The sequence below is a fragment of the Cervus elaphus genome, chromosome 13 (assembly GCF_910594005.1).
Source record: "Cervus elaphus chromosome 13, mCerEla1.1, whole genome shotgun sequence".
Taxonomy (NCBI): Eukaryota; Metazoa; Chordata; class Mammalia; order Artiodactyla; family Cervidae; genus Cervus; species Cervus elaphus.
Genome location: NC_057827.1, coordinates 47507044 through 47651222, shown reverse-complemented (window position 1 = coordinate 47651222; position 144179 = coordinate 47507044). Strand labels below are relative to the sequence as shown.

The 144179-nt window shown below is 41.2% G+C and overlaps 1 protein-coding gene and 1 non-coding gene across 3 annotated transcripts; both read right to left on the bottom strand.

The window, feature by feature from the left end:
- Positions 1–46507: 46507 nt before the first annotated feature.
- Positions 46508–112470, bottom strand: LOC122706652 (60S ribosomal protein L7a-like). 2 transcript variants are annotated; one of them, XM_043922012.1, is made up of 2 exons: positions 112323–112470; positions 46508–47293 (listed from the first exon to the last, which is right to left on the bottom strand). In XM_043922012.1, the coding sequence occupies exon 2, from the start codon at positions 47282–47284 to the stop codon at positions 46508–46510; it is 777 nt and encodes a 258-aa protein (XP_043777947.1). In that variant the 5' UTR covers positions 47285–47293; positions 112323–112470. The 2 variants fall into 2 exon arrangements, with proteins under 2 accessions (XP_043777947.1, XP_043777948.1); XM_043922013.1 differs by lacking the exon at positions 112323–112470 and adding an exon at positions 52246–52316.
- Positions 79326–79432, bottom strand: LOC122707294. The gene has a single exon (XR_006344806.1). It is a non-coding gene; the product is annotated as a U6 spliceosomal RNA (small nuclear RNA).
- Positions 112471–144179: the final 31709 nt, after the last annotated feature.

The following is a 144179-nucleotide window of genomic DNA, read 5'->3' as shown; positions in this document are numbered from 1 at the left end:
AGGGAAAGGTGAAAGAAACAGAGATGATAAACAGCTGGTGCATGCCTTTGAGGAGGAGGGGAAGGGGGGAACCAGAACTCAAAGGAAATTATTATCCTTTGTGGGAAGAGGTTTATGTTTTTTTTTCTGCAGAGACTGTAGGGAAGTTGTGAAATCCAGGGCAGATGCAGACACCTTTGTAGGTAGCATGGCAGGGAACTGTGCGCATTGCGTTTATCTCTTTTCTTGGTGCATCTTGGTTTGGTATCAGGATAAAAACTCTTTCTATGGGTAGCTGCTTGAGAGATGGTCATAATCTGTTCTCTTTCTTGGGCTTGCCATTGGGCTTTCTGCCTCCAAGATTGCTCCTGACCGATGTGTTCTGCTGCTTGTACCTGACATGTTAGAACCTGACCTGTGCTGGAGCTGTTCCCCTGCCCTGCCCCAAGACCTTCTATAGGTCACTCAGTACTCTTTGTGGGTGAAACTGACAAGTGTGAGCAATAAATCATGCCTTTTCCCTTTCCTAAAGGTAAGCTTCATTCCCAGCTTTTCCTGTTTGGGGCTTCTTGCGTTGGAGTCTCCTGGCAAAGAGTGAGTTAATAGGCACACTTCAAGAGAGTAGGTGTTTATGTGGTGAACAGTTACTGAAATTTCTTATTATAATTAACAACGAGCGACCTCTGTTTCTTAAATGATCTCAAGCCAGAAGGCAGGGAAAGCATGGCCTCTGAGCCTGGAGTTCAGGATCTAGAATCTGAAGTTCTCTTCTCATGGGATGATTTCAGTGCAGTCTTTTAGATTTTCCAAGCCTTAACTTTACCATCTGCCAATGCAAATAATATTTTCCACTTATGTAATGGGAGACTGTGTCTTCATTTTCAGAGAGGTACCATGAAAGTAGCCTGTTGAACATGTTACTGTTAGAACTGGAAACCCTTATAGGCCACTCCTGTGATCTGAATGTTCTTCAAGTTGCAATTGTGGAAGAACCGGTTTCTGAAAGAAAAGCTTTGTAACATTCTTTGGAAAATCGTACTGGTAGAAAATACTCATACACCAGACAGAGTGTGTTGATTTTTAATTTAAGGGCATTTTTGATTATATGAGCATGTATTTTCTTACTTTTGATTTTTACAAACCCTCACTACTGGTTAGCTTTCTGTGCTACTGAGATTCTCTTTAAACATAATAATACTTTGAGTCAGACAGAGAAAGACAGATACTATATGCATGTATGTGTGTGTGTGCTCAATCGTGTCCAACTTTTTGTGCCCCATGGACTGTAGCCTACCAGGCTCCTCTGTTCATGGAATTTTCTAGGCAAGAATACTGGAGTGGGTTGCCATTTCCTCCTTCAGGAGATCTTCCTGACCCAGGGACCAAACGCCAGTCTCTTGCATCTCTTGCATTGACAGACGGAACCTTTACCACTGCGCCACCTGGGAAGCCTCAAAACTGTGTGGTATCACTTATATGTGGAATCTAAACAATTTGACAAACTAGTGAATATAGCAAAAAAGAAACAGAAACTAGTGAATATAACAAAAAAGAAACAGACTCCCGGATATAGGGAACAATCTAGTGGGGAGAAGGAAGGAGGAAGGGACAATATAGGGATGGGGATTCAGAAATACAAACTATAATGTATAAAACAAGCCACAAGGATATATTGTACAACATGGGGAATATAGCCAATATTTTATAGCTATAACCTTTAAAAATTGTGACTCACTATTGTATACCTGTAACTTTTTTTTTTTCTTTTTTTTTTTTTTAATTAATTTATTTATTTTTTCAGTGGGTTTTGTCATACATTGACATGAATCAGCAATAGATTTACACGTATTCCCCATCGCGATCCCCCCTCCCACCTCCCTCTCCACCCGATTCCTCTGGGTCTTCCCAGTGCACCAGGTTCGAACACTTGTCTCATGCATTCCACCTGGGCTGGTGACCTGTTTCACCATAGATAATATACATGCTGTTCTTTCGCAACATCCCACCCTCACCTTCTCCCACAGAGTTCAAAAGTCTGTTCTGTACTTCTGTGTCTCTTTTTCTGTTTTGCATATAGGGTTGTCGTTACCATCTTTCTAAATTCCATATATATGTGTTAGTATGCTGTAATGTTCTTTATCTTTCTGGCTTACTTCACTCTGTATAATGGGCTCCAGTTTCATCCATCTCATTAGAACTGGTTCAAATGAATTCTTTTTAACAGCTGAGTAATATTCCATGGTGTATATGTACCACAGCTTCTTTATCCATTCATCTGCTGATGGGCATCTAGGTTGCTTCCATGTCCTGGCTATTATAAACAGTGCTGCGATGAACATTGGGGTGCACGTGTCTCTTTCAGATCTGGTTTCCTCAGTGTTATACCTGTAACTTTTATGATATTGTATAACAACTATATTTCAATTGAAAATTGAATAATACTAAATCAGTGATCATTAGACCACCTGGGACTTAGGTATACCTCCTTTTTTAAAAAAAAATGTGTTGCATTCAGTTTATTTTTAATTTTTTTTCACTTTGAAAAATGGTGGCTGGGGCTGGGGGCAAGGGAGGGAGAATCTGGGAGTTTGGGACTGACCTGCACACACTGCTATGTTTAAGATAGATCATGAATGAGGACCTAATATATAGCAAAATAACAACAAATCCAAAAACAAAACAAAGCAAACCTTGGAACCAAAAAAAAAAATTGTGGTAAAATATATATAATCATGTTAGCCCTTTTAAAGTGTATAGGTCAGTGGCATTAGTACATTCACATTCTTGTGCAACCGTCAGCACCATCCATCTCTAAAAGTAGCTGTACTTCTAAACTACCAGTTTACTGGCTTTGGTGATTTCCTCTGCCAGAGATCTGTAGTCAGGAGGCGGACTGAGTGACTCCTTTTTCCTAGGAAGCCTCTTTTTTTTTTTTTCCCCCTAAGGAATGATTCTGAAATGAAATGAGAAGGCCCTAGAAGAGGCCCCCATTGGAGACGAACCTTGTCAGGGTCCACAGTAGTGCACTACAGCCCAGCCTCCAGGTCCTCACAGGTGTGGTTTGGCTGATAAAGTGGGTTTTATTTGGAGGGCAGAGGAGAGTTCCCAGATTCCTGTAACAGCTGGAACTGCAGAGCTGGGGGATGTTTGGTGCTGAGTGACGCGGTGGCAGCCGTGTTGACGGCCCGAGTCGGCTGCTGCGGCTGCCTGCATGATGCCGCTCAGAAGTGGTAAGAGGGGTGAGGGGTAACGGGGGGTGAGAGGGGCCCTGGCCCGGCGTGCTGACTGGAGGCAAGAGAGCACGTCCAGATGGTTGAAGTCAGCTTCACATTCAGTTGTAAACTTCCCCTTTCTTCCCATGCACGCTCAGAGATGTCCTTAGCAGGACAGGAGAGCAGGGTGGAGAGTAGTTTAGAAATTTCAAGCATAGAACTCCGATGGGCTTCAGCTCTTTCCCGATGATTCAGTCTTCCTCTGGGATCACGTGAATGGAAAATATCATCTCCACAATGGTTTGCTCAATACTCGTTCCCTAAAGATGGCCTTGTTGCAAAAGCCATCTCATTCGTACTCACCTTTGTTTTATCGAAGTGTACTGTGACATGTTATAAAGCTCACAATTTACAGCCAGTACTGAAGGTCAACACAACAAAGAGAGGACGCTGGTGTCCTCCTGACTGAGTTAAATATCTTCTTTGGAGGACTGGGCTGTTTCGCCCTTTAAAAAAAAAAATTACTTTTTGTTGCACTGGGTCTCCTTTGCTGCACTCGGGCTTTCTCTAGATGTGGCGAGCAGGCGCTGCTCTTTGCTGCGGTGCGCAGGCCTCTCGTTGCCGTGGTTTCTCTTGTGGAGCACAGGCTCCAAGGTGTGCAGGCTTCGGGAGTTGCAGCCTGCTGGCTCTAGATCACCGGCTCAGGAGTTGTGGCGCATGGGCTTAGGTGCTTCGCGGCCTGTGAAATCTTCCGACACCAGGGATCCAACCCATGTCCCCTCATTGGCAGGTGGATTTTTATCTGCGGCACTACCGTGGAAGTTTTGTTTTTCCCTTGACATGAGGATAAAAGTTTGCCCTTTGTCTTTGTGGAGGAAAGTTCCTATGGTGTTGCCTAGGAGCCCTGCCAGGGAGGGAAATGGATGTCCTTCTCATTCAGTTAAAAGGTCCATGGCAAGTGAGTCCAAGGTGATGGACTCAATACCCCCTGGACTATTCTCCTTAAGGAATGCCTCAGAGAGGGCCCGGACAGCCTGCTTCTGCTCCAGTGAATAGCCGGTCACTCACTGCTTCTGTGGTGTCATGATGGATGTGCATACCGAGTCCCTCTATTGCTCAGCTCCCCTTCTTTGTCATGGGAAGCCTGGTTTTGGGATGGAGAATATGACTTCCTTGTTTGTCTATGTTGAATTATGAGAAACCAGTAAGGAAACATTATGTTAGATCCATACTGCTAAAGGGAAATTTAGACGGAAAGAAAGAGACTTGGTCAGGGGTTGACTGGCTTGTCAGACTGTGCATCTGCCCACCTCTGTCTTCCTTCCTCTCTTGTGTCTCTCTTTGTCTCTCCGTCTTTCTTTTCATCTCTTTACCTGGCTGTTATTCTCTCCGTCCTGTGTTCTTCTGTCTCAGTATGCTTGTCTCTATCTTGTTTCTCTGAGCAGATGTTGAACTCCAGTTGGGTCCCAAGTGCTATGCTAGATTCTGAGAGTCTAAAGGCAAATAAGACCCTGTGGATAATAATAGTAACAATAGCACATGGCATTGTTGTTAGTTACTTAACATGGATCAGACTCTGTATTAAGAACTTTATATCCATTATTGCATTTCATCCTCACAATAGCAGTATGTGATGGTTACAACATTACCCGTTTCACAGGTAAAGAATCTGAGGTTTAAATAGGTTTGTAACTTGCCTTAGGTTGTGTAGCTTGTAAGGGCTTAAGTCTGTCTGCCTCATGAGTTCTCATTATTTACTGCTACTCTCACTGGCCCTTTCGTGGTTAACCTGAGTTCCTGGGGACTCCAAGCTTCCTGTGGGACTATCGAATCAATTCCAGGTTACTGGTCTGTTCAAGATCTAGGAGGAGTTGTGCCACTCTGGAAAACACACACACACACACAGACAGAGAGATTAAGATAGTGATAGAGTGAAAGATGAAAAGAGGAGCTAGGTAGAAAGAGAGACATATTAAGATACACAAAGAATGAGAGGGGAGAGAGAGGAGAGAAGAGAAGAAGAAAGAAAGGGACACAGATGTACAGACTGACAGGGACCAAGCCATTGATCAAATCTCTTCCCTTCTCTCTCTCTCATTTTTCTTTTATTAGCAGGACTTCAGTGTAATGTTACCTTACATGTTTCTTACAAATCAAGATGAATGATAAGCAGTAGTGTCCAGCAATATGTTGTGTGCTGTGGGGAATATAAAAGCTTGGTGAGAATGTGGTAACTCTGAAACCCAAATAAAAGCCTTTTTTTGTTTGTTTGTTTCTAGTGATCAGAACACAACAGAACTGTTATTTGTTGTGTCTTACGGTATTTAACATAAATGATTAGGCATAGACTTTGGAGCTGGACTGAAGAAATTTACATCCAAGCTCCTCCACTTCCTAGTTGTGTGATTTTTGAGTTAAGTTACTGAACTTCTCTGAGCCTCAGTTTTTTGATCTGTAAAATTGCCATAACAGTGGTACCTCTTTTACGGAGTTCTTGGGAGTTTTTCAAGAGATGGTGTCCAACAGTGTTGGGCATAAATGATTTCAGCCATTTTTATTTTGTGGACAACGTTGGTAAAGTTAGTTTAATTTAAAACATCGAATAAACTCATCTGCTGTTCAGTTCAGTTCAGTTCAGTCGCTCAGTCGTGTCTGACTCTTTGTGACCCCATGAATCACAGCACGCCAGGCCTCCCTGTCCATCACCAACTCCCGGAGTTTACTCAAACTCATGCCCATTGCGTCGGTGATGCCATCCAACCAGCTCATCCTCTGTCATCCCCTTCTCCTCCTGCCCCCAATCCCTCCCAGCATCAGGGTCTTCTCCAGTGAGTCAACTCTTCGCATGAGGTGGCCAAAGTATTGGAGTTTCAGCTTCAGCATCAGTCCTTCCAATGAACACCCAGGACTGATCTCCTTTAGGATGGACTGGTTGGATCTGCATCTGCTGTTAGGATGTAGCAATTGCATTGTGCTACTTTTAGGACTCAGTGACCTAGTTTCCAGGAGTGCTCCCCTCAGTCCAGGCGCTGTGATGGCTTGGAATCTCCTACATAATTTCCTTATCAAGCAGCTGGTACTCATGTACCCCCACCCACACACACTGGTCATTTTCACCTGCTGGTACATTTGATGACGTGATTTTCTCTGCCTAGTACACACTTCCCTTCACTTGCCCAACATTTCCAGTGGTAAAAAGCCCAGGAACTGCTTTGCGTAGCTTTGCCCACTGTAGAGATGGAATGTGTGCGAACGCACACCACTGTGAAGTGTCCCTGCTGTGGCCATGATCACGGTCTGCTTAATTAAAGCCAGGGTGTCACTCATCTGTAGATTATGAGTTCTTTGCAGACTGGTATTATCTTATCTGCCTTTATGTTCTCAGCAGGTGGGCAGAGTCCCTGAAGAGTCTAGGAGAACAGGCTGAGAGAGCCTTTGGCCATTTGTCATGTTCCAGAATTTTCTTTCCTTTGATAAATAGTTACCAGGAGAGCCCAACCAACATGTTAGGCATTTCCATCCCATGAAAGACTAGACAGGATGTGGTTGAGAGTAGTTTTATATTCTGAGACTTTGCTGTAAAGCCCTTCTGTTTGATGTCTCAGGGTTCAGAACCTCTTTCAACTTAATTTATAATAAGAATCTGTCTATCATTTGGGGGGCTTCTGGAGGAGGGAAGACTGCCATATTTGGACACAACTGTCTCTAAAGTACTGGGATAGTGGATGTCACATAGCACAGAGCAGGTACGGAGCAGGTGGTTGGGAAATGCTTCCTGAACAGCAGGAATTTACATTGCTTAAAAGTATTTCTTAAAACAGATGTCAATGTCCATCGGCAAAGCAATCATGTAAGCTGAGGAACTAGTTTTGCATGGCCTGGAGTTGAACTTCAGATTTCATTGTTCCATCACTCCACGACTTTATGTATCTGAATCACAAGCTGATTCAGATCCTGGGTAGGAATTTAAATTCTAGACTGACTGTCAGCTCTACGCAGGTGGCAGATGTGGGCTCCAGTAACTGACTTGTGACTTCAGCCCAAGAGCCTGGGGCTCTGGTGCAGGCTCTAGAGTTGCAGAGTGGTATGAGGTCTCCTTTTCCCCAGAACAAATGGGGAAATATGAGCTGTTCCTACCCTTGACCATGGAAGAGTCCATACCAGTCTGAGATCTATTAAGAGTGAATTCTCATCTCTTTAATCTAAGGTCAGTTTTTCATCTTAACTTGGCCATAGTAGAATGGAGTCCATATGCCTTTCTTGGGAGTGCGTCTGTGTTTTGCAGGGAGGGAGTGAATGGGGAATTGCCAGGCTATTCTGAGTTCAAAGAGGGTTTCAGGTGCCCTCAAGGTTTGGAAGACTTCAGGGTGAGCCCTGGCCAGGCAGTTTTGAGTAGTTCTGGGTGGTGGCTCCCTAAGCTCCTTCGTCTTCACACTTGTCATTAGCCCTTCATTCTTAAGCTAATTTTTAAGGTTGGATGCACCACAGAGCTGACCAACTTAGCTTAGTCAAAGCATTACTCCCCTGATGAATCTGTACTTGCCACTTGCCAGCTTCCTTGGGCCACGTAAAAGCACAGGTCGCCACTCGAGTCTGCTGCTCCTGGAAGAACTGAAATTCCCTTTGACACTGTGTGTAGCACTGTGAGTGACAAAGCAGGAGCTGGAGAAGCGGATTAAGGCTGGAGTTTCAGGAGGCGCAGTGGTGACTGTTGTGAGGGCGGCTCTGGGGCTCAGAGCCCAGCCAAGCTGCTTCTCCACTGTTTGGCTATGGGCAAGCCTCATAGGACTTCCCTGGTGCTGCAGTGGTTAATGCAAGAAACACAAGAGACACAGGTTCAGTCCCTGGGTTGGGAAGATCCCCTGGAGGAGGGCATGGCAACCCACTCCAGTACTCTCACCTAGAAAATCCCATGAACAGAGGAGCCTGGCAGGCTACAGTCTATGGGGTCACAAAGAGCTAGAGACAACTGAGTGCGTGCACACGCGTGCACACACACACACACACACACACACACACAAGCCTCGTAGGCTCTCTGACTCTTAGGAACCTCAACTGTGATCATAACACACACCTTGAGAGGGTCACACCTTGAGGGGGGAATACTGGGATACCACCATACCATGGAGACTGGGATGGTGGGGGCACCATGGACAAGAGTCCTTATCCATTTCTTTCTTGCTGTTTGGGTATCAACAGATATTCTTTTTGTGGTGGGTGGTGACATCCTGGATGCAGAATGGAAGAGGCCACATGGGGTGGTCTTTTAGGAACTCATTTATTTAAATATTAAATTTTTTTTTATTATAGTATAGTTGATTTATAATGTACTGATTTTCTGCTGTATAGCAAAGTGACTCAGTTATACACATATATACACTGTTTTTTAAAATATTCTTTTCCATTATGGTATGTACGCAGAGATGGATATAGTTTCCTGTGTTACACAGTAGGACCTTGTTTTTAATCCATTCTAAATGTAATAGTTTGGATCTGCTTACCCCAGACTCCCAATCCATCCCTTCTCTGCCTCTGTCTCCCTTGCCAACCACAAGTCTGTTCTCTGTATCTGTGAGTCTGTTTTGTAGAGAGGTTCCTTTGTGCCACATTTTAGGTTCCACTTGTAAGTGATGCTATATGATATTTGTCTTTGTCTTTCTGACTTACTTCACTTTGTATGGTAATATCTAGTTGTATCCATGTTGCTGCAAATGCATTATTTTGTTCTTTTTTAATGGCTGTGTAGTATTCCATTGTGTGTGTGTGTATATATATATATATATATATATATATATACACACACCACATCTTCTTTTTAAAATGTTTATTTATTTATTAGGTTGTACTGGGACTTAGTTGTGGCACACAGGGTCTTTGTTTTTGGCAGTATGTGGCATCTTTAGCGGTATGGAAAACTCTTCGTTGCAGCATGTGGAATCTAGTTCCTTGACCAGGGACAAAACCTGGGCCCTCTGCATTGGGAGCTTGGAGTCTCAGTCCCTGGACCACCAGGGAAGTCCCATGTACCACATCTTCTTAATCTGTTCATCTGTTGATGGACATTTAGGTTGTTTTCATGTCTTGACTATTGTGAATAGTGCTGTTATGAACATAGGGGTGCATGTATATATATATATTTGGCCATACCACATGGCTTGTAGGAGCTTAGTTCCCTGACACGGATTAAACCCAGGCCTTTGGCAGAGAGAGCACATAGTCCTAACCACTGGACCACCAGGGAAGTCCCACATGTATCTTTTTGAATTGTAATTTTGTCCAAGTGTGTGCCCAGGAGTGGGACTGCTGGATCATATGGTAACTCTATCTTCAGTTTTCTGAGGAACCTCCATACTGTTTTCCGTAGTGGATGTGCGAACTTAAATTCCCACCAGCAGTGTAGGAGAGAGAGGAATTCATACTTTAAAGCAGACACCTTGAGTGCATTTGAAGCAAAGCTTGCATAGAAATTACATAGAACAGTCATAAACATTTGAGAAAATAGGTTCCTGAAAAAAATTTAGTATTTTGGTGAATAGGAAATTGTAGTTGTTGGGAGATAAATCTTCATCTGTTTGCCAATGTGCCATTAAGATCCATTTGGAAGTCCAGGGGCTCTTTGGTTAATCAAAGATAGAGGAGTTGGAAAATGAGGGAGAAGTTGTCTCATGCTAGTGTTTCCCTAAATGCTTGTAGGACATTTCACCTACAAGATCTTTTGGAACAAAAGGTGTCTGTTGTCCATAAAGGGCTGGAAACATTAAGAATTGATGTTTTACCAGGCAAGAGTTCTTCCCTGACCCCAATGGCCAATGCAGGTTAATCTATTAAGATTTATGAGACATCAGGTAGCAAGGAAACCTGGTATAACCCAGCATTTTTCAAGCTCATTTGAGTAAGAGATCTTTCCCAGATAACTCCTACTGAATAGGAGAAATGGAGTGGGCAAAGGTTGAGAAATACAGCTTTGATTGTTGGGTGGGGTGTGAGGTTGGTTGTGTAAGGTTGAGTTGTGAGTTTTGTTTTTACTGGAGAATTCTCAAGAGAGAGCTAATACAGATGGAAGTTGCAAGGACTGCTGAGTAGGTTGTTTTTTTTTTTTTTTAAATCTCTAGTTAAAAAAATTGGGACTTCCCTGGCAGTTCAGTGGTAAGACTCATGCTTCCCCTGCAGGGGGTATAGGTTCTATCTCTGGTTGGGGAATTGAGATCCTGCACACCACACAGTGTGGGCAACAGTAACAGATTTCCCATTTCCTCAACATTTTCTTATATAAACTATTTCAAACATTCAGGAAAACTGAGAGATTAGCTATATGATCAGGCCACTCAGGATGGCTGTTCTCTTGCTCTTTGTTTATCCCCTGTTCGACTAGTCTCTGCTTCACCTACACCCTACTCAAGTGTGTGTGTGATAAGTCGTTTCAGTTGTGTCTGAATCTTTGCGACCCTATGGACTGTAGCCTGCCAGGCTTCTCTGTTCATGGGATTCTCCAGGCAAGAATACTGAAGTGGGTTGCCATTTCCTCCTCCCGGGGATCTTCCCAACCCAGGGATCAAACCCCTGTCTCTTATGTCTCCTGCATTGGCAGGCGGGTTCCTTTCCAATCCTCTTGATCTTAGGGCTTATTGAGTAACTACCTATGTGATTGCCCCCTGCCCCAGCCACTGGTTTCCTTGGTGACTGATGAGCTAGCCTGATGTTAGTTATGTCAATTCCCCCCTGGAAATGGTAGCCTTCTTCTTCCTCGAGTAGAGAAGATTTCTGCTGTGTCCTGCCTTCTGCCCATGGTGGAGTGTTTCTCTAGGACTTTTTGCTTCCAATTTGTAAGATTAGCTATCCAACAAGCCATTAGTGTCTCTGTCACTGTCTCTAGGCATTTTCTTCGGTCTCCTGGCTGGACAGTTACAAGGCTTACGGGCCTGCAGGGTGCAGCCCAACATTAGTACCAGAAGTCTAAAGTTATATACACATTATGATAGACTTCTCAGGTGGCTCAGTGGGTAAAGGATCCACATGCAATGCAGGCGATGTAAGAGACCTGGGTTTGATCCCTGAGCTGGGAAGATCCCCTGGAGAAGAAAATGGCAACCCACTCCAGTATTCTTGCTTGGGAAATTCCATGGACAGAGGCGCCTGGTGGGCTACAGTCCACGGGGTCACAAAAAGTCAGACAGGACTGAAGCGACTGAGCATGGATACATGCATACACATTATGACACATCACTTCTCAATATTTAACATACATCACTTAAGAAAAAAGATATTTGTTTTCAGACCCACAATGTCATTATACCTACTAAGAAAGCCTTCTAAAATCAACTTAATGAAGAAGAAAAATAAAATCAACTTAATGTTTAAATCCCTCCCCATCTACAACTTAAAAAATTACTTTTTTAAATGATTGGTATTTATTTTAACGTAGACTAGTTCCTCTCCCTCTTTTTTTCTCCTATGACATTGACCTTTTGAAGAATCTATGCTAGTGATTGTACAAATGTCCCACATTCTAGATTTCTGTTTCCTCATGATGTTCATTTTTTCCTCTGTCCTGGTCATTCTTTGCCCTGGCTGCACATCGGAACCACCTGTCTCGATTAATTGACAGTACAAGGAAGGGGGATTAATTGGCCCACTCTGTTCTCACTGGAATTATTTAAATCAAATTTAAAGCCAAGAAAAGAGAATACCGATGCCTGTGTTCCACTCTAAACCAATTAAATTAGAATCTCTGGAGTTGAAGCTCAGGTGACCCTGGTTTCAAAATTCTCTAGGTGATTCTGGTTAAGTAGTCAGCACTAAGAACCACTGCTCTATCCTGTGGATCCTATAAATTAGAAGTTAGACTCAGTCTATACATTTTTTTGTCTGGAATACTTTGCACATTGCAATTACCTTGGAAGCTTTAAAAAATACTGATACATGGGGCCCACCCCAGAGATTCTGATATACTTGGTCTGGCAGTGTGGCCTAGGCTTTGGGAGTTTTGAAATCTGCTCAGGTGACTTTAATACAGCCAGAAAGACCCACTGCCTCATATTATTTTTTTGTTTAATTTGCATCCTATCAGGAGGCACACAATGTCACAGTATTCCATTGTTTGTGATGCCGTTTTCAATCACTGGATTAAGGTGGTCACACCAGACCTCTGCATCACCTCTTCATCGCAAATGTACTATTGCCCCTGTTTCCAGAGGTAAGTGGTCCCTGAGATGATACCTTGGTGCTGCTAACAAAGTTTTAATCCAATGGTTTTAGCCACTGGTGATTGTTAACCTCTGTCAAGTATTACGTGGAGGGTGAGTATAAATGGTGATCTAATCTTGTCTTTCTTTCTGTAACAGAGTATGGCAGAGTGCAGCCCTAAGTCTGCAGCCCTTGCTGTGGTGCCACTATGTCGCATCCAACTCTGGTTGCCATTGGACCTGTGGGGGCCCTGCTCAGTGATTGGTCGACACTGCAGTGGGCCCCGCCCACAAGCAACCAGCTGTCAGGGAGAGACTGTTAGTTGAGAGGATTCAGCCAACAGTCGCCCAGCAGTGGAGTGGTGGTCCTCAGGTGGACAGTGAGGTAAGAGGTGGATCCTTCTCTCCAGCTTACCTGGCCTCAGGGCAGCAGGTGTGCTGTGGGGGCCCAGGGGACAGGCTGGAGGCTGTGTCCTGCAGGGCTCCAGAGCACTTGCTAGGGCCACCCACTGGCCTTGGCCCAGGCCTTGAGGCGGTGGTGAACCTCTTCCCCCTCCTCACCTCTGACCTAATGGCAATGGCAGTCCGCATAGGACACAGTCTATGGGCCCTGGCCCCCACCATTTGGGCAGCCTGAGGAACCTAAGGGTTGGTTGCGTCCTGGGCGCCTGGCTCCCTCAGTGATAACAGTTGTGCAGGGTCTGGGGACCTGGCCCTGAGGGAGCTGCCAGCTGAGATCTGCCTCCTCAGCCAGGACCGGGACCTCAGAAGGACAAAGCTGTGCTTTGGGACCCTGGCCTTTCTTGTCAGAACAGGGAATAACATTCGTTTGGTAAAGATTTACGAGAACATCATTCCTTGACCATGATCTGACCTCCAGAACAAAGTCTCTTATACCAAGTTTGCAGCAGCTAACCACACCCCTCTGTCACCTTTCCTAGAAAAGGGCTTTGCTGAAAGTTTTTGGGGAGTTTGGAATTTTAAGTCATGAGCTACCACCCATCTCCTTGCAGGGCCCTACAACATACGTTTCTCTGTTCCAAACTCCAAAGTTTTGGTATGTTTGGCCTCACTGTGTGACGAGCACATGGACTTGAGTTTTGGTATCACTTCCACATTTATTTGACTTTCTTTTGTAAAGAAGATCTGTCCTGTTCATACTCTCACCTTCCCTGGACACAAGTATTTTTATTTACTAACCAGCTACAATCATTATCCTTTTTGATATTCAAGTATACTAAATTTGGCCTGTGGGAGCCCCTTCAAGCTGGCTTTTTTTAAAAGTAAAAAACTTTAATTGAATTACATAGAGAAATATACAAAAGATTGAGTCTATAGTTCAAAAATTTCCCAGAGCAAACACCTGTGTAACCAGTTCTCAGATCAAGAAACAGAACAATGCAATTACCCCAGGAGCCTCCATCACACCCTCTTCCTATCTTTCCCCACAAGAGTAACCACTAAGAGTCTTACTTTTAAACTTGATCAGTTTGCCTGTTTGGGAACTTTGTATAAATAGGATCATAGAGCATATAGTGTGTTTATGTGTCTGGCTTCTGTGTTCATCATCATGTTCATGAGATTCATCTATGGTGTGTGTAGTTGTAGTTCTTTTTCATCCCTCCTGTAATTTATCCATTCTAATGTTGGTGGGCATTTAGGCTGATTCCGGGTTCTATTAAAACAGTGCTGCTATGGACATTCTGATACTTGTCTTTGGGTGAACATATTGTTGAGTTTTGTTTGCTTTTTTTGTTTTTGGAGGTGGGGAACATATACCTAACAGTGGAATTGCTTGTTCATAGCATGTACTCAACTTTATTCAATACTGCCGAACAGTGTTTTCTTGGTGATAACCCCATTGATGTTGGTGTACTTTTTACTTTCTGGCAGAAGATGTCCTGGGCTCATTTTGTATGTTCTCTGACCTAGCCCTGGAATCTGCCATCTCTCTGAGGAGCCCTCATGCTTTTGAATAAGGAATAGTTTTTAAAAACCAAGGTCTGCATGCTAGTGGTGCTCATTGATACTGGGAAGTCATTGCTTTTAGTTCCCTTTGGTGGGCAAAGGTAGAAAACTCACTAAAGAAAATAATCATGCATTTGAATTGACAATTCCAATTTAACATTGCAGGATTTTTTTCCCCATTAACTCTGTTTTTATTTTATATGTGCATCTCTTTTATGCTAAAAATCTTGGTTTCTAATAGCATCAATATGTTTTGTTTATTTGCTTTGTTCTGCAATTAAAACAGTTGCAAAATTGCAATACTAATATTACTATAATATTATGAATTGAAGTGATGTATGTGTGAAGCTTTAGATTTCTTTGAAGTAATTTTTTGTCTCTCGTGAGCAATTTATATGATACTAAATTGAATTGCCTAAACCTAAAGAGGATGAAGAATTTATCCAGTGGCTTAAGAAAGTGGGTGTTGTGCTCAGAATAATATTGACTGTGAGGCTTGGCCCTTCTAGACAATTACTGCTGTGGAGCTCCCACTCTTTGCCCTTCCCCCTCCTTTTTCCAAATTGCTTTTTGAAGGATTTCAGGGTTTCCACTGGGGAGGGGTGCACCCGTGCGGATGCACTCCTTTCTCTCACTTAGAGGTTCTGTGGCCACCAGCCTCCCCGACCCAGGTTGTGATGGTTCATTTTGTGTCAGCTGGACTGGGCTCTGGTGCTCAGTTGCTTGGTCATGTATCAGTTTAGATGCTACTATGAAGGCATTTAAAACATATTTATTTGGCTGTGCCAGGTGGGTCTTCTGCCATGTGGAATCTTTTATTTGCAGCATGAGAAGTCTTAGCTGCAGCATGTGGGATCTAGTTCCCTAACCAGGGATCGAACCTGGGCTCTGTACATTGGAAGCATGGAGTCTTAGCCACTAGACCATTAGGGAAGTCCCTATGAAGGCATTTTTGAAAGCTCTGATTAATATTTAAATTGGTAGATTTTGAGTAAAGTAGATGACTCCTCATAATGTGGTGGGTGTCATCCAATCAACTGAAAGCCTTAAGAGAAAAGACTCAGGTCCCTTGAAGAGGACTTCCATCTTACTTACAGTTCCATCAACTTCTTGCTGGAATTGCCAGCTCGCCCCCTATTTGAATTTGCCAGTCCCTATAATCATGTGAGGACCCCCCGGTGGCTCAGCGGTAAAGAATCTGCCTGTCAATTCAGGAGATGAGGGTTCAATCCCTGGGTCAGGAAGATTCCTTGGAGAAGGAAATGGCAACCCACTTTGGTATTCTTACCTGGGAAATCCCATGGACAGAGGAGTTTGGAAGGCTACAGTCCCTGTGGTTGCAAAGTTGACTATGATTTAGTGAAAAACAACCATATAATCATGTGAACTAATTTCTAAGATCCCCTCCCCACCTCTGCTCCGAGCCATCCTCTTTCTCTTCCCCACCCCCATCCTTACACACACAGAGACAGACACACCTTCACCCACCCACCCATCCCTGCTATGGATTTTGTTTCTATGGAGAACACTTATAGAATGTTGGTTATCTCAAGCCTCAGACAAAATGGTCCGGAGTCTGCTGTGTGGCCCAGGAATAGCAGAGCAAGGTGAAAAGCAGATTGTTACATCCGGCAGAAGAGGTGTGTAGCAGGTTGATAAGGGGCCCCTGCGGAGGGAGTGGGTGCAGAAATAGTAGGTAAGAACTTCCCTCCTCTCCCACTTAGAACCTGGCTACTGTGGCTGCCTGCACCTGGAAGATGTGACCTTTGTTTGACTCGGAGGCAGAGCATCCTCCTGGTCCAGAAGCAGCCTAACACTCTCTGTTTCGGTGAGAGAGGAAGAGGCCCTCCGTGACCTTCGAGTGCCCCTGGAGTCAATTGACCTAGGTAGGGTTCCTGTCAGTCGCTCGCGGGTGGGTCGGGCTGTGTGCACAGCAGTGTTTGAGAAGGGCTTCCCGTCAGCAGCACGAGGAGCTGATCTCGTTTCTTAGAGTAAAGGCCCAGCTGCTTGTTGTTAAGAGGCACTGCAGGATTTCCTCTTTTAGCTTATTCCTCCCCAGGAGGAGGAGACTTTTGGTGAAATAGAGGAAACCACAGAATATTCCGGAACATAATAATGCGTTGAAGTTATGCCATGAGACAGTCCGTGTAAACAACAGAAGAGCTGATTTTCCAAGGTCGCTCCATTCTAGGTGGAAAAGGCTACTCCAGTGAAGCCTAGTAAGATCCCACCACACTCCCCCCCCCAGGAGTGTGGGACAGACCAAGTGGGAGAAGACCAAGGGTCTAGAGGAGGAAGAGAAGAGAAGAGAGGTAGAGAGGGAAGACCCCCCAGGATAACAGGATGTGTCCTTTTAGATCACGGTTTTCAACCATGTTACTCTACATTTGTGACACCTTTGATATAGTTCACCTCAGACCTCCTGAGAATGGTTGCTTTTCACATATCAGATAACTAAGGGGACCTTTAGATAATGTCACAACTGAACTCTCCCAGGAGGGTCAGGATGCTGATCATTCAGTCTCTGGAGTAAAGCATCTCTGTCTGCCTTAGATGCACCTATCAATATTTTGATGAAGGTGGAGAAGTCAGACCAATGTCCTCACTCATATTTGCTTGGTGGAAGATACACAGGTTAGGAATCTTCTTATTGTGAATAACTGCAGGTCCCAAACAAGCTAGCTTGAAATAAAGAAACAAAGCAAAAGAGTTCATTGGCTTTTGTCACTGAGAAGGCCACAGGTAAAGCTGCTTCAGGTGAGACCTGAGTCAGGACTCAGGTGATGCGTGCAGGATGCCCCTCTGGTTCTGCTCTGTGCTGGCCCCTCCTAAGGCTCTGTGTAACTGTCCCTGGAATCTTCAACTTCCCATCTTTCTGACTCAGGCTTGGGGAGGATAAGAGAAAGCTTCTCTTTCCCATGAGCCTAGCAAATAATTTCCTCCACTGAGGAAATCACTGTGGCCTGGAGAATGTGCCAGACTAATTGCCTTGAGGTGGGACACACATTCACTGTAATGCTGGGCAGTGGAGTGAACTTCCTCCGGGCGGCTGGGGACCCAGAGTGGGTGGGCTCTCGGGGGGAAAACTGGGAATTGAGACCAAAGCTGAGGAAATGGACACTGGGAGGCCCAAACAGACAAACAAGTGTGCACTGACTGATTTAGATGGCTATGGGGAAGGTAAGTTTTTCTCAGAAATGAAACATTGAACATGCTCAAGGCTTTTGGACTACTTCGAGATCCTTAAGACTTTGTACCTTGTTGTCCAGCAAAGAGAATTTGGGTCTGTAAAAGTGCAAAAGCAAGTGTTATTGGTTACTTTAACCATAAAAAGAATTCCTCTTGTGGAGCATCTATTTGTTTATTCAACTCCTATGTATTGGTTGCTTGCTAGTACCAGGCACTGGACAGGACAGTGGAGACAGAGGAGTGAACTGCATCACCACAAGACCCTCAGTAAGTATTGACTCCAACACAGGCTGATCATCCGCAGCTGATAGGATTATTTTTAATTAAGTTTTAAAAAGTGAGTTATATATGTACAAACCTTAAGTCTACAGCTCCAATCTGTTGAATCACAACTTCTGTGATGTTTTTCCATGTTTTAGCTATAAAACAGCAGGATAAGATTCTCCCCAGCTGGGATTCAGTAACCCCATCTACTTAAAGACATAAAATCAGCTACCCAGACTTAGCAAATAGCTTCAGGAACAGATTCCTTGCCACCAGAATTATTCCCATTCTGCCCTGACTGTTGGTCATCCATCCTTGCCAAATGATTCTAGTTAATTCTGCTGGATGTACTTGCCTCAGGGTAGGTTGTAATAGGACTTACCTCCTGGAGGGCAAATTCTTATCTTGTGTCAGAGGTGGCCTCCATGATCACAGTGGTCATTACCAGAGCACCTAAGTTGTCTCACCAAATCCTCAGCCTTCCCAGGAGAATGCTTCAGGTAGCTGCCATGCAGCAATCCGAGTTGGCATGCCAGATGAAAGGATTTTTGCTATTTTGGGTCTTCCTAAGTTGGAGAAAGAAATGGCAACTCACTCCAGTATTCTTGCCTGGAGAATCCCAGGGACGGCAGAGCCTGGTGGGCTACCGTCTATGGGGTTGCACAGAGTCGGACACGACTGAAGTGACTTAGCAGCAGCAGCAGCAAGCTGTCAACAGAGAAAAAATTTAATAGCCTTCAAATCTCAGAAATCAATAAGATGGTTAATGTTTCTTTCCTTGTGTCTGTGATCCCACTACGTTGACAGGATTTTCTTTTTCTTGGAAGCAGTTATCAAAGCAGGTGAGATGGGCCTTGAGGTGAAGTTTCCCTCAAGAAAAGTCAGTGCTGGTTTTCAGTGGCATATTATTATCTGCTGATAGGAGGGAAAATGCTCCAGAGAAGAAGTTTACATTGTTTTAACTCTCAAAAAGTTGCTTGTAGGAATAATAAAACCTTTGTCTAACCCTAATCTTAGCCTGCCTTAGAAGGAAGTTTAGAGGATAAAGAATCATTGTCAACTCGGTCTAAAGTATCAACTAAGATCCCACAAGCCCCATGACCTGGCCAGAAAAATCCAAAAAGAAACAAGCAAACACCCCATGGCCCCCCTTCCCCCCCTCCAAAAAAAAGTCCTTCAATGATGTGGATAAGGAAAGGAAAGTTGATTTTTAAATAATAAAAAATACCAACCCTCTTATTAAAGTTATACACAAAATTCACTCCACAATTTCTATTATTTAAGATTATTAGATTTTGTTGAAAAATGAGTTGGTATCATGATTTCCCTACTTTTTCCCCCCCAAATATTTATTGGGTTGTGTCAGGTTTCAGTTGCGGCAAGTAGGATCTTAGTTCCAGACTGAGCAGAGATCAAACCCGTGCCCCCTGCATTGGAAGCACAGAGTCTTAACCACTGGACCACCAGGTCTTTCCCCAGTTGATTCCTCTTCTCCCTTGACCCACTGGCTTGAATAAGAATTTACTGTGCCCCTTTTGAACTTCCTTTATCACCAGGTTATCTTGTTATATTATCATGGCCAATTTATTTGTCCAGATTCCTCCACTAGTGGCAGAGGTCTGTCCACTCTCTGATGTCTCTTTAGAGCCTGGCATACATATTTGTTGAACCACTGAATGAATGAATGAAAGAAATACCCACAAATAGCTTAAAAGTGGTTTCACTTTTGTTAACTGGATGTAACATGATAAATTATGTTTTCTTTATCACAATTATCACAATTTTGTGTCAGAAATCAGGATAAGAAAAAGGCCAGAAATCTTGGACCAACTAGATCTTCAGTAACTTATGGATGATATGGGAGCCTGGCTTGGTGATCAGGACACTTGCATTTCTTTTAAAAAAATAATTAACTTTATTTTATTGGCTGCGTTGGGTCTTAGTTGCTTTGTGCAGGCTTTCTCTATTAGGGACTATTCTTTATTGTAGTGTGAGGGCTTCTCACTGAGATGGCTTCTCCTGTTGCAGAGCACAGGCTCTAGACATGTAGTCTTCAGCAGTTGCAGCATGCAGACTCAGTAGCTGTGGCACATGGGCTTGGTTGTTCTGTGGCATGTCTATTCTTCCCAGATCAGGGATCAAACTGTCACGTGAGTGTATGCTCCTCGGTTCTTTGTCTCGTCACAACAAAGATTTGGAGTGACGGACATTAAAGCCCCTCGGCGGGTCACAGCTCTCGAAGGACAGACCATGTTATAGCTCTTAAATAAATCACTGTTACAGCTCAGTGTTACAGCTCTATTTATTTAGATGATAGCAGGAAAATCCATCTTCGAGGTGTGAGGGCACTTCCATCCAAAGACGGGAAGAGAAGAGCGCCCCATCGTGTGGGAGAGAGAGGGAGAGAGGGGGGGAGAGAAGGAGAGGGGGGGAGGGGGGGAGAGAGAGAGAGTCACGGGAGAGAGAGAGAGAAGAGGCTTTGGCTCCTCTTTTTATATGTTTTTTTGTTCCCCCTGGGCCTGTCCTATACAAATTGGGCTTAGGCAGGAGCGTTGTTTGTTTTACCTGAGGTTCTCACTCCAGTCCTCGGACCTTCCTTTGTTCTATTTTCGCGGGCTTTCCCTTCCAGGTCTTTTAGCCACCGACATTTTGGACTCCTTTTCCCTATTCTAACTACCTAACATTCCCCCCTCAAGAGATGGGAGGCCCAATTCTTTGGGAATAGGGGCGTTGAGGTCTCTCTGGGTACTTCCTGCTGAACTGGGATGGCGAGGGGCATTGGGCCTCCCCCTCTTGCTAGTCTCAGGCCTCAGAGTCCTTATAGCGGTGTCCATCTAAGGGTGACTGATGTTTTCTGTGGTTGGCTGTAGTTTTATATCTTTGTTGAACTGGCGCTGCATGTCATAGCTTGACCTGGGCAGAGACAAGACAGGTTAGGCAATTGACAGTACATGGAACAGTCATTAGCAGCATCAGTATGGCATAACAAGGACTAGTAGGGGCATTAGCCAATTTTAAATTTACATCACCAGGATGGCTCAAGTCCCTCCTTGTTCAGGGACCAGAAGATCTATCTCCTGTCTGTTTTGGAGTACAATCTCTGCCAAGCTGTGTTGGCTCTTTAGAGCTGTCTTGAGAAATCTTATCCCCAGAGACCAGATTTTGGGGTTGTTTATTAGAAGGGCACTCATTTGTAGTTCTGAATAGGTATCTGAGATCTCCCAGGGGCTCACAAGTGTATTGAGTGTCCTCTTCTGTTTTCTTCCATGGCTTGACTTGTGAGTAGTGAATCCAGGAGTCATGTCCTGGCACCTTGACCGCTGTGGGAGTAGAAAGTATTACAGGGTAGGGGCCCTTCCACGTGGGCTGGAGTTGAGCCTTTGGGGACACATCTTTCCAGACTTTAATTAGGACTTGAGTCCCTGGAGCATATAGTGGTGAGTCCTTAGAGTCTTTTGGGTCCTGGTTCATACCCCACAAGTGTATATCCTGTTGGAATTGCCCAATGGCCATGGTATAAGACTGGAGGGTCTGAACCTCTGGATCTAGGAAGAGGTCATTGACATAAACAAAAGGTCTCCCATATAGCATCTCATAAGGACTAAAACCAACCTGTTCCTTAGGGGCTATATGGGTATGGAGGAGAGCTATTGGTAAAGCCTCCTTCCATCCCAGGGAGGTCTCTTGGGTTATCTTTTTTATTGCTGATTTTAAGAATTGGTTGGCTCTTTCTACTTTCCCTGAAGACTGAGGCCACCAGGCACAATGGAGATAATAAGTAATGCCCAATGCTTTAGAGACTCCTTGGGTGATCTTAGAAGAAAATGACGTCCCATTGTCACTTTGTAATGACCTGGGCAGACCAAACCTTGGAATGATTTCATGGAGCAGTTTTTTTTTTTTTCACCACCTCCTCAGCCTTCTCAGTTCGGGTGGGAAAGCCTTCAATCTATCCTGTGAATGTATCTATCATGACTAATAGGTATTTATACCCTTGAGAAACTGGCATCTGGGTGAAGTCCATCTGCCAGTCCTCTCCTGGATAGGCCCCACGTTGTTGGACGGGCTGGGCCAGCTGGGGTCTTTGAGCTCCTTGGGGGTTGTTTAATTGGCAAGTGGGACAAGAGGAGACCACTTGTCTTATAGTTGTCTGGAAGCCTGTTCCTCTGCAAGACCTATCTAGTAATCTTTGGAGGGCCTTTTCTCCTAAATGAGTGGTGGCATGTAAGGAGTTAACCAACTTCCACTGGAGGTTCCCAGGCAGAAAAAGGATCCCCTCCTTTTGGAGCCACCCCATAAGATCTTCTTGAAAGCCCTCACTCTTAGCTTTAAGAGTCTCACCTTCAGTATGTGAAGGAGTTTCTGGCAAGTTAGTCTGTGGACCTAAGGTGGCAACCCCTATTAGGTCATGGTTTTGTAATGCTGCTCTCTTAGCTGCCTGGTCAGCTGCTTGGTTCCCTTGTGGTTCCCTTGGTTCTGTGCTCCCTTTTTGGTGTCCTTTACAGTGGGAGACTGAAACCTCAGTGGGCAGATGGACTGCCTCTAAGAGTCTAAGGATTTGATCACCATATTTGATTGGGGACCCTCGGGTGGTCAAATGGCCCCTTTCTTTCCAAATAGCTGCATGTGCATGTAGCACCAGAAAGGCATACTTGGAGTCAGTGTAAATGGCTATTCTTTTTCCTTTTCCCAGCTCTAAAGCTCGAGTCAGGGCTATGAGCTCAGCTAATTGGGCCAAAGTACCTGGTGGCAGAGGCTTAGCCTCTATGATCTCAAAATTGGAGACTACTGCATATCCAGCTCTTCTTTTTCCATCCAAGACAAAGCTGCTTCTGTCAGTGTACCAGATTTCTTCAGGATTGATCAGAGGATCTTCTGACAATCCCTCTCGGGGTTTTGTCCAGTGGTCCAAGGTTTCTAGACAGGAGTGAAAGGGGAGAGAGCCCTCGAGGGTAGGTAGGAGGGTGGCTGGGTTAAGAACCTCACAAGGGGATATAGTGAGGCCTGGATTTTCCATCAGTATTACTTGATATCTGAGGATTCTTTGATCAGACATCTATAAATGGCCTCTCCCATTTAGGAGTTGTTTTACTTGGTGGATGGTAAAAATAGTTAGTTTGCCCCCAAAGGAGAGTTTTAAAGCATCTTCTATCATGATTGCAATAGCTGCAAGTTTTCGAAGGCAGGGGGGCCAGCCTTGGGCGGTTGGATCAAGTCTCCTGGATAAGTAAGCTACAGGCTGGGGCTCAGATCCCAACCTTTGAGTTAACACTCCCAAGGCTATTCCCTCTCTTTCATGGACATAGCACCCAAAATGGTACAGGTTTGGGAGGAGAAGGCTCCGGAGTAGGAGATCAAGACAGAGTAGGTAGCCCCTGTGTCAACCAATAAATTCTTGGACCTACCTGCCACATCCAGTTGCACCCTTGGCTCCAGCCCCGTGACGGTTATCTGTGACAGGCGGGCTGACTGGAGCGGGCTCTTTAGTCCTCGTGAACCATCATGAGGGAAGGCTTGGCGCTTGACCCTGAGGCTCTTGGGTCCCGAGGGCAGAGTGCCACCCAATGTCCCAGTTGATGGCATTTGTGGCAAGCTGTTCTAGGAGACTTGTCACTAGGACACTCTTTGGCCCAATGCCCCGCCTGTCTACAGATTAGACATTTGCCTCGTGCCTTGTCATTCAAGGGCTCGGGGTGTGCCATAGGGCTCCCCTGGAGGGCGGCCAGCATCTGGGCATGCCTTGTCTCTTTCCTTCTCTCCCTCTCCTGGGCCTTGGCCTCCTTCTCCTTTCTCTGTTATAAAAGGTATTGGTGGCTGTCTGGATCATCTCATCTAGAGAGGCAGCAGAGTCCTGCTGCTGTAGCTGTTGTAACTTAATTCTGATATCTGATGCACACTGGGACAGGAATTTGTCTTTTAAAACCACCTGTCCTCCGTAAGAGTCTAAGTCCAAATTGGTAAACTTTTGGGGGGCCTCTTTTAGCCTTTCTAGAAAGGCAATGTGGTTCTCATTGGACTCCTGAGTTATTGCTGAGACCCGGGTATAGCTGATTACTTTTTGCTGGGCTGCTTTCAGTCCTGCCTTATACAGATTAGAAAATGATCCCTTTTCCAGATGTGCTCAGGGTCATTATAATTCCAGTTAGGATTGGGGGAGGGGACTGCAGTTTCCCCTACTGGGTATCTATCGCTTGACATGTGAAGCCCTGTTGCATACCTCCAGGCTTCCTTTAAGACCCTAGTATGTTCAGGGTCTAGTTATCAAGGATGCATCTCAAGGGCATCTGCTGGGAAGTGGATTGGTTATTTCCCATCTGAAAAACAGTCATGTTAGGGAGGAAAAGGAAAAGAAAAAACGAATAGGCTTTTTGAAGCTTATCCTACCCAGTACTGTGGCAACCTAAGAGCCAGGCGTCCCCGGGTCAGGATGCAGATCTCCAGGCAGGCTGAGGCATGACAGCCTCCTAGAGATCAAATCCCCGGGCAGGTCGAGGCATGATGGCCTCCTGGGACCCTTGGGACTAGCGGATCCCCGAAAGGCTGAGGCGTGACAACCTTTTGAGGACCAGATCCCTAGGCAGGTCAAGGCGTGATGACCTCCTGGGACCCCCGGACTGGAGTTTAGGCGTCCCCAAGATCTCCAGTGTGACCAATGCTAGGTAGGACTAAGGGGTTGGATATTATACAGTAATTTCCTCCCGAGGCCAGCTATTTTTTTGGTTATCCCTCTAGAAGATTGTAGAGGCAACATTGTGGGCCCGGATGGGGCTGAGGAAAGGAGCATGAAACAGGAAGGAAAAGGCGGGGTGGGGGACAGAGCACAACCTTTGGAAGAATGACATAGCACAAGGGCATAACATAAACTGATTAAAGTCAATTGGGTCCAAGATGACAAGTCAAATTGAGCAACCCTTAATCCCCAATCTGTAAGCCAAAAGACACACCCAGAGGTGGCAGAACAGCTCTAAGGCACGGTCAACAGAGGGAGGAGTGAGTGGTTCCCCAATGGCTGGGATGATCCTCCCACTCATTAGCATATGAATTAACCCCTGCTCTCGCAAAACTTAGGCTGCATTCCAAGACCCGAACCCTTGCCCTCAGCAATGGTCCACACCCTGAAGCTTGTGCTTCTCTCTGAATCCTAACAAATCCACCTCCCACTTATCACTCTGTCTCACTGAATTTTTGCAACAAGACCTCAGAGCCTGAGCCGGGCATCCTGGGTTTTGGTCGGGTTCGCGTCCCAGGAGAAAGAGCTGAAGGAAAAGAGGAAAAAGCAGTGGGGAAAACGTGCCAAGGAATCCCCTTCATAGCCTACTGGAAAATTTGCTAGATATCTGACCGGTGCTCAGTTTCCATTGGCCTGATTTTTGGCACAAAGAGTAAGGACAGAAGAACCCCCACCAGCTTGGGTAACCACTATAGGGGCTCAGCAGATACTGCCTTTGGGACATACTGAAGAGTAGCCTCTCCAGAGTCCCTCAGTTGCACCCACTGCCGCCTGCCTGTTCGCGGGGGGTTCAAGGAAACGAGAAACGAGAGATTGTAATTGTTAGGCATGTCCTTCCAGCCACAGGAGCGAGGACCTCCTACCTTAACCGAAGGTCTTCTGGAATCTGAGCCTGAGCTGTGTAGGCTTTCTGCTGAGTTCGTTTTCCGCTGCCCCGGTTTCCAGCACGACGGGCCTTCCACTGTGCTGGGTTTTCTTCGGTTCCGCTTCTACCTGGGGATCTTTGCTGAGTCGGGCTCCTGCTGCGCTTGGCCTCTTCCGCGTGGAGGTTGTTTCAGCCAGGTTTTATCCGAGTCACGGCACCATAAATGTCACGAGTGTATGCTCCTCGGTTCTTTGTCTCATCACAACAAAGATTTGGAGTGACGGACATTAAAGCCCCTCGGCGGGTCATAGCTCTCAGAGGACAGACCGTGTTATAGCTCTTAAATAAATCACTGTTACAGTTCAGTGTTACAGCTCTATTTATTTAGACGATGAAAGGTCGGGGCATGCCCCCGGGAAAGTGCTGCAAGGCAAATTCCGGAGGCTGGCTAAACTTCCAGGGGCTGGCCCCCTGCAGCCTGGTCCAATCAGGTACCAACATAGAGCCCTCGGACACTGACCACCGCTGTTGCCCGCGCTTTCTTCCTTATATGAAAAGACCTGGCCTGGACACCGGCCCGGACTGTAAAACCCCTCCCCACCCCTCATACCTTGCAGACTCCCTTTGTCTCCTCACTCACCAGCCCCTGGGAGTTCTGCCTGAGAGCGACGCTTAATAAAGGCCTTTACCACCGGTCCTTAGAGGCGGCTTTTTTTCCTCCCGCGGCGTTTTTTCTAACAGACGATAGCAGGAAAATCCATCTTCGAGGTGTGAGGGCACTTCGATCCAAAGACGGGATGAGAAGAGCGCCCCATCGTGTGGGAGAGGAGAGAGAGGGAGTGAGGGGCGGGGGGTGGGGGCGAGAGAGTGAGTCACGGGAGAGAGAGAGAGAAGAGGCTTTGGCTCCTCTTTTTATATGTTTTTTTGTTCCCACCACCATTTTGGACTCCTTTTCCCTATTCTAACTACCTAACAAAACCCATGTCCCCTGGATATGGGGATAAGAATTGGCAGGCAGATTCTTACCCACTGCTCCACCAGGGAAGTCCAAGACACTTGCATTTTTGTCCTCATTCTGCCACATTGCAGGATTTCTAAAGCATTGAAGAGCAGATTCCAAAATACTCTGAGGGTTAGGAAAAACAATGCAACCAATTCTTTTTGCGTTTAAAGGTTTTGTGATTCTACAGGTCTTGATTTATTAATACCATCTATTTGACCTAATTAATCTGAACTGAGATAAGGTGTAGCAGGCTGATCCTTAATGGGAAGATTTATGGGCTTCTTATTCTAGTGCATCTGAGGAAGGGGAGGGAATGTTTATCCAGGAACCAGCTGCATGGTGAGGATGTCTTGGTTCCTGTTACCAAAAGACTGTACAGCCAAGGCTCAGCAGGCTGGATTGGAACAATAGCCAAGCAAATATTTGAGGGGATCCAGGGGCCTTTCAATGAGAGTGTCATCAGGACATGCTTCCCAGATGGGCTGTTACAAATGATTCATTTGGAAACTAATTGACAGGATGAGTGGGAAGTTTAGTTGGCTAGAAGATTCTTATTCTTAGTGAGAACTTTAAGGGTCTTAAATCGTTTGTTATTAAGAGTCTTGGGGAGCAGTTAGAACAATGCAGATTCATCCATAATCCCTTTCTGCTGTTCACCACCACCCATGATCCATCTGTGTAGTTTCTGAACAGTCAGCAATTCCAGGTTTTAAATAGTTTGTAAATTTTCAGTTTCTACACACTTTATCATCCACTTGTGATTTTTTAATTAAAGCGTTTTAATTCCTTTCTCTGTTCAGCTGTTAATGCTGAGATCCATATTTAGTTTTATAAGCTTCTCTTTTTTTGTTTGTCATGGAAATGTAAGAGTGGAATATTAATACATTTCACTTTAGTTCTGTAATGTCAGGAATGTTTCAGAAAAATTAAAAGACGGACTGGAGCTTTTTCTTTGTGAATAGAAACTGGATGCCACAGTGATTTCATGTGGGTTTAAAAAAAAAAAAGTCTCAACCCCCCTCCCCCACAGCTCTTACATGCCTGAAGGCCACAAAGGGCATTAGAGATTCCCCCACCCCCACTGCCAATGCTTACAGTGCTTCAGAAACTCTATGGAGTTTTGAACTGGGAGGAATCCTGAGTTCTCACATGGGATGGCCCTGGAGGCCCTCACACCTTTAGCATTGGGTCTACTTTGGGCTGTGTCTGTTGTTGGGAGCCGCCAGTAGAGTACAGCCACCTTTGTTTTTTTCTTTTTCAGCCACCTTTGTTTTAAAGACTAGATAGGAATAATGTGCAGCTTCCCCTTGGTGTCTATAATGAGAGAAGATTGTTGAGAAAAACTGCCAGAAGAATCTTTCTGGACTGTTGGTCAGATTAACATAGGAGGTCTTCTTGGTAGTCCAGTCGCTCTAAGAAATTGAATAGACAGATCCAAGAGCTTCTGGGTATCATCTAAAATTAAATCCGTGGAAAGATTAAGGTGGGAAGACTTATTTAGTTTGGCCTTCTTACTTTCTGGTTGAGATATGGATGAATAGAGTCTTGATTAATATAAAAAATTAGGAATGTTGGAGATTATGGATTTTAGTTCAAAGATTTTTTTCCCCCTATACTGGAACTGAATTACCTCAGATTAAAAATAAAAAAAAAATAGCCAAATTCCCAGAGGTCACTTGAACTGGGTTAATTGCTTGTGGGGTTAATTTTAACTTCTAGAGCCTTTGAATTGCTAGAGGCAGTAGTTTTAAAAGTGGGGGCCATCAGCTTTCCTTAGAGAACTACCTTTTAGTCGAAGGTGACTTTTTTGGGCTAGACTAAGGGGATTTTGGTTGAGGGGGGAGGGAAAGAGAAATGTGAGGGGGTGGTTAGTACCTTTTCACTGGGAGAGCCTTTGGAATTGGGTTTGTTAGATTCCACACGAGATTTGTGTGAGGTTGATCTACAAAAAAGAGGAAAACTGCAGTTATCTAGGTTATATGCAGGTCACTCCCCAGCCATTTTAAAACCCCAATATAAGTAAAGTTTTCCAGGCATCTGTTATAAGGACAAACTGTGGTCCTGGCAAACTGAAGTCTGTTCCTATATGGTTGAAGGGAGACCTTGTTCTGTAGTCATAAGAAGCTTTCTTGTACAAGTGGGATCATCCATTGGATTCAAATCTGAGCTCCTAGCAGGTCAGAGCCCTCATTCTGGGCCTAATATTGTTGACCAATGTAACAATTGAGAAATGGAATACTTCTTGCCACATCAGTAAACAAAGGATGTTACAGTCTTAGTAATTACAGCCACCACAGATGGTGAGCTGGTGAGCCCTGAGGGAACTCAGGAAGGAAAGAATACCTGCCATCTAGCAGCCGTCAGACTCCACCCACTTCCTGAGGTGAGCCCCGAGGAAGCTCAGGATGTGAAATGAAAGTCGCTCAGTTGTGTCCGACTCTTTGTGGCCCCATGGACTATACAGTCCATGGAATTCTCCAGGCCAAAATCCTGGAGTGGGTAACCTTTCTCTTCTCTAGGGGATCTTCCCAACCCAGGGATGGAACCCAGGTCTCCCGCATTGTAGGTGGATTCTTTACCAACTGAGCTATCAGGGAAAGCTCTGACGAAGCTCAGGATGTGAAGACACAGGATACTGGGCCCAGATAGCTGAGGTGCATATCAAAGGAGTGATTCCAGTGAGCCCAGATTCTTGCATCTTCCCATTCATAGAAAAGCAGTAAATTCCTTAAATTTGGGATACCTGGTTTTCTTTAATTAATAATTGTTTGATGTTCAGACTACCTGTCCTTTGTTGCAAAACTTCTATGTAACCTGGCTCCTCCCCTCACCTCATTGGAGCAGTTTTCTCAGGGTTACTTGAGATGCTATCTCCTGGGTTTGAAGTCCTAAAAAATTCCTATCAAATAAAATATAACTCACAGTTTTTAGGTTGTGAATATTTTTTAAGTACACACAATGACCTAGAATTCTTGGGTCCTTCAACTCACACATCATCGTCCACTGCTCAGGTGTCAACAGTTATTAAATTTCAGGATTCTCAAAGTTAGGATGCTCTGAAGAGTGATTGGGGCCCAGGAATCTGTAACTTAAAGCAAATCTTTCCGTGGCCTTTAAGAGTTTGGGTGGACAGGAAGGAAACTTCACTTTCAGGCTCCATAGCCTCATAGCTTCTTTCTGAGCTTTCAGGTTTGAGAGACAAGAGGAGCCTTTTGAAGTAAATCTCTTAGGATACATTTATCTGTGTTAAATCTCCATTTAAAATTCCTTTAGTCATGGATGTGAAGCAAAGCTGAAAAGGGTGAAACTTTTCAGAACCTGAAAAACAAGTTGTGTTAAAGCAAGTGAAGCCCTGCCCTCTCCCTAACTTGACCCTCAATCTGTGAATAATAAATTGCTTTTTCCTGCCACCTCCCTTTTCCAGCCATTTGCCTTGGCAGTATCATTTGTTGTGGTGGTGCAGTTGGGTCAAGTGAGACTAAGAAGGGGCAGTTTCTGAAGCTCTGTGTTTGCATACTCTGAGATTTTGGACCTTACCTGGGTGCCATTGGCTGAGGACTGAGTTGGCCCTGGGGGACAGACTCTGCTTGGAGCCACCTGCTGCTCTCTGCTGCCTCCTTGGTGGAATATTCTCACAAGTCTCTCCAGGCCATCTGTTTGAGGTCAGGATTAGTTGTGCTATAGTTTGTTACACCCCAATTGCACTCATTTCACATGTAGCAAAGTAATTCTCAGAATTCTCCAAGCCAGGCTTCAAGAGTACGTGAACTGTGAACTTCCAAATGTTCAAGCTGGATTTAGAAAAGGCAGAGGAACCAGAAATCAAATTGCCAACATCAGTTGGATCATAGAACAAGCAAGATAACTCCAGAAAACATCTGCTTCATTGGCTATGCTAAAACCTTTGACTGTGTGGATCACAACTGTGGAAAATTCTTCAAGAGATGGGAATACCAGACTACCTTACCTGCCTCCTGAGAAACCTGTATGCAGGCCAAGAATTAACAGTTAGAACCAGACATGGAACAACAGACTGGTTCCAAATTGGGAAAGGAGTACATCAAGGCTGTATATTGTCACCCTGCTTATATAACTTACATGCAGAGTACATCAGGAAATGCCAGGCTGGATGAAGAACAAGCTGGAATCAAGATTGCAGGGAGAAATAAGCAGATGACACCACCCTTATGGCAGAAAGTGAAGAGGAACTAAAGAGCCTCTTGATGAAGGTGGAAGAGGAGAGTGAAAAAGCTGGCTTAAAATCCAACATTCAAAAAATGAAGATCCTGGCATCTGGTCCCATCACTTCATGGCAAATAGATGGGGAAAAAATGGAAACAGTGACAGACTTTATTTTTTTGGGCTCTAAAATCACTGCAGATGGTGACTGCAGCCATGAATTTAAAAGACACTTGCTCTTTGGAAGAAAATCTGACAAACTTAGACAACGTATTAAGCAGCAGAGACATTATTTTGCCAACAAAGGTCCATCTAGCCAAAGCTATGGTTTTTCCAGTAGTCATGTCTAGATGTGAGAGTTGGACCATAAAGAAGGCTGAAGAATTGATGCTTTGAGGCTGGGGTGATGGAGAAGACTCTTGAGAGTCCCTTGGACTGCAAGGGGATCCAACCAGTTCATCCTAAAATAAATTAATCCTGAATATTCATTGGAAGGACTGATGCTAAAGCTGGAGCTCCAGTAGTTTGGCCACCTGATGTGAAGAGCTGACTCATTGGAAAAGACCTGGATGCTGGGAAAGATTGAAGGCAGGAGGAGAAGGGGACAACAGAGAATGAGATGGTTGGATGACATCACTGACTTGATGGACAGAAGTTGGAGCAAGCTCCTGGAGAAGGTGAAGGACAGGGAAGCCTGGTGTGCTGCAGTCCTTGGGGTCGCAAAGAGGTGGACACAACTGAACGACTGAACAACAAACTGGGGACTGGTGTGAAAGAGTTTCATTGCTGGGGTCCAAGTATAGGGAAAAATTCACAAGATACTTGGACACCCTATGGAGAAATCCATTGCTGCCCTCCATCTGAAGCTTCAGTTTACACTATCGCATTCCAACACCTGATTATCTCCATCCTCCGTGGCCTCTCTTCAGGATTGCATCTCAAGCGAGTTATTCTTTTCAATAATAAAAGTCTTGTCAATTCTTTGCTGAAATGGGATCTATCCTACTTCTCAGGTTTGTTAGTTTAGAAGTTCCATTTAAAGGAGTAATAAAATTTAGGCATGGCTTGTTCTTGGTAAATCCAAGCTGGATCCCAGGAATTACTGTATCCCTTTGTGTAAAGAGGGCATAGTGTTTGTTTAAGAATGCAAACTCTGGAGTTAGTGGTCCCTGGGTTCTAGTCCCAGCTCTGTTACTGAGTGAGAGCAATGCCTACTGCATGTGGTAAGGATTAGATGAGATGGCATAATGACATATGGAAAGCACTTGGTACAGTGCCTTTCATATGAAAATTAGCTGCTTTGTTATTTTATGTTCTCACAATTCATTCATTAAATAATTTGTTCTAGGCTTTACCTGGAAGAGTACCAAGTCCTGTAGTTTACTGGTTGCATTCTTCATGATTGCATATTTTCTTTTGACTTTTTAAAATTAAAAAAAAATCTTATTTTTTAATTGAAGTATAGTTGTCTTACAATATTTCAGGTATACAGCAAAGGGATTCAATTATACACATTTAAAACACCAATACTTTGTCCACCTGATGCAAAGAACTGACTCATTGGAAAATACCCTGATGCTAGGAAAGATTGCAGTCCATGGGGTTGCAACGAGTTGGACAAGACTGAAAGATTGAACTGAATTGATTGTCTATCTATCCTTTTTCAGATTCTTTTCCATTTAAGATATTCAATGTAGTTCTTTATGCTATACAATAGGTCCTTGTTGTTAATATCTATATTATATATAATAGTGTTTGCCAGTTTATCCCTCCCTACCCTACTTTTTTCCTTTGGTAACCGTAAGTTTGTTTTCTATGTCTGTGAGTCAGTTTCTGCTTTGTAAATAAGTTCATTTGTATCATTTTTTTAAGATTCCACTTAAGTGACATCATATGGTATTTTTCTTTCTGTGACTTAACTTAGTATGATTATCTCTGGGTCCCGCCATGTTGCTGCAAATGGCATTATTTAATATATTTTTGGAAATGATGCATTTATTGGATTGTTTTTGAGTTTGGATTTGGCCCTCTCACACCTGAAGTAGTCAGTCAGTCCGTCAGTTCAGTTGCTCAGTTGTGTCTGACTCTTTGCAATCCCATGGACTGCAGCATGCCAGGCTTCCCTGTCCATCACCAACTCCTGGAGCTTACTCAAACTCACATCCATTGAGTTGGTGATGCCATCCAACCATCTCATCCTCTGTCATCCCCTTCTCCTCCTGCCTTCAATCTTTCCCAGCATCAGGGTCTTTTCAAATGAGTCAGTTCTTCGCATCAGGTGGCCAAAGTATTGGAGTCTCAGCTTCAGCATCAGTCCTTCCAGTGAATATTCAGGACTGATTTCCTGTAGGAGGGACTGGTTGGATCTCCTAAGGAAAACTGTGACAAACCTAGACAGTGTATTAGAAAGCAGAGACATCACCTTGCTGACAAAGGTCCATATAGTCAAAGCTATGGTAGCTACTCCATGTTCAAGGTCAGGAGGGGCGGCTGTGAGGAGACACCCCTCGTCCAAGGTAAGGAGCTGTGGCTGCGCTTTGCTGGAGCAGCTGTAAAGAGATACCCCTTGTCCAAGGTAAGAGAAACCCAAGTAAGATTGTAGGTATTGCGAGAGGACATCAAAGGGCAGACACACTGAAACGATAATCACAGAAAACTAGCCAATCTGATCACATGGACCACAACCTTGTCTAACTCAATGAAACTAAGCCATTTTGTGTGGGGCCACCCAAGACGGACGGGTCATGAGAAGGAGGTCTGATAGAATGTGGTCCACTGGAGAAGGGAGTGACAAACCACTTCAGTATTCTTGCGTTGAGAACCCCATGAACAGTGTGGAAAGGAAAAATGATAGGACACTGACAGAGGAACTCCCCAGGTTGGTAGGTGCCCAATATGCTACTGGAGATCAGTGGAGAAATAACTCCAGAAAGAATGAAGGGATGGAGTCAAAGCAAAAACAACACCCAGTTGTGGATGTGACTGGTGATAGAAGCAAGGTCTGATGCTGTAAAGAGCAATATTGCATAGGAACCTGGAGTGTTAGGTCCATGAATCAAGGCAAATTGGAAGTGGTCAAACAGGAGATGGCAAGAGTGAATGTTGACATTCTAGGAATCAGCGAACTAAAATGGACTGGAATGGGTGAATTTAACTCAGATGGCCATTACATCTACTACCATGGGCAAGAATCCCTTAGAAGAAATGGAGTAGCTATCATGATCAACAAAAGAGTCCGAAATGCAGTACTTGGATGCAATCTCAAAAATGACAGAATGATCTCTGTTTGTTTCCAAGGTAAACCATTCAGTATCACAGTAATCCAAGCCTATGCCCCAACCAGCTGAAGAAGCTAAAGTTGAATGGTTCTATGAAGACCTACAAGACCTTCTAGAACTAACACCCAAAAAAGATGTCCTTTTCATTATAGGGGACTGGAATGCAAAAGTAGGAAGTCAAGAGATATCTGGAGTAACAGGCAAATTTGACCTTGGAGTACAAAATGAAGCAGGGCAAAGGCTAAGAGTTTTGCCAAGAGAACACACTGGTCATAGCAAACACCCTCTTCCAACAACACAAGAGAAGACTCTACACATGGACATCACCAGATGGTCAATACCAAAATCAGGTTGATTATATTCTTTGCAGCCAAAGATGAAGAAGCTCTATACGGTCAGCAAAAACAAGACTGGGAGATGACTGTGGCTCAGATCATGAACTCCTTATTGCCAAATTCAAACTTAAATTGAAGAAAGTAGGGAAAACAACTAGACCATTCAGGTATGACCTAAATCAAATCCCTTATGACTATACAGTGGAAGTGAGAAATAAATTTAAGGAAATAGATCTGATAGACAGAGTGCCTGATGAACTATGGATGGAGGTTCATGACATTGTACAGGAGACAGGGATCAAGAACATCCCCATGGAAAAGAAATGCAAAAGGGCAAAGTGGTTGTCTGAGGAGGCCTTACAAATAGCTGTGAAAAGAAGAGAAATGAAAAGCAAAGGAGAAAAGGTAAGATATTCCCATTTGAATGCAGAGTTCCAAAGAATAGAAAGGAGAGATAAGAAAGCCTTCCTCAGCCATCAATGCAAAGAAATAGAGGAAAACAATAGAATGGGAAAGACTAGAGATCTCTTCAAGAAAATTAGAGATACCAAGGGAACATTTCATGCAAAGATGGGCTCAATAAAGGACAGAAATGGTATGGACCTAACAGAAGCAGAAGATATTAAGAGGTGGCAATAATACACAGAAGAACTGTACAAAAAAGATCTTCACGACCCAGATAATTACGATGGTGTGATCACTCACCTAGAGCCAGACATCCTGGAATGTGAAGTCAAGTGGGCCTTAGAAAGCATCACTACGAACAAAGCTAGTGGATGTGATGGAATTCCAGTTGAGCTCTTTCAAATCCTGAAAGATGATGCTGTGAAGGTGCTGCATTCAATATGCCAGCAAATTTGGAAAACTCAGCAGTGGCCACAGGACTGGAAAAGGTCAGTTTTCATTCCAATCTCAAAGAAGGCAATCCCAAAGAATGCTCAAACTACCACACAATTGCACTCATCTCACATGCTAGTAAAGTAATGCTCAAAACTCTCCAAGCCAGGCTTCAGCAATACATGAACTTGAACTTCCAGATGTTCAAGCTGGTTTTAGAAAAGGCAGAGGAACCAGAGATCAAATTGCCAACATCTGCTGGATCATCAAAAAAGCAAGAGAGTTCCAGAAAAACATCTATTTCTGCTTTATTGGCTATGCCAAATCCTTTGACTGTGTGGATCACAATGAACTGTGGATAACTCTGAAGGAGATGGGAATACCAGACCACGTGACCTGCCTCTTGAGAAACCTGTATGCAGGTCAGGAAGCAACAGTTAGAACTGGACATGGAACAACAGACTGGTTCCAAATAAGAAAAGGAGTACATCAAGGCTGTATATTATCACCCTGCTTATTTAACTTATATGCAGAGTACATCATGAGAAATGCTGGGCTGGAAGAAGCACAAGCTGGAATCAAGATTGCTGGGAGAAATGTCAATAACCTCAGATATGCAGATGACACCACCCTTGTGGCAGAAAGTGAAGAGGAACTAAAAAGCCTCTTGATGAAAGTGAAAGAGGAGAGTGAAAAAGTTGGCTTAAAGCTCAACATTCAGAAAACTAAGATCATGGCATCTGGTCCCATCACTTCATGGGAAATAGATGGGGAGACAGTGGAAACAGTGTTAGACTTTATTTTTCTGGGCTCCAACACCACTGCAGATGATGACTGCAGCCATGAAATTAAAAGACGCTTACTCCTTGGAAGGAAAGTTATGACCAACCTAGATAGCATATTAAAAAGCAGAGACATTACTTTGCCAACAAAGGTCCATCTAGTCAAGGCTATGGGTTTTCCAGTGGTCATATATGGATGTGAGAGTTGGATGGTGAAGAAAGCTGAGCGCCGAATGCTTGATGCTTTTGAACTGTGGTGTTGGGGAAAACTCTTGAGAGTCCCTTGGACTGCAAGGAGATCCAACCAGTCCATCCTAAAGTCAGTCCTGGGTGTTCACTGGAAGGACTGATGCTGAAGCTGAAACTGCAGTACTTTGGCCACCTCATGCCAAGAGTTGACTTATTGGAAAAGACCCCAATGCTGGGAGGAATTGGGGGCAGGAGGAGAAGGGGACAGCAGAGGATGAGATGGTTGGATGGCATCACCCACTCAATGGACATGAGTTTGAGTAAACTCCGGGAGTTGGTGATGGACAGGGAGGCCTGGCGTGCTGATATTCATGGGGTCGCAAAGAGTCATACACGACTGAGTGACTGAACTGAACTGAACTGATGGTTTTTCCAGTAGTCATGTACAAATGTGCGAGTTGGATCATAAAGATGGCTAAAGGCTGAAGAATTGATAATTTCAAATTATAGGACTGGAGAAGACCCTTGAGAGTCCTTGGACTGCAAGGATATCAAACCAGTCAATTCTAAAGGAAATCAACCTTGAATGTTCATTGGAAGTACTATTGCTAAAGCTCCAATTCTTTGGCCACCAGATGAGAAGAGCTTACTCATTGGAAAAGACCATGATGCTGGGAAAGATTGAAAGCAGAAGGAAAAGGTGGTGACAGAGGTTGAGATGATTAGATAGGTGCTGCTGCTGCTAAGTCGCTTCATGCGTGTCCAACTCTGTGTGACCCCAAAGACGGCAGCCCACCAGGCTCCCCCTTCCCTGGGATTCTCCAGGCAAAAACACTGGAGTGGGTTGCCATTTCCTTCTCCAATGCATGAAAGTGAAAAGTGAAAGTGAAGTAGCTCAGAAATGTCTGACTCTTAGCAACCCCATGGACTGCAGCCTACCAAGGTCCTCCGTCCATGGGATTTTCCGGGCAAGAATCCTGGAGGGGGTGCCATTGCCTTCTCTGGTTAGATAGTGTCATCTACTTAATAGACACGAATTTGAGCAAACTCTGGGAGATAGTGGAAGACAGATGAGCTTGGCAAGCTACAGTCCATGTGGTCACAAAGTCAGACATGAGTTAGCAACTGAACAACAGCAACAAAATAGGAAATTAGTCAAATAATTAGTCAAAGTTCTTTTTTTCTTCCTTTTTATAAAATTTATTTATTTTAATTTCAGGATAATTACAATATTGTGATGGTTTTTGCCATACAAGTCAAAGTTCTTGATATAAAAAGTTATACCAGTTAATACAATTATTAAAATTTTCACTTACTTCCACTGTATGATTGTAAAGGATTTGACTTAGGTCATACCTGAATGGTCTAGTGTTTTTCCCTACTTTCTTCAATTTAAGTCTGAATTTGGCAGTAAGGAGTTCATGATCTGAGCCACAGTCATCTCCCAGTCTTGTTTTTGCTGACCGTATAGAGCTTCTTCATCTTTGGCTGCAAAGAATATAATCAACCTGATTTTGGTATTGACCATCTGGTGATGTCCATGTGTAGAGTCTTCTCTTGTGTTGTTGGAAGAGGGTGTTTGCTATGACCAGTGTGTTCTCTTGGCAAAACTCTTAGCCTTTGCCCTGCTTCATTTTGTACTCCAAGGTCAAATTTGCCTGTTACTCCAGATATCTCTTGACTTCCTACTTTTGCATTCCAGTCTCCTATAATGGAAAGGACATCTATCTGTTTGGTTGTTAGTTCTAGAAGGTCTTGTAGGTCCTCATAGAATCATTCAACTTCAGCTTCTTCAGCATTACTGGTCGGGGCATAGACTTGGATTACTGTGATACTGAATGGTTTACCTTGAAAACAAACAGAGATCATTCTGCCGTTTTTGAGATTGCATCCAAGTACTGCATTTCGGACTCTTTTGTTGACTATGATGGCTACTCCATTTCTTCTAAGGGATTCTTGCCCATGGTAGTAGATATAATGGCCATCTGAGTTAAATTCACCCATTCTAGTCCATTTTAATTCTCTGATTCCTAAAATGTCAATGTTCACTCTTGCCATCTCCTGTTTGACCACTTCCAATTTGCCTTGATTCATGGACCTAACACTCCAGGTTCCTATGCAATATTGCTGTTTATAGCATCAGACCTTGTTTCCATCACCAGTCACATCCACAACTGGGTGTTGTTTTTGCTTTGGCTCTGTCTTTTCATTCTTTCTGGAATTATTTCTCCAGTAGCATATTGGACACCTACCGACCTGGGGAGTTCATCTTTCAGTGTCCTGTCTTTTGCCTTTTCATACTGTTCATGGGGTCCTCAAGGCAAGAATACTGAAGTGGTTTGCCATTCCTTCTCTAGTGGATCACATTTTGGCAGAACTCTCCACCATGACCTGTCTGTCTTGGGTGGCCCTACATGGCATGGCTCATAGTTTTCATTGAGTTAGACAAGGCTGTGGTCCATGTGATCAGTTTGGTTTGTTTTCTGTGATTGTGGTTTTTATTCTGTCTGCCCTCTGATGGATAAGGATTAGAGGCTGATGGAAGCTTCCTGATAGCAGAGACTGACTGAGGGGGAAACTGGGTCTTGTTCTGATGGGCCAGGCCATGCTCAGTAAATCAAATCCCTTACAATCATACAGTAGGAGTGACAAATGGATTCAAGGGATTAGATCTGATAGACAGAGTGCCTGAAGAACTATGGACAGAGGCAGTGATCAACACCATCCCCAAGAAAAAGAAATACAAAAAGGCAAAATGGTTGTCTCAGGAGGCTTTACAAATAGCTGAGAAAAGAAGAGAAGTGAGAGGCAAAGGAGAAAAAAAAAAGGAAAGATATACCGATTTGAATGCAGAGTTCCAAAGAATAGCAAGGAGAGATAAGAAAGCCTTCCTCAGGGATCAATGCAAAGAAATAGAGGAAAACAACAGAATGGGAAAGACTAGAGAGCTCTTCAAGAAAATTAGAGATACCAAGGGAACATTTCATGCAAAGATGGGCTCAATAAAGGACAGAAATGGTATGGACCTAACAGAAGCAGAAGATATTAAGAAGAGGTGGGAAGAATACACAGAAGAACTATACAGAAAAGATCTTCATGACCCAGATAACCACGATGGTGTGATTACTCACTTAGAGCCAGACATCTTGGAATGTGAAGTCAAGTGGGCCTTAGGAAACATCACTATGAACAAAGCTAGTGGAGGTGATGGAATTCCAGTTGAGCTATTTCAAAACCTAAAAGATGATGTTGTGAAAGTGCTGTACTCAATATGCCAACAAATTAGGAAAACTCACCAGTGGTCACAGGACTGAAAAAGTTTTCATTCTAATCCAAATAAAGGCAATGCCAAAGAATGCTCAAACTACCACACTATTGCATTCATCTCACACACTAGCAAAGTAATGCTCAAAACTCTCCAAGCCAGGCTTCAACAGTATGTGAACCGTGAACTTCCAAATCTTCAGCTGGACTTAGAATAGGCAGAGGAACCAGAGATCGAATTGCCAACATACATTGGATCATCAAAAAAGCAAGAGAATTCCAGAAAAACATCTATTTCTGTTTTATTGACTATGCCAAAGCCTTTGGCTATGTGGATCACAACAAGCTGTGGAAAATTCTTAAAGAGATGGGATTACCAGACCACCGACCTCCTCCTGAGAGATCTGTGTGCAGGTCGAGAAGCAACATTTAGAGCTGGACGTGGAACAACAGACTGGTTCCAAATTGGAAAAGGAGTATGTCAAGGCTGTATATTATCACCATGCTTATTTAACTTATATGCAGAGTACATCATGCAAAATGCTGGGCTGCATGAAAAACAAGCTGGAATCAAGATTGCCTGCAGAAACATCAGTAACCTAAGATACATAGATGATACACCCTTATGGCGGAAAGCAAAGAGAAACTAAAGAGCCTTTTGATGAAAGTGAAAGAGGAGAGTAAAAAACCTGGGTTAAATCTCAGCATTCTAAAAATGAGGATCATGGCATCCAGTCCCATCACTTCATGGCAAATAGATGGGGAAACAATGGAAACAATGAGAAACTTTATTTTTTGGGCTCCAAAATCACTGCAGATGGTGACTGCAGCCATGAAATTAAATGACGCTTGTTCCTTGGAAGGAAAGCTGTGACTAACCTAGACAGCTTATTAAAAAGCAGAGACATTACTTTGCAAACAAAGATCTGTCTAGTCAAAGCTATGTTTTTTCCAGTAGTCATGTATGGATGTGAGAGTTGGATCATAAGGAAAACTGAGCGGTGAAGAACTGATGCTTTTGGACTGTGTTGTTGGAGAAGACTCTTGAGAGTCCCTTGGACTGCAAGGAGATCCAACGAGTCCATCCTAAGGGAAATCAGTCCTGAATATTCATTGGGAGGACTGATGCTGAAGTTGAAACTCCAATACTTTGGCCACCTGATGGGAAAAACTGACTCATTAGAAAAGACCCTGATGCTGGGAAAGATTGAAGGCAGGAGGAGAAGGGAATGACAGAGGATGAGATGGTTGGATGGCATCACTGACTTGATGGACATGAGTTTGAGTAAGCTCCAGGAGTTGGTGATGGACAGGGAAGCCTGGTGTGCTGCAGTCCATGGGATTGCAAAGAGTCAGACATGACTGAGCAACTGAACTGACTGATTTTCATTCATATAATCATAATCTAGCCTTTAGAGATACATGACTTTATAACATGGTAGTTTTTATGTTAGTCAAATGTGAAATTTTCATTCATTTTTAAGGCTCAGTAATGTTTCGTTGTTTACCCCATCTTTCAAGTGCAGATGTTCTATGGGAAACAGTAGACACAGCCTCAGGCCCAGTGGGGTCACAGAAGGTGGTGTAGGAAAATAGTCTGTCCTGGTCACTGAGATGCCAGGAGTTGAAGTGCAGCTGCTTTTGGCAAATCACAGGTGTCTGCCCAAAAGCAAAACCTGCTCTGCTTCCAGTGTGTCTATACTTTTCACCTACCACAGTAAAAACAAAAAATAAACAACAAACTTTACACCCTGAGATAAATCAGAGTCACCCTGACTGGTCTGATCTCCCGACTAATAAAATATTGAATGTTTCCTACAATCCTAGACTCCTCCCCAAATAGTTTTTTCTCCAATTTTTGCTGTGTTGTTGGCTGGAGATTGTCAGGAGTATTGTGAATATAGTTGTCTTGTGAGTAAGTTTCTGCTTTCTTATCATGAAGGGATAATGTAAACTTCGTAGCCTTGGTAATCCTGTGAATTTTTAAGTCCTTCTTGTGTTTTTTACTTGATGAACCAGTCCTTCTAAAGTCTGATTCCCTTGCTCTCTTTGAAGGTGCATTTTTCTTTCCTTTTCTAAATTCTTCTTTCTCTGGGTATTCCTTTGATACCTGTCATGTCTGGATCGGCTAAAATCCAAAAGCTCAAAGATGTTCTGTATTGGTTTATGTTATTAGGTTACAATAAAAAATATTGATTTTGAAGTACTTTTAGATTTAGGAGAAGTGGAAAAAATAGTGTTATGAGTTCCCGTATACTCTATATTCAGCTTCCCCTAATGATAACATTTTACATAAACTACAATTCATTATCAAACCAGGAAACTGATATTGGTATTAACTCAATTGCAGACTTTATTTAGATTTCACCAGTTTTTATATGCACTCTCTTTTTTTTCAGGTATATCAGTTCAGTTCAGTTGCTCGGTCGTGTCCGACTCTTTGCGACCCCACGAACTGCAGCACACAGGCCTCCCTGTCCATCACCAACTCCCGGAGTCCATCCAAACCCATGTCCATTGTGTTGGTGATGCCATCCAACCATCTCATCCTCTGTCGTCCCCTTCTTCTCCTGCCCTCTATCTTTCCCATCATCAGGGTCTCTTCCAATCAGTCAGCTCTCCGCATCAGGTGGCCAAAGTATTGGAGTTTCAGCTTCAGCATCAGCCCTTCCAGTGAACACCCAGGACTGATCTCCTTTAGGATGGACTGGTTGGATCTCCTTGCAGCCCAAGGGACTCTCAAGAGCCTTCTCCAACACCACAGTTCAAAGGCATCAATTCTTTGGTGCTCAGCTTTCTTTATAGTTCAACTCTCACATCCATACATGACTACTGGAAAAACTATAGCCTTGACTAGATGGACCTAATTCTACAAAATATTATCACATGTGTAGATTTGTGTTAACACTGACATATTTACGAGACAAAATTATTTCATTGCATAAAAGAAAGTCTGTGACTTCATCCCTTTATGATTAGTCATATTCTCCTTAAAACTTAACGCCTGACAGTGATTTGTTCATTATAACTTTGTCATTTTGCGAATGTTATATAAATGAAATCCTACATATAAACTTTTTTAATAAGAATTTTTTCTTTTTAAATTTTTTGATTGCACTGGGTCCTCATTGCTGCTTACGCACTTTCTCTAGTTGAGACAAATGGGGGCTACTCTTCATTTCCGTGCATGGGCTTCTCTTGCTGTGGAGCACAGATGTGAGATGTACGGGCTTCAGTCGTTGCAGCATTTGGGCTTTGTAGGTGCAGCTCATGGGCTCTAGGGCACACGTGCACAGTAGTTGTGGCACATGGGCTTAATCTGCAGCATGTGGAGTCTTCCCGGGCCAGAGATTGAACCTGTGTCCCCTGCATTGGCAGGTGGGTTACTATCCATTGTACCACCAGGGAAGTCCCATATAAGCTTTTGAAATTTTTTTCCACTTAGAATAATGCATTTGTGATCCACTCAAGTTGTTATACATATCAATACATCTTTTTTGTTACTGAAAGGTATTTCATTGTGTTATATACTGTACTGCAGTATATATCCATTTATCCATTTGCCTGTTGAAACATGTTTGGGTTGTTTCCAGTTTTTGGCTATTACACTGAGCTGCTATAGACATTTTTTGTAGTTTTTTTTGTATAAAAATAAGTTTTATTTCTCTTGGTTTGGGTGAGAGTCTTATAAACTGTATTTGCAATTGTATTTATAAAATTACTGGTGTTAAGTAGTGCTTCTTGAATTGTCCTGGGTGAATGTGAAAAGAGGTAACTTAATATATTAAGTGATACACTTAAGCGAAGCAAAGTCAAATGATGTGGCATTTGGTGCTATTAATTGTTCATGGCCTTTGGTGCTATTAATTGCTGACAGTATTTCAAACAGAGTCAAGTTCTAACAGAACTGAGTTCTTACAAAATACGTGGTAGTACAAACCTGCCAAACTCAAGAGCATTTGTCTGAAAGCCTCAGTACATTGCTATGTTGTGAAGAGTGACTTTGTTCTAGCAGAAAAACATCATCCATTTCATTATATTAAAACAATTGTTCATTTGGATTTTTATTGGTTTTATAGTTTGTTTTTATTTCATTTATAATTAAAAAAATTTTTTTATGGCTCTGGACCAGCATGTAATCAGGTCAGCTAAAACCAATATTGCATATATGATTTAGTAGTGGTGTTGGTACCAAATAAAGTCAAAGTGAGGAGGGAAGGGGACAGGGCACAACCTTTAAAAGAATAACATAGCCATTGAGGATACGACAAAAACTGGTTAGAACCAATTAAGTCCAAGGTAGTGGATGATTTGACTTCCTGTATACCTTGAGCCTCATTATACACTCATTATAATACAAGTTCAGTTCAGTTGCTTAGTCATGTCTGACTCTTTGCGACCCCATGGACTGCAGCATGCCAGGCTTCCCTGTCCATCACCAACTCCCAGAGCTTACTCAAACTCATGTCCATTGAGTCAGTTTTGCCATCCAACCATCTCTGCCTCTGCCATCCCCTTCTTCTGCCTTCAATCTTTCCCAGCATCAGGGTCTTTTTTAGTGAGTCAGTTCCTTGCATCAGGTGGCCAAAGTACTGGAGCTTCAGCTTCAGCATCAGTCCTTCCAATGAATATTCAGGACTGATTTCCTTTAGGATTGACTGGTTGGATCTCCTTGCAATCCAAGGGACTCTCAAGAGCCTTCTCCAACACCACAGTTCAAAAGTATCAATTCTTTGGTGCTCAGCATTCTTTATAGTCCAACTCTCACATCCATACATGACTACTGGGAAAACCATAGCTCAGTAATACAAGAGCATATACTAAATACATACCCACAGGTACCTGACAGTCCTGGGGCAGACGGTAAAAGTCCACAATGTGGATGGTGTCCCAGGTCCTAGAAATACCCACACCTTTCCCCAAGCAGTTGACGTAATCCTTCTACTCATTTGTTGTTTAGTCACTAAGTTTGTATCTGACTCTTTGTGACCCCATGGACCTTAGCTTGCCAGTCTCCTATCTCCATGGGATTTCCCAGGCAAGACAACTGGAGTGGGTTGCCATTTCCTCCTTTGGGGGATCTTCCCAACCCAGGGATTGAAACCCTGTCTCCTGCATCGACAATTTGTATGGTTGTGAGAGTTAGACAATGAAGAAAGCAGAGTGCTGAAAAATTGATGCTTTTGAATTGTGGTGTTGGAGAAGACTCTTGAGAATCTCTTGGACTGCAAAGAGATCAAACCAGTCAATTGTAAGGGAAGTCAACCCTGAATATTCATTGGAGGGATTGATGCTGAAGCTGAAGTTCCAACACTTTGGCCATCTAATGCGAAGAACTGACTCATTTGAAAAGACCCTGATGCTGGGAAAGACCCTGGAAAGACTCATTGGTAAAGATCCTGATGCTGGGAAAGGCAAAAGGAGAAGGGGGCAGAGGATGAGATGGTTAGATAGCATTACTGAATTTGAGCAAACTCTGGAAGTTAGTGGAGGATAGGGGAGCCTGGCGTGCTACAGTCCATGGAGTCACAAAGAGTCAGACTTGACTTAGCGACTGAACAACAACAGCAGCTGCATTGGCAGGTGGGTTCTTTACCACTGAGCCACCAGGGAAGCCCTCCCAGTCATTAGTTTATGAGTTTATAGTTTATGAGCCCATAAAATCTAACCATCCCATATTTCCAGGCAGCTCTCACCTGAGATGGGCCACATTCTGCCTGTGGAACATATGGCTTGCTCTTGAATCCTTTCCTGCCTGAAGCCAAGACCCTCAGGAACTCACCCAAGACCTAGTACGTGACCATCCTCTCCCATTTTCATGCAACCTCTTTACAAAGGATATTGATAAGTGTACTTTTTGCCTATCACTTTGCCTCTTGCTGAATTCCTTCTGTGCTGAGGCATAAAGAACCTGAGCTTCAATATGTTTGGAGGCAGGTTGTATGGTTTCTGTTGGAAGAGTGTAGTTTCACATTTCATCCAAGGTGTGTGGTTTTAAAAGGAATACATAAATATATTTATATTAAAAAATATGGATGGGTATTTATGCCATGTTTTATATTTGTATATATTAATATAATTTGCATGTAGGATCAGAGATTAAAAAAAAAGGTGGCTTAAGCAAATGTAGAAAGTCCACTCTCTCATAAACATCTGAGGTAGTCACTTGTCCAGTACTGTAGCATTGTCATCTGGAGACCCATTTTCCTGCTAGTTTGTTCCTCTTGCCTTCTCCTAGATTGGTGCTTCTCAAAATTAATGTGAATATGAATCACCTGGGAATATATATGTGTATGTGTGTATGTGTGTGTGTGTATGTATATATATGTTTACTGTGCTGCTTGGCTTGAAGTTACTTAGTTCCCCAATCAGAGATTGAACCTGGGCCCTTGGCAGTGAGAGCACAGAGTCCTAATCATTGAGCCACCAGGGAATTCCCTGGAGATCTTATTTAACTGTAGAATCAACCTCAATAGGCCTGGTTTGGGCTGATTCTGCACTTCCACAAACACCCAGGTGATGCTGACGTTGCTGGTCACATAGAGCACAGGTAAGCAGTTAGGTCCAGGAATATTGCCTTCATTCACAAAGCTGAAGCTGGTTTGTCAGCATTTCTTTGGATTTCCAGCCTGTGGGAAGGAGTAGACAGGAAGTAAAGGGGCAAGTAGCTTCCTTATGAGAACATGACCCAGATGGTGTAGACATTCTTTCCATGTACTTCTCATTGGCCAGAAATGTGGTCATTTGATCCCTCAGTTGCAAGGGAGGCTGGGAAATGTAGGCTAGAGGTAAAATTTGAAGAATTCTATTAACTAAGAGGAAGATGGTGAGAACAAATACAAGGGAATTATAAACAGTGTCTGCCATGATATTTAAAGAGAATTTAAGTCAAGACAGGATCTGTGAGAATATTTTTCCTTTTATGCTACTTATATGTGAGAAACACTAGTCTGAAGTAGAATCTAAAGTGTATACTTCCTTAGCACTCATGCCAATCTGTCCCTTGTCTACCTTTTCAGTGATCACACCCTTTGTGCCAGTTCTTTTGAATGATTTGCTTTTGCCTGAAGAAACACATTCTCATACCCCTGTGTCATGGTTTCCTTTGTCCTTCCACATCAGCCATCCTAATTTAGGCTCATTGGCAAAGCTGTATTGCTAAACAAGAGAAGCTTAGGCAGGGGTTTTGAGAATTTTTTTTTAAAAGAATCTTTTATTACTTTTATGTACAGAAAGCTCAGTGGTGCACACTCAGCCCAGTTTGGTGGCCAGCTTTTTGGCCTTCGCCTTTTCCAGCTTGGCGATGAGAGCCACTGACTTCAGCCTCAGAACATTGCCTCCCCAGTGGTGGCAGATCTTGTCATACCTATCATTGTAATTGGTCCTGATGGCTTCCACCAGCTTAGCCAGGGCACTCTTGTCCTCCGAGTTGACTTGTGTGAAGGCCGCGATGGTGCAGGTCTTCCTGTGGATCAGGCGCCCCAGCCTGGCCTTCCCCTTGATGATGCAGTAGGGAACCCCCATCTTTCGGCACAGTGTGGGCAGGAAGACCATGAGCTTGATGGGATCCATGTCATGAGCAATTACCACCAGATGAGCATTCTTGTTCTCCACCAAGGTGGTGACAGTGTTGACCCCTGCTCGAAGGACAGGTGACCTCTTGGTGGGCAGCTTGCTGGAAGTTTTCTCCTCTCGGGCCAGCAACCTCTGCTCCTTCTCTTGCTTCGTCTCTGGACTGTACTTGTGGGCCAGCTTAAGTAGTTGAGTAGATGTTTGTTGGTCCAAGGCCTGGGTGAATTGGTTAATTGCAGGAGGCACTTTCAGCCGCTTATAGAGAATAGCCATTTGCTGCTGCAGCTGGATGTAGCGGGGCCATTTGACGAAGCAGTTGAGGTCCCTTTTGGGTTGGATGTCCTGTCCAGTGCCAAAATTCTTGGACCTTTTCTCGAAAAGGGGGTTGACCACCTTCTTGGCCTCCTGCTTCTTCACCATAGCGGGAGCCAGGGCTGCCTTCTTCCCCTTCAGCATCTTGAAGGGCTGACAGAAAGAGAGAGAATTTTTTTTTTTTTTAACAGAGACACCCACTTCGAGAATGGATAGATAAGCACAGGTGATTATTTGTTTGAAACCTCTCACACCTTCTATTCTACTGATGAGAGCTATGAGCTCACCTTCACACTTGAAATGCACAGCTCCACGTTCTAGACCCTGTCTATTCTCCAACGCCCCTGCAACATGAGGGGAAGGCCCACAGAGTTAAAGTGAGTTTTTGCTATATAGAGATTCTATGACAAACCTAGGAGTGAAACAGCTTGGATTCTATTGGAAGATGTTATTGACTCATTGGGAAGACTTCAGATACTCAATGTAATTAACTTCCTTACAGAATACTAGTTTATTTTTTTAAACAGGCTGGAATATGTATCAGGCTAAGATTTTCTTTCACTTGAGAATATTTTACAGTTGCCTACTGGTCATCAAAATTGAGAGTGTGTATGCATGTATTCTAGAAGAAATATAAAACTCCTTTAATTTTTTTTTGTTTATATTAGAGTAGAATAGAATTAGAATAGAATAGAATCGTTAGAATAGAATTCTCAAGAAAATTTTCCTGGATGCAACTATACTTCATGATATTTCTTTGAGGAAACAACAAATCAACAAAAACTTTCCATAAAATTTAAAGAACTCACTGCATTAAGAAATATTTATTTTTATTTGGCTGTACTGGGTCTTAGTTGCAGCCTGTGGGATATTTAGTTGCTAGTTGAAGTATGTGGGGTCTTAGTTCCCTCATCAGGCTAGAACCTGTGCCCCCTGCAGTGGAAGTCCTAACCACTGGATTGCCAGGGAAGTCTCTTATTTCTATTTTTACGTATTTTATCCTTGTTATATCAGGAGCTCATCATTGTTCTTTTTATAATGATAATATACTTACTGTTTTCTATACTTGTTTCCAATGGCCTCATTGATTCATTTACCAAGTAGATCTAATGGTTGAATTTAAAATATAGTATCATACATGAATGAAAATGTAATACCTTTAAATACTCTGGGTTTCCCTGTGGTTCAGATGGTAAAAAATCTGCCTGCAGTGTGGAAGACCCAGGTTCTATCCCTGGGTTGGGAAGATCCCCTGGAGAAGGGAATAGCAGCCCATTCCAGTAGTCTTGCCTGGAAAAATCCCATGGACAGAAGAGCCTGGTGGGCTACAGCCCATGGGGTTGCAAAGAGTCAGACATGACTGAAGCAACTTAGCGTGACATATCAAGAGTATAGCCCCTGGCAGCCAGGAGCTACTGATTTAAAGGCAGACAAAAATAACGGCAACAAAAAAATGATGTTCAAACTGGGCTACAGGAAATGCTTTTGCTGCCCAGTCCTTATGCTAGTCCAGTGTTTGTCCTCTTCATTCCATGTCTTCAGATTGCCCCTTTGGCATCTTTCAGCAGAGTTGTACATCGCAGTGTGGACTCCCTGGTGCTAGTACTGGAGCGGCAGTGTCTCCCCGGTCTTCCACGTGGAGAATGATGCATAGGAAAGGGAGCTGAGATGTTTTCCTGTGCATTAGGGGTAGTGCAAAAGAGAGAAAGTGGGTTTGAAACCTAAGGTAAGATTTTGGCTTCTCTTGGCCTCAGTTTTTCATCTGTAAAATGGGGGTGATAATACTTGCATTATAAGATGATGTCATGATTATATGGGGGCGGAGAGGAAGGGTGCAAACGCTTACAGCAGTGCCGGGCATGAAGTAGTTGCAGTTTGTTTCTTGTCCTCTTTGTAAGCCTCTCTAGCACACTCAGAACAGTGTGTTTCTCCCTGGAAAAAGGCTGTATTAGTTGTTAAGCTGCTCCAGGGACCCAGTCAATAGACTAAGAATTATGGTCCCTGGAGTAAATCGACCTATTGTTATTAAATTGCCTTGGCCCTGCTAGTTTCTGGAGTTGTCATTTTGCACTGTAATTGATTTCCAGTTTTCTTCCTACCCTTCTCTTGCAGATGTAGGCACTAGATGGCGCCATTTTACCAAGTATCAATGGCTTTCACAAACGGCATACCTTGTTTTACTTGTCCAGTGCTAAAAAAAAAAAACAGTTCTTACAGTCTGCTTCAGCATAGCCATATGTTCCAGGACATCAAAGAAATCCCTTTACAATTCTGTATTTCCTTCATTTATAATAGGGAATGTGTGATGCTTAGAAATCACCCAGAACTTCACATATTTGATTTGGTTTAGAGGACAGATTTTCTTTTGGAGTAGATTAAAAGGGAAACGATAAATTTGATTGGAATAGGAAAATGAAATGTTTGAGGAGGGGGTCACATAAACATGGATTACTTTGTTTAAAGAATGGATAAGTAATCTCATGGTAGACTCTAACAATGAAGTGCTTCTGGGGAAAAGGCTAAGCAACTGTTACTCTCCACCACAGGAAGAATAGAACAAGGAGAAATGGGCTTCATGATCACAGGAGAGAGAGAAGTTAATCACAAGAAAGGATTTTTGGAACCAAGAATATGTCACATCAGAATGAAGAAAATTATCAAAGCTTTTTTTTATTAATGTGAAAAATAAATTAATGAAGGTCTCAACATGATTATTTTGAGGATTATTTGTAGCCCTACTAGAAGACAGAGGAATGTTTTATCCTTTATTGTGATTATTTGAAACCTGACATGTGTAGGCTAGGGTGATGCTCATTGTAGTCTATTGACACAGGCTAGGATTGGATATGACTTAACAGGAGAGCAGTGATTTCAAAAGTGTCCCATTTTTATATGTATGTTACACATACACACACACATATGCTAGCAAAATGCTTGGTTTCTAAAATACATAAAAGCCAGATGAGAGGGAAGATGATGATCATAGGAAAAGAGAATCAGATGTCTTCCTTACACTCATTTTTTTTAAAATTATGTTTTACTTTTTAAAATCTTTTAATCTTATATTGGGGTATAGCCGATGAAAAATGTTGTGATAGCTTCAGGTGGACAGCAGAGGGACTCAGCCATACACATGCATGTATCCATTCTCCCCCAAACTCCCCTCCCATCCTGGCTGCCACCTAACATTGAGCAGAGTTCCCTGTGCTATACAGTACTGACACTTATTGTTTTGACACTCATTTGTTACTTATCATATGATTGTTCAGACTGTGGATACTTTGTTTTATTCCTTATTTACGCTTGCAATAGCTGATTGATCAATATAAGTACATATTTATGATTGTGTACCAAGTCCACATGAGGGCACCAATTTTTATTTTATTAACTTTCTGCAGAGATTTGTGCAACAGTCCATCTAGAGAGTCACCCTGGGTGGATCTCCTTTTTTCCTCTCCTGCCCCACAAAATTGGTAGTCTTCCCTCCAGGGTTCCAGTTTCACCCTGGAGAAATAGCACTTGACTTTTTAAGGGCCTTCAGATTCCTCAGGGCAAATAAAATATAAGATAATAAAGCTCTCCATTGCTGATAGTGACTGGCCCTCATTGCTTAGCTATATTATGCTAGCAATACTTTATCTTTTCAAAGATTATTTAGCAGGAAGGGCTGAGGTAGAGATATTGAGAAGGTGTTAGTGATCGAAGATTGGGATGAGGTTAAAAAAAAAATCCAGTCCAGCAGTTTTTGCCCTTTTTGATTATAGATGTAATACATATACATTGTAGAAAATTTGGAAAAAACACAGACTAATGTAAAAAAGAGCAAAATCATTCTGTATTCTACTATTTATAGATGACAAAAATGAGTATTTTGAAATATTTCCTTCCATGTAGCTACAGGAATTTGGAAAAACTGAGCCAACTATTTGTAGAAAGCTGGTCTAGAAGATAATTGAAGGGTTGAAAGGTGAATTTTTAAAAAAAATTTATAGGCGTATAGTTGATTTACAATGTTGTATTAGTTTCAGGTATACAACAAAGTGATTTTTTTATGCATATACATATATCCATTTTTTTTAGGTTCTTTTCTCATATAGGTTATCACAGAATATTGAGTAGAGTTCCCTGTGCTATACAGTCCTAGTTAGTTAGCTATCTTATATATCATAGTGTGCGTATATTAATGTAAGCTCCTGATTTATGCCTCTCCCACAGTTTCTCCTTTGGTAACCATAAGTTTATTTTCAATATCTGTAAGTATCTCTGTTTTATGAATAAGCTCATTGGTATCATTTTTTAAAAAATTAGATCCCACATATGGGTGATAGCATATGATATTTGCCTTTCTCTAACTTGATAATCTCTAGGTCCATTTATGTTGCTGCAAATGGCATTGGTTCATTCCTTTTCATGCCTGAGTAATACTCCATTGTATATGTATTTTTGTGTGTGTTCCACATCTTTCTTTTAAATTTTATTTAATTAAAATTTTTTTGACCATGCCATGTGGCTTATGGAATCTTTGTTCCCTGAACCAGAGGCTGAGCACATAATAATGCTAATACTGGTATATTAACCTGGGATTGGGTTTTGAGAGTGATGGCCTGGGAGTGTACAGATTATAGAGTTAAATAAGGCAAGAGTTTGCTACAATGAATATACTTGCCTGTGGTTCAAGATTTAATGTTCTGGCAAGGGCCCTTGAAGCCAGTCTCAGTATGGTGCTGGATGGCCCCTGGAAGCTTGGAAAGAGTGATAACATACACTGCAGGAGATAGAAAGGCCAGAACTACCTCGGCATAGAATCAAACAAGGGATCAAAGTCTCAGAGCACTGAGCATATGTGCTAGTTATCAGCTTATTATCTCTTAGCTCCAAATCCACTTTTTTTCTGGCCTTGTGATTTTGGAGCTGGACTAGGCAATCATTTTTCCTTTTCATCTGGTACAATATTAGGCTTTCACAATGGAGGGTGCTGGAGGGATACTGCACAGCTTAGGGGAGGGAAGAGCTTCTCTTTCTGGTTTTGGCACACTTTTTTTCTTTTTCTTTTTTCCCTGTTGGTGTGGCTACTTAGCAGTGGGCAGAGGCCCGTTGGTACTCACTCCTCTACACGTTGCCGCAGGAATCCAGCAGGCTGTTTGCTGTGAACCAGCTCCAGGTCACTCAGTAAACTTTACAGGTAAGGGTAAGAGGGTGACTGGTAATTAGAAGGTTCTTGTCCACAGGGTTCTCCCACAGAAGCCAAGTGATTGTGGTGTAACTATGAATGAAAGGGGTGGGCATTCTTCTAGAATATTGCTACATTCATACAGCAGAAAGCAACAGCAATACAAACTCCACATCTGCTGGTCAGCAACCTGATCTGAATTGCCACAATGGAGAGTCGTGGCCATTCACCCATTTTCCAGACCTAAGCCAGTTCACAGACTCAGAGTTCCTTGATTGAAGGGCAGCTGCGTCACCTTGGGAAGGACTTTGTATTGTTACCACAAGTATATACTGTAAATCTTCTCTCAAGAACTTCCCTAACGGGACTGGTGTCTATTTGCTAGAGTAAACGTGCATTGAGAAAAGACCTCTGGGTTTTACTAGATACTGGCTCTGCACTAATCCTAATTTCTGGGGAAGTAAAATGCTAGCAAGGCCTGGTAGTCAACGTGGGGGCTTATGGTGGTCAGATGACAAATCGAAACTAACTCACAATGGCTCCAGGTGATTCATGGACCCTCCCTGTGGTTGTTTTCCCATTTCCTGAATGTATTGAAATATACACTATTGGTAACTGCCAGAATACCTTTACTGGCTATGTTACCCAGCACGCAAGCAACCTAAACCAGCAGTAGCTAGCCACAGGGAGAGGAATCTAGAATTAACTACAGAGAATCATATATGAGTGGTATCAGTTATAGCTTCAGGACCAACTGTAGTGGTAGAGACTATGATTTGTCATACTAACTTCCTTCTGTAAAAAGAATCATACAACTAATAAGAATAATCATAAATTATAGAGCTTATATATTCTTACACTGTTCTAGGTGCTTCACATATATAAATTCAATCTTCAAAAAAGCCTATGAAGTTGATAGTTATAGTTTTACAGATAAACTGAGACCTAAGTTGTAACTTAATGATTGAGAGTTGAGAGGGATGTTGATGATAGAATACTTTTAGCATGGAATAATCCAAAAAAGAACTCATAATAGACTTTTGATCCTTTGCTTCAAGGTGGGTTGGATGAATAGAAGATTTGGTGATGGCTGGTTGGATGCAAACAGAACAAGTGTTCCAGGTGGAGGGAATGGAATAAACAGATGTACAGAGGGAGCAAATAGAGATGTATTCTGGGTGAGTAATAGATATAGGAGTTTGGTTAGAGAGCAAGACTAGTGATGGGAAGGAATGGGAGATAAAATTTTAAAAGTAGAACTGGGTCATCCTGGGTAGAGTTTGGAAGTCAAGTTAAGATTTTTGAATTTTATTTTTGGCAGTTACAGGGAACGACAGGATTTTTAAGGACATATGTAACATGATCACAGTGCTCTCTAGAAGAGTGGTTTCCAAATATCAGGTGGTAAAACTAATCCTGTTCTGGCTGACTAAGAATTATTTGGGTCCTTGAAGGACATTTGCTCTTGTTAAAAACATTCATAAGATGTTGATTTACCCCCGAATGTCTTTGATATTTGTAGGACCATTTGGTTCTGTCCAAAACATTTATAAGACATTTGGTCTATGCCAGAAGGTCCTTGATATTTGGTTCTGTCCAAAACTGTTTGTAATGGACCAACTATATTCATGGATGTTTTGGATAGAACCAAGCCTCTGTGTGGATCACAACAAACTGTGGAAAATTCTGAAAGAGATGGGAATACCAGACCACCTGACCTGCCTCTTGAGAAATCTGTATACAGGTCAGGAAGCAACAGTTAGAACTGGACATGGAACAACAGACTGGTTCCAAATCAGAAAAGGAGTACATCAAGGCTGTTTATTGTCACCCTGCTTATTTAACTTATATGCAGAGTACATCATGAGAAATGCTGGGCTGGATGAAGCACAAGCTGGAATCAAGATTTCTGGGAGAAATATCAATAACCTCAGGTAGGCAGATGACACCACCCTTATGGTAGAAAGCGAAGAAGAACTAAAGAGCTTCTTGATGAAAGTGAAAGAGGAACGTGAAAAAGTTGGCTTAAAGCTCAACATTCAGTAAACTAAGATCATGGTATCCATCCGGTCCCATCACTTCATGGCAAATAGATGGGGAAACAGTGGAAACAGTGGCAGACTTTATTTTTTGGGCTCCAGAATCACTGCAGATGGTCACTGCAGCCATGAAATTAAAAGACGCTTACTCCTTGGAAGAAAAGTTATGACCAACCTAGACAGCTTGTTAAAAAGCAGAGACATTACTTTGCCAATAAAGGTCCGTCTAGTCAAGGCTATGGTTTATCTAGCAGTCGTGTATGGATATGAGAGTTGGACTATAAAGAAAGCTGAGCACTGAAGAATTGATGCTTTTGAATTGTGGTGTTGGAGAAGACTCTTGAGAGTCCCTTGGACTCTCAAGGAGATCCAACTAGTCCATCCTAAAGGAAATCAGTCCTGAATATTCCTTGAAAGGATTGACGCTAAAGTTGAAACTCCAATACTTTGGCTATCTGATGTGAAGAACTGACTCATCTGAAAAGACCCTGATGCTGGGGAAGATTGAAGGCAGGAGAAGGGGGTGACAGAGGATGAGATGGTTGGATGGCATCCACTGACTCAGTGGACTTGAGTTTGAGTAAACTCTGGGAGCTAGTGATGGACCGGGTGGCGCTGGTGTGCTGCAGTCCATGGGGTCCCAAAGAGTTGGACATGACTGAGTGACTGAACTGAACTGAACTGAAGCTTCAAGGTTCTTTTGGCACAGACAACTTGTCTTATGAACCAAATGTCTCATGGGCTTTTTGGATTGGACAAATTGTCTTCTAACCATTTGGAGACATTTAAATAATACAGACCTTTGGGACATACCTGAGGAATGACCAAGTGTATGTTTTTATTGACTGTCCTTTTCCTTCTCCCTGTGGCCAGGTTCTACTTCCACTTTTAAGTGAAGGCCCCCATTTTTCTTGTTCCTTCACATTTATTTGTGACATCAGTTAACTGTGACTTCTGGTTATGTACCTATTTTGTCTGAGGTTATTCAACTCAGACCTCAAATGTTTGGCAAACTTAGCTTTTTTCTTTTTCTGAGATGTTGCTAATCAGAGTCATGAAGATTCAAAAAACTGAGTCTTTCTGATACTTTTTAAAAAAGAGAACTTTTTGGTTTCTCTTTTTCCCTTTCTTTCCTAAGCTAAATAGTATCTGTCCTTTTAAAGGTTTAACTTCTGTCATGGTGTCAGACCTTTAGTATTCTATCAGGTCCTAATTTGCATGTGATCCTTTGTGATAGTGGCACTCAGAATGGCATACAGTGCTTTAGATATTCTTTTTTTGAAATTAAAAAATTTTTTCAAAACTTCTTATTTTGTAATGGGGTATAACCAATCAACAGTACTGTGGTGGTTTCAGGTGAACAGCCAAGAGGACTCAGGCATACATGTACATGTATCCCTTCTCTCCCAACTCTCCTCCCTTCCAGGCTGCTGCTCTAGATATTCTGATCCACATAGACTAGAGTGGGACCATTATCCTTCCTCCCCCAGACTAGACTGGACTCTAGGTTTCATAACTCAGATGCATTCATATCACAGCAGCTCCATCATTCTGCTGCTTCTTTTAAAGCTATCGCTGCTAAAGTCACTAAGACTTTCCCATTCTAGCTCTTTCATATCTCTCTTTCAACAGTTGTATGTGCAGTTGGTTCCTAGAGAGTTAGCAGGGAACTGGGCTCACTATTTTAGCCAATTTATTATCCCATCTAATTTTTTGGTGATGGGCAATTTAGTGTAATATTGCCACAGTTGTGATTCCATCTTTCTCTCTCTCTCTTTTTTTTTGCTTAAAAAAAATTAGCACAAAATGCTTTCTTAAAAAATGTGCTAGATTTGGTTATATTCCTTTACTTTCCCCCATAAAACTAAAAAGCAAACTGTTTTGTTTGTATGTTTTGTCATCAGTCACAAAGAATAAGAACTTTCAAAATAGACTTTGGTTTTCTTCTTTAACTGACAGGGCTGTGTGCTAGTCACTAGCTTTTTAAAATTTTGGATAGGTGGACACAGAAAAGAAACTTGGTACTGAGGTTGGTAAAAATGTGATAATGTATTCTTCAAAATAAATTAAGATATAATGTATATACCATAAAATTCATCCTTCAAAGTATATAATTCAGGGGGGTTTTTAGTATAGGGTTGGCCAAAAAGTTTGTTTGGGCTTTTCCATAACTTCTTCCAGAAAAACCCAAACAAACTTTTTGGCCAACTCAATATATTCACAAGGTTGTGAAAACTATCTCCACTAATTCCAGAACATTTCCATTACCTCCAAAGAAATTTTGTACCAGCTAACAATCACTATACAAGCCTCTTTGATCCAAGCCCCACTGGATTCTGCCTTCCTGCTATTATCTATACAGATTCCTGGGACACACCTGTGTGGAGCTTTGAGCCTTGCACTCTGAGAGCTGGCTGGCACAGGTTTTCATTGGCAGCCTAAATTGTGCAGAGGAGAATCTTGCATTTACAGTGTCCCAACTCTTCATCTATTCAACTATACTGGATTCTTAGGAAGAGATGAACTCATTTTTGACAGAAAATGAGAATTTTGTTCCAACATCATTTCTTCCACCTGGGTTTCAGCTTTTTCAATATTTATACTTCTCTTTACAGCCAGATGCCCATTCTCTTTAAAGAAAAGAATCAAAATAGAAGTTGAGCAGTTCTACTTTCTCTATGATCTGCTAACATCACACCATAGTCTCTACTTGACACATTTACATCTTCCATGTTCCTGCCCCAAACAAAATCACAAAAAAATCTTACTTTTCTTTACTGTCTTTTGCATCACTTGTGCATTCTGGGGCTTCCCTGGTGGCTCAGCTTATAAAGAATCCACCTGCAATGTGGGAGACCTGGGTTTGATCCCTGGGTTGGGAAGATTCCCCCGGAGAAGGGAACAGCTACCACTCCAGTATTCTGGCCTGGAGAATTCCACTGACTGAATAGTCCTTGGGGTCACAAAGAATCAGACAGGACTGAGGGACTTTAACTTTCACTTTCTCTTCATGCTGGGCTTCAGCCTTCCTGACATAATTCCCATTTGATCTGTGCCAAATTTTGCATGTAATTTTGACCGTCAGTCCCTTGACCCTGTCCATGGTATGTACATTCTAAATCTGAACTTGCTAGGACACTTTGTATGTAGCCACATTGATCCTTGCTCTCTTTTTTCCTTTCCAGGAATCATTTCTGGAAGTTAGGTCTGAATTTTATTGTTGAAAGTCCCATCCTTCCTGCAAAATCTCCTCTTGTTAGGACCACAGACTATGGACCCACAGCTATGCTTTCTTCCTGCCATAGGGCAAGAGGACTTGCCTCTGACTATACCAGCTCTCCCTTCCATAATGTTCATCATTCCCAGGATGACAAAGTCCCTTGCTCCCCAAGGTTCCTGTTACTTCATCCTCAGCAAACAATTCTCCCATGTTGGTCCAGAAGAGTAGTATTAGTCTCATTATATCCTCCACCTCTGAGAGATCATACTATCAGGTTGGATTTGTCAGATGTACCTTCATGAATGGACTTGGACATTACCTTTCTAAGACATTTGTAGTATGTGATCATTTCTTTTATAAACATTCATGAAGTGTAACTTGTATAAATCAACCTGAGAGTAGGGATGAAAGGAAGAGAGGAAGTTGTATCCTGAGCTGATGGACAGCTGGGCCACATAGGCATATAACTTTTTTCTCCAGAACATGATGCTATTTTAATCACTACTTTTTGGGAGTTGTTAGGTAATTTATTTACTTTTCCATAGAGATAGATGATTAGGTTAGAATTCTAGTGTTACCATAGCTATATGACTTTGGGCAAATAATCTATCCTTTCTAAGTTTAGTTTTCTTTGTAGAATGAGAATGAGAACACCTAGCTCATAGTATTTGTCATAGATTAAAGATGTCTGCAATTTTTTTGACCACTCCTCCCACTGAGAGGTAAAATCTATGTCTCTGCTCCTTAAATCTGGGCTCTATGGTTGCTTGACCAATAGGATATAGTAGAAGTAACAATGTGCCAGTTTCTAGTATAAGAGACTGGCAACTTCTACTTCCCCTTTTTTTTTTTTTTTTTCTACTTCCCCTTTATAGGAAAAATTTCTCTAAGTATCCTGAGCCACCATGTAAGACATCCATATTCCCTGAGAACACCATGCTAGGGCCTCAGTGTAAGACAGTCCTAGCTGAACTCAATCTTCCAGCCATCTCCACCAAGGCTATAAACATGCAAATGAAGCCATCTAGGACCTTCCAACCAGCCCATCAGCTGAATACCACCCAGTGACTCATTGATGGCAGTTGATTTCATGTGGAACAAAGGAATTGTCCAACTGAGTCTTGATTGAATTCTTGACTCACAGATTCATAAAATATAAAGCTTATTGTCTTAAGTTATTCAGTGTATGGTATGATAGAAAATTAGAATTGGGTACCTGGAAGTGGGGTGCTTCTCTACTAAAACCCTGAAATGTATGGCTTTGGGACTAGGCAGTAAGCAGAAGCTAGAAGGCCTTGAGGAGCCTATTGATAAAATCTGGAAGACCATTGAAGATAAAAGCTGGTGAATCCTGGAAAGAGGGAGAAATTTGGTTTTGGAGGTTGGGGAAAATGTGATCCTTGTTGTGTAATGGAGGAAAGTTAGACAATATTGTTGTCTGCAGTAATGTGGAAAAATAGAACAACCTGACAAACTGGTGGGTTTGGCTCAAGAGATTTACTGGCATACTGGTATACTGGCAACTGGCATACTGAAGGTGCCAGTTGGTTTCTTTGGACCACTGATAATAAGGTATGGATGTGCTGTGCTTAATTGCTCAGTCATTGACTCTCAGCGACCCCATGGACTGTAGCCTGCCAGGCTCCCCTGTCCATGGGGATTCTCCAGGCAAGAATACTGGAGTGGGTTGCCATGCCCTCCTCCAGGGGATCTTCCCAAGTCAGGGATCAAATCCAGGTCTCCCGCATTTCAGGTGAATTCTTTACTGACTGAGCCACCAAAGTTTTGGATGGAGAGACTTAAGTGTGAAAAAAAAAAAGAACTTTTGCAGTATTCAAATAATTTTTAAAGGAACTATAAGGACTTTCGATTTAATGGGTTTGAAAATAAACCTTTCTCATTCCCTTCCTCTCCATTGGCAAAAGACCTTTGAAGTAAGATCATATAAATAATATGGCTGTAAGACCCTTTGTTAATCTTCTAGAAAGATTTAAAATAAGTCTAGAACTAGAAAAAAGACTTCTAATTATTCAGCCCAAGGCAAAATAATTATGAATCACTCTGATTCGGCCCAAGGCAGAGAATTAAAGAGATTAAATATATTTAAAGAGATTTGTCAGTGTGACTTTTGTTTAATGAAGTGGATTCCAGTGAAATTCATAGAAATCCCACAAAGTTTTTAAGAGAATTGAGTTGATGGACACTCCATCAACTTTGACTGAAAGGGACAAAGATAATTCAAAATAAAAAGAGCTCTTAAATTTCAGTGGGCAAGAAGCTATTAAGAAGGCTACTAAACTACAACCACAGGTTAGTTCTTAGGAAAAAGGCAACTTGGTTCAGAGAATGGAATCAAGTGATGTGGAACACAAGTCCTAGGGAACATGACTGGACCCTAATCCAGGCACTGATGATGTTTGCACGCTAAGTTGCTTCAGTTGTGTCTGACTCTTTGAGACCCTATGGAGTGTAGCCTGCCAGGTTCCTCTGTCCATGGGGATTCTCCAAGCAAGAATATTGGAGTGGGTTGCCATGCTCTCCTCCAGGGGATCTTCCCAGCCCAGGGATAGAACCTGTGTCTCTGATCTGTGTTGGCGGGTGGGTTCTTTACTATTATTGCCACTTGGAAGTCCATATTTAACATAATCTTATATTATTTAGAATTATGGCCTTTATTGGACTTCCCAGGTGGCGCCAGTGGTAAAGAACGGGTCTGCCAATGCAGGCAACATAGGAGATGCGAGTTTGATCCCTGGGTTGGGAAGATTCTCTGGTAACTCATCTAGTATTCTTGCCTGGAGAATCCCATGGGCAGAGGAACCTGGTGGGCTACAGTCCATGGGGTTGCAAAGAGTCAGACATGACTAAAGTGATTTATCACAAATGCACATGGCTTTTATGGATTTATGTTTGAGATAGCTTGATAGACGTAAGATGCTTTTAGTCTTTAAAGGATATCCCAAAGGCTTCCCTGGTGGTTCAGTGGATAAAGAATCTACCTGCAATGCTGGAGACACAGGAGACATGGGTTCGATCCCTGGGTCAGGAAGATCCCTAAGAGAAAGAAATGGCAACCCACTCCAGTATTCTTGCCTGAAAAATCCCATGGACAGAGGAGCCTGGCCAGCTACAGTCCAAAGGGTTGCAAAGAGTCAGGCATGACTGAGTGACTAAGCACGCACATTGTTTTTTGAATAGACTCTCAATTCCATTCATACCTGTGTAACTGGGGGCCTTCATCTCAATTGCAGGTCCCACAGTTTTCATTGGCGTGACTCTTAGAAGTGAGTATACTTGCTGTTTGCTCGAAATCTCATCTAAAATGTCTTTTTAGTGTGCAGCAAATGTGACTAATGGAGAATCTCAATGCTGTAATTCTCAAGATCTAGATTATATATGGAATCTGATGTTTTATATGTCAGTAATCTTTCATCAAACTTTATTTGAAAAAAATTTAGTTTTGAAAAGTTTATTGGAGTATAGCTGATTTACAATGTTGTGTTAGTTTCAAGTGTATAGTACATTTTTTCAGTTATACATATACATATATTAATTCTTTCTGAGATTTTTTTCTCATATAGATTATCACAGAGTATTGAGTAGAGTTCCCTGTGCTATGCAGTAGGTCCTTGTAGGTTATTTATCTTATATATAGTAGTGTGTGTATATTAATCCCAAACTCCTGATTTATCCCTCCCCCACTGTGTTTCCCCTTTGGTAACCATAAGTTTGTTTTTGAAGTCTGTAAGTCTGTTTCTGTTTTATAAATAAGTTCATTTGTATCATTAAAAAATATTGATTCCTCTTTCATGGAACTTTAGAGCAAGCCAGGGCAGGAATAAGTAGGGGAGACTGAAAAGCTTAAAGAAAAATAACAGTTAATTGAATCACCCAGTTAGAAAATTGTAGGAAAATGCTTGTTGAGCTTTTCTGATCTTTAGAAAGAAAAATAAATAATGAAACCTGACAATAAAGACATGAAGAGCTAATTTTCAATTTCAATTTGTCTTTCTGAATGATACCTCTTTGGTCTTTTATGACGGATAAATTACATTTGAAATGAAATCTTTTAAATGAGTCGTCTTTTGGGTAGTTATTTTATACACCTTTAAAATGCATTTTGCTTCTTTGTAGGGGGTGGGCTAGAAAGATGAATTCTGAAGTTGACAGGAAAATAATTTCAGGAGGTAATGGATGAACTTGGTCTGGAAGATTAATCAGGGCAGTTGCAAGAGAGTGCCAAATGCATAACGGGAGTAGAACTAAATATCTGATTGTAATTAAAACTTTAGGTTTCTAATGGCTGCATGAAAGATATTTTAATAAACGTGAAATGCACTTTCTAAATGGCACGCTAACTTTTAATGACTTGGGTGTTTTGTTTGATTAGTAACCTGGACTGTTAAATTAAAGCCAACTGCAAGTGCATGATAAAATATTGATGGTTTCAGGCAAATGAATTGGGGGAGTTATGCTTGACAGATTTTTTGTATCATTAAGGATTTTAACTGGTGGAAAATATATATTGCTGGTGCTTAAAGAAGTTAAAGAGGATCTTCCTGTTTATATGACCTCGTTTTAATTTTACAGTAATAATAAGGAGGAAATCTGAATTATTCACAGATGGTTGGTCAAGAGAGGTCACTTAATTAAAATAGTGTTATTTTAATTACACCTGTTTCACATTCCTGGAATAGGAAATTAAATATTTTGAAGCATTTGATTATTTCTGTTTCACAGAGTACCTGGACTTTTGCTGACTCTTGTGAAGGCCTGAGATTGTTCTGTGTAAGGCTTTTACTTCTTGTTAGGTAGAAGTTTTGCTTTTAGAATTAGGACTTTAAAAAGAACGTCTATATGTATTGGCATCACTTTGCTGTACTGCAGAGATTGACACAACAATATAAATAAACTATGCTTCAATAAAAAAGCTTTTTTAAAAAAATCAGAATAAAAAAACTTTTTTCAGTGATAGGTTTAGAAATAATTCAAGAAGATTTACACACACACACGTACTTATATACATATATGCACACCTATATTCTTTTAAATGTAGGACAATTCTTAGGAGGATGTATTAGAAGATATTAATACAAAGCATGGTTACTTCTAGGAAGTCAATCTGGGGAGTCAAAAGTTTGGGAGATTTTATTTCTTATTCTTTTTTGGAAAATAGAGTCTGTTTTGCAATGAGATTGCCTTAGTTTCATAAAAAAATTTTCTCTTTGAAATCCAGATTTAGCTTTTAACAATTCAACTGTTCCTTTTCATGCCTCTTTCCCCATAACAGAGAATTTTCTTGATTTGTCAGATGAAGTGGTTGATTTTAAGGAGCTTTCTCCCCTCCTTCTATTCCTCTAACCATTCATCCATCCTCAAATATTTAGCGTTCAATGTCTCTGACTGCTTTTTATAGCCTAAGTCGAAGTAACTCTTTGAAAAAGACCTGCATTCTCAGTGTGGCTCTCTAGAATTTGTCTCTGATAGGACTGGAGCTGTGGGAAGACAGGAAAAAGGCGAAACTTTGAGAAGATGGAGGAATGTTGCAAAGGATATTAGGACAGCGATTCGGGGTGGCCTAGGCTCTGCATGCCTAGATATTCCCTTTTGTAGAAGGAAAACATGTGTGCCTCAACTTTTGAGAGATGTATAAAGTGCCAGAAGGACATCTGGAGGGGAAACAGTGGAATGGCCTTTTCTTTTTCTTTTTCTTTTTTTAGGGTTGCCATGTAACACCACTTAAAATCTACTATGTATGATTATCATTATTTCATAACAGAAAAGACATTTTACCACACATACAAAATAGAAAAACAACTTCCTCCCTACTAATTCTCCTAAAACAAATGGAGAAGGGCCGTTTCCTAAAGAAAGGTGCCAGCCTTTCCCAGGGTGCTGACCTCTGGGTGCTTCAGGAGCATAGGTTGTTTGAGGTTGAAAGGACAGGGAGATTGTTGGACAGTATTACACACACACACACACACACACACACACACACACACAGACACACTTCTGTCCTATGCTTGCTTCTCAAATGATCGAACCTTAAGGGGTTGAAGAATATGAAATTAACTCAAGTTTTCCATTTACTTTTTGCTCTTAGTTTCTAGTTTTCACACCTTTCTGGGCCTCTCAACTATGAAAAGAAGATACATATTCTGTTGTTCAGGATAATAAACAAATGTTCAACTACTATATTAAAGTGTGGTGATTTTTTTTTACCACTCTGAACGAATTGTAGTTGGATTTATTTTTGAGTTAGCTAATTCTCATATTAATAAATGGTAAATGGTAGTAGTAACAATAATAACAAACTACAATTCATTGAGTTCTCATTGTGCTGAGTGCATGTACATACATTATGTCATCTAATTTCTTTTGCAACCCTATGAAGTGGGCTAAATTTTACAGATGAAGAAACTGAGAAGTTTCTTTCAGAGAAACTTTCAGAGAAGTTAAGCAGCTTAATTTTTTTTACATTTCTATCTACCTATCTATTCTTTTTCAGATTCTTTTCCTTTATAGGTTATTACAAAATATCAAGTAGAATTCCCTGTGCTATTTAGTAGGTCCTTGTTTTTATTTTATACATGTACGTGTATGTGCTAATCTCAAACTCCTAATTTATCCCTCCCTCCACTCCCTTTCCCTTTTGGCAACCATAAGTTTGCTTTCTAGGTCTGTTGCCCATTACTTTATTTTATTTTTTTTCTTTTTTCTTTTTTTGCCCATTACTTTAAATCAGACTGTTTGTCCTGACTTTGGTCAAGGCCGTTTCCCTCTCTGTTCCACCCAACCTTACCAACCTTGTTTCTCTCTGCTTCCAACACACACCTTCTTCTGTGGTCAGACATTTCTGCTCTGTCTCTCTTGTCTTTTTTCATTTGAGTTCTCTCTTGCTCCTCTCCTTATTTTCTTTCCCCTCTTCTTTCATCAACTAATAATTTCTGAGTGTCCATCATGTGCTGTGTCTCTGGAGCTAGAACTGTGAAAAAGCGAAGACACCTTCCTGCCCCCAGGGAGCTTATAATCTTGATTAAAATTTCCCATGTGTGTTATGCTCATTTTTTCCTCTTAGTTTTGTTTTAGTTTGTTTCATCCACCTGAAAGCTGTTCCTTTCCCTTCCAGCCACCTAAACTGTGTTCATCATTGAAGGCCTCACTCACATTTTCTTTTTCAGGCGTGTGCTCCAAAGGCTTCAATACACTTCTAGTCCCGAACGCCTTTAGTGCACAGTCATCACTGCATAATTGAGCTTTCATTTTTCTTTCTCATGCTATGCTGATGCTATTATATTTCTGAGAGCCAGAAATATATCTTATCTGTATACTGATATCCATATATATAGATATTAATATGTATATAATATTTTGACCTCTTTCTCTCTCTGTGTATGTAAAAAACCTTAGCACCCTCATCTTTAAAAATTCTCAAATTCATGAAAGTAGAGTTGTTTTAAACCAGACTCTGGGCCTTTTCCAGATTTGTATTTCTATTCAGAGCCAAGTGTAATCCTTGTGTATTCTTAAACCACAATCACATAATCTTTTCAATGTTCACCAAAGGTATTTCCAGTACCTAGGGCCATTTTCCACATGGTAACAAAATTCTGTGGCGTCCTATTCATTGCCACATGCCCAAAGTCAGGAGAGAATGGTAGAGGAGGCAGAATTCAGATGAGTAACTGCTTGAGTTTCAGAGTAAGACAGATCTGGAGCCCAACTCTTCACCAGCAAGCCTGTGATCTTTCTGACTTACCCTTACTCTTGGATCTCAGTCGTATGAACTGGCTCACATCACACTACTGAGCTATGTGATCTATCTACTCAATCATATGTACTAGCTCTATGGTCTTGCTCAATCTCACTGACTACGATCTGGAGAAAATTTCTTAACTTCTGTGAATCTTAGTTTTCTCATCTATAAAATGGGGTTAATCATGGTTCAATGAAATGATGTATAGCAAGCAATTTATACAGTTCCTGGAAAATTAAGAAAAGAATGATAATGTGTTTTTAAGGTTACTGACGGAGCTAGCTAGGCTCTCTTATTAATGACTAGCTCCCAAATACTAGTGTCATGGGATTTAGTGTTTGAATTTGAGCCTCGGCAAAATTGCCATCAGCCATGAGTCTCTTAGACTGCTGTGAATGCTCAGCCCACAAGTGTCAGAAACTTAGTGAGCATTTGTGACCCCCCAGCTCCTGGCCTGGCTGGGTCTCCAGAGAGGCTGAGCATATGATTTATTGGTTGACAGTGGAGGATGGCTAGGTAGGGAGAGTTAGAGAGGACAGACAGACTGCGCATGGCCTCTCCAGCCACCTGTGTGGACATTTAGTTCATTCCAGAATGGAGCACAACTTGATCTGCTCTGTGAGGAAGCAGCACATGGCCTTCTTTAAAGATTTTATGAATGGGAGTAAGAAATGGAGGCAAGCCAAAGATAGCAGCTGGGCTATCTCTCAGCCCATGTGAGATACAAAAAAAAAAAAAAAAACTTTTATGGAATAGGTTATGGGTTTAGCTGGCACACTGCAATAATAAATGCCCTCCAGTGGCAGCCGCCCCCATCCTCAGCCCTACCTCACCCCCCAGCTCTTACTGTCCTTTGCAAGCCCTGGGAGATAGCACTGTTCCAGGCCTGGGCCAGGAGTGCCTATTGGTGCCAGCAAAGTGAAAGGATGCCCCTTCCCCGTCCCTGCCAGAGGCTTCCAGTCCAGACAGGGGAGGGCACGAGGCAGCTGCAGAGAGAGGAAAGATGTGTGCAGGCGGCTGGGGAAGCCGAACTAAGCCTCAGTAGTGACCAGGGTCACAGGAAACCAGACTCTGCTGAGAACCAGTCATAGGATTACTGTAGAGGCCAAAATGCCACCAATCTGTAGAAGGCGGCTGCCTGTGGTCACACAGAAGCACAGCTCTGGCTAACACACATGTTAGCCAGTCATCCATGGAAAGCCCTGGAGGGAGGGCTGGGTACCACTAATGTGGGTTGAGGAAGAAAAAGGAAAAAGATCAGGAAACAGGGAAGCTGCTTTGCAATACCTTTTATTTATTTATTTTTAAACCACTAGGACAGGGTTTGTTCTCAGTTATTATCTTTTGCTTTTGGATCCTTCTTCTCCCCCAACATCCCCCTCCAATACCTTGAGAATAGATCTGTGTTTTAAAGCCCAAACGCTGATTTCAGGTTCCCTCTTTCCTTCCTTACTGATATATCCCATGGGATACGTATGAGTCTGTCACTTTTCTTCCTGGCTAAGGGTTGGCCCTGTCCACATGCTGAGCAGTGGGCTGGCTGGGGAGGCCCACGGAGAAGAGGCTGGGCTTGAGTGTCCGTGGCAGTCTGAGCTCCCCCCACAAGCAGGCTGCCTTCTCAGCATTGCACATCATCGCCTTTGAAGCGGAAAAGAAATCCCACCTTTCCTTTGAGGCCCCTTTTGTAATATTGCTTTCCTCTGGCTGGTTGGATTAGTTAAAGTTTCATCAGCTTCTCTCTCAAAAAAAAAATTTCCCTGCTGTTGTATCACGAAAAGAAAGGATATCTCTTGAAGATGTTTGCCGCCGTCAAGAAATAAGAAAGAAAAGAATCTGATCTTCTCTGATTTCAGAAACTTAATTTCTCTTGCAAGCTTAAGCTGGTCAGACAAAGTGTTTTGAAACAAACACATATGTATCATATATATATATATATATTTTTTTGTTGTTGTTGTTGTTCTTCAGTGGTTTTATTAAAAGAAAAGAAACTCCCTTCCCTCACGCCCACCAGTCCAATGTCTGTGTTCTTTGGGGCATGAGAGTGGGCAGGTTTACAGACCTTGGCAGAAAATAACACATTTTGAAAATCAACTCAAAACAGTATCAGCCAGGATGAGATTACTAGACCAAAACAGTAGGGGGCAGCCTGACACAATAGAAAAAAGGTTGCTAGTCCAGTAAAACCGTGACATGGCTCTTTGAGAAAACAAAGGCAAAAATTGTGCTAAGAGCTGTAAATCTTGAATGCTAAATTCCTGTGCAAGAGACAGTCGTGGCTGTATCATAATTAAACACGCTACTAAAACATAAATCCCTTACTGATAACTTCCTCTTAGTGGCCTCATTTCCCATGGAGGGAACCAGAGGCTGGTCACCCATCAGCATTAATTGGAAGGATTTCTGGTGTATTCAGCACGGAATGTGTATTGGAAACAACAAAAGAGAGTAAATCACCATCATCATTGCCACCAAGGACCAAGTGTTTCCTAACCATTTTTATGAATATGGGGCTGTGTTGGTACTAAAGAATGACATGGTTGACTCCAGTGTTTTCAGACCTAGTGAAGTGGTGGTGAATAAGGAAGACCTTTCATTTATAGATATTATATCAGTTCATAGGGCCTCTGTAACAAAGTAACAGATCAAGTGGCTTCAAACAATGGAAATTTATTCTCTCAGTCCAGAAGGCTAGATGTCCAGAATCAAAATGTTGGCAGTGTCATGTTCCATCTACAGTTTTTTGGGGGGAGAATACTTCCTTGTCTCTTCCTAGCTTCTGAGGGTGACCACTGAACCTTGGTGTTCCTTGGCTTCTGGCAGTATAACTCTAGTCTCTGTCTCCATCTTCACAAGGCTTTTTTGCTTTGTCTGTCTTTATACGGCTGTTATCTTATAAGGATACCAGATAAAGTAGATTAGGGGCCCACATGTGACCCATCATGACTAATTATGTCTGCAAGGACCCTATTTCCAAATAAAGACTCGATATGAGATATTTGGGTTTGAGTTGTGTCTACCTTTTGTGGAGGGACACGGTTGAACCTGTAACAAGTATATAGATACTTTTTGAGACTCTGCTGTATTTTGTATTAGTGTATCATGGCATCTCCCAAACATGATCAATCAATTCAGTCTCCTCCAGAAATTCTAGTCTTGCTTAGAGTAATTCTTATCAAGGAATAGAAATGGTGTGAATAGTTGTTCAGTGTCTGCTAAGCGCCAAGCACTTTACAAAAATTATCTTCCTTTCAACTGCTTCTCACCACCGCTACTGCTATGTGCTAGTCCAAACCACCCTTGTTACTAGGATGGATGGACCATGTCTATGTCCTACAAACCTGGTCTTCTGGGTCTCAAACTTGCCCTCTATATTGGTTGTCTTTCGCTGCTTGACAAGTTACCCCAAATCTAGAGGCTTAATATGACAAGTAGTATCTCACTGTTTCTGAGGTCAGGAATCCAGGCACAGTTTAGCTATGTCCCCTGACTAAAAGTCTCTCTCAAGGCTGTGATCAAGGCACTGAAGGAGCTGCAGTCATTTAAAAACTGCATGGTGGGGAGACCTCCCTGGTGGTCCAGAGGCTAGAACTCTTGCTCCCAATGCAGAGGGTCCAGGTTCAACCTCTGGTCAGGGAACTAGATCCTATACGCCACAACTAAAAGATCCTGCAAGCAACTAAGACCTGGTGGTGGTGGTTTAGTTGCTATGTCGTGTCCGACTCTTGTGACCCTAGGATGGTAGCCTGCCAGACTCCTCTGTCCATGGGATTCTCCAGGCAAGAATACTAGAGTGGATTGCCATTTCCTTCTCTTGGGGAATCTTCCCAACCCAGGAATTGAACCCGGATCTCCTGAATTGCAGGCAGATGATTTACCAACTGAGCTATGAGGGAAACCCAGGTGCAGCCAAAAAAAAAAAATAAATAAAATGAAATAAAATACCGCCCCCCCCCTCCCCATCCAAACAAAAAACCCAAGACTGCACTGGGGGAAGATCCACAGCCAAGTTCACTCACATGGCTGTTAGAAGGACTCGTGTCCTCACTGGCTATTTGCTAGAAATGTCAGTCCTTGTCACATGGGCCCCTATAGGGCTGTTCCCAACCTGGCAGCTCACTTCGCCTCAGAGAGGGCTCTGAAGGGGAGAGCAAGTGAGAGAGGGTGAGTAAGAAGAAATGCACAGTCTTTTGTAACCTAATCTTGGAAACGACATGATTTTTGCAGTATGCTGTTTGTCAGAAGCAAGTCATTAGATCCAGCCCACACTCAAGAGGAGAGAATTATCCTAGGGCCTTGTAAGAAAAAGCTAAAAACGTCCTCTTGAGTGTTTCTCCTTTACTCCTATAACACTACCACACCCACAGCCTGTCTGACACCAGATGGGTGGACTTTACATATATCAAGCAATTTTGTGACACTACCTGGTTGTCCTACAGTTTAACTCAATTTTGATGCCATCTACCTAGAGCTAGAATTAGATGCCACAGGTTAAGAGCTCAGTTCCACAGGACACCCCCACTCCCCTGCCCAATACCAATCCCAAATCCAGGTTATCACCTGTGCTTCTGCCTGACGGGCCATAAATCGAAGGTTCCCACCACCCTATTTCAATTGATTTGCTAGAGAGGTTCACAGAACTCAGGGAAATATTTATTTACGAGATTACTGATTGATTACAAAAGAGTATAACTCAGGGGGGTTGCTCTAGTGGCTCAGTGGTAAAGAATCCGCCTGCCAACACAGGAGATGTGGGTTTGGTTCCTGGGTCAGGAAGATCCCCTGGAGGAGGAAATGGCAACCCACTCCAGTATTCTTGCCTGGGAAATCCCACAGACAAAACCTGGAGGGCTATAGTCCAGGGGGTCGCAAAAGAGTTGGATACAACTTGGTGACTAAACAACAACCTAACTCAGGAACAGCCAGATGGAAGGAAAACACAGGGTAAGGTGTGGGGGTGGGTGCAGAGTCCCCTGCAGTCTCCCACTGAGTCCTCCCCTTGCATCTCCATGTGTCTACCCAGAAGTCTGCTGGACCCTGTACCTTTTGGGGACAATGATTGATTAAGTCATTGGTGGTTGGTGTTGGAGTTCAAGCTCTAGCCTCTCTTCCTGGAGGTTGGGGTGTGGTGGGGGAGGGGAGGCCTGAAAGTTCCAACCCTCTAATCAAGGTTGGTTCCCTTGGCAACTAGTTTCCATCCTTGGGTTACTTAGGGGTTTGCCCAAATTCCTGTTGTTAACACAAACTGATATATTGTTGAAAGGACCTTGTTATAAGTAAAAAGAAAAACAGACACTGTTATCCTTCTTATCACAAAAACCTTGGAAATTCCTATGCCAGGAGTTGGACAGAGACTAAATGAATATTTTTTATTGTAAATCACAACATCACAAGCATTCACAGGAGGAGGCAGGAATTGTAGATTATTTGCTACATAGCTACCCAAGTCACCCAGTTAAAATGTAAATCAGTCCTAACACGATACTGCTCAACCCTCCAGTGGCTGCCCATCCATCACTCTTAGAGTCCAAAGTCCCGACCCAGGCCTAAGTGCGTTGGCCCTAGCTGTCTCTCTGATCTCACTTCCTTTAACTTACCTTTTCCCACCACTTTAGCCTCTGGTCCTTTGACAAAGCATGCTATTCCCACCTTAGGTCTTTGCCCTTGTTTATTTGTTCAGTATACTCTTTCCCCAGGCATTACCTATTGAAAGACATCTTATTTACTCCCAATTTTGGGGTAATTATCAATAAATCTAATGCAGCATTTTTGTGTAGGTTCCTGTAAATGTAAGTTTTCAACTCATTTGGGAAAATACCTAGGAGCATGATTGATGGATCATACAATAAGACTGTGTTTACTTTGTAAGAAACTGCCAAGATGTCTTCCAAATAATTATTCCATTTTATATTCCCACCAGCAGTGAATGAGGGTTCTTATTGCTCCGCATGCTTGTTAGCATTTGGTGTTGTCAGTATTTTGGATTTTTGCCATTCTAATGGGTCTGTTATTATGGTTATATTATGTAATGTGTTACATAATATAATATGTTATATATATGTTATACTATAAAATGTATATAGGTATAATGTGTTATATAGTATATATTACATAATATAATATGCTATATTACAATAGTGTGATCACTCACCTAGAGCCAGACATCCTGGAACGTGAAGTCAAGTGGGCATTAGGAAGCATCACTAGGGAAAAAACTAGTGGAGGTGATGGAATTACAGCTGAGCTGTTTCAAATCCTAAAAGATGATGCTGGGAAAGTGCTGCACTCAATGTGCCAGCAAATTTGGAAAACTCAGCAGTGGCCACAGGACTGGAAAAAGGTCAGCTTTCATTCCAATCCCAAAGAAAGGCAATGCTAAAGAATGTTCAAACTACTGCACAATAGCACTCCTCTCACACGCTAGCAAAGTAATGCTCAAAATTGTCCAAGCCAGGCTTCAACAGTATGTGAACCAAGGACTTCCAGATGTTCAAGATAGATTTAGAAAAGGCAGAGGAACCAGAGATCAAATTGCCAACATATATTGGATCATAGAAAAAGCAAGAGAATTCCAGAAAAGCATCTGTTTTATTGACTACGCCAAAGCCTTTGACTGTGGATCACAACAAGCTGTGGAATATTCTTAAAGAGATGGGAATACCAGACCACCTGACCTGCCTCCTGAGAAATCTGTGTGCAGGTCAAGAAGCAACAGTTAGAACTGGACATGGAACAACAGACTGGTCCAAATTGAGAAAGGAGTATGTCAAGGCTGTATATTGTCACCCTGCTTATTTAACTTATATGCAGAGTACATCATGTGAAATGCCAGGCTGGATGATGCCCAAGCTGGAATCAAGTTTGGAGGGAGAAATACCAATAACTTCAGTTATGCAGATGATACCACTGTTATGGCAGAAAGCAAGGAGAAACTAAAGAGCCTCTTGATGAAAGTGAAAGAGGAGAGTGAAAAAGCTGGCTTAAAACTCAATATTCAAAAAACAAAGATCATGGCATCCGATCCCATCACTTCATGGCAAATAGATGGGGAAATAATGGAAATAGTGACAGAGTTTCTTTTCTTGGGCTCCAAAATCACTGCAGATGGTGATTGCAGCCATGAAATTAAAAGACGCTTGCTCCTTGGAAGAAAAGCTGTGGCCAACCTAGACAGCATATTAAAAAGCAGAGACATTACTTTGTTGACAGAGGTCCGTCTAGTCAAAGCTATGGTTTTTCCAGTAGTCATGTATGGATGTGAGAGTTGGATTATAAAGAAAACTGAGCACCGATGAACTAATGCTTTTGAACTGTGGTGTTGGGGAAGACTCTTGAGAGTCCCTTGGACTGCAAGGAGATCCAACCAGTCCATTCTAAAGGAAATCAGTCCTGAGTGTTTATTGGAAGGACTGATGCTGAAGCTATGAAGCTCCAGTACTTTGGCCACCTGATGTGAAGAACTGAGTCTTTAGAAAAGACCCTGATGCTGAGAAAGATTGAAGGCAGGTGGAGAAGGGGATGACAGAGGATGAGATGGTTGGATGGCATCACCGACTCAACAGACAAGAGTTTGAGCAAGCTCTGGAAATTGGTGACGGACAGGGAAGCCTGGAGTGCTACAGTCCATGGGGTCGCGGAGTCAGACATGACTGAGTGACTGAACTGAACTGGATAGGCATGTTGTGGTATTTTGTTTTAATTTGAAATTCCGTAATAAAATATAGTGTTAAGCATTTTTCATATGTTTATTTGCCATTTATATATCTTCTTTGGTGTAATGTCTGTTCAGATCCTTCACTCATGTTTAAATTAGGATGTTTGTTTTCTTATTGCTCAGTTTTAAGGGTTCTTCATATATTTTGAATATAAGTCCTTTATCAGCTTATCTTGCAAATATTTCTCCTAGTCTGTGACATCTCTTTTTTTTTTTTTTAATTATTTATTTTTTTGACTGTGCTGGGTCTTCATTGCTGCCTGAACTTTTCTCTAGTTGTGGTACATGGGCTTCTCATTGCAGTAGCTTCTCTTGTTGTAGAGCAGGGGCTCTAGGACATGGAGGCTTCAGTAGTTGTGGCAACCCTGTGGCTCTAGAGTACAAGCTCAGTAATTGTGGTACACTGGCTTAGCTGCTCTGTGGCATGTGGGATCCTACTGCAGGGATCGAACCCGTGTCTCCTGCATTGGCGGGAGAATTCTTTATCACTGAGTCACCAGGGAGGCCTCCTCTTTTCATTCTTCTAAAGCAAATTTCATTAAAAAAAATACAACTGAGATGCAAAATAGCATAGAAAAATTTCGTTACAATTTGTTAATTTACTTCAAAAAGACATCTGGAAATGTAAAAATTAAGTTAAATATAGACAATATTTGACAACTCACTATTATTGAAATTAATAAAATTAAATACAGTTGAAAAGATCTGTCCTATAACTTTGTGATGGGTATAGCATTATATAGCAAATATAGGAGTTGGATATAATTTCTTGATCACAAAGGAAAGAACCAATGGAATGGATAGTTTGTGCTTAATTAAAATTTGGAGATATATAAAATAACATTTTCTGGAGAAAACATTTGCAATAAATAGAGTGACAAATGCTTATTATCTTGAATTGTATACAAAGCCCTTAGAAGTCAGTAATTAAAAATTAAGAACACACTCAAGGACAAAGACAATTGATCAAAGATCTACACATGGCAAATAAGCCTTTTAAAATGTTCAACTTTACTGATAGCTTAAAAGCAACCAAATTTAATACATGTAATACCATTTCACATATCAAACTGGAAAGATGATGGAATGAGGATATCCTATACTGCTGTGGTACAGATGAAGCAGTTTCTTCATATATTGGTGAAGTGCTAAGTGATAAAAACCTTTTTGGAAAGCAGATAGAAAGTATATATTGGCCAAAGATTTCCTTCAGGGTTTCCTGTAACATCATATGGAAAACCATGAACAAACTTCTTGGCCAACCCAATGTTAAGAGCCTTACATTAAAAAAAACCCAAAAAACCTTTGACCCAGTATTCTTACTTCTGGGGATCTGTTCTAAAAGACTAATCTCAAATATAAGCAAAAGTTTATCCACAATAATGGCAGTTACATCTTTGTTCACTAAGAGTGAAGTCATTTGCTATAATAGCCTGTGTGGATCATTCTTTGGGCCTAGTGATTACCTAACATAAATTCTGAAAGATATATTCACAAATATAATTCTAAAAAACGCTGTTCCAGTAATTCACCTAGAGCCTGTGCTCTGCAACAATAGAGGCCACCGCCATAAGTCCATGCACTGCAACTAAAGAGTAGCCCCTGTACCACAAAAATTAAGTAAAGAAATAATTATTAGGAAAAAAAGTACGAAGCATAACTGGAGTCCATTTAAAGGAGATTGACTGAAGGCTCCTGGATGATGGAGCACCAGTGTGACGTGGACAGGATAGTTTACTTAACCTCCTAACAAGCCAGGACCCAGGTTTCCTACAGTTCACTGCCTGCCCTCAGTCCCTTCTGATGCTGGGGTCCACTTAACTTCCCCTCATTCGTGCCCATACCTGACGTGCCTTGGGCATCGCTGCTCCACAGAGTCTGGGCCCAATGCACCTTTAGACCCAGCAGCGGTGATACTCAGCCCAGCTTCCCATGTAGTAGTACAAGGTTCCACAATGCACTTAATTTAATGCTCTGCTATAACCACATTGAAATTCTTTGTTGGTCAGTCATGTCCAGCTCTTTCCAACCCCATAGACTGCAGCATGCCAGGCTTTCCTGTCCTTCACCATCTCCCAGAGCTTGCTCAAACTCATGTCCACTGAGTCAGTGATGCTATCCAACCATCTCATCCTCTGTCGTCCCCTTCTCCTCTTGCCTTCAATCTTTCACAGCATCAGGATCTTTTCCAATGAGTCAGCCCTTTGCATCAGGTGGCCAAAGTATTGGAGCTTCCACATCAGTCCTTCCAATGAATATTCAGGATTGATTTCCTTTAGGATTGACTGGTTTGATCTCCAAAGGACTCTCAAGACTCTTCTCCAACGCTATAGTTCAAAAGTATCAATTCTTTGGCACTCAGCCTCCTTTATGGTCACTCTCACCATACATAACTACTGGAAACACCATAGTTTTGACTATATGGACCTGTGTTGGCATTGAAATTCTTAATAATTGTTAAACAAATGGCCCCACATTTTTTTCTTTCTTTCTTTCTGGCCACACTGTGTGTCATGTGGAATCTTAGTTTCCTGACCAGGGATCAAACCCGTGCCCCCTGCATTGGGAGTTTGGAGTCTTAACCACTGGACCTCCAGGCCACATTTTCATTTGACGTGAGCCTCACAGACTATGAAACCTGTCCTAGGGATATTTTGAGCTGGGCCTGCTGGGGTTGTATGCATTCCATGGGGAATATATCAGAGGCTACCACACGGGACAGGCTGGAGGCCATGTAGTTAGGGTTTAGGGGTCTCCCATTTTGACTTTGCACAGAGTCATTCTGACTTTTGCCTTTGTACATTTTTGTACACAGGGTCCTGCTGCTATAAAAGGACCTAGTTATTTTCATTCTACTGCCATCTGATAGAAGAAGCCTATAGAATTTAGAGAGATTTAGTGGATTATCCCAGGTAACCCAGATTATTAAATGACAGAGCTATACCTCAAATGTGACCTCTTAATTCCCAGTAACACTTTGGCATTTAATATTAGATTCCTGTCCATATTGTTTAAATAACTTCACTAGAATGTAGTTTTATCGAAGCCAAAGAATATTGCTTGGCTTGTATTTCCAGGAAAACCTGAATTCATTCATGGAGGTACTACCTATAATGCCATCTGGACATTTCAATAAATCTGTACAGTTGTTTGCAAGAAGACTGGCCAAGAGAGGGTGAAAAGTGCAAACAAGAGAATATCACTACTAGAAAAACAAGTGCACATTCCTGAGTAGGCAGCCACGAAAGAATAAACATGAGTGCCCAGTAAATTTTATGAAAAATGTTCAACTTCATTGTAGTCAAAGGCATGAAAATGACAACAATCTGTTATATAATACATTGCTAAATTTAAAAATATTGAGGGTAGTTGGCTAGGAGGGGCAAAATAAACACTCATACTCTGTTGGTGGGAGTGTGAATTAATTCCCCCTTTTTGGAGGGGATTTTGGAATACTTTTCTAGGTTTTAAATAGGCCCACTTTTTATCTGGATATCTAGGAATTTATCCTACAGCAAAACTCAAATAATAGCACAAATTTATTTGTAAAAAGATAGTCACTGTCATTTTAATAGCTTGGGACAGTGAAAGCAGAGGCATCCTGTCACCTGGCTTCATGTTTACCTGTAGAGGGACCTTTCCCAGACTAGTGTACCTGGCCTTTTGCCCCATGTTCTCACTTATGTCAACCCTGGGAAGGAGTGAAGGTTTTTCTTTGTGTGTTTGGTATAAAATGCTGAGCATTTCTGTTTGGCCCCTTCCACCCTCTCCCCTTGCTTGGATCCAGCCACCTTCAGTGAGGTTGTAGTCTCATCTCTCTTTTTTTTTTAAATTAATTAATTTTAATTGGAGGCTAATTACTTTACAATATTGTAGTGGTTTTTGCCATACATTCACATGAATCAGCCATGGGTGTACATGTGTCCCCCATCCTGAAACCCCCTCCCACCTCCCTCCCCATCCCATCCCTCAGGGTCCTCCTAGTGCTCCGGCCCTGAGTACCCTGTCTCATGCATTGAGCTTGGACTGGCGGTCTATTTCACATATGATAATATACATGTTTCAATGCTATTCTCTCAAATCATCCCTCGCCTTCTCCCACAGAGTCCAAAAGTCTGTTCTTTACATCTGTGTCTCTTTTGCTGTCTCGCATATAGGGTCATCGTTACCATCTTTCTAAATTCCATATATATGCGTTAATATACTGTATTGGTGTTTTTCTTTCTGACTGACTTCACTCTGTATAACAGGCTCCAGTTTCGTCCACCTCATTAGAACTGATTCAAATGCATTCTTTTTAATGGCTGAGTAATATCCCATTGTGTATATGTACCACAGCTTTCTTAGCATTCGTCTGCCGATGGACATCTAGGTTGCTTCCATGTCCTAGCTATTATAAACAGTGCTGCGATGAACATTGGGGTACACGTGTCTCTTTCAATTCTGGTTTCCTTGGTGTGTATGCGCAGCAGTGGGATTTCTGGGTCGTGTGGCAGTTCTATTTCCAGTTGTTTTTTTTTCCCCAGTTTTATAAGGAATCTCCACACTGTTCTCCATAGTGGCTGTACAAGTTTGCATTCACACCAACAGTGTAAAAGGGTTCCCTTTTCTCCGCACCCTCTCCAGCATTTATTGTTTGTAGACTTTTTGATAGCAGCCATTCTGACCGGCGTGAGATGGTACCTCATCGTGGTTTTAATTTGCATTTCCCTGATAATGAGTGATATTGAGCATCTTTTCATGTGTTTGTTGGCCATCTGCACATCTTCTTTAAAGACATGTCTGTTTAGTTCTTTGGCCCATTTTTTGATTGGGTCATTTATTTTTCTGGAATTGAGCTGCATGAGCTCTCATCTCCTTTTGATCTTGTGGGGCAACTGGTAGTTTTGAGGTTTAAGTTAGATTATGATGACTGTGGGTATCTTACTAGTAAATGCATTAGATTCTCACACCTAAGCCACGTTCTTCAGAATTCACTTAATCAGTAATGAAAATGATATTTCTATATCTGAAACCTGTGTCTTTATCTTTCAGTTATTCTGTAATACAACAGGTAAATGGAGAGCAGAGTATTATTGTTAGGCTCCTTCAAACCTCAGTAGCAGAAAAAAATTCTAAACAATCATAATGTCCATTAAATAAATTGTGGTACTCCCATTCAATAGAACACCATGCTGCCATTACAAAGAATGAGGTCATCTTATATGCAGAGAGAGAAAAATGTCCACAACATAATGCCAAGGAGAAAAAAGGGCAACTTTTGTAAAAGCTTACATAGTAACAGCTCATGTTTGTTTAAAAAGTTTGCATATGCCCTAGCAGAATGTTTGGGAAAATGCACACTGACCTGTTAACAGTGGCAGTTGTTTAGTCGCTAAGCCATGTCCCACTGTTTGCAACCCCATGGACTATAGCACACCAGGCTTCCTGTCCTTCACTGTCTCCCAGAGTTTGCTCAAACTCATGCCCATTGAGTTGATGATGCCATCCAGCCATCTCATCCTCTGTCATCCCTTTCTCTTCCTGCCCTCAATCTTTTCCAGCATCAGAGTCTTTTCCAATGAGTTGGCTCTTTACATCAGGTGGCCAAAGTATGGGAGCTTCAGCTTTAGCATCAGTCCTTCCAATGAATATTCATGGTTGATTTCCTTTAGAATCAACTGGTTTGATTTCCTTGCTTGTCCAAGGGACTCTCAAGAGTGTTCTCCAGCACCGCAGTTTGAAAGCATCAATTCTTTGGTGCTCATCCTTCTTTATGGTCCACCTCTCACATCCATACGTGACTATTGGAAAAACCATAGTTTTGACTATATGGACCTTTGTTGGCTAAATGATATCTCTGCTTTTCAGCATGCTGTCTAGATTTGTCATAGCTTTTCTTCCAAGGAGCATGCATCTTTTAATTTCAGTGGTTACATTCAAAGACAGGTGTGGTGGGAAGCTTTCACTTCTACAATATATTCTGTTTTGTTTGAGATTCTTGCTGTGTTATGTTTTTACAAAGAATAAGAGTTACCTTTGTGAAATTAATAAAATCTGTTTTATGTTTCTAAAAGAAAAAAATTTCTGATAGTTCTATTACTGCTGATATTAGATAATTTGATTATCAGGGATTGTACTTAATTAAAAAATTTTTCCTCCTTCTCTCTTTTTTTTTTTTTTCTTTTTTTTCTCTTTATTTTTTTTTTTTTAATTTTTTTATTAGTTGGAGGCTAATTACTTCACAACATTTCAGTGGGTTTTGTCATACATTGATATGAATCAGCCATAGATTTACACTTATTCCCCAAAAAATATGGAACGCTTCACGAATTTGCGTGTCATCCCTGCGCAGGGGCCATGCTAATCTTCTCTGTATCGTTCCAATTTTAGTATATGTGCTGCCGAAGCGAGCACCCTCCTTCTCTTTTACAAAGTAAATGAGGGCTTTGAACACGTTCAGAATGTATGCCCTTAGGCTAGAAAATGATACTTGGCCATATTTACCCTGGGTGTTATTTTTGAGTTTTTATATAATTTCTCAGTTTAATTCTCTCAACTCACAGGAATCTTTTCTGTTTGACTTTCTGTCTTCTGATAGTAGATGCAATATAAGTACTAAATCATTTTATATAAGGGACTTGAGCATCTGCAAATGCTGCTTTCCGCCAAGGTCCTAGAACCAAGACTAGGACTGAGGGTACCAAGTGATGACTGTATACTGATTGTATAAAATTTGGAAAAACACAAAGAAGCAGAGAGATAAATGGCTTATGATGCCACCATTCAGAGACTAATGTTCTTAACATTTTGTGTTGTTTATTTCCAATTTCTTCTATATATATTTGTACATGGCTGATAGTGCGTTATGCATTCAGATTTGTAACCTGCTATTCATTTACTTAGTGTTATATCATCAACTTTCCCATCTTGTCAAAAAGCTTCATAAACATCATTTTGAAAAGCTGTTATATCTTTTTACACAGATGTATTTTATTTAGAGTGATTTGAAATGCAGTCTGAACATAGGTGGTCCTAGGGTTAATCTGGGTGGTAAATTGGTATCTCTGTGGTTCATCAGGATTTTCTATAATAGTTTCAAGATGGCTGCCATGGTTCCAAACCAGAGTAGGTTAATGTCCCTACATACTTGAAACCAATGCCAGAAACAAGGGGGCAAATAGAAAAGAGATTTTTAAAAATATGTGCCTTTTTGGGGTGGGGAAGAGGGGGAGAAGAGGAAAACTTTGCCAAGTTTTAAGAGCTTTAACAATATTTATGACTTTGATTTAGTAATTCTACTTTGGAATTCCCTCTAAGGATACTTTCTGTTACATCTGCTTCTCCAGAACTGGTCTCATGCCAGTTCTTGGACTAATTATGATTTCCCTCTCAGATTTGGCCACTGCCACCTAAGTAAACTACTAAGGAGCTAAGAAGATGAATTTGGCTATTGAGTTGGTAACTAAAAGATTTATTTCCTCCTTTTGTATTGGAAATAGCCTTGCATATATTAATAATATATGTGCTTGAGTCTTTGTATGTTGGTTCATTTTCTGTGAAGAGATTCACAAAAGTAGAATGACTACATTAAAGGGTACAAATATTTTGGTGACACTAGATTGTTATAACAGAAATTTTAATATTTTTCTTTTTACTAAATTCTAGACTTACATTTGAAACAAGACAGTAAGATACTAGATTCCAATGTCCTCCACCCCTCCCTGCCAAAAACCCAAAACTAAACACCACAGAAACCCTAAAACTTGTATATTCTCAAAATTTTCTTTCGGTAATCACTGAGTGAACTGAAATTGGACAACATCATAATTGCTCTTTCTGTGACTGAGGAGAAAAAATCTGAGGTGGACGTCATCACTCATGGAGAGGTATGGTGCTAACTGGGCTGATCTGTCTTCTAGTTCTCCTTCTGTCTCCTTTAGAGCATCTTATCTTTCACCACTTGTACATAAATATAGAAGATCAAGTGAAACTCAGTTAATTTTGTATTGTATTATTAAGCAGAAGATAGAAAAGTATAAGAAGTTAAAATGTAGTCAAAAGAAGGCAATTTAAAATATCTCTGGTTTTGCTATATTTTCACTCTCTGCCTTAGATGATTTAAGTCAACTGCCATCAGATTTTTTTCCCCCTATAAAAGAATTAGTTACACTGAATTCTTCTAGGAGAAAGAGAAATATGGTTAAATACTCAGGAGAACTGTTGTGTATGTTAAATAAAATTTGGATTCTAAAGAAAAGTGGAAGGATTTGTTGGCATGACTCTCTAAAGGATTACGGCTTTGCAAGTGGGTGTGCTAATTAAGTCCACTTCATTTCTCCATGTGTGCCTGTTTTCAGTTACCTTGAAAAATTACAGAACCAATGGCACTTCAACAAGACCTCTTCCTGCATTTATGCAATTGTCAGGACCTACTGATGAATTTGAAGTTCCACTCCCTCGAGAACTGGTTGAGATTTCTCTCACATATTTCTTAAGTTTTATCTTAATCTTGTATAAAAGATAATCTTTAGAAATTCTTCCCTCAGTAGACTGCTCTATTTTCCCATAAAATACACTTGCAAATAGGTCTGCAGATTTTTCAACACAATGCCTGCAGCAACATCCATGATAAATCCTTTCATGGCCTCAGCTTTCTGTAACCTTCTCCATCCCTCACAATGACACACACTTTTTCTCATTCATCTTTTATTACAATTCAATATTGTACTTGAATATCATTAGCTTGTATGCAGCATTCCCCTCTTTTTTTTCTTTAAAGGACAAACTGCTGTTGTTGTGCACATTTCATCTGGAAATTGACTTTTGTGTTATAGGTTCTAATATATTTACACAACAGGTACAGAAAGGTATTGGAAAAAAGAAGAAATATTTTTAACATCGTAAACCTCTAGCAAAAATATGTGTGTAATAGAATCTGGTACTGTGGTATTACACACATTACAACTGTCACTGTGACTTAGAGCCTTGGTTTAGCTGAAAGAAAATCTATAACCCCAGAAATGCAACAATGTCTGAGTCACAGTTCAGGGTAATAAATGTTTTTCACAGAATACTATAATCCATATTTCCAAAGCTGATGCAACAAAGGAATTTCTACTAGAAATCTTTCAATTTCATGGGTGGAGGCTCCAATGCAGAGAGAAACAGAGAAAGAGAAAAAAAAAAACCATTTAGAAAAAAAAATGATGCACTTGAGTGACATGATGGACTGCCAGATATTCAGAAATCTGGCTAGCAAATTTGGTTGCCATGTACCTCCTCTGATAAAAGGCCACAGAGACCAAACTTTATTTGAATAACTTTAAGAGTGGACTGTTTCTCTTTAAAGGACCTGTTCCCTTTAAGAGATAATTGTTTTATGACCAGAACAACTGGGAAGAGGAATCCCAGATGTGGCTCAAGAAGGGCTTTCCTCAAACTGGGGAAATGAGGGAATAATTAGATTTTGCAATTTTATGGTCTTTGATTGGCCTGGGCAGGGGTTGATAGTCTGAAGAAGATTCTCAAGTGTCTGTGATTGTCAGCTGTGTTCTCTTGCCTTTGTTGGGGGTGGGGGCAAATAGGCCAGGTCTAGGTTGGCAAACAGGGAAGCAAACAGTGGGTCTCATGGAAGCATTGAAAAGAAGATGGCTGGGTTAGTTTGGCAGGCCTTGTTTTTGGCCAACTACAACAGTCATTTCTGAAAATTCAGTAGGAACGAGAATACTTTTTTTGTGAATGTGAGGGAGCATGGGGACAGTGTCTGCTTGAACCTTGGGATTTGATATTAGAAAACAAGCCTGGGTACTACACTCCGTGTCACACCATTTCTGTCCCCTCCAGATCTGTTAGACTCCTACTCACGCCTCAAGATCCATTCAACTGTCCCTTTAGAAATTCTTTGCTCTCACCTTTCAGCTCCCAAAGCAACTAATTTGTATTCTTTCCATACCACTTATGACATTTCGAAGTTAGTTGCTCACATGGGCAGCAGATCAATTTGTTGAAGATCATTCCCCAAAGTCATTTAGCCATATTAAATTCACCGCAAGAAAAAAAAAAAAATAAATTCACCGCAAGTCCATTGAGGAAACCAATTTGCTTAAAGTGAATTTTATCTGTAAGTCTGTGATTTATTCATCATAAGCTCCTTGAAGGCAGAAACCTTGCTGATTCACACCTGGTACTCCTGAGTATTATTTGAAATATTGACGGGCTTAGTAGATGCTTAGTGCTTATTGAATTTAATTGAATATAATTGTAATATAGAATAGCTTCATGTTTTTCTTGCTTTCTATATGTTCACATTTTCTATCTGGCTTATAATGAGCAGACCACACCTGGACAGACTATATGGATCCTGAGAAGTGTTTTTCTCCCATGCCTGTCCTGTAGGCATAGAGTCTACATAGATTTATGTGGGAATTTCAGCTCTTTTTTGGGTTTAGCGCCTCTTAGCCCTTCCAGTAGCTTGTGTTCTGCCTGCTTTACTATAGCTTCTTAAAAAAATTCATGTTTGATTATAATTTTTTTCTTGTCCCTTTCATTTAGTTTCATTGTTGCTTCATTACATAGTTGACTCATCACTGTTAGTTATGAGAAATGCATTGGATGGCTTTTTCTGTTCTCTCTGAGAACTCAATGTCTCAGATATCAACAGTACACAAAGTCCAGGGAAATTAAGGCAAGTAACTGGGACCTCTTTGGAAGAAGGTAGTGATGTAGTAACACTGTTGTATGCCCATCAACAGCACTCCATCCCTTCCCTGCCAAAGATCCCCAGTTTGCTAAGGTACTGGGTGGCCATATGCCCCAGAGATAGTGGGGCCCTTTCTAGCTCCAGGGAGAGAATGAATGAATAATCCAAGTCAATCCTAGTGATCCATTCACATGTGCCAGTGAGTGGCTCAGGAGTGGGCATCAAGTCCAACACTGGCCAATGAGATATAAGAGGACACCTCTTGTGAAACTTCAGAAGATTTTCTCCCTCCTAAGAAGGGTCGCAACTGGGAGGTTTCTTTTCTGCTCTGAATGTTGCTCTGTGAGGATTTGGTCCTTGGTGACTATTTCTTCTGACCACAAGGAAGGAAGCCAGGAGAAGCACCCAAAGGTAGAACCGAGACAGACCCTGACATTGAGCCACAAGTGCCCCATACTGTAGCTGCCTCACCTCAGACTTCTGTATTTAAGCCTTGATACTTGGGTTTTCTGCTGAAAACATCCTAACTAAAAAAAGTGTTACGGTTTACAAAATAGTTGAGTCCCTGACAATGAATATTTGGTAGATGTCTTCTGAGTCCTTTAATCCCAGCCCACCATGAGGCCTATGTTACTTTAAAGTCAGCCAGTTCTGTGATCCAACTCTGGTGCACCATCATTTACTAGCCATGTGATTTTTAGCAAGTTATTGAACTTCCCTGAGCCTCATATTCATTCTCTGTACACATTACTGGAAATTTGAGGCTCTTATTAGCCCCTGCTCCATCCCTGACCCTCGTGACACCCAAGCTGAAGATTTTGGAGAATTTTACTTCAAATGCTGTTTTCCCATCATCCTGGCTTCTGGGGTTTTTATTTGAATCAGTTGCTGGGCTGAGTCTGGAGGAGCAGCCACTGCTGCTCAGGGCAAAGGGAACGTTGAAGGGAGAGCAAAGACAGGTCCAACTGCTCTCTGTTGCTGTGAGCTTGGAATTGATCTAAGGAAGGCAGGAGAACCTTGGCTGCAATCCTCCCGCATAACAGGAAGTAGAGAAAAACCAGTGTATCAGTCAGAGTCAGATGGCACAGATGGGGAAGTTAAGGGAAGATTGATAATGAGATGATTTAAAAAGTTGTGGGCAGGTTTAAAGGGAATCAGTTGCTACTCCTGTGCTTGAGCTGGAAATGGCTACCAGAAACTCTTGAGACCCACTTCTATCAGAGAGAACTCTCTGCCAACCACGGCCGCCAAGGAGGGCTACCCAACAGGGTCTACTGCCTTAAGTAGAGGAGTGCAACTATTGACAACCCAGGGAGAATAAATTCATGTGTTTTACGTTTTCCCATGCTCTAGTTTCCTCCAGTGTCTCTTACTGATGGAGCCCAACTACAAGCCAGAGGCAAGGGTGTCCATTGATGTAAGCTATACAAGTCAGCCTCCTCAGGCACAGATTAGGGTGTGAAGGGTGGAGAACAAGTTTGGAGGGGCAAATGATGAATAATATCAATCTAATGAATAAATTAGTATGACTTGATTTTGATGAACAGTGCAATGCTATCATGTTACATAACTTTCCCAAGGATCCATAGCTAGGAAGTGGTGGAGCTGGGATTTGTATCCTGGCATTTGCTCTGGAGTCTTTGCTTAGGGTCCTATGTGATGCAGGCTTTCAATGAGTCCCGGGTTTTGAGATTTTGCCCCTGTTCTCTCCATGTGTATTAAAAAACGAGAGTCAGATTCTCTGCACCAAAACCGCCCCTTATTGATGCTGTTTTCCCTACTGCTGAGCCTCAGAAGGTTCACTGTTATACACACTTTATTTCATCTTATTATAATTAAGAATGTCTTTACAAAAGAGTTTAAGATTTACCCATATTTTTAATGTGGAGAAAAAGAAGCTGTGTAGGCAGAGAACAGGATTATTCTAAACCTCCTCGCCAAGAGAACTGTGAAGTAAGAAACTGAATTTGATTGCCTTGAGTGGCCCCTATTTATGTTTATTCTTCAGTTTAGGTGGCCAGATATTTTTTGCTCGAGAACTCTGTATTTAGTCAGGGTTCTCCAGAGAAACAGAACCATTAGGATATATATATATATATATATATATATATATATACATATATATATGTAAAGAGATTTATTATGAAGTGTTGACTTACATGATCATGGAGGCTGAGAGATCCCATGATCTGCTTCTATAACCTGGAGGCCCAAGGAAACAAGTATAGTTCTAGTCCAAACCTGGGAAGCAAGTGTCTGAGGGCAGGAGAAGATGGACACCCCAGCTGTAGCAGAAAGAGCAAATTCACCCTTCCTCTGCCTTTTTGTTCTATTTAGACCCTCAGTGGACTGGACTTCTTAGTCTACCAAATCAAATGCTAATATCTTCTGAAAACACCCTTACAGACACACCCAGAAATAATGTTTTATCAGCTATCTGGACATTCCTTAGTCCAGTGGTCCTCAGTTTTTTTGGCACCAGGGACTGGTTTCATGAAGACAATTTTTCCACAGACCAGGAGTTGGAGGGGGCGATGGTTTGGGGATGATTCAACTGCATTACATTTATATGCGCTTAATTTCTGTTATGATTACATCAGCTCCACCTCAGATCATCAGGCATTAGATCCTGGAGTTTGGGGGCCCCTGGGATCCCCCTAAGACTTAGCCCAGTCAAGGTGACACATGAAACTAACCATCACAAAACCACTGAAGGTGTTATAAGCATTTGCATGTAACCACATTTGTCCTGAACGTTTATTCCTAGGCAGAGGAATAAACCTTCCCAGCCTCTTCACATTTCAGAGAAGTTGAGGGAACTCTAGAGGATTAAAGACCATGAGGAGGAGGAAGGGGAGGGGGCTGACTGAATATGTGGGGGCTTTTGGAGAATTGCCTCCATTATTTTAGAAAGGACACTTTTAAGCAACCTTTCTGATTAAAAATCTGCCATATGCTATGGACTTCAACTGGCCTTCAGGAAATTGTATCTATCCTCAGTTCACTTTCATGACATTTATGTTGACTGAAGTGGCCTCTTTTATGTTAAACAGAAAAGATAAGACAAATTGCTGGTAGCTTTTAAAATACTGTGGACTGAGAAGGAGTAAAATTTTTAGAATACTTTTATGCAGGCTGTAAGAATCTGAATGAACATCTTTCAAGTGAGTCCTAGAATAGTTAGAAATGAAAAATTAGAAACTTTTACTTGGATCCCACAATAGATTATACAAAGATCTAAAATAAATTGCTCCTTTAGCTCTCCCCTCACCTGAAATATGGTACAAAGAAGAAAATTCTCTTCAATTTTGGTCCTAGTGAATAATATGCTAGGGTCTTAAATTTTGGCTCTAGTGTATAAAATGAGCTAAGATTTAAGTCCAAGTTTCCCATATTCTATGTCCAATAATATTCACTTGAATAAAGAAACATTCTATTCATTTATGGAAAATTCTAAATTCAAGATCATAACAAATTTTTAAAATGTAAGTCTATCATGATATACTTCACAAACAGAATACAAATTAGTATTTGTTTCTGGTAATATCTATTAATAAACTGAAAGAATAGATGGAAATTTTCCATAAATAAATAGAATATTTCTTGTTCAAGTGAATATTATTGAACTTATTTATTTACTTTGTGCATTGTAATATGGTATAAAAAGTCAATCTCAAACTAAGATCATTCTTTTTTCCCTCATTTATTTATAAATAAATAATTTAAAAAATTGAGATATAATTTAAATATAAATGTAAAAAATAAAGTACAGTGTATGTTAGCTTCAGGTGTCCTACATAGTTATTTTTAAAAAGTATTTATTTATATATATATTTAGATATTTATTTATTTGGCCGCATCGGGTCTTGCTTGAGGCATGGGGGATCTTTCTTGTGATATGCTGGCTTAGTTGCCCTGTGGCATGTGGGATCTTAGTTCCCCCACCAGGGATAGAACCCACATCCTCTACATTGGAAGACTGATTCTTAACCACTGGACCACCAGGAAAGTCTCCTACATAGTGATTTGATGTTTGTGTACATTATGGAATGATCACCACAATAAATCTAGTAACCCCCGTTCCTATACAAAGTTATTATAATATTATTGGCCATATTCCTTATGCTGTAAATCTTCATGGCTTGCTTATTAATTAATATATACAAATTTTAGTTTATTTTGAAGTTATTTTTTCAAAGTTATTATTAAATTAACTTACTCTATTAGATCTCTCTTAGTTTAATTATTTCTTTTAAGAATTTTGCAGTATTCCAAACTCTCCATCAAAATATTTTATCTATGTCCCTCTAATTTGTCCTCACCCTGGAATTTTTTTTTTTAATCACTTTCCTCTGTCAGTTTTATGTATTTCCATACAGGTGAATTATTTCTTGGTTAGTGTCATTATCTTCCATTCATTTGCCATTTTCTATGGACAAGGCATGGACTTTCCTTGCCATAATAGTGCTTGCCATTCCATTAAGTGTGCTGGTATCCCCAGAATGACCTTTGGAAATTTTTGTTAAAATTTCAGGTTTATGCACTACTCTGCACATGAATGCATGGATATATCATAATCTGAGCTTGGCTTCTGAATTTCTTTTCAGCCATTTCACTCCTAAGAATTGTCAGACGTCTCTAACATCTGTTTTATTTATTATCATAAAATTTTAGTTTTATATAAATACCTTTGCCATTTTTTTTTTAAATTGAGGTATTGTTCATTTACAATATTAGTTTTCAGGTGTACAACATAGTGTTTCAAAATTTCTACAGATTATATTCCATTAGAGTTATTATAAAATATTGGTTATATTCCCTGTGCTGTATAATATATCCTTGTAGCTAATTATTTTACACATGGTAGTCTCTACTTCTTAATCCTCTACCCCTATCTTGTTCCCTCTCCTTCCCTCTCCCACTGGTAACCACTAGTTTGTTTCTATATCTGTGAGTCTGTTGCTTTTCTGTTATATTCACTGCTTTGTTTTACTTTTCTGATTCTAAATATGTGATAATATACATTATTTGTCTTTCTCTGTCTGACCTATTTCACTTAGCATAATATCCTCTAGGTCTATCCATGTTGTTGCAAATGTCAAAATTTTATTTTTTTTCTGGCTGAGTAGTATTCCATTGTGATATGTGAGTGAGCGTGTGTGTGTGTGGACTCTGTCCATTCATTTGCTGATGGACACTTGGGTTGTTTCCATGTCCTGGCTAATGTGAATAATGCTGCTATGAACATTGGGGTGTGTATATCTTTTTTATCTTTGGATTAAATATCCAGAAAGGGAATTGCTGGATCAAATGGAAGTTATATTTTAATTTTTTGCAGAGCTTCTGTACTGTTTACCACAGTGACTGCACCATTTTACCCACCAAAAGTGCATGAGGGTTCTCTATTCTCCACATCCTTGTCAACATTTGTTATTTGTGGTCTTTTTGATGATAACCATTCTGACGGGTGTGTGGTGATATCTCATTATGGATTTGATTTGCATTTCTCTGCAGACTAGAAATATTGAGCATCTTTTCATGTGCCTGTTGGCCATCTTTATGTCTTCTTTGGGAAAATATCTATTCAGATCTTCTGCCCATTTTTTAATTGTGTTGTTTGCTTTTTGATATTGAGTTGTATGAGCTGTTTATGTATTTTAGTTATTAACCCCTTATTGGTCACATCATTTCAAATATTTTCTCCCATTTGGTAGGTTGTCTTTTTGTTGTGTTGATAGTTTGCTTCACTGTGCAAAGTTTTTCAGTTTTATGTAGTCCCATTTATTTATGTTTGCTTTTGTTTCAGTTGTCTGAGGAGACAGAACCCCCAAAATATTGCTATGACCAGTGTCTAAGAATGTATTTCCTGTTTTCTTCTAGAAGTTTTATGGTCAGGTCTTAAATTTAAGTCGGTAAACCATTTTGAGTTTATTTTTGTATATTGTGTAAGAAACTAGCCCAGTTTGATTCTTTTGCATGCAGCTATCCAGCTTCCCAATACCATTGATTAAAGAGGCTGTCTTTTCCCCATTGTATATTCCTGCCTCCTTTATGTAATAGAGTATTGACCATGTAAACTTAGGCTCATTTCTGGACTTGCTATTCTGTTCTACTGATTTATGTCTGGTTTTGTGCCAGTGTCATGTTGTTTTGATTACTGCAGTTTTATAGCATAGTTTGAAATCAAGGATTGTGATAACTCCAGCTTTGTTCTTCTTTTCCCAGATTGCTTTGGCTACTCAGGGTCTTTTGTGTTTTCATACAAATTTTAGAGTTGTTCTCAGTTCAGTTCAGTCGCTCAGTCATGTCCGACTCTTTGCGACCCCATGAACCGCAGCATGCCAGGCCTCCCTGTCCATCACCAACTCCTGGAGTTTACCCAAACCCATGTCCATTGAGTTGGTGATGCCATCCAACCATCTCATTCTCTGTTGTCCCCTTCTCCTCCTGCCCTCAATCTTTCCCACCATCAGGGTCTTTTCCAGTGAGTCACGTCTTCACATCAGGTGGCCAAAGTATTGGAGTTTCAGCTTCAACATCAGTCCTTCCAGTGAACACCCAGGACTGATATCCTTTAGGATGGACTGGTTGGATCTCCTTGCAGTCCAAGGGACTCTCAAGAGTCTTTGTTCTAGTTTTGTGAAAAATGGCTTTCATATTTTGATAGGGATTTCATTGAATCTGTAGATTGCCTTAAGTGGTATGGTTTTAGCAATTTTAATTATTTCAATCCATGAGCATGGTATATTTTTTTAATTGTTTGTGTATCTTCAATTTCTTTCATCAATGTCTTATGGTTTTCAGAATACAACTCTTTTACTTCTTTGATTAGATTGATTTCTAGGTATTTTATTATTTTTGATGCAATTATAAATGGGATTGTTTTCTTAATTTCTCTTTCTGATAGTTTGCTATTATTATTGTTCAGTTGTTAAGTTGTGTCCGACTCTTTGCTGTCCCATGGACTACAGCATGCCAGGCTCCTCTGTCCTCCACTATCTCCTGGATTTCACTCACATTTATGTCCATTGAGTTGGTGATGCTATCTAGCCATCTCATCCTCTGTTACCCACTTCTCCTTTTGCTTTCAATCTTTCCCAGCGTCAGGGTCTTTTCCAAAGAGTCAGCTCTTTGAATCAGGTGGCCAAAATGTTGGAGATTCAGCTTCAGCATCAGACCTTCCAATGAATATTCATGGCTGATTTCCATTAGGATTGACCAGTTTGATCTTGTAGTCCAAGGGACTCTCAAGAGTCTTTTCCAGCACCACAATTTGAAAGTGTCAATTCTTTGGTGCTCAGCTTTCTCCATGGTCCAACTCTCACATCTGTAAAAGACTACTGATAAAACCATAGCTTTGACTGTATGTCAAAGCTTTATAAGCAAAGTGATGTCTCTGCTTTTTAATATGCTGTCTAGCTTTGTCATGGCTTTCCTTCCAAGAAGCAAGCCTTTTTAAATTTCATGGCTGCCGTCACCATCCTCAGTAATTTTGGAGCCCAAGAAAAGAAAATCTGTCACTGCCTCCACTTTTCCCTCTTCTATTTGCAATGAAGTAATGGGACTAGATGCCATGATCTTAGTTTCTTGAATATTCAAGTTTCAAGCCAGCTTTTTCACCCTCCTCTTTCATCCTCATCAAGTGGCTTTTTGGTTCCTCTTCACTTTCTGCCATTAAAATGATGTCATCTGCCTATCTGAGGTTATTGATATTTCTCCCAACAATCTTGATTCCAGCTTGTGATTCATCCAGCCCAGCATTTTGCATGATATATCTGCATGTAAGTCAAGTAAGCAGGATGACAATATACAGCTTTGATGTTTTCCTTTCCCAATTTTTGAACCAGTTGGTTGTTCCATGTAAGGTCCTAACTGTTGCTTCTTTTTTTTTTTTTTTTTGCCAGTTTGAACTCATTTATTAAAATCATGTCAACATTACTTATCTGATAATAAATATTCAGTCTTTTAGGTTTTCATTTTTTTTTTTTTTTTATTAGTTGGAGGCTAATTACTTCACAACATTTCAGTGGGTTTTGTCATACATTGATACTAACTGTTGCTTCTTGACCTGAAGACAGGTTTCTCAGGTGTCAGGTAAGGTAGTCTGGTATTCTCATCTCTTTAGAATTTTCCATAGTTTGTTGTGATCCACACAGTCAAAGGCTTTAGTTAATCAAAGAAGTAGAAATTTTTCTGGAATTCCCTTGCTTTCTCCATGATCCAACGAATGTTGGAAATTTGATTTCTGGTTCCTCTGCCTTTTCTAAACCCAGTTTGTACATCTGGAAGTTCTCGGTTATGTACTGCTGAAGCCTAACTTGAAGAATTTTGAGCATAACCTTGCTAGCATGTGAAATGAGCTCAGTTGTACTCACTGTAGTTTAAACATTCTTTGGCATTGCCGTGAAAACTTACCTTTTCCAGTCCTGTGGCCACTGCTGAGTTATCAAAATTTGCTGACATATTGAGTTCAGTACTTGTTAGTGTATAGACAGGCAACAAATTTCTGTATATTAACTTTGTAACCTGAATTTTATTGAATTAATTTTTTAGAAATGGAAAATTCTTATTATTTATAGTTAGAGTAATTGTCTATTCTAAAAACCCATCAGTATTAGCTAAAAAACTATTAAAACTAGTAATAGAATTTACAAAGGTGACCACTGACAAAATCTTTTCCATGTGCTTAGTTGTATGCTTACAAGAAATATAAAGGATCTTTATGATGTTAAAATGAGGAGTCTAACCATTTTTTGATACTATTTAACTTCTGACAGTTTTTAAGCCTTTCCTGTCCCTCTTCCCTTTGTGCCAGACATCTGGGAAAGTTGATAAGAAAGTGCAGCCTCCTTTGGCATGGGTGACAGACAGTCTCTTTTCTCATATGGGAACACACATCCTAGGCTACCCTTCCCCTCCCCAAACACAGTGAAACTCAGTAAAAATCAAGATTTGTTTTCTTTCCTTGTTCTCTCAGGCAATTTTGCACCTGCTTGAGAGTCCTGCCATGTGCCTTAATAAATCTCAATTCTATGATTAATATATATGTTCATACCCTCTTGATGAGGTGTGCTGTCATAGTGTTGACACTGGAGTTGAGCTTTTATACAGCAGACATAAAATGACTGAGATGAAGAGTAGTAGTTAAAATTTACTAATTCTTATTATGTTTTTACATACTGTTTTCAGAGCATTGAGTCATTTAATCTTTACAACAACCCTATGAGGTAGATAATATCATTACTTTCATCTTAGAGATGAGGAAATAGAGGTCAGAAGTTAGGTATTCTGCACTAGATCACACAACTGTTCAAAGGAGAGATTAGAATTTAAATCCAGAAGTCTGGTTCCAGACCCCTACTCACCCACTGTTGTTATTTAATTGCCAAGTTGCATCTGACTCTTTGTGACCTCATGGACTGCAGCATGCCCCGCTTCCCTATCCCTCACTATCTCCCAAAGTTTGCCCAAGTTCATGTCCATTGAATCAGTGATGCCATCCAACCATCTCATCCTCTGTCATCCTATTCTCCATCTGCCTTCAATCTTTCCCAGCATCAGAGTCTTTTCCAATGAGTTGGCTGTTCGTATCGGGTGGCCAAAGTACTAGAGCTTTAGCCTCAACATCAGTCCTTCCAATGAGTATTCAGTCACTGTATGGAAGATATATTTTACTCTATTAGCCATCCCATGTTTGGCTTAAGATTTTAAATGAAAACCACACCAGTAAGTCTATCCCATAGTGCTTACAACATGCATTTATTTTCTCTTGATGCATGGTTTGGCATTTTTCCTTTTAACTTCTGATCTGTGATATTTATTTACTTTTGGCTGTGCTGGATCTTCATTGCTGTGCATGGGCTTTCTCTAGTTGCTATTAGCAGGGTCTACTCTCTAGTTGTGGTGCGTGGGCTTCTCATTTGTGGTGGCTTCTTCTGTTGCAGAGCATGGGCTCTAGGGAACTCAGGCTTCAGTAGTTGTGGTGCAGGGTTTTAGTTGCTCTGTGGCGTGTGGAATCTTTCTGGGCCAGGTGTCAAACTCATGTCCCCTGTATTGGCAGATAATTCTTAACCATGGGACCACTAGGGAAGTTCTGGTTTGTGATACATTTTTAAAATCTGGCATGCCAAACCAGACTTTGAAGATTAAATGGAGGCACAGAATGTTTAAGTAAGCTTCCCTAAGAGTCACACATCCATGAAGAGGCAAAGCCAGTATCTGCCTCTGTTGTCTTTCTGATTTAATAATTGACATTCTTATACTGATTTATAACTAAAATGCATGTTATATACATCATTTAATTTAATAATTTCAGCAATTTTTGAAAGGTAAATTATTAGAGGTATAAATCCCACATTGTCCAGATGAGGAAACTGAGACCTAGAGAGGTTATATAATTAATCCAAGATGACACATATGTTAAATCTGTGTAGCAAGACCAAAATGTGACCCTTGATATGATATTTTTCTTTGTATCTGGCTGGTTTCTTTGCTGAAGCTACTTTTAGAAATGTGCTTAGATGTGGAGAGGCCTGAGGTACCATGTTTTCTTCCAAATGTGAATGATCCAAACTGGAGTTTCATGTATCTAGTCTGTTTAGGTGCTTCTTTGGCTCCTGGGAAGAAGACCTTATTCACCAAGGTCTGATAATAGTGTCTGGGAGTGGTCAAAGTCTCAGTAGGTGCTTTATTGATCTTTATTTTTTTCTCTTTTTTTTATTGAAGGATAATTACTTTACAGAATTTCGTTGTTTTTTGTCAAACCTTAACATGAATCAACCATAGACATACATATATCCCCTCCCTTTTGAATCTCCCTCCCATCTCCCTCCCCATCCCACCCCTCTAGGTTAATACAGAGCCCCTGTTTGAGTTTCCTGAGCCATACAGCAAATTCCCATCAGCTGTCCATTTTACATATGGTAATGTAAGTTTCCATGTTACTCTTTCCATACATCTCACCCTCTCCTCCCCTCTCCCCATGTCCATAAATCTATTCTCTATGTCTGTTTCTCCATTGCTGCCCTGTAAATAAATTCTTCAGTACCATTTTTCTAGATTCTGTATATGTGTGTTAGAATATGATATTTATCTTTCTCTCTCTGACCCAGTTCACTCTGTATAATAGGCTCTACGTTCATCTACCTCATCAGAACTGACTCAAATGTGTTCCTTTTTATGGCTGAGTAATATTACATTGTGTTTATGTACCACAACTTCTTTATCCATTTATCTGTTGATGGACATCTAGGTTGCTTCCGTGTTCTACCTATTGTAAATAGTGCTGCAATGAACAGTGGGATACATGTCTTTTTCAATTTTGGTTTCCTCAGGGTATATGCCTAGGAGTGGGATTGCTGGGTCATATGGTGGTTTTTTAAAGGAATCTCCATACTGTCTTCCATAGTGGCTGTATCAATTTACATTCCCACCAACAGTGCAAGAGTGTTCCCTTTTCTCCACACCCTCTCCAGCATTTATTGTCTGTAGACTTTTTGATGATGGCCATTCTGACTGGTGTGAGGTGATATCTCATTGTAGTTTTGACTTGCATTTCTCTGATAATGAGTGATGTTGAGCATCTTTTCATGTGTTTGTTAGCCATCTGTATGTCTTTTTTGGAGAAATGTTTGTTTAAGCCTTTCCCCCACTTTTTGATTGGGTTGTTTGTTTTTCTGGCATTGAGTTGTATGAGCTGCTTATATATTTTGGAAATTAATCCTTTGTCAGTTGTTTCATTTGCTATTATTTCCTCCCATTCTTAGGGTTGTCTTTTCACTTTGCTTATAGTTTCCTTTGCTGTGCGAAAACTTTTAAGTTTAATCAGGTCCCACTTGTTTACTTTTGTTTTTATTTCCATTACTCTAGGAGGTGAGTCATAGAAGAACTTGCTTTGATTTATGTCATTGAGTGTTCTGCCTATGTTTTCTTCTAAGGGTTTTATAGTTTCTGGTCTTACATTTAGGTCTTTAATCCATTTTGAGTTTATCTTTGTGTATGGTGTTAGGAAGTGTTCTAATTTCATTCTTTTACACATAGCTGTCCAGTTTTCCCAGCACCATTTATTGAAGAGGCTGTCTTTGCCCCATTGTATATTCTTGCCTCCTTTGTCAAAAATAAGGTACCCATAGGTGCATGGGTTTCTTTCTGGGCTTTCTATCTTGTTCCATTGGTCTATATTTCTGTTTTTGTGCCAGTACCATACTGTCTTGATGACTATAGCTTTGTAGTATAATCTGAAGCCAGGAAGGTTGATTCCTCCAGCTCCATTCTTCTTTCTCAAGACAGCTTTGGCTATTTGGGGCCTTTTGTGTTTCCATATGAATTGTGAAATTTTATGTTCTAGTTCTGTGAAAAATGCCATTGGTAATTTGATAGGGATAGCATTGAATCTGTAGATTGTGTTTGGTAGTATAGCCATTTTCATAATATTGATTCTTCCTACCCAGGAACATGGAATATCTCCCCATCTGTTTATGTCATCTTTGATTTCTTTCATCAATGTCTTATAATTTTCTGTCTACAGTTCTTTTGTCTCCTTAGGTAAATTTATTCCTAGGTATTTAATTCTTTTTGTTGCAATGGTGAATGGAATTGAGTCTCTTTCTGATTTTTCATTGTTAGTATATAGAAAGGCAAATGATTTCTGTGTATTGATTTTGTATCCTACAACTTTGCTAAATTCACTGATTAGCTCTAGTTTTCTATGTACAGTATCATGTCATCTGCAACAAGTGAGAGCTTTACTTCTTCTTTTCCTATCTGGATTTCTTTTATTTCTTTTTCTTCTCTGATTGCTGTAGCTAGGACTTCCAGAACTATGTTGAATAATAGTGGTGAAAGTGGACACCCTTGTCTTGTTCCTGATCTTAGGGGGAATGCTTTCAGTTTTTTACCATTGAGAATAATGTTTTCTGTAGGCTTATCATACATGGCCTTTACCATGTTGAGGGAGGTTCCTTCTATGCCTATTTTTTGAAGAGTTTGAATCATAATTGGGTACTGAATTTTGTCAAAGGCTTTTTCTGCATCTGTTGAGATGATCATATGGTTTTTATCTTTCAATTTGTTGATATGGTGTATCACACTGATTGATTTGTTTATGTTGAAGAATCCTTGCATTCCTGGAATAAACCCAACTTGATCATGGTGTATAAGCTTTTTAATGTGTTGCTGAATTCTATTTGTTAAAATTTTGTTGAGGATTTTTGCATCTATGTTCATCAGTGATATTGGCCTGTAGTTTTTTTTTTTTTGTGTGTGTGTGTGTGTTGTATTTGTCTGGTTTTGGTATCAGGGTGATGGTGGCCTCGTAGAATGAGTTTGGAAGTGTTCCTTCCTCTGCAACTTTTTGAAAGAGTTTTAGAAGGATAGGCATTAGCCCTTTTCTAAATGTTTGATAGAATTCTGTGAAGCCGTCTGGTCCTGGGTTTTTGTTTTGGGTGGTTTTTGATCACAGCTTCAATCTCAGTGCTTGTAATTGGGTTGTTCATAATTTCTATTTCTTTCTGATTCATTCTTGGAAGATTGAACATGTCTAAGAATCCATCCATTTCTGCCAAGTTATCCATTTTATTGCCATATAGTTGTTCATACTAGTCTCTTATAATCCTTTGTATTTCTGCCTTGTCTGTTGTAACCTCTCCTTTTTCATTTCTAACTTTGTTGATTTGATTCTTCTCTCTTTTTTCTTGATAAGACTGGCTAAAGGTTTGTCAATTTTGTTTATCTTCTCAAAGAACCAGCTTTTAGTTTTATTAATCTTTATTATTGTTTCTTTCACCTCTTTTTCATTCATTTCTTTTTTTTTTCATTCATTTCTGCTCAGATCTTTATGATTTCTTTCCTTCTACCAGTTTTTTTTTTTGTTCTTCTTTTTCCAGTTATTTTAGGTGTAAAGTTAGGTTGTCTATTCGATGTTTTTCTTGTTTCTGGAGGAAGGATTGTATTGTTATAAACTTCCCTCTTAGAACTGCTTTTGGTGCATCCCATAGGTTTTGAGTTATCATGTTTTCATTGTCATTTGTTTCTAGAAATTTTTTAATCTCCCTTTTGATTTCTTCAGTAACCTGTTGGTTATTTAGAAACATGTTGTTTAATCTCCATGTGTTTGTGTTTCTTACACTTTTTTCCCTTGTAACTGATATCTAGACTTATAGTGTTGTGGTCAGAGAAGATGCTTGATACAATTTCAATTTTCTTAAATTTACTGAGGTTTGATTTGTGACCCATGATGTGGTCTATTCTGGAGAATGTTCCATGTGTACTTGAGAAGAAGGTGTATTCTTCTGCCTTTGGATGGAATGTCCTGAAGATATCAATGAGATCCATCTCATCTAATGTATCATTTAAGACTTGTGTTTCCTTATTAATTTTTTGTTTTGATGATCTGTCCATTGGTGTGAGTGGGGTGTTCAAATCTCCTACTATTATTGTGTTACTGTCATTTTTCCTTTTGTATCTGTTAGTGTTTGTCTTATGTATTAAAGTGCTCCTATGTTAGGTGCATAGATATTTACAATTGTTATGTCTTCCTCTTGGATTGATACCTTGATTATGTAGTGTCCTTCCTTATCTCTTGTAATCTTCTTTTAAGGTCTCTTTTCTCTAATATGAGGATTGCTCCTCCAGCTTTCTTTTACTTCCCATTTGCATGGAATATATTTTTTCTATCCTCTCACTTTCAGTTTTTATGTGTTTTAAGGTATGAAGTGGGTTTCTTATAGACAGCATAAATGTGGGTCTTGTTTTTGTATCCATTCAGCCAGTCTGTGTCTTTTGGTTGGAGCGTTTAATCCAATAACATTTAAAGCAATTATTGATATATTTGTTCCTGTTGCCATTTTGTTAATTGTTTGGGGTTGATTTTGTAGATCTTTTTTCTTCTCTTGTATTTCTTGACTATATAAGTCTGTTTAACATTTGTTGTAAAGCTGGTTTGGTGGTACTGAATTTTCTTAACTTTTGCTTGTCTGAAAAGCTTTTTATTTCTCCATCAATTTTGAATGAGATCCTTGCTGGGTACGGTAATCTTGGTTGTAGATTTTTCCCTTTCAGTACTTTAAATATATCCTGATATTCCCTTCTGGTCTGTAGAGTTTCAGCTGAAAGATCAGCTGTTAAGTGTATAAGGTTTCCCTTGTATGTTACTTGTTTCTTCTCCCTTGCTGCTTTTAATATTCTTTGTGTTTAGCCTTTGTTAGTTTCATTAACATATGTCTTGGGTTTATCCTGTATGGGACTCTTTGTGCTTGAGGTCTCCTTTTCCCAGGCTTCAAGGTTGTGTTCTTTCTTCCTTTTGGTTTCTGCCCTGCTAAGCAAACAGCCTCTTCCAACAACACAAGAGAAGACTCTACACATGAACATCACCAGATCGTCAACACCAAAATCAGATTGATTATATGCTTTGCAGCCAAAGATGGAGAAGCTCTATACAGTCAGCAAAAACAAGACTGGGAGCTGACTGTGGCTCAGATCATGAACTCCTTATTGCCAAATTCAGACTTAAACTGGAGAAAGTAGGGAAAACCACTAGACCATTCAGGTATGACCTACATCAAATCCTTTATGACTATACAGTGGAAGTGAGAAATAGATTTAAGGGGCTAGATCTGATAGACAGAGTGCCCTGATGAACTATGGACGGAGGTTTGTCACATTGTACAGGAGACAGGGATCAAGACCATCCCCATGGAAAAGAAATGCAAAAAGGCAAAATGGTTGTCTGAGGAGGCCTTACAAATAGCTGTGAAAAGAAGAGAAACAAAAAGCAAAGGAGAAAAGGAAAGATATTCCCTATTGAATGCAGAGCTCCAAAGAATAGCCAGGAGAGATAAGAAAGCCTTCCTCAGTGATCAATGCAAAGAAATAGAGGAAAACAACAGAATGGGAAAGACTAGAGAGCTCTTCAAGAAAATTAGAGATACCAAGGGAACATTTCATGCAAAGATGGGATTGATAAAGGACAGAAATGGCATGGACCTAACAGAAGCAGAAGATATTAAGAAGAGGTGGCAAGAATACACAGAAGAACTGTACAAAAAAGATCTTCACGACCCAGATAATCACGATGGTGTGATCACCCACTTAGAGCCAGACATCTTGGAATGTGAAGTCAAGTGGGCCTTAGAAAGCATCACTACGAACAAAGCTAGTGGAGGTGATGGAATTCCAGGTGAGCTCTTTCAAATCCTAAAAGATGATGCTGTGATAGTGCTGCACTCAATATGCCAGCAAATTTGGAAAACTCAGCAGTGGCCACAGGACTGGAAAATGTTAGTTTTCATTCCAGTGCCAAAGAAAGGCAATGCCAAAGAATGCTCAAACTACCACACAACTGCACTCATCTCACATGCTAGTAAAGTAATGCTCAAAATTCTCCAAGCCAGGCTTCAGCAATACATGAACTGTGAACTTCCAGATGTTCAAGCTGGTTTTAGGAAAGGCAGAGGAAACAAAAATCAAATTTCCAACATCCGCTAGATCATTGACAAAGCAAGAGAGTTCCAGAAAAACATCTATTTCTGCTTTATTGACTATGCCAAATCCTTTGACTGTGTGGATCACAATAAACTGTGGAAAATTCTTCAAGAGGTGGGAATACCAGACCACCTGACCTGCCTCTTGAGAAACCTGTATGCAGGTCAGGAAGCAACAGTTAGAACTGGACGTGGTACAACAGACTGGTTCCAAATAGGAAAAGGAGTACATCAAGGCTGTATATTGTCACCCTGCTTATTTAACTTATATGCAGAGTACATCATGAGAAATGCTGGGCTGGAAGAAGCACAAGCTGGAATCAAGATTGCTGGGAGAAATATCAATAACCTCAGATATGCAGATGACACCACCCTTATGGCAAAGAGTGAAGAGGAACTAAAAAGCCTCTTGATGAAAGTGAAAGAGGAGAGTGAAAAAGTTGGCTTAAAGTTCAACATTCAGAAAACTAAGATCATGGCATCTGGTCCCATCACTTTATGGGAAATAGATGGGGAAACAGTGTCATACTTTATTTTTTTGGGCTCCAACATCACTGCAGATGGTGATTGCAGCCATGAAATTAAAAGATGCTTACTCCTTGGAAGGCAAGTTATGACCAACCTAGATAGCATATTATAAAGCAGAGACATTACTTTGCCAGCAGAGGTCTGTCTAGTCAAGGCTATGGTTTTTCCAGTGGTCTTGTATGGATGTGAGAGTTGGAAGGTGAAGAAAGCTGAGCGCCAAAGAATTGATGCTTTTGAACTGTGGTGTTGGAGAAGACTCTTGAGAGTCCCTGGGACTGCAAGGAGATCCAACCAGTCCATCCTAAAGGAGATCAGTCCTGGGTGTTCATTGGAAGGACTGATGCTGAAGCTGAAACTCCAATACTTTGACCACCTGATGTGAAGAGTTGACTCATTGGAGAAGACCCTGATGCTGGGAGGGGTTGGGGGCAGGAGGAGAAGGGGACGACAGAAGATGAGATGGCTGGATGGCATCACTGACTCGATGGACATGAGTTTGAGTAAACTCTGGGAGTTGGTGATGGACAGGGAGGCCTGGCGTGCTATGATTCATGGGTTGAAGAGTCGGACACGACTGAGCAACTGAACTGAACTGAAGGTTGGTCCAGTGGTTTGTGGTGAGATTTGTGCTAAGTTTTTGTTTGTTTTTCCTCTGACGGGCAAGGGTGAGTGAGGTGGTAATCCTGTCTGCTGATGATTGGGTTTATATTTTTGTTTTGTTTGTTGTTTAGATGAGGCGTCCTGCACAGGGTGCTACTGGTGATTGGGTGAAGCCGGGGTTTGTATTCAAGTGGTTTCCTTTGTGTGAGTTCTCACTATTTGATACTCCGTAGGGTTAGTTCTTTGGTAGTCTAGGGTCTTGGAGTCAGTGCTCCCACTCCAAAGGCTAAGGGCTTGATCTCTGGCCAGGAACAAGTGGTTTGTTATGGCATTAAGTGAGATTAAGACAAATATCCAAAAATGAGAAGCCAAAGATGACCCCCAGATAAATGGAAGTTACAAAATCAGGCAAATAATAATTAAAATAATGGAATATATACATATACATATATACCCATGAGCAAAGTCAAAAGAGTCCTTTGTTTGACTCACCAAACAAAGGAAATAAAAAATTACACTTACCCATTAAGAACAAAACAAACTAAAGCACAAACTGGAAAAGAAAACTAGAGCAAGGTGCCAAGTGGGAAATAAAGCAATGAGAACAAAACTAACAAATATGTTGAGAGGAAAGGAAAGAGAGAAAAGAAAGAAAGAATAGATATGCACAGTTAAACAGAGGTAGGTGAAGAATATTTATATACATTAAAGGTTAACTGCAAGGGGAAAAGAACAGTAGGAAATGCAAAGAAAGGAATAAATGTAGAAAAAATATAGTAGGTTTAAAAAAATTAAAAATTAAAACTATAAAAAAGAGAAAAGAAAAAAAAATGGAAGAAGATAGAAAAAAGGAAGAAAAAGGAAAACTCCAAGAACTGCAAAAGCCCAACGTAGAGGCAGAGGTTTATAACAACAATAAAAAGTGTGACTGAATATCTACATATACACCCATAAGCAAAATCAAAACAGGCCAACAAAAATAAAGTACAATAGATTGACCCAGCAAACAAAGGAAACCAAAAATTATATCTACCAGAACAAAACTAACTAAAGCACAAACTGGAAAACAAAACAAAAGCAAGGTGCCAATTGGGGAATAAAACAATGAAAATAAAACTAACAAAATGTTGAGAGGAAAGGAAAGAAAATAAAGAATAGATATGCAAAGTTAAATAGAGGTAGATGAAGAAAATTTACATACATTAAAGGTTAACTGCAAGGGGAAAAGAAAGTAGGAAAAGCAAACGAAAGAATAAATGTACAAAAAATGATAATAGGTTTTAAAAATTAAAATTAAAAAAAAGAGAAAAGAAAAAAGAGAGAGAGAGAGAGAAAAGGGAAACTGCACAAAACCGCAAAAGCCCAACGTAGAAGCAGAGGTTTATGACAATGATAATGATAAAAATGATTATGACAATGATAAAAAATGTGAGTGAGAAAAAAAAAAACTTTCAAAAGCCTAATTGGATATCTTAGTGCCAGTAAAATTGACAACTACAACAGAGGAGGGAAAAAAAGAAAAAAAAATCCAAAGAATCTACAGAACTAGTCAAAACATAAGAATATTAAATGTGTTTTTCTTGAATCACTGCTGTCAGACTCCTTTCCTTACCTTGCAGTCCACCTCACCTCCCTAGGATGCCCTCCAACACCGTGCTGATCTCTGGATCTGCTGTGGGGGCAGCTCAGATTCTAATCTGCTCGTACTCCTGTGTGTTCTTGCCTCCAATGTCCACAGCTAGCAGAACTAGTGTGTCTTCTTTGGTGGGAGCTCTCAGTGGCCTTTTATATATTCCATAGACACAGAGTCTGCCTAGTTGATCGTGTGGATTTAATCTGCAGTTTGTACAGCTGGTGGGAAGGTTTGGGGTCTTCTTCCTTAGCCCACTGCCCCTGGGTTTCAGTTGTGGTTTTATTTCCACCTCTGCACGTGGGTTGTCCACTGGGGTTTGCTCCTGAGGCTGCCCTGGAAGACTCGGGTTTGCCCCTGTGAGGCCAGGTGTGGAGGTGGTGCAGCTGCCTGGGTCACAGCGGTTCTGGCAGCACCAGGTACTCAGGGGGGTTGGCGTCTAGGGCAGCAGGAAATAGAGTGCTCTAGAAGGGCATGGCAACCAGTATTGGCCAATACGCTCCAGTATTCTTGCCTGGAGAACCTCCCTTCCTGACAGAGAAGCCTGGCAGGCCACAGTCTACAGGGTCGCAAAGAGCTGGACATGACCAAAGTGACCCTGCATGCATAGGCGCAAGACTTCTTTTTGCCTCTGGCAGCTCTGCCCCAGGGAGAGTTGAGCATGAAGGTGGCGCAGCTGCTTGGCTTGCGGGGACCCTGGCGGCGCCAAGTGCGCAGGGACACGACTGCCTCTGCTGCAGGAGTCCTTTTTCAAGCCTCTGTAGCTGGTCATCAGAGGGCCTCTTTGGCCAGTCTTTCTCTGTAGCTCTGCCCGTTCAGGCACTCAGAGGCTTCCTGGCCTGGGGTCCTTCTCTGTTGTTTGGTGCATCAGGCACTTAAAGGGGCACCCTGGGTGGGGTCCTACTCTGTAGTTCAGTGCCAGGCGTCTGATGGGCCAGCCTCTCTATTGTTCAGCTGCCAGCGCTGACGTGTGGGGGGAGAGAGGCTATGGTGATGGCTCCACCGTCGCAGCAGTATCCCCTTGCTTCCATGGCTGCCCAGCTTTCCTCCACAGGCATTTCCCACCACAATCTCCTCCTCACATCCCCTCGATTCATCTCTCCACAGTCCACAGCAGCCCTCGCCCTGGGATTGCTCCACAATACCTAAACTCCAGCTTAGAGCTGCTGTGCGTTCCAGGAGATCTGCATCCCTGTCCGGGGTATGTATGGCTGTGACAAAGACTGTCTGATTCTCATTCCAGTTAGGCTGCCACAGGTCCACTGTTTCACTCTCAGCCTTAAATGTTTCTCCTCTGACTCAGACCGTTACCCCGATGTGGGGATTGGACCCCTGCTTCAGTTCCCCCACCTGTCGAGGGCAGGTCCAGTCCTAACACTCCTGTTTTTCCCCCTAGTTCCTTCATCCTACTGAGTTTTGCGTGGGTCTATATATTCTTTTCTGCTGGTCAGGTCCTCCTGTCCGCTCTCAGCTGGTGTTCTGCATGCACTTCTGTGTTTGAAGGTGTGTTCCTGATGTATCCGTGGAGAAAGATGTATTCCACGTTCACCTACTTCTCTGCCATCTTGTTCTCTACCTATTGATCTTCATTAATCCTGGTGTGGCAGAACTAGGAGATACCTTGCTAGGGATGACAAATGCCAAAGGAGATATCAGAGTCTCCTAGAGACAGCTGTAACATTACACTCTTCTGCAAGGTTTACCTTGCCTTTCTTCCATCAGGAGATGCAATCTGTTTCTCCATTCCCTTGGGTCTGGACAGGTCCTGTTTCTTCTTTGACCAGTAGAGCGTGGCAGAAGTGATGCTGTGCCATTTCTAGGTATAGCCATTAACCAACGCAACAGCTTCTGCTTCCTGTCTCTTGGAAGTCAAACAGCATGTAATAAAAGGACCTACCCTGATACCATAGTGGTGAGAGCCCTCAAACATGTGAAGAGGTGTTGGAGGTTGGGACACCAAGTGGAGAGAGAGAGTTGCCAAGGAGCACTGAGGTTTCAGACATGTAGAGAAGTGGGTCATCTAGCCCCAACTGCCTGGATATGGCAGAGATGAACTGCCCCAGGCAAGACCTTGAATTTCTGATCCATAAAACTGTGAGCAAAAGAAAAGGATTGCTTGAAGCCACTATGTATTTGAGTGGCTTGTTATGCAGCCAGGGATGACTAAAACAGAAGTAACTTTAGGCTGTGCCTGGTACTATACTCTGAGTAGTCAACAGTAGTGGGCACAGCTTTCCTGTCTGCATGGAGTTACTTTTCATTTAGCAGAATGGACCACAAAGGGAGTAACTACTGTCACTGATGACCATTTTCAGCTCTCAGGTGCTTAGGTCTTTAAAGGTGGTCTGTTTTACCATTAGGATAAGATAATAAACAGCACTTATACATATCTGAGCTAAAATTTCATGATTCATTTTGAGCAAGAGGAAAATAATTCAAGTATGTGCTTATATTTGCCTATCTTTTTGTAGTTTCCAAAGTGCTTTTTCATGTCTATTTCCACTTTTAATCTTCCCATTGAATTTGAGATAGATAGAAGAGGTTCTATTTTTTCCAATTTTTAAATAAGGAAATAGAGGCTCAAAAAGGTTATTTGACCTGCCTGTAGCCATGTGAATAGTTTCAGAGCTAAGGCTAGAATCCAGATGTCTTCACTCACAGCCCGTTTCTAGTCTAGCAGCCAATCATCCTCTGAGTTGGGCAAAACAGAGAATGGATTGTGGGGGAGTGATGCCTCTAGCTGATGTTTTAACCATTATGGTAGGTGTATGTTCAATGAAACTCACTTGTTTCCAAGACAACAGGATTCAAAGGAAAACCTCAATTGCTCGGGAGGAGGCAGATTCACTGTCATTTCCATCCCTTTGAAGAACTGCACATTTTGATGGGCAAACTGCCAGAAGTAATTAAACCAAATAACTCCACAGAGCCCTGATGGAGCAAGAAAGCAGAAGAAAAGCAACATATATATACATACATATATATATAAATGTGGGTGTTGCTTCTGCTGTGAGAGTCTTTCAACAGAAATCATGACAATCCAGGAAAATCCAGGGATCAACACTCTGTAGAAAAGAACAACAATCTGGAAAGAGAAAGAAGGAAGCATTTGAAATGGAGAGATGGGGAGGAGGGAGGAGGAAAGAGGAAGAGATAGGCAAGGTGGAGGCACAGTCCTGGCCCCTCAGTCCTTTCCCTGGTCCCCAGGGGAAAGAAGCAGTGGATGAAGCAGTCAGATTTTACCATGAATTCCCTAAGTTGAGTCTAGTGACTCGAAGCATTCATTTTGTCTTTATTTGCTTTTCTTGTGAGGTGTCTGCTTGGCTCTAATTTCCCATTTTTGCTGTGGAGATCAAGAGATTTGGAACAGAGCAGATATTTAATACATTTTTCTGTACTGGCTGCATGACATATTTTATTATAATTTTTTGTTAGCTTATTATGGGATGGAAAATTTGATCTCTCAGGCATGTAAGAGGAAGGAGGCTCTTTTTTTTAAATTGAGGTATAGTTGATGTACAATATTATATAAGTTACAGGTGTACAACATAGTAATTCAGAATTTTTAAAGGTTGTATTCCATTTACATTATTATAAAATATTGGATATGTTCCTTGTGTTGCATAATATATCCTTGTAGCTTATTTTGTACATAGTAGTTTGTACTTCTTAATCCCCTACCCCGGTCAAGGAGGAGTTTCTTTTGGTTTCTTCCATTCTGGTCTTTAATGCATTCAACATTTACTGAGCTGCTATTTTATAGAAGGCCTTGTCCTAAGTACTGGGGATTTAGAAACGATAGGGTACTCCATTTAATGGTTCATACTTAATGTACCCACTTGCCTGTTCTTCACAGCTAAATAGTTAAAGTGCCATAGCTCTGTTGTAAGCTACAGAGTGATTGCCCAATGCATGGTTTTTATGCAACATTCATTTATTCATGTAACCAACAGATAATTATTACCTCTTAATAAGAGTTAGATACTCTGCTATGTTTTGAAGTTACAAAAAGCAACATGTATAACAATGAATTAATAACTTGAATTTATTAAGAGCTCTGCAAATCAGTAAGGACAAATAAACCAACAAAAAATAAGTAAGTGATATAAACATGGGATTCACAGAAGAGAAAAATATAAGAGGCTAAAGAACATTTGAGAAGACGTTCACCTTCACTAAGCTAGGGAGGAAAAGCAAACTAAAATCAGCACAAGATATTATTTTATTTTTACCTACTAGTATGACAAAAATGAAGTTTATTAATATTCAGTGTTGTTGAGTTGTGGAAAAAGAGGTGCTTCCTGTGCTTCTAGTGGGAATGGTAAATGATCCCTGGCTTTGGAGGGCAATTTAGTATCTATTAAAATTGTTTCTATAGAGAACAATCGGAAACAATGTAACTGTCCCTAGAGTGGATAGATAGGACATGGTCTATTAGATGGTGAAATATTACTCAGAGAAAAAAGAGCTATCCACATCAACATGGATCGATCTCAAAAATGTATCATAGAGTGAAAAGAGCGAGCTATAGAGTTGCATGTATTTTATGAACATTTATGTGAAAAGACCCACAAAAATTAATACTATCTATTTTCTATGGCATAGCTAAACAGCCTAGTAAAGATATGTATTAGTTTATAGTAGAAGTTATCTCTTGGGTTTTGGTTGTCTCTTGGGTTTCGGGGAAAGGATTGAAGAAATCTAGGGGACTTCATTTATATTTGTAATATTATATATTTTAGGCAAATACATCATATAAAATTATAATTTATTTCTAACAATTAACTAGAGAGAAACAGTGTACAGAAAGAAATTCTTGTCTTTGACTGTGGACAAAGCTGGGATTAGAACTTGGGTCTCTAACTGTCTAGTGCAGTGATTTCTCTCTTGGATGTATGATAAATTTAATTTGACTTGCTCTCTGCACAGTGAGATCTTTTCCAGTTGGCATGAAAGTTAAGGCATTTTATTTATATCTTTGTGGGGAATAGACTTTTCTTTACTTTTTTTTTGTCTGAGCCACATGACATGTGGGATCTTAGTTCCCTGACTAGGGACTGAACCTGTGCCCCCTTCATTGGGAGCATAGAATCTTACCACTGGACCACCAGGAAAGTCCTAGATTTTTCATTTAAAGCAATTTTTAAAGTTTAAAAATGAATAGATGTCAAGAATATTTATAATTTATATATTAGGTATTATTGTTGTTGTTTCATCACTAAGTCATGTCTGACTCTTTGTGATCTCATGGACTATAGGCTCCTCTGTCCATGGGATTTCCCAGGCCAGAGAACTGGAGTAGGTTGCCATTTCCTTCTCCAGGGGATCTTTCCAACCCAGGAATCAAACTCATCTGTTTGATGTAGGCAGATTCTGTAGAATCTGTAGGCAGATTCTTTACCACTGAGCTACCTGGAAAGCCCATGTGTTAAGTAGACAGACTCATTAAGCTATGCTCAGTTCAAGGAATAGAAGGCATGCATTTTTCAAAATGGAAATGGTAAGAACTTTTGGATTTTCCCATCAGAGACAAAACCTAAAGGGCTTGATAGTTTCATCAGCACCATTTCCACAGCTACCTAGCAGCCAAACAGATTAAACAAATGGCCCTATTTGGAAAACTGGAATCTTTTTCTTTTTGTGTGTTAAATGGATACTCAGTGATTTATTTGGGCTGCTTCTAGAGGGCAAGAAGTCTCACAAAGCTCTGAGAGATGTTTCCAGAGATAAATAGTATCCAAGTGTATTTAGCAAATGATAATGCAAACCATACAAGAAATATAGCATAAGGAAGCAAAATGTGCATTTGCTGTCTGAGAAGTAATTGAACATTTATAGTTTGGGAATAGCTAGTTCAGAGCTGGTAGAAGTGAGAGTCTTGTTTCAGTTGATAAAAGAATCCATGTTCTTTGGAACTCAGTGGGAACTTAAAAGGAATTTACCCATCTAAGTAGTACATTTTTGAGGGTTTTAAGTCTTTATCTGAGAAGCAATTTAAGTAAGAACTGGTTAAGACTGTATCCAAAATGCAGAGAGAGAGCAAGAAAGAGAGAGAGTCCCTCCACCCTTCCGTAGACACTTGTGTGAAAGGAGGGAGAGGAGGGCGGGGAGAACAGAGGAGGGGACAGGTGGAGTTTAAGGTCACGGTCTTGTCGTCTCTGCTCTTTAAGGTATTGGGGGCCACGAGCTTTTGTATACATGGCATAGAAGCCTTACATGCTGCCTCTTCAAAATGGCAGATACTTATTCCAAATGAAGGTTAGAACATTGCTGGGTGGTGTAAGAGATCAGAACTAGAAAGGGATGAGTAATGAGTCCCCAGAAGCTCCTGACAGCCATTTGGGGCCCCTGAGAAGCCATTGCTTCCTGAAGTCCCAATTCTCTCTTTGCAGAAATGCTAGAGCCCTCAACTCCTTCCCTCACTGCAGCTTGTAGAGTTGCCAGATAGATTCAGGATGCAAAATTTGGAACATAGTTGCATGCAAAATGATTTATTCCTTATCTGAAATTCAAATTTAACTGAATGTATTTTTATTTTCTAAATCTGGCAACTTTATGTTCATGAAATATGTTTGCCCTTTTTCCTTCCCTGATTCTTTTTCTAATTATGATCAAAAAAGTTCTCCATCCCTCAGAGACCCCTGACTGCTTCAGATGGGCTTGTAATTTTCCTTCTTCAGGACCCATACTCTCATTCTAAGGAGGGAAAGAGTGTACAGCTCCTATTTCCACCTTCCCTGAGACTTTTCCCCCTTGTGCTTGAAGATTACCCCACCATTTCAGAGAATTACTACTGCCTACCAGTCAAGAAATGCAAAGAAGGAGAGGAAAACAACAGAATGGGAAAGACTAGAGATCTCTTCAAGAAAATTAGACCTACCAAGGGAACATTTCATGCAAAGATGGGCTCAATAAAGGACAGAAATGGTATGGACCTAACAGAAGCAGAAGATATTAAGAAGAGGTGGCAAGAATACACAGAAGAACTGTACAAAAAAGATCTTCATGACCCAGATAATCACGATGGTGTGATCACTCACCTAGAGCCAGACATCCTGGAATGTGAAGTCAAGTGGGCCTTAGAAAGCATCACTACGAACAAAGCTAGTGGATGTGATGGAATTCCAGTTGAGCTCTTTCAAATCCTGAAAGAAGATGCTGTGAAAGTGCTGCACTCAATATGCCAGCAAATTTGGAAAACTCAGCAGTGGCCACAGGACTGGAAAAGGTACGTTTTCATTCCAATCCCTAAGAAAGGCAATGCCAAAGGATGCTCAAACTACCGCACAATTGCACTCATCTCACATGCTAGTAAAGTAATGCTCAAAATTCTCCAAGCCAGGCTTTAGCAATACTTGAACCGAGAACTTCCAGATGTTCAAGCTGGCTTTAGAAAAGGCAGAGGAAACAAAGATCAAATTGCCAATATCTGCTAGATCATCGAAACAGCTAGAGAGTTCCAGAAAAACATCTATGTCTGCTTTATTGACTATGCCAAAGACTTTGACTGTGTGGATCACAATAAACTATGGAAAATTCTGAAGGAGATGGGAATACCAGACCACCTGACCTGCCTCTTGAGAAACCTGTATGCAGGTCAGGAAGCAACAGTTAGAACTGGACGTGGTACAACAGACTGGTTCCAAATAGGAAAAGGAGTACGTCAAGGCTGTATACTGTCACCTTGCTTATTTAACTTATATGCAGAGTACATCATGAGAAATGCTGGGCTGGAAGAAGCACAAGCTGGAATCAAGATTGCTGGGAGAAATATCAATAATCTCAGATATGCATATGACACCACCCTTATGGCAAAGAGTGAAGAGGAACTAAAAAGCCCCTTGATGAAAATGAAAGAGGAGAGTGAAAAAGTTGGCTTAAAGCTCAACATTCAGAAAACTAAGATCATGGCATCTGGTCCCATCACTTCATGGAAAAGAGATGGGGAAACAGTGGAAATAGTGTCATACTTTATTTTTTTGGGCTCCAACATCACTGCAGATGGTGACTGCAGTTATGAAATTAAAAGACGTTTACTCCTTGGAAGGAAAGTTATGACCAACCTAGATAGCATTTTAAAAAGCAGAGACATTACTTTGCCAACAAAGGTCCATCTAGTCAAGGCTATGGTTTTTCCAGTGGTCATGTATGGATGTGAGAGTTGGACGGTGAAGAAAGCTGAGTGCCGAAAAATTGATGCTTTTGAACTATGGTGTTGAAGAAGACTCTTGAGAGTCCCTGGGACTGCAAGGAGATCCAACCAGTCCATCCTAAAGGAGATCAGTCCTGGGTGTTCACTGGAAGGACTGATGCTGAAGCTGAAACTCCAATACTTTGACCACCTGATGCGGAGTTGACTCATTGGAAAAGACCCTGATGCTGGGAGGGGTTGAGGGGCAGGAGGAGAAGGGGACGACAGAGGATGAGATGGTTGGATGGCATCACCTACTCGATGGGCATGAGTTTGAGTAAACTCCGGGAGTTTGTGATGGACAGGGAGGCCTGGCGTGCTGCGATTCATGGGGTCGCAAAGAGTAGGACTGGGGTCACAAAGAGTCCGACACGACTGAGTGACTGAACTGAACTGAAGTGAAAGTGAAGTGAAGTCGCTCAGTCGTGTCCAGCCTCTTTGCGACCCCATGGACTATAGACTATAGCCTACCAGGCTTCTCCATCCATGGGATTTTCCAAAGAGTACTGGAGTGGGTTGCCATTTCCTTCTCCAGGGGATCTTCCCGACCCAGGGATCAAACCCGGGTCTCGCAGACGCTTTACCCTCTGAGCCACCAGGGAAGCCCGCGCCAGGAGGTCTGCGCCGACGCCAGATGACCACCCCCACACGTCCCCCAGAAACGGGACAGAGCCCACCCCCCCACCACCCCCCCCCCCCCCCCCCCCCCCCCCCACCTCGCACACCCGTACGACCGGCCCCCTTCCCGTCCACCGGGGCCCCCTACCCGCCCCCGCGTTCCCAGGCACCCTTACCCACCCACCCACCCCCCCCCCCCACCCACCCCCCCCCCCACCACCCAGGGCAGAGGAAAGGGGCTCCGACGGGAAGCGTGGCGCCAAGCTGGCAGGGGACACACGACAGAGGTAAGGGGGCGAGAGGGCGAGAGAACCGACAGCCAGCCGCAGGAGGCGTGGCTGGGGGCGGGGTGGGAGAAAGCTCCGAGCCTCGGAGCGCGTGGGGAGGCGCCTGGCGACCGCGCGGCAGGCCCATAGCAGCGGACGACCGACGACCGGCCGAGGCGGACCGGTCCAGGGCCGGCGGCGGGAGGCGACGGGGCAAGGCAAGCGGCACCGCGACGGGGAGCCGCCAAGCCGTCACGCTGCACAGCCCGCGAGACGCGACCGGAGGATACGCACCGTGCGGTCCGCGGCCGGAGCGGGGAAGGCAGTCGCGGCCGGCGCCACGGGCGAAGGCCCGTGGGGTGGGGGGAAGGGGGCGCTCCGCGCACCCCCACCCCCACCCCGAACCCAATCTCGAGGGACGTGGCGGGGAGGGCCGGGCGGGAAGAGGGACACACACTCCGGAGACGACGCCACCGGGCGCGGCGGGGCAGGGTGGCGGGGCGCCCCCGACCGGGGAGAACGGAGGGCGCGGAGGGGGGCCGGCGGGGCGGGGCGGGAAGGCGGAGGAGAGCGGCCTTTCCCAGCCCGACCCCCAGCTCTGCATGCCACGGGCCACCAACCTTCTCCCGCGGCTCCTCGTCCCCAAGCACTGAACTGAACTAGTCAAGAAATTCTTTCCCTTCAACATCTTCACACAGTGGAGAGATTAGAATGTATCTCATCATGCAAGAATATTCAAGATTAAGAAAGAATTATAATCTTATCTCTAAACACTACCCTCATAGCTCAAGTCGGTAAAGAATCTGCCTGCAATGCAGGAGATCCGGGTTCAGTCCCTGAGTCAGGAAGATCCCCTGGAGAAGGAAATGGCAACCCACTCCAGTATTCTTGCCTAGAGAATCCCATGGACAGAGGAGCCTGGCAGGCTGCAGTTCATGGGTTCGCAAGAGTTGGACACAACTTAGTGACTAAACCACCAACCATAATCTTATCTCTAAACACTATAGCGCCTAGAGGGGCAAGCCAGGAAGAGTCTGTCATTGAAAAGACCGTAACCTTACTTGTAGCCAATCACAAACATACTTGAAGTTCAGAAGACGAGTAAGCATTTCTTTACTTTTCCTTTTGGGGTATTCTCTCATCCACTCATAGTTAGCCTTGGAGGAAATCTAGAGAGTTTTCTTCCACTTGGTTTGCCCTCTTTGTAGATGAACCAGGAAGACCTGTTACCTTTTCTGCCCTAGGAGGGTGATAGAGGGCTAGCATCTCATCTGTGGATGAGAATCTAAGCAAGCGGTTGGCAAATTACAAATTGTAGGGCAAATCCTCCTTACTGGCTGTTTTTCTACAGCTTGTGAGTTAAGAATGTGTTTTACATTTTGCTTGAGTGCTAAGTCACTTCAGTTGTGTCCGACTTTATGCAACCTTATTGACTGTGTCCCACCAGTCTCTTCTGTCTATGGGATTCTCTATGTAAGAATACTGGAGTGGGTTGCCAGCCCTTGCATTTCATTATGTTTCCTGCATTGTAGATGGGTTCTTTACCCCTAGTGCCACCTGGGAAGCCCAACTTGAGTAGAATAACCAAATGAAGAATAACACTAAGTGACATGGAAATTAAACAAAATTCAAATTTCAGTATTCATAGTTTTACTGAAACACAACCAAGCTCATTCTTTTATATATTGTCTATGGCCACTTTCATGATCTAAGGGCAGAGCTGACTGTTTCAACAGAGGCCACATGGCCCACAAAGCTTAAAATATTCATGATCAGGCCCTTTTTGTATAAAGTTGACTGATCTCTGATTTAAGCAATAAACTTTTCCTACTGATAGTAGCTGCCCCTGAGAGTATAACTTTCAAGTGTGTCCACTGCCTAGGTTATGAGATTCCCCTTCTTATATGGAATGGATCATTTAGAATACTTTTGGTTGCCAGGGACAGAATATGCTACCCAAAGTGCCCTTTTGGTTGTGTGGAAGCTAGTTGCAGTGTGGCTGCTCTAATGGTGCATTCGTGTTGACTTGAAAACTTTCTTTTGGATTAGAAATGTATTAACGTTATCAAACATTTTCAATTGATCTAGGCTTCTCTCCATCTCCTGACCTGCCTTCTAGTGTGTGAGCTTTTATATCCTTTATTCCTTTTCCAGAGCTTCTCCTATTTCAGAATTGAGGGTCTCACTTTACACTGGTTCCTAACTTTTGTCACTTCCTGGCAAACAGAAAATGTTGTTTGTATAGCACATTGAGATAAACTAGAGGGATTTATGAGGGTCTGTATAGGGCTTGGTGAAAAGATCTATTGTATATTTTTATAATTATGATATGGAAAAGAAAAAATATTATGGAAGATATAAAATAAAAGACTTATATAAATGTTAGTTTTCATTCCAATGAAATGAAAAGGTCAGTTTTCATTCCAGTGCCAAAGAATGTTCAAACTACTATGCAGTTGCACTCATTTCACATGCTAGCAGGATTATGCTAAAAATCCTTCAATTTTTAGGCTTCAGCAATACGTGAACTGAGAACTTCCAGATGTACAGCTGGGTTTCGAACAGACAGAGGAACCAGAGATCAAATTACCAACATTCGTTGGGTCATGGTGAAAGCAAGGGGGTTCCAGAAAAATATCTACTTCTGCTTCATTGACTGTGCTAAAGCCTTTGATTATGTGGATCACAAGAAAACTGTGGAGAAATCTTAAAGAGAAGGGAGTAACAGAACACCTTACCTGTCTCCTGAGAAACCTGTATACAAGTCAAAACCTAACAGAACCTTACATGGAACAACTGACTGATTCAAAATTGGGAAGGGAGTACGTTAAGGATGTATATTGTCACCCTGCTTATTAACTTAAATGCAGAGTACGTCATGTGAAATGCTGGGCTGGATGAATCATAAGCTAGAATCAAAATTGCTGGGTGAAATATCTACAACCTCAAATAGGCAGATGACATAATTCTAATGGCAGAAAGTGAAGAGGAACCAAAGAGCCTCTTGAGGAGGGTGAAAGAGGATAGTGAAAAAGCTGACTTAAAACTCAACTTTAAAAAAACTAAGATCATGGCATCCAGTCCCATCACTTCATGGCAAATAGCAGGGGAAAAAGTGGAACCATGACAGATTTTATTTTCTTGGACTCCAAAATCACTTAGTCACATAATTAAAAGACATTTACTCCTTGAAATGAAATCTGTGACAAACCTAGACAGTGTGTTAAAAAGCAGAGATGTCACTTCACTGACAAAGGGTCATATATTCAAAGCTATAGTTTTCCCAGGAGGCATGTATAGATGTAAGAGTTGGTTTATAAAGAAGGCGGAGTGCCGAGAAATGGATGCTTTAATTTGCAGTGCTAGAAAAGACTCTTGAGAGTCCCTTGGACTGCAAAGAGATCCAACCAGTCAACCCAAAGGAAATCAACCCTGATTATTCACTGGAAGGACTGATGCTGAAGCTCCAACACTTTGGCCATCTGATACTAAGAGCTGACTTATTGGAAAAGACCCTGATGCTGGGAAAGATTGAAGGCAGAAGGAGAAGAGGGTGACAGAGGATGAGATGATTGGATTTCATCACTGACTCAATGAACATGAATTTGAGCGAACTCTGGGATATAGTGGAGGTCAAAAAGCCTGGCATGCTACAGTCCATGGGATTGCAGAGTCAGACACAACTTAGCGACAGAACAACAACATGACTTATGTATGTATGTATGTATGCTAATGATTGCACCAAGGATTACAATATAACGCCTTAACTTGTCACAGTCTGCCTTCAATTAATATTATTCTACTTTACATAAATGCAAGAGTCATAGAATAGTAAGCTTCCATTTATCTCCCTCCCATCATTTGTGTTTTTATTGTATTACATTTTTACTTCTATACCTGTTATAAACTTCACAGTACATTGTTACTTTTATTTTATACACAAGTCTTTTTTAAAAAGCCACTTTATTGAGATATAAATTCACATACTATAACATTCACCCATATTAAGTACAGAGTTCATTGGTTTTTGGTGCATTACATTATTACTTAAAAAATTGTGGTAAAACATATATAAAAAATTTGCCATTTTAACTTTTTAAATATACATTTCAGTGGCATTAATTACTTTAAAAATGTTATGCAACCACCGTCTATTTCCAAAACTATTTTGTTATTCTGAACAGAAACTCTGTGGCTATTAAGCAGTAACTTCCTATACCCTGCTTCCCACAGCCCCTGGTAATGCTAGTCTTTCTGTTTCTATGAATTTACCTATTATAAGTATCTTATATAAGAGGAATTACACAATATCTGTCCTTTTGTGTCTGGCTTATCTGGTGTAGCACAATGTTTTTAAGATTCATCTCTGTTGTATATATGATCATTTCATTTCCTTTTAAAGCTAAGTAATACTCCATTGTGTGTGTGTGTGTATATATATATATATATAATATTCCATTATATATATAAAACACATTTTATTTATCCATCCACCTGTTGATGGCTTATTTTTTAAGGAAATTAAGAAACAAGAAAAATTTGCTCCTTGTATACTTACCTTTTTTTTTAATTTGTGGAACTTTATGTTTGTTTATACAGAACTGAATTTTTATCTGATATATTTCCTTTCATCCTGAAGAACATCATTTTAATATTTCTAAATGCAGCATGTGGCTTCTGGATACTAATTCTCTCAGACTGAATTTTTTTCCTTCATTTTTGAAAAATGTTTTTGCAGTATATAGAATTCTAGGTTCACAGTTGTTTCTTTGAGACTTTAAAGATGTCATTCCATTGTCTTCTAGATTCCATTGTTTCATGATAAGTTGTAGTAATCTTTGTTGTTTTTCTCTTATTTGTGATGCATCTTCTTTTTTTTAGCTGCTTTTATTTTTTTCTCTTTCTCTTTGGTTTTTCAACAGTTTTCTGTGATGTAAATAGGTATTGTTTTGTTTTTATTCTGATTGGAGTCTGTAGAATTTATTGGATCTGTGGGTTGATATGTTGGTTTTTTAAAAAAATCAAATTTGGAGAATTATATACTCATTATATCATATCATTGTATTACTCAAATATATTTCATTATATCACCCCATTTTCTTTCCTCTCTTTTCATGACTCTAATAGCAAGTATATTGGACTACTTGATATTGTCACTGAGGCTCCATTGATATTTTTCAGCTTTCCTTTTCTTTGTGTTTCAGTTTGTAGTTTCTACTGCCTCATCTTCAAGTTCATTAATCTTTCCCTCTGTAGTGACCATTATGCTAAAAAATTCACCCAGTGAATTATTCATTTCGAATACTGTATCTTCTAGTTCTCGACTTTACATTGTTTTACCCAATAGTTTCTATTTATCTACTGAGATCATCCACAAGTTCACTTTTCATGTTAGTCTTTACCTTTAAATTCTTGAACACATTTGTAGTGGGTGTTTTAAAGTCCTTGTTGGTTAATTTTGATAGCTGTGTTATCCCTGGGTCTATTTCTATTGCCTTCACCCCATGAACTTATGGTGAGGACACATCTATGATACAGCTACTTTTCAAAATTCTGAACAGGAATCAAAGCGCAAATAAACTTTCCTGGGATCTTCAAAATTTGAGTTAGATTCCATAACTCTCTGATCCCCTCTGATGCTCGTGTCTAACTTTCTAGTCCTCTTTAACCCCTTTCCAAACTTTTCTCCTTTATTTTGACTCAACTCAAAGTTTTTTTTCCCAGTCTGGAATGAAAGATCTCAGTTTCAAATTTGTGGTACCCAGGCATCTGTGGATGTGCACTTAGAGGACAATAAGGATTCCTTTTTTCTTTAAAAGGAATCTGTGTTTTACATGAATTGAAGAACTCACACATTTTTTACTTTATATTTTATAATAAGACAGGAGTTATCAAACTAGAGATCATAATCCAACTCTGACCTGTGCCTTGTTTTTGCATGGACCACCAGCTAAGAATGGATTTACATTTTTAAATATTGTAAAAAAAAGAAGAAGAAAAAGAACATGCAGCTGAGGTTTTGTGTGGCTCTCAAATCTAAAATATTTACTATCTGACTTTTTATAGAAAAGTTTGTCAAGCTCTGTGTAAAACGCTGGAGGGAATAAGGAAGCCTCTCTCAGGTGGAACTGTGACTTCAAGTGTTTATTTTACCTTTTCTTGGGCTGAAAGAAGGTGTGGTGGTACCACAGCCTGTCTTTATCTTTGCAGAGTCTTCAATTATACCCTGATGCAAAGGGTAATTTTTGGGCCTGTGGTAACACATCCCTTACTCTGCTGACATGACCATGGAGACATGGACATCCTCACACGGGCCAGATGCAGCTGAAGGCCCAGTGTAAGTCCTCATGAGAATATCCTTCCAGCTGATAAAGGTAGGTCAGAGCAGAGACATCTCTGAGCAGAACACAGCCGTCTTCAGGCAGAGCTCTTCTCTCTCTTCTGCTATTTGCATGCTGTGAGGACTTATGTTAGTGAGGAAAGAGAATGTGAATATCATTTCTGTTGGGTGGTACTGTGAATCCTCTCCAGGCCTTTGGGAGGCCCCTGTGGGATGGTTGCATGCTTTATGTTAGGTGCTGGTTGTGAACATGCCATTTATCATCTCTGTGACTTTTAGACTGTCTGTCAGCCTTCTTATAGCAATAAGTAAGTGACTATAGGTCTCCAGAGGTTGGAAGTCTTCTTTTTTTGTGTAGTGGCCTGGTGAAAAGGGGCTGAAATACAGCTTTCCTCCATAATTTCTTTATCATCCTCCTGTTCCATATTTAAGTGCTATTATCAGGAAGTCATTCTTCTCAGATATAATTAGAAAGAAAGTTGCTTACAAAGGCATCAAGCAAAGGGGACGACTTGGGTAGGATCAAAATGGGAAAGTGATTGAATTCCAGGTTATTTCTCTATTCTGTCTATAGAAACTGGGGCATATAGATGGCAAAGCAAATAGGAAACTGCGGGAAAACATGCTGGAATATACAGTGGGTAATGGATATTGAGGGATGATCTTGTCATGCATGCTAAGCAGATACTTTTATGAGTTTAAATTTAATTAGCATTTGGAAATTAACAAGGCTAGAAAGAAGGGCAATGGGTTTTTAAGTGATGGCGATGGATAGGTACTGTTTGGAGTGTATAGATAAATGAAGATTTAATTTGTTATACATAATGAGCCAGGTGCCTATAAAATAATTTGTTTTTCAAGTGGTTATCACAGAATAAAACAATGGACCCATTTGAGGCTAGACAATGACTATTATTACAGCTTTTGGTTAAAATCAGTTTTGTAGATGGATATCCATTTGTATTGTTCAAATTGGATAATGTAAATATTTCACTGTCTCTATTTCTTCTTCAAGGAATGGGGCATGAAGATAACTTCTGATCTTATGTCTTTTGTACATTTACCTTAAGGTAGTGTGTGTGTTGGGCTTCCCTGGTAGCTCAGCTGATAAAAGAATACTCCTGCAATGCAGGAGACCCCGGTTTGATTCCTGGGTCAGAAAGTTCCCCTAGAGAAGGGGTAGATTACCCACTCTAGTATTTTGGGCTTCCCTGGTGGCTCAGATGGTGAAGAATCCACCTGCATTGCAGGAGACCTGGGTTTGATCCCTGGGTTGGGAAGATCCCCTGGAGGAGGGCATGGCAACCCACTCCAGGATTCTTGCCTGGAGAACCCCATGGACAGAGGAGCCTCGTGGGCTATAGTCACAGAGTCATACACAACTGAGCACGGCACAGTGTGTGTGGGGTCAGGATATGCTCCTGGAGGAGAGGGAGGTGGAGTTCTCTACCTTCCCTTCTAGAATCTTTTAATGTTTAGAGCATTTGTTTTTTGAGTATCTTTTTGGCGGAGGGCCTGAGAAATGAGAAGCATATAGATTCTCCATCATTGCAGGAGATGAGAAGGCAGTGCTATTTCTTGAGGACTTAGTTAAGAGTTAAGTAGCTCAAGAGTTATGTGGGATGCCCATGCAGACAGTGGCTCATGCAAAGTGGGTGCGTGGCTGTGACACAGCCTTATAGAATGGAACTCATTTCAAGGTTCAAGTACCAGCCTTGCAACTAACTGCTTTTCTCTCTCTCTCTCACTTTCTTTCAAAGTCATGTCCTGTGAGCTGGGGAAGAGTCATTTTGGGCAGAAGTGGAGGACCAGGCTGCAGTGTTTTTAATTTATGCTAGGAATGAATTTGTGTTTCTGTTTTTCATGTTCTCTTGTTTCTTTCCAAGGAAGTGCATTTTAGTGTGTGTATCTTGGAGCATGTGGGCAGTCCATGCATTCTAAGGAAACCCAGGAACTCACCCAGGTCTTCAGGCGTGGGGAAAGGGACATAGAAGGCCATCTTGTGTGGCCATTCTCAGACCTGACTCTGCAACTAGGCCCCGCTAGGGCTTGAAAGATTCAGTTCTTAGGCCCCACTTATGGAAATTCTGACTTAATCATTCTGAGGACCTAGAAGTTTATGGTTAAAGAAAGCACCCCGGTGGGTTTCACTGGGCAACTGGGTTTGGGAACTTTGGAACCAGTTCCTCTCCAGCCTGTGAGTGGGAGCACACTTCAATCCTCCCAGTATGTGGAGACTATAAATGTCAGATGATGCATACAGTCATAAATTTTGGCATCAGAACACTTGGCCATCTTTGGGCTTTGTTGTCTCTTTGATCTTTTTAAAGCACAAACTCTTGCCTCCCTCTGCTTCCTGCCCCTGGGAGCCTTGCACATGACCCAGGTATTGGTGGTGGGAGTCGCCGGGAGGCCCAGGCTCTGGAACCGCTCTCCGGTAGCATGCAGCCTGTGAGAGGGAATGTGAATAACGGACCAGGCCTTACACAGGCAGCACCTTGGGAGCTTCTTGCACAGGGCCCTGCTATGACCTAGGGAATCCAGAACTCTCTTGCCAGCAGGAGGTGATGAGGTCAGTGCGCTAAAGGTTCCACCCTGAAAAAGGCGGAGCAGGAAGGTAACTGGAAAGTGCTAGTTTACAATAAAATGTGTTGGACCATCACAGAACCCCAGAGAGAAATAAATTTAGTAACTTTGTTTTTATCATTGTTCCTAAATTTCCATAGTGGAGACTTAGGGACTAGTTTCCAAGGTGGGGATCCTTTGCAGCCTTTGTGTATTTTGAAGCGGGGTCTCTGGGGGCTCAGGGCGCACTTGAGGGCAGGGCAGGGAGGAGACGTCACTGCCACTCAGGAGCACCCAGAATAAGAGCTGGAAGATTAACGACGTGTCTGTGTGTGGTTAAAACAGGGTGGGGAAGCAGTCCAACTCTTCACTGACAACCGTTTGTTTTCAGATAAATTTAAACAGGGCTATTAAGAGAGTTTCACGTTTGTGCAAGTGACTTTCATGAACAATAGTTTCCAGCCATTTAATAATGACCTTGGCACTTTGAGCAGAACAGCACAATTCTGTCTGTCCCCAGCTTTGCAAAGAACACTTCCTGTTCTCCTTAATCGCTTCTCCCATCTGGGAAGCACCAGGCTCTCTGGAAGACACCTGTTTTCTCGCCTGTTGTTTTCAAAGCTTGGATCCCTGACTGGTCCTGAATAGTTGTGAGTGAGGAGATGGGGGCCGGAAGGTCAAGCTGCCTGCCCTGTGAAGCACAAAATCACTAAGTGTGGGTGAAAGATCCCCATCATCTCAGGGCCCAAGTGAATTCCCAAGTGAGGCTACACATGGTTCATAGAATTTTTTCTTAGTAAAGGTGCCTTCTGTTCATTTTGAAGAGGAATTCATGGAGAAGGAGAAAAGAAAAATTTTGAAGAAGAAAATCAGAATTAGAAGAAAAAAGAAACGTATACAAAGTTGCAGGAGGAAAAAAAATCTTGTTTAGTTTTATATCCTTAGGAGACCAGTGCCTGTATTATAGAAGGTTATCCTGTATATACATGAGTAGATTGCTTGGTGCTTGGTAAAAACAATGATTCTTTTTTTTTTTTTTTGACAGTGAGTCTTTTTTTTTAGCATATGTTTCACTGTTTTTTTTTTCTTAATTTGTTTTTAATTGGAGAATAATTGCTTTACAATGTCATGTTGGTTTTTGCCGTGCTTAACAATTACACAAGGCATAATTACACAAGGGCATAACCGTGTTTTTAGTAAAGTAGAAAAAGAGTCAAACGTCTTAATTACATAGACATGTTTTTAGTAAAGGTTCCCATGTTTGTGGGCTCTGAGAACCCAACATTATAAAGGCTGAGGTCAAGGATAGGGTGATGTAGTGTAAATTTTTTGACTTTTTCTCAGTCCTGTGTAACAACAGGGGTTACTGAAGAAATGGCCTCAGGCAACTTTCAGCAGGGGCTTACTGGCTTTAGCAATCTTTCCTGGCAGCAAAATGTACTTCCCAGAATTGGCAATTCCCACTGGGACAACTTCCCACAAGAGTCTGAGTGGCCTGTACCTCCCATTCCTCTATGAAGCCACCATGGACTTGGACATTGCAAATATCACTGTGATGTGGGCTTGCAGGGTAGCAGAGAGATTGTGCAAGAAGTATCAATACAGTGTAAAACTCAACCCCTGCCCTCAAGTACTGTACTGTCCATATGAGAATTCACCCATTGAAAAGGCTTAAGAATGTTTATTCAAGTATGTTAGAATTGATAAACTTCGAAACAAACAACAGCAGAGTCCACGAGTGATTAGAATGTCATAGGGCTAATCAACAGAGATATTTTAAAAAAGAAAGCTTAAAATTCAAAACCAGGTAATAGAATAATGATAATACTAATAAAGAGCAGCTGACAGTGTAATAAAATACTGTGATATTTTTCCACCACTCAAAGCTCATTTAGAAGTTGACCCCATTTGTTAGATTACTTGTGAGACACTCATTATCCTCATGTTGTGGGCAAGGAAGTGGAGTCTCAGAAGAACTGAACCTTTGTTTCTAGCATGTACCACGCAGAACAATATAGGACTCTGATTGGAGGATGAAGCCTTGACCTGTCACAGGAGTCCAGGAGCTCACATCTTCCTCTGGCCTTCTTCAAGCTCCTTCTGAAGATAAGCTATTACATTAATTATGTCACCATGTTAGTGTCTTTTTTGGAGGGAAAAGTGGTAAAAGTAATTTTTGTTGTTCAGTCACTAAGTTGTGTCTGACTCTTTGTGACCCCATGGACTGTAACCTGCCAGGTTCCCTGTCCATGGGGTTTTCCAGACAAGAATACTGGAGTGAGTTGCCGTTTCCTTCTCCAGGGGATCTTCCCCACCCAGGGATCAAATCTGTGTCTCCTACATTAGCAGGCAGATTCTTTACCATTAAGCCACCTGGGAAGTCTGTAATTTTCGGAGAGTTATAAAACAATAAGTTTGAAGTCATTTCATTTTTGCATATATACATGAAAAAATGATATATGCCAATTTGTTAGTAGTGGTTATTTTTGCTATGTATAATTATAGGTTATCTTTACATTTTTTATCCTCTTGTAAATTATAGAAATGAGTATGTGTTGTTTTGTATTAAAGAAAAAAAATCCCTAAAATAGTAAATCAAAAGAAAAGATTCCAGGGTTTTAAAAAAATTTCTAGTTTATTTTTAGGATGTTCTACCTGTTTTATTTTCATGAAATAAAATATTTTTACTAAATACTAGAAAAGTCAATTTATAATAATCAGTTTAATTTGTAACTTTTGTATATATGCATATTGTATATATTATTATGCTTTCTTCAATCAAGTCCTTTCTGTTAGATATCTACTTTTTCAACTAATCATTATTGTAAGAAAAGCTAGAACAAACACAATTGGCTAAAATGAATTGAAATCAAGTAGAAACATCCTGCCCCCTGCCTCCCCAATATTGAAAAAGTAGTAAAAATTCCTTTCTGAGAAATTTTATTCATTTCCAACCCAGTTATTTTTTAACCAGATTATGATCTTAACAAAGGAATGGGAAGAAAAGAACCTATGTCAAGTACTGCAGCCACTTACAAAGAAGTCTTTATTGTACTTTTTGTTTTTGTATTTTAGTAGGTTTTAAAATCAGACATGAATTGTAGTTATAGTAGGAGAGACAGTTCATTTTAGACAGCTATTCTTATTTACTGTAAGGATGATCAAGCACAATAGTACATGACTTTACAGAATCTTTAAATAGCATAGCTAAAGAAACATTTGTGTATATAGGGGGTATGCATGCACACTTAGTCACTTCAGTCGTGTCTGACTCTTTGTGACTCTATGAACTATAGCCTGCCAGGCTTCTCTGTCCATGGGATTTCCTAGGCAAGAATACTGGAGTGAGTTGCCATTTCCTTCTCCAGGGGCTCTTCCTGACCCAGGGATTGAACCCACGTCTCTTATGTCTCCTGAATTGGCAGGTGGGTTCTCTACCACTAGCGTGTAGTGGGTAGGGTGATGTAATAACTTACCGTTCATCTGCCTGAACATCCCCGGAAAGGGTTGCAGCGTTTCTGGCTGAGCGCTCCTGTAGAACACTGGAACAGTTGCATTCTCATCATAAAGATTATGCGAACCAAATGTCCAAGGATAGTGACATTTTTTATTCAGAAAATATTGTGTTTCCAGCACCTTGCTAAGGAAGTGGGGATGAGGAGGGCTTCAGAGATGAATAAAAAACCACCTCATATGCCACCACTCATAAGATATAGCATCTCCTAGATATCCTCTAGGTTCCTGCAGAGCTTTAGAAATTCCTCTATATAGCACTTAGCTGCAGTGATTTGTTCAGGGTTTCATCCCATCTGGTGGATGGTGAAGTTCCCTAAGGGAGTCCCTAGAATATGCTTCTTGTTTATTAAGAATGAATGGATAAATGAATGAAAGAGCTATGTCATAAAGAGTGGAATGACTCTATTGTATAAAGGGTGGAGAACAAGGAAGGGAAAGGTCAAGGGAAATGGTTTCATGGAGATGAAATGATGGCTCTCTGAGATGTTTATTACACATGCCCTGTACTTAGCTTCTGTCCCTGAGATAACCACCCTGTTTGTGCCATGCTCTCAGCAGGAAGGCTGCATCTAAGATTTGGTGGAAATCTTCAGTGCAAGTCCTACACAGAGGTTGGAGTCATTTTTAAAGAGAGGATATCCTGAAAAGTTGAAAATGTAATGAATAGGTAATGGGGAAAGTTGAGTTGGTGACAGACAAACTGCTAGATCTTTATCTCCTGATCTATTATTAAAATACAAGTCTTCATTAACCCTATTCCTCCATTCATTCCTATTCCTATTCCTCCTTCATTAACCCTATTGACCCCTTCCCCTTTTTCTTCCAGGAAACAAACTGGCATTTCTTATTTCCTTCACAAAACAAAGGCAAAATTGTTTAAGGAACCAAAATGGACCATTTATATCATAGACTCTGGTCACAGAATTGACAGCTGTGCCTTGATCCCTGTCCCCTCCTTTTTCTACGATAGCAGAAATCTAGATTTTTGGCTTGGTACGTGGATTATCACCACCCCCTCCCCAAGACTATACCTCTCAGCTTTACTTACAGCTATGGAACTCATATTAGCTGAGTTCTGGCTGGTGGATGTTAGAAGAAGTGGTGAGTACAATTTAAGGGACTGCATGCTTATCTTCCTGTTGGCAGCCTTTTTGGGCCATGAAGTCACCTTGGGAATGGGAGCCACCTGCAGTGGAAAAGCAAGATAAGAGAAACCTGAATGTGAAGAAGCCCTGAATGTGAAGGAGGTTTCTGAATGTGAAGAAGCCCTATTCCAGCCCCTGGCTAGCCAACCTCTATACCTTTTGAAAGAGAGAGAAACTCATTTAAGCTATAACTGTTTTGGATTATTCTGTTATAGCAGAACCTAATTCTGACTAATACAGCAACTTAGCTGAGGGGAATATTTTGCTGATTTACTTCAACTCTGTCTCTGGGGACTTAGCACATATGTTCCTTGAGCCCAGCACTTTCCCTGGGAGCTCAACTGATAATGTAGTGAGAACTGGAGGCCAGAGCTCTGATCAGAAATGTATGGCTCAGATTATAGTGAGTTGTTGGTCAGGGAGGAACATAGCACCGGAGAAAGAGCGTGGGCTTGGGGTCAGAAAGACTTGAGTTAAAACCCCCAATCTGTCATTTACTATTTGTGTGACTTGAACTTCAGTTTCTGTGGTTGTCAGGATTAGTTAGATATACTGAGAATAAATAAGTAACTGATATTTAATAGGCACTAAAAATGTAACTATTATTATTAAAACACATTAAGTATTAATAGGACTTTACATATACAAGGCTTGTAAAACTCTTGCTTTTATAATGAATGGCAAGGCATTGATTCATGCTATCTAAATGAACTCTCATAGGTAGAAATATAAGAGCTATAAACAAAATCTCCTAGTGGAAAAATTTTAGATATATGATATTTTTGCTCAACACTAGGTATAAAGGGATGACTTCCTCTGTGTATGAGAACAAAAACAAATATCATTGAAAAAGACTGAATAACTGCTTTGGGTCTGGACTCCTAGTCTCAGAAAACAGAATTACAGAGGCTAATTTTAGTAAGAAGGAACTTGTTACAGCTGTGGCTTCTGGGATTTCTAGGAAGACTAGAGAACTGAGGTTGGAAGATAACCAGCCAGGAGGAGCAGGTCTGGAGAAGCTCCAGCCACAGCAGGTGAGGGGCCTTGTGAAGACCCGCTGGAGCCCCTGCCCACTGCTTGGCACCTGTGAGCTGGGGAGGGGACAGTGGAACCTCAGCCATAGCCACCACAGAACAGAGCCTCGGCAGACACAAGGGCCTGTCTTCTAGGATCACACCACCCATATGGCCCCTTTCGGCCCTTAGAGTCTGTAGGATGCTTGGGATACCCTAGATCACACATCACATGTTAGGTGCCTAGGAGGGAAATGTAACTTTGAGGCTTTTTAGACCATAGGCCTGGCCTGGATGGTGTCATAGCCTATGTTGCCCCAGAAAGCAGGGCCTAGATGAGGGCTTGGATGTGGGAAGTTTATTTTGGGAAGGATTCATGGGGATTAGAAATGGGGGATTTAGAAGAGCTTTAGGTCAGAGATGATGACATAAGTTGATTGATTTATTTATTTTTCAAGTAAAATAGTTAAGCAAAGTAATACATGTTCCCAAACTGGCCACCCAAAAATAAACAGGGTTAACATCTGGTGAATGTCATTCCAGGCCTCTGTTTGTGCCGGTAAAATGATGGGTGGATAGGCATATTTTTGCTTGAATGAATCACATTTATTTTTCCCATTGAACTTCACATTGTTTCATTCTTTTTTGGGGGGGCCTATAATTGCTTTATAACTTTGAGTTGGTTTCTGCTGTCCAATGAGGTGAGTCAGCCATGTGGACACATACATCCCCTCCCTCTTGGATTTCCACCCCGCAGGTCACTACAGAGCATAAGCTGAGCTCCCTGTGGTATACTGTGGGTTCCCACTAGTTATCTATCTTACACATGCTAGTGTATTTAGATGCCATAAATTTAAATCGACAAGTTCAACTCTTCTCATCATCAATAAAAATACAGACTCACAAGCTGTATACAATTCAGTATGGAAATAAATTCACAGGAGTGGTGAGGATTCACTGTAAAAGTCTTACATGCCACAGGTTGGAGATAAAACTGCTGCAGTTAGGGGGCAATTGGAGTAGTGTTATGAGAGACTATATAACCTGAGAAGAAGGGACTGTGAGATGAGAAGCGAAAGAATGAGGCACGTGATATCTAACTGATAGGATTTGATGGCCAATGGCTTATGGAAAGGGAGGACAGTTTAAGATGGGAGCCTTGGTGATTGGGAGATTGGTAATGTCCTCCACTGAGATCAAGAATCCTGGAGAAGGGATAGGTTAGGGTTGGGGATGGAAGGGTGGTGATTCATTTTGCATATGCCGAGCTGGGGGTGGGGCTGTGGCGGTGTATATGGTATGTGGGTCTGGAGTCAGGAGAGAGGGTGTGGCTGGGGTTATGGATTTAATAACCTTAAGCGTTTAGGGGAAGGTAAGGGAAAAGGAACTTGCAGAGGAGACAAAGAAGCCCCACACACTCCTGTCAGGTCAGACAGGTTTGTCGCTTTCTCCTGTGTTTCTTGCAGTAGGTCTTAGACATGCAACCTCCTTCCTCTCCTGGGTGCTGGCATGGCCAATTCTGACTCCCCAGAGGTTCTGTCCCCAGAGGGAGGTGGTGTCCCCAGCTTCTTGTAATTCCTCTTCAGATCCCTGAAGACAACCAACTAGCTCCTCTTAGTTATCTATTTATTTTTGAAATACGTTTTACTCCTAATCACTGCTGCTTAATATAATAGGAATAATACAATTTACAAACCCATAAAATTTAGAGAATCTTAAAAAATTCATATGGTTTTGATTCCCAATCTGTGTTCCTGACTCCCTTGCTGAGATAGTAATTGGAATTCCCTTTGATCCCTGCATTCTGCTCTCATTCCTGAAAAATGAGAATATTAACCCTTCCCTCTCCTTCTGGGTGACTCTTCTATGGGGAAGGACTCCATCGTGACCTGCTTTCTGACAGAGGCTCAAGGATGCAAACTGGGCAATTTTAGGTTCAAGAACCTCCAGACCATTTATATCCTCTTGGCTTGTGTAGGAATAGGACTCTCTGAATGGTGTTGCCCAAGACAAAAATCAAAGGGCCTTCAAGAAAGAGGCAATTGTCAGCTGTTTAGCTGCTATGTGGGGGTTGATGAAGGTGAGGACTGGGAAGAGGCCATTAAAACTGGCAGCCATGCGGTGACTGGTGATTTCTATAGAGTGATGGGGTTCGACATCTGATCCAGCAGTTGCATTAGGGTAAGTTCATACTTGTTAGAATAAACTAAATCTTTGAAAAGCAGTCTGTGCCCAAGATCCTATTGATGATAAATCTCTAGTAATAAAATATCTCAGGAATTCCATGGCAGTCCAGTGGTTAGGACTCAACACTTTCACTGCTAAGGGCCTGGGTTTGATCCCTGATCAGGGAACAAAGATTCCAAAAGCTATGTGGGGTGGCCAAAAACAAAACAAACAAGCAAAAAAAAAAAAAAAAAATGCCCTCAATGTCTGTGAGCAAAAAGCATTGTGTATGTGTGTGGTGTGTGTGTAAGAATAGGAACAGATCCGAACTAGATCACCATTCTGTAATCACCAGGGGCAAAAGGGAATCTGTGAAATCTCAGAGGAAATATTTAGATAGTGTCTGAGGCGCAAAAATGTGTGTATTGAAATGGTGATATTACTTGTGCTGGCATATTTGGAAGCAAAGGGCTTTTCTTCTTTAGTAGGTGATTGCTATGTGTGTGATGAAGCCTCTCTTTACCATTGTAAGTTTCAGTTTTTATAAGGGTATCCTCATTGTGCAAATTTCATGCTGAACAAATCATAATGTATACCAAATTTCACCTAAATCTACCTTCCAAATCTCTGACAAGTGGTCATTGGTGTTTTATGTACCTCACTGAATGAACACTGTAGACTTTTTTTTTTTTAGAGAAAAATTTTGACTTGTTCAGATGTTCAAAAGAAAGTGGTAAAGCTCCTTAAATAAATAGTCTAAAAGCAGTTGGATATTTACTAGAGAAATTTTAAGCAGTTCAATGAAAAATCGTTTTAATATGAAAGGCAAAAAGATGTGCTGGGAGGAGGAGCGAGAAGTAGAGACAAAGAGTTAGAATTCCTAGGGGCATTCATACTGTGTGCCTGCCCTAGCGTTTAGGGAGGTTCTCTCTTTACATCTTTCCAATGATGGTGTTCGCTCCACTATTCCAGGTGAAATCATTCTAAACACTACCCTCCCTTTCTGCCTCCTGTCCTTCATTTAGATTCTTCCCTGTGGAGAAATAAGAAATCAAGAGGAAGAAAATGGTCAAGTCTGGAAGCTTAGGAGAAGGCCAGTAAAACCCCAAAGAATTAAACATGGTGCCTTAAAGCAGATGTTGGAGTAGGAAATACTTAGGGTAAAGGAGAAACATTAAGAGACAATTATTACCTTCTCTCCATAAGTTGTAAATGACTATTTATGGGATTTCGCACTACTCTGAAGCCCTAATCTGCGGAACAAGCTGAGCCTGACAGAAGAGGCAGAGTATGTATAGGTCTGAGTCTTTGATACCCAAAATGTAAGTTTGTAAATAGTCCTCAGAAGAGAAAGTTGTAAGATTAGTAATTGACTTTGATTTCCCTTTTCTATCCTCCCTCCTTCCTTCCTTCCATCTTTCCCTTAGAGTGTGTGTGTGTGTGTGTGTGTGTGTTAGTTGTTCAGTCGTGTCTGATTCTTTGTGAACCCATGGTCCGTCAGGCTCCTCTGTCTATGGAATCCTCCAGGCAGGAATACTGGAGAAGGTGGCCATTCCCTTCTCCAGAGAATCTTCCTGACCCAGGGGTTGAACCTGGGTCCTCCAACATTGTGGGCAGATTGTTTACCATCTGAGCCACCAGGAAAGCCCTTTCCCTTCTCTCATTAGGTATTCATTGCACATTTACTGGATGTCAGGCCTTCTTCTTGGCACTGAGAGCATAGAAGTGGGTGTGTTTGAGGCCCCACAATTACCCCCACAGCCTGCTATTAATTGTATCAGCATAAAGAGAAGCACAGATTGTTATAGTGACTCAGAGGAGGGTCATGTAATTCAGAAATGAATGATGCAGGGCGTGATTCAAGGTGGGATCTGGGTTATGAGTAGCTGTAGGAGTGATGAAGAATAGGTGATGTGATATTTAGGAGGTAGAAATGGAAAAGGGGGAAAAAGGATAAGAAAGAGTTTGGGATGGTTCCCAGGTTCCTGGTACCTCCCAGTATCCAGGTACCTCTGGATAAATGAACACAGTGGAAGAAATAGTTTGGAGAGAAAAAATATTTAATTTAGTGTCAGGGATATTGAGTTCAGGACATAATGACATTTCAGTGCCTGTTAAATATTTTATATTGTAGTTTGAATACAGTCTAGTACAAGTTAATGTCTGATCTAAATATGTCTCTGGGAGCTTCCCTGGTGGTCCGGGGGTTAAGAATCTGCCTTGCAATTTAATGCACACTGGTTCAATCCCCGATTTGGGAAGATCCCACATGCCAAGGGGAAACTAAGCCTCTGCGCCACAACTACTGAGCCCACATACCTAGAGTCTGTGCTCCATAATAAGGGAAGCCACACAATGAGAAGCCAATGCATCTCAACTAGGGAGTAGCTAACATGCAGCAAGGAAATACATAACTAACTAAAAAATAAATAAAATGTCTTTGGACATATACTATAATATTTATTATTATGAAAAAATTGTTTGGAGACAGAATAAGCCTCTCTGTCCCCTTTACCCTTTTTATCCCTTCCGATCCTCACCCAGATGCAGAGAGAATCTTAAAGCATGACAGAGCATCAAACTGTGCTATGAGAGGTGGTCATTATTAGAGATAAGTTTGTGGGAGCCCTTGGAAGACTCTGAAAACCCAGACCTGCTCCTATGAAAGGTTGTAGGGAGGTGCCCACTTTGGAGAGAGGCAGCAACAGTCCAGACCACGTGAAGGTGATGCTAGCAGAGAGGAGCTGGACCCCTGACAGAGGACAGAGGGGAAGAGGACTGGAGATCAGGCAAAAAATACATCCTCTGTGTTCAAAGAAAAACATCCAAGGTAGACTGTGTACCAACCGGAAGGCAAGCTGAAGAGAAAAGAGATGCATTATCTTTCGGTCACTGTGATCAACTACTAGATGGCCTTATTTCTGGTATTGAGTTAGTCTTTTTATCTAATCAGATGTTTTGGAGCTTAAGGCAAGATAATACTAAGAAAGTCATTTATTAGTGAATTTCCAAGCACTATGCTAATTGTTTTATATGCATTATCACATTTGATTCTCACAATAACTTTATGGCAAAGGTGGTGTTACTCCTATTTTACAGATGAGGAACCTGAGGCTTAGAGAGTAGTTTGGAGGAGGGAAAATGACCAGTCAGTGATGGAACTAGGAGTTTAAATGCATAGTTCACATCTTTAACCACAATGCTCTACTGAAGGTCCTCATGATAGAGGTGGCCCAGGGAGAGCAGGTGAAGGAACTAGATAGAGCAGAAGTTTGAACAAATGGGCTTGGAAATGGTGGTCTTCAAAAGGTGGGTGGGAAAATAAGAGTCCTCAGATGAGACTGAGGTATGGCCATAGAAGGAAAAGAAAAGTCAGAAAGGAGAGTTGTCATGGCACCCAAGGGAATGGAATTTTTATTAAGAAGGGAAAAGTTGGTATCCAATACTGCTGAGAGGTCAAGCAAGGCAAACACAGAAGTGTGTCCATTGAAGTTGACAATCTGATGGCCATTGGCAGTAGTGATCTTAGCCAAAGCCAGGTTGGGGCAGGGTAAGGAGAGACTGCAAAGAGAGCAGGTAGAACCAGAAAGAGCTGATGACTCTTTGTGGAGTTTGACTATGAAGTAGAGGACTGAAAGGACAGGGAAATGTGGAGTGAGAGTCTTTATTGTTTTTTAGAATGAAGATGAAGAGACTTGTGATGTGATTGTTTACAGGCTGATTGAGTAAATCCAAATTGGGTAAGGAGTATGTCAAGGCTGTATATTGTCACCCTACTTATTTAACTTATATGCAGAGTACATCATGCAAAATGCTGGGCTAGATGAAGCACAGCTGGAATCGAGATTGCCGGGAGAAATATCAATAACCTCAGATATGCAGATGACACCACCCTTGTGGCAGAAAGCGAATAAGAACTAAAGAGCCTCTTGATGAAAGTGAAAGAGGAGAGTGAAAAAGTTGGCTTAAAGCTCAACATTCAGAAAACTAAGATCATGGCATCTGGTCCCGTCACTTCATGGCAAATAGATAGGGAAGCAATGGAAACAGTGACAGACTTTATTTTTGGGGGCTCCAAAATCACTGCAGATGGTGACTGCAGCCATGAAATTAAAAGATGCTTACTCCTTGGAAGGAAAGTTATGACCAACCTAGATAGCATTTTAAAAAGCAGAGACATTACTTTGCCAACAAAGGTCCATTTATTCAAAGCCATGGTTTTTCTAGTAGTCATGTATGGATGTGAGAGTTGGATTATAAAGAAAACTGAGCACCAAAGAACTGATGCTTTTGAATTGTGGTGTTGGAGAAGACTCTTGAAAGTCCCTTGGACTGCAAGGAGATCCAACTAGTCCATCCTAAAGGAAATCAGTCCTGAATCATTGGAAGGACTGATGCTGAAGCTGAAACTCCAATATTTTGGCCACTTGATGTGAAGAGCTGACTCACTGGAAAAGACCCTGATGCTGGGAAAGCATGAAGGCAGGAGGAGAAGACGACGACAGAGGATGAGATGGTTGGATGATATCACCGATGCAATGGACATGAATTTGCGTAGGCTCTGGGAGTTGGTAATGGATGGGGAGGCCTGGCGTGCTGCAGTCCATGGGGTCACAAAGAATCAGACATGACTGAGTGACTGAACTGAACTGAGTAAAGAAGAGATTAATGGCACAGGATAGAGAAAGAATGATGGGAGTAGAAGGAGAGAGAGCAAAAAGCTCAGGAACACAGATTGTAAGTCCCAGAGCACAGAAGGATTAGCTTCAAATAAAGACAGGATTCCTCCATCGCTGAAACAGAAGGATGAAGTTCTCAGATGGTCGAGGAGGAATGTGAGGCTTCATTCCTTCTGGTGTCTTCTAGTTGCTCTGTAGAAAAGGAGGTAAGGCCATCTGTTGAAAGTGAGGGTATAGGAGGTGGGGTTGGAGTAGGTTGAAGAAGAGGTGAAAGTTTGTTAGATAAAGATGGAGATCATGGATTTTAATAGCAGCTCAGATGTGGGATTCATCTCTTGTCATTAGAGATGGGTTGTTTCAAATTTTTACTGTCGTAAACAGGACAGAGAAGGAATGCTTCACAAAGAATGAACTTAAACTTTTTTAAGGTAAAAGAAATCCCTTCAAAAACTCTCAAGAAAGAGATCCATGGAGGGTAGCTTCCAAGTTAGTAATACATAAAAAATTGCTAACTGGTGTCAGTATTTTCTAATCGAATTTTTCTATCAACTAAACTCTTTCACATTGATTAATTTTCTTTTAGCTAAAGTACTTTTGACTAAGCTTCTTTCTACCAAATAAACTTTTGGTTAAGTCACTTGCAGTTGGGTTTTAGAGGACAGATGCAAAGCCTGCACAAGTAAACAAGAGAGCTTCTGGCTGAGCATACATCTCCCCCTCAGGTTTTTCAAGCCATAACATTTTTTTTTTTTTGGTGTGAGACAGAAGACTTTTGAACCCTGAATATTACTGGAAGGACTGACACTGAAACTGAAGCTCCAATATTTGGCCCCCTGATGCGAAGAGCCAGATCATTGGAAAAGACCCTGATGCTGGGAAAGATTGAAGGCAGGAGGAGAAGGGGATAACAGAGGATGAGATGGTTGGATGGCATCACCAACTCAATGGACATGAGTTTGAGCAGGCTCTGGGAGATGGTCAGGGACAGGGAGGCCTGGTGTGCTGCAGTCCATGGGGTTGCAAAGAGTAGGACATGACTGAGTGACTGAATAACAACAAGACTTTTGATAGTTGGAAAGCTTAAGGTAGCTCTGTTGGTAGCTATTTCTTATTTAGAAGCAGAAGTGCCCATTTACCCATTCAAATAGCTCAGAGATAGTCACCAGCATCACACAATTATTGATTGTTCAGTGGGTCTGATTTCTAGAAATCTCTCAGAGCTACCAAACTCAGTATGAGAAATACTATTGTAAGTAATTTATCTACATCATAAAACAAATGAGAGAGAACAAAAACATAATCACAAATGATCCTAAAACAAAATTTTAGTAAACATCATGGACTTCCAAAATAGCAGTTGTTCTAGTAAGAATCTACATTTTAAAAAATTCTAAAAAAATTTTAAAAGGGAAGGTGGATAAGTTAGTCAATTAACAATTGTATAAAATTTTCTGTTCTTAAAAAATTTGTTATATGAGCCTGGTTAGCTTAGAATTGATTTCCTTTCACTCCTCCCAATCCAAAATGGCAAAAAAAAATTATAAGAAACAGAAACAAAATACAAATTCATAACTCATGCGTAAAGGGGCACAAAAAAGAGTTAAGCCCTAGTTCACATTGCTATCTCGGATGACGCTTAAAGTCCAAAATTAAGTCCAGAATCTTGAGGAAGTCTCTCTTCCTCCCACCAAGAAACAGCACTTGGCTCTTGTCAGCTTCTATCCCAATTCAAACCGAGTGTCCCTCCCTGTAGTCATCTAGTTTGGATTTGAACTAAACCTCCCCAATTAAAAAGAAAACAAAACCTTTCTCTACTTGTCCTCTGCCTCTTGAGATTTTTGAGTTACCTATGGATCTGTTTTTCTCAAATTCAAAGTCATTTGTCCTTTGCTGGAGAGATCCAGAGGCCACCCTGTTTACCCAGTCACAACATTGCCCATGCAGGAAGGCTTCTAGAATTACCCAAACATGCGTATGCTCGGATGGGCTCCGTGGGAACCAAGGCTGGGGCATAGGGACTCCAGAATGATGGGAACCAAGGAAGAGATGGCTCTCTGTTCTTTCCACAACCCTGAAGTCTTGCTCTTTCACACATTCATATCCTTCAAAGGGCTTCCCTGATGGCTCAGCAGGTAAAGAATCTGTCTGCAATGTAGGAGACATGGGTTTGATACTTAGAGCAGGAAGATCCTCTGGAGGTGGAAATGGCAACCCACTCCAGTATTCTTGCCTGAAAAATCCCATGGACAGAGGAGCTTGGTGGGCTACAGTCCAAAGGGTTGCACAGAGTCGGACATGACTGAACAACTAAGCATGCACGCATCCTTCAGAAAGCTTCCTTTAGCACTTGAAATGAAGGCAGGATACGCACTTTAACTGCTACTTAAGATTCATGTAAAGATTTTATGATGGAAGTTTCTTCTCTATGTTTGTACACATTCTTTTATTTAAAGGACATATGCTAAACATTTAGAAATTGTTTTGTTTCAAAATCAAAGAATGTGTGACAGCTATAGCCTTAGCCCATGTTTAATACCTGAAGAGTCCAGATAAATTTCTTAAACAACAGTTTTTATTTAAACTTATTACTCTGACTTGATCAGCTCCTACTTGCTTCTTGGCAACTTCTGCCTCTGAGTCCTATGCAGGAATTTCTATTTGAAGGCCACACCTTTTTGAGGGGGTAAATTCTCAATAATGTTTCATTTGCTATAGTTCATTACCACAAACTTTCCCTCTAATATTTGCTATTCTTTGGGTAACTGTGCCAACAAACTAACACCTGTACTGTTAATCAGAATACCATGAGATTATATGTATTGGACTCTACTGATCACAGGGCTCTTTTTTTTTTTTTTTTTTTTTAAGGGCCCACAAACTTCCATTGGCTTTATTAATTTTATTTTTTTTTCATTTATTTTCACTAGTTGGAGGCTAATTACCCCACAACATTGCAGTGGGTCTTGTCATACATTGACACGAATCAGCCATGGAGTTACATGTATTCCCCATCCCGATCCCCCCCCACCTCCCTCTCCACCCGATTCCTCTGGGTCTTCCCAGTGCACCAGGCCCGAGCACTTGTCTCATGCATCCTACCTGGGCTGGTGATCTGTTTCACTATAGATAATATACATGCTGTTCTCTCGAAACATCCCACCCTCGCCTTCTCCCACAGAGTCCAAAAGTCTGTTCTGTACATCTGTGTCTCTTTTTCTGTTTTGCATATAGGGTTATCATTACCATCTTTCTAAATTCCATATATATGTGTTAGTATACTGTAATGGTCTTTATCTTTCTGGCTTACTTCACTCTGTATAATGGGCTCCAGCTTCATCCATCTCATTAGAACTGATTCAAATGAATTCTTTTTAATGGCTGAGTAATATTCCATGGTGTATATGTACCGCAGCTTCCTTATCCATTCGTCTGCTGATGGGCATCTAGGTTGCTTCCATGTCCTGGCTATTATAAACTGTGCTGCGATGAACATTGGGGTGCACATGTCTCTTTCAGATCTGGTTTCCTCAGTGTGTATGCCCAGAAGTGGGATTGCTGGGTCATATGGCAGTTCTATTTCCAGTTTTTTAAGGAATCTCCACACTGTTCTCCATAGTGGCTGTACTAGTTTGCATTCCCACCAACAGTGTAAGAGGGTTCCCTTTTCTCCACCCCCTCTCCAGCATTTATTGCTTGTAGACTTTTGGATAGCAGCCATCCTGACTGGCGTGTAATGATACCTCATTGTGGTTTTGATTTGCATTTCTCTGATAATGAGTGATGTTGAGCATCTTTTCATGTGTTTGTTAGCCATCTGTATGTCTTCTTTGGAGAAATGTCTGTTTAGTTTTTTGGCCCATTTTTTGATTGGGTCATTTATTTTTCTGGAATTGAGCTGCAGGAGTTGCTTGTATATTTTTGAGATTAATCCTTTGTCTGTTGCTTAGTTTGCTATTATTTTCTCCCAATCTGAGGGCTGTCTTTTCACCTTGCTTATAGTTTCCTTTGTTGTGCAAAAGCTTTTAAGTTTCATTAGGTCCCATTTGTTTATTTTTGCCTTTATTTCCAATATTCTGGGAGATGGGTCATAGAGGATCCTGCTGTGATTTATGTCGGAGAGTGTTTTGCCTTTGGTCTCCTCTAGGAGTTTTATAGTTTCTGGTCTTACATTTAGATCTTTAATCCATTTTGAGTTTATTTTTGTGTATGATGTTAGAAAGTGTTCTAGTTTCATTCTTTTACAAGTGGTTGACCAGTTTTCCCAGCACCGCTTGTTAAAGAGGTTGTCTTTTTTCCATTGTATATCCTTGCCTCCTTTGTCAAAGATAAGGTGTCCATAGGTTCGTGGATTGATCTCTGGGCTTTCTCTTCTGTTCCATTGATCTATATTTCTGTCTTTGTGCCAGTACCATACTGTCTTGATGACTGTGGCTTTGTAGTAGAGTCTGAAGTCAGGCAGGTTGATTCCTCCAGTTCCATTCTTCTTTCTCAAGATTACTTTGGCTATTTGAGGTTTTTCGTATTTCCATACAAATTGTGAAATTATGTGTTCTAGTTCTGTGAAAAATACCGTTGGTAGCTTAATAGGGATTGCATTGAATCTATAGATTGCTTTGGGTAGTATAGCCATTTTGACAATATTGATTCTTCCAATCCATGAACATGGTATGTTTCTTCATCTGTTTGTGTCCTCTTTGATTTCTTTCATCAGTGTTTTATAGTTTTCTATGTATAGGTCTTTTGTTTCTTTAGGTAGATATACTCCTAAGTATTTTATTCTTTTTGTTGCAATGGTGAATGGTATTGTTTCCTTAATTTCTCTTTCTGTTTTCTCATTGTTAGTATATAGGAATGCAAGGGATTTCTGTGTGTTAATTTTATATCCTGCAACTTTACTATATTCGTTGATTAGCTCTAGTAATTTTCTGGTAGAGTCTTTAGGGTTTTCTATGTAGAGGATCATGTCATCTGCAAACAGTGAGAGTTTCACTTCTTCTTTTCCTATCTGGATTCCTTTTACTTCTTTTTCTGCTCTGATTACTGTGGCCAACACTTCCAAAACTATGTTGAATAGTAGTGGTGAGAGTGGGCACCCTTGTCTTGTTCCTGATTTCAGGGGAAATGCTTTCAATTTTTCACCATTGAGGGTGATGCTTGCTGTGGGTTTGTCATATATAGCTTTTATTATGTTGAGGTATGTTCCTTCTATTCCTGCTTTCTGGAGAGTTTTAATCATAAATGGGTGTTGAATTTTGTCAAAGGCTTTCTCTGCATCTATTGAGATAATCATATGGTTTTTATCTTTCAATTTGTTAATGTGGTGTATTACATTGATTGATTTGCAGATATTAAAGAATCCTTGCATTCCTGGGATAAAGCCCACTTGGTCATGGTGTATGATTTTTTTAATATGTTGTTGGATTCTGTTTGCTAGAATTTTGTTAAGGATTTTTGCATCTATGTTCATCAGTGATATTGGCCTGTAGTTTTCTTTTTTTGTGGCATCTTTGTCTGGTTTTGAAATTAGGGTGATGGTGGCCTCATAGAATGAGTTTGGAAGTTTACCTTCTTCTGCAATTTTCTGGAAGAGTTTGAGTAAGATAGGTGTTAGCTCTTCTCTAAATTTTTGGTAGAATTAAGCTGTGAAGCCGTCTGGTCCTAGGCTTTTGTTTGCTGGAAGATTTCTGATTACAGTTTCAATTTCCTTGCTTGTGATGGCTCTGTTAAGATCTTCTGTTTCTTCCTGGTTCAGTTTTGGAAAGTTATACTTTTCTAAGAATTTGTCCATTTCTTCCAAGTTGTCCATTTTATTGGCATAGAGCTGCTGGTAGTAGACTCTTATGATCCTTTGTATTTCAGTGTTGTCTGTTGTTGATCACAGGGCTCTTTAGTGATAAAGCTAACTAGTCAGTGGGCCTCAGCTCAACCTTGTACATCATGACTTCAAGGAAGCATTTGAAGTAAGTTTCTCCCCAGCAAGGGTGAAAAGTCAGAGTGAGATTGATTTTAGATTGTCTACCTTAATTTTTTTCTCCATTGAGTGTAAATTGGCCATCAATCTCAAGTGACGATTTTCTTATACAAAATTCTGCAAAGTAATTTGAGATTCTTCCTAGTGGTTCTTCATTATTTAATCAATGTTTGACAGAGTTATAGGACAAACTCAATATTCAACAAGTACCAAAAATTATTATGTGCCAGGAATTAAACTAGTCTTTGAGAGAGACAAACAAGATAAGATTCTTGCACATGAGGAGCTAATAGTTTGTTGGGGAAGATAAATATGTTTTAAGTCTGAGGAGTCTCCCAAGGCTTCACAATGGGGATGATATTTTAGTAGATTAGGCATGGAAGAATGACTAGGACTTTATTGGGCAATATGGAAAATTGTGTTTGAATACTGGTAAGACCTGTTCATTTAATAATCAATCTTGTACTATTCCAAGCTAATTGGTTAAAATACTAAATGTTAAATGGGTAGAGCCAGATTACAGTATACATGGACACATTAGGTTGTCTTAATAAATCCCTGTTCTCTGGTTATTGATATACCCCTTTTCTTAACACATGGGACTTGGTGGCAGCCATATTTTGCACTGCAGCCCTGGACACTGTTGATTGAACCAGATCAGGCATGTGATCAGGCTGGGGAGGTCAGAGAGTGTCCCTGGCTCTGGCCATATAGATTGGTTTAGGAATGAACATCAGACCCAAGCTCACAGAGTCCCACCACAGAAAATTAGGTTTGAGGAGAGAAAGAGTTGAACTCAAAGTGGATCATTGACATAAAGCTTTAAAACCTCCAGAAGAAAACATGAGAAAGAATAAGACCTTGAATTAGGCAAAGATTTCTTTGCTGGGACTCAGTAAGTAGAACAATAAGAAAATATTCATAAATTGGACTTTATATAAAAAAGTAATTTTTGAAATATGCTGTTAAGAAAGTCAAAAGACAAGCCACAGACTGGGAAAAAATGTTTTAGCAAAACACACATCTGATAAAGAACTCATATCTAGAACATATAAAAACTCTTACAACTCAGACCAGCAACCCTCTAAAAATTGACAAAAGAGTTAAACCCTTCACCAAAGAAGAGATATAGATGGCAAATAAGCAATGAAAATATGCTAAACATTATTATTTTTTAGGAAAATACCAATTAAAGCCACAATGAAATACCATGGCATACCTTTTAAAATGAAAAATACTGACCTTGCCAAGGGTTTGAAAGGATGTGAAGCAGCTGGAATGCTCACATATTGTTGTGTGAAATGCAGAATGGTACAGTCACTTTGGAAAATAGTTTGAGACTTTCCTTTAAAGTGTAACATACACTTAAAATATGATCCAGCAGTCCCATTCATGAGTATTTCCCAAAGAGAAATGAAAATATAAACATATGTCCACAGAAAGACCTGTATGTGAGTGTTCACAGTGGCCTTATTCATAACAGCTCCCAATTGGAAACAACCCATTTTCATTGACATTGGATAAATAAATTGTGGTATATAATACTGCTGAGTAACAAAAGGAACTAACCACCAATACTCATAATAGAAAAGTATCTCAAAAACATTATGCTAAGTGAAAAAAAAGTCATATACTAAGTGACTGTATTTATATAAAATTCTAGAAAAGTCAAAATATTAGAAAAACAGATCAGTGATTTCCAGGGCTGAAAATGGGGGAGGATATTAAGGAAAATAGCACAAAAAAACCTTATTGGAGTGATAGATATGGATATATATATGGATATATATATTTTAATTGTGGTGGTGGTTGCATAATTATATGCATTTGTCAAAACTCATGAGTTCTGTGGGCTTTGCAGGTGGCTCAGTGGTGAAAGAGTCCGGCTGCCAATGCAGGAGATGCAGGTTTGATCTCTGGGTTGGAAAGATCCCCTGGAGGAGGAAATACCCACTCCAGTATTCTTGCTGGGAACATCCCCAGGACAGGGAGCCTGGTGGGCTGAAGTCCATGGGGTCTCATAGAGTCAGACAAAGCTGAGCACGCACACCCTCACATGAATTCTGTATTTAACAAAGGATAAATTTTATTGTATGTAACTGATGCATTGTTAAAACTGATTTTAAAAAAAGTGAGTAAGTGTGGAACTAGCAGTCTAGGAGCATGAACCTTGGGAGGAGGTAGACTCTTGCCTTCTGCCATGTGGATAGCAAAGTAGAAAAATCTGATCTGAAGAGGATGGAGGATGGAGTGGATATACAGAAAAGTCAAAGCAGGATTTGGAGAGAGATTTCTAAAGCTGTTTGAATCCCTAGCTCCTGCTGTATTCCTGGCCTGTGATTCATTCCTGCTCTGTGTTCTCTTAGCCCCTTGTAATGGAGCCCTTCTTTTTGGCCAAAGTCATCTCAGTGGATTTCTGTTGTAACCAAAGGAACTCTTAATTCATGAGGAAATAGGCACTGAAAATATTTCCAATGATGTAATCTTCAGGGGTGGAGAATTTCTAGGAACTTTCCACAAGAAACATGTGTTTGAGAAACTATTCTTACTAGGATTTTCTGAGGATCTGAAGATCTGAGCTTATCTCCTGGTGTGCTGTGCAGTCTTGGGGCAGTCCCTCTTCTCTCACTGAACTGCTTTCTCACATGCAAAGGGAAGAATTAAACAAGATTCAAGGTTTGCAAACTTTTTAAAATCAGAAGTAGATAAACAGCCCAATTTATACAGGAATGAGTGGAACCATGCTGGCTGATGTGGAGGGAGGCCTCAGCCTACCTACTTGGGGTTCAGGAGTGCAGCAGAAATGCAGTTTCTGTGCATGGATTGTAGTGTTTGAAGGTTAAAGACAAGGAAGTCTCTATGTTGGTTGGAGTATAAGTATAGGAACTAAGCACCCCTGTAAGATGATGACAGAAGGAGTTTGGCCTGAAAGTAAGCATTTGGAGCTGAAGTCTAAGCGGGGAGGCTGAGATACTGCCAGAGCGAGATTATCTGTTTTCCTTCATTCTGGGGCTCCATCTCTTTTCTCCAGAGCACTTATTGTGCAACTCCATATGCTCCACAGGGCAGGAGCCAAAGCTGTCTTGTGTACCAGTTCCTTCACACTTCTTCAATACCCTAGTTCACCCCAAAGTTCCATGAGGACATCCATCAGCAGCCTATTTACAGAGTCAGGAATGCCTGGACACTCTCTGCCCCTTCCCCTTAGGAGCACCAAGAGACTGTTGTTGGTTTCTCCTCCTCCTCTTCCTACCAGTGCTCTAGGTCTAAGGGGTGTGTGAGGAGGGAGAAATAATAATACTGCCTAGAGAGTCACAAGGGTCTTTTTCCTGTGGTTTTGTCCCTCATGAACCTCATGTGAAAATGGAGCCGCTGAGTGGGTTGAAAATTTATTCAAACCTAACTGGTAGAGATGGCCAACTGCCCACTATCTTATGTTACTGGTAAGGGATGTTCAGCCAGGATGACATTTCCCAGCAGCCCTTGCTTCTTGATGTGGTCCTGTTACTTCTTATGAATGAAATGGGAGTGACAGTGGTTTGTGTTACTTATGGAGCATGTTTGCTTGTCACTTGTCTGTTTGCTCTCAGATCCACTTTCTCCTCCTTTCTGTGATCTGCTCATTCTGCAGAGGACTGGTTCCTGCAAACTGCAGTTCCCCAGACCTCCTGCCCTGGCTCTGACTAGATTCAGCCAGCCTGGGCACTGGCAGGAGACTGGAGGGAGGGAGCCAGGGAGACCACAGGATATTTCAACCCTGATCTCTTTGCTTCAGGTGACATCACTGTGGTCTCAGCTCTTAACTAACAGCCCCTCTTTCATGTCTCAGTTGCCCAGCAGCCTTCTCTGAAGCTCAGATAGGTAAGTGGTGAGTGAACTGGATCCTTTTGTCCTAGGAGTGGAAGTGACTTCCTGCTGATGCTAACATCTGAATTTTCTTATGTCCTCTGTCTGGCTTTTAAGTGCTTGTAATTGCCCATTTTAATGGTCTCTATTGGATTGCCTGGCCCAGGCTCTATTTTTCTGATTACCTGGCCTGAACTTTGTACTCCTGAAAATCCCCTGACTAGTACACAGGCCAAGGTGATAAAGAAGGAGAGATGCTTCTCTCTCTTCCCTTCCCTGTCTCCTGGATGTGGCCCTAGGGGATAATGGAACCGTAAGATGGAAGGAGACTGGGTTCCTGTGGAAGAGAGCCGCCTGCATTCCAGAAATCCCCTCATCAAACTGTTATTTGAGTGAAAAATCAAGTTATTTGTTGACAAGCCATTGAAATGTTGAGGTTTATTTATTATAGCAGGTAGCCTTATGCTCAGAGAAGGCAATGGCAACCCACTCCAGTACTCTTGCCTGGAGAATCCCATGGATGGAGGAGCCTGGTAGGCTGCAGTCCATGGGATCTCGAAGAGTCGGACACGACTGAGCGACTTCACTTTCACTTTTCACTTTCATGCTGTAGAGAAGGAAATGGCAACCCACTCCAGTGTTCATGCCTGGAGAATCCCAGGGATGGGGGAGCCTGGTGGGCTGCCATCTATGGGGTCGCACAGAGTTGGACATGACTGAAGCGACTTAGCAGCAGCAGCAGCAGCAGCAGCAGCCTTATCCTAATATGTGAACAAAAAATGGGAATAGAGACCCCAGATGCCTTTCTTCTTGGCCTCCTACTTGTTTCTTTCCGTGGCCTCTGGAATGTTGTTTAGGCAAAAGTCTGGAATTATTCAGAGTGGGCAGTGTCTAGATCCCTTCCAAGTTC

What these genes read in the sequence shown, in the direction of transcription:
- LOC122706652 (XM_043922012.1), bottom strand. Translation starts at nt 47,284, where the DNA reads ATGCTGAAGGGGAAGAAGGCAGCCCTGGCTCCCGCTATGGTGAAGAAG.